General features: G+C 44.0%; 2 protein-coding genes across 5 annotated transcripts; both read left to right on the top strand.

The window, feature by feature from the left end:
* The first annotated feature begins 12271 nt into the window (after nucleotides 1-12271).
* sdk2a (sidekick cell adhesion molecule 2a) lies at nucleotides 12272-109301 on the top strand. Of its 3 annotated transcripts, none has more exons than XM_049561897.1 (45): nucleotides 12272-12680; nucleotides 64038-64197; nucleotides 67253-67359; nucleotides 67629-67776; nucleotides 70567-70700; nucleotides 75536-75647; nucleotides 76068-76258; nucleotides 76528-76611; nucleotides 76754-76948; nucleotides 77421-77537; nucleotides 77809-77976; nucleotides 78435-78537; nucleotides 79342-79518; nucleotides 79806-79942; nucleotides 80986-81133; nucleotides 82326-82466; nucleotides 82831-83012; nucleotides 86630-86745; nucleotides 86975-87170; nucleotides 87270-87368; nucleotides 87494-87685; nucleotides 87859-87980; nucleotides 88104-88213; nucleotides 88774-88924; nucleotides 90335-90572; nucleotides 90668-90783; nucleotides 90944-91133; nucleotides 92835-92933; nucleotides 93061-93255; nucleotides 93369-93570; nucleotides 93750-93853; nucleotides 94153-94223; nucleotides 94306-94441; nucleotides 96075-96131; nucleotides 96577-96678; nucleotides 96783-96898; nucleotides 97016-97202; nucleotides 98831-98968; nucleotides 99616-99798; nucleotides 99893-100018; nucleotides 100094-100258; nucleotides 100356-100496; nucleotides 103240-103408; nucleotides 105851-105980; nucleotides 107385-109301. In XM_049561897.1, the coding sequence occupies exons 1-45, from the start codon at nucleotides 12524-12526 to the stop codon at nucleotides 107793-107795; spliced, it is 6723 nt and encodes a 2240-aa protein (XP_049417854.1). In that variant the 5' UTR covers nucleotides 12272-12523; the 3' UTR covers nucleotides 107796-109301. The 3 variants fall into 3 exon arrangements, with proteins under 3 accessions (XP_049417854.1, XP_049417855.1, XP_049417856.1); XM_049561898.1 differs by having other exon boundaries at nucleotides 99637-99798; XM_049561899.1 differs by having other exon boundaries at nucleotides 99637-99798; nucleotides 103264-103408.
* Nucleotides 109302-118859: 9558 nt separating this feature from the next.
* cdc42ep4a (CDC42 effector protein (Rho GTPase binding) 4a) lies at nucleotides 118860-132187 on the top strand. 2 transcript variants are annotated; one of them, XM_049562123.1, is made up of 2 exons: nucleotides 118860-119104; nucleotides 128964-132186. In XM_049562123.1, the coding sequence occupies exon 2, from the start codon at nucleotides 129090-129092 to the stop codon at nucleotides 130149-130151; it is 1062 nt and encodes a 353-aa protein (XP_049418080.1). In that variant the 5' UTR covers nucleotides 118860-119104; nucleotides 128964-129089; the 3' UTR covers nucleotides 130152-132186. The 2 variants fall into 2 exon arrangements, with proteins under 2 accessions (XP_049418080.1, XP_049418081.1); XM_049562124.1 differs by lacking the exon at nucleotides 118860-119104 and adding an exon at nucleotides 127753-127947 and having other exon boundaries at nucleotides 128964-132187.
* Nucleotides 132188-144179: the final 11992 nt, after the last annotated feature.

The raw sequence follows: 144179 nt of genomic DNA on the forward strand, positions 1-144179 counted from the left end.
GAAAATGGTGTGTTGCCATCTCGCACCCTGCAGGAAACAGACAAGGTGATGTTCCTCTTCTTCAGACTTAACATGATAAGAAGAGATGGATATACCCTTCTAGTAGAATGTAACACAACCTAAGTTGATGGGGCGTCTCAGTGGGTCCCTGTACATATAACCCAGTCATTTTGCTTTGTAGGAGGGAACAGTGAAAAGAACATGAATGCCCTGGATGGTCTGCACTACAGTGGGAGGCTGACCTTCTCACCTGGCCTTAGAAGGCATGCTGGGATGGCTGGAAGATCAGACAGAGGTGACAAAAGCATAGAGAGGGCTTTTTGGCCGTGGTGTATACGCAGTCACATCCACTCGGGGTAAGCTGTTTTGAGGTGACACAGAGAACCACAGAGGACAGTGGGTGCCTGGCCTTGCGGCGCACATCCACATACAAACTTAGTCCAAATCTGACTCACAACATCAGTGTTCAGGTTCCATTAGTCTGCCAGTGGCCTGTGCTCTACCTACTGACTTCATCATGATCCCCCTACATCCTGTTAGCCATCTGTGAGCACCAAAACATTGGAGGCTACTCTGGGTTGGGGACAGTCCCTGCCATTGCTGGTCAGACTTGTCTTGACTGGATGGAAAGAGCCCCAGGAGCAGGATATATGGCATCAGTTCACAATTCCTTACTGCCTGAGAGTTGTTGCAGCCAGGGTGGGTGGATGGGGCTGACAGAGCCTGAGCTGAATAGGCTCGGAGCCAGTAGAGTGTCTTCATCCTCGCAGATCAGCTGCTCGTGTCTGATGCTCTTTTAAGCCGGAAGATCAGAAAGTAGGCATCCTTTTTTGGCCATGGTACAGTGTGTGTGCAAATGTGCCTGTGGTAGTGATATGAAAAGGGCAGTTTTCGGTCATGAGGTGGTCAGATTGTCTTATGACCTTCCAATACTAGGCCAAATCTCTCACACTGATATTACAGTGAAAAAAAACGCCCAAAACAACCACATAGGTTGTTCGTGCGGCGACTTCTAGAGGCTATAGTAATTGTGATTGGAGCAAAGGAGGAAATCAGGGGACATAGTAGAGACAGAGACAAAGTTAGCGTAGGGAGGAAGTCACGTTGGATGGATAGATCAAAAAACACAGGACTTTGACCCAGGAGGTTGCTGTTTGTGTCCCATGCGAAACCAAAAGTCTATGTTAAGTTATTTTAACTTACATAACTTATTTAACTTAGGTCACATACATAACCTAACATATCTTTATGTAAGAACCAATATCTTTTCTTAAACCTAACCACATAGTCTTGTTGCCTAAATGTTAACCATGTGATTGCGACCATTAATGGTCATATATGTTGTTGTGAGAGTCATTGGCAGGCAGCCTATTCTGTCGATGATGTATGAGGACGTGCTGATCTTCTACCGGTAAGGGCATTAATTTAGGTAAAGCTCCTGTGGGTCATATTAAGCGGTGTACCAATAAATTCTGCGCCCAATGCTGAGCAGTTTCTTTCTTTCTTTCTTTCTTTCTTTTCTGAAAACCCAATTTCACTTTCACAGGGAAAGACATTAATACCGTGTTTTGACAAGAAGATCCTTGGATGTTTTCATCATGCAATACTGTTGCCTAGAACATCTATGTTACTAACCTATATACCTTATTATGTTGTTGTGGCAAAGTAATCGCTGCCTGAATTATGTTCAGAGACAGAGTTTCTTTCAGGTAACCAAACACCACGTTCTTGGACTGTGTAGGCTTTGGAAGGAGCATGGCAGGCATACAAAGAAGAGGACCTTGTCACCAGAAACTTGGGTTTGCATCAAACAAAATCACTTTGGTTAAGGTAAGGGAAAGATCATGATTTGATTAAATGTTAATATAAAAGGTATTAAAAACTTTGCTGATAACTAAAATACATTTTCAATGGAAGCACTGATAAGTTCAGTATTAACATTTTTACGACTTGCCAGATACATCAGCATCATTTTCGTATAAGCTAATAGCAAACATAACATGCTAAGCATTACGTTTCCCTCAAAAATTATTTTTTCTTTCACATTTGTTGGATATAAATGTAATTTTATAGGAGACAGGGCTGCTACAGGTTTATTTTCCCAATGCTATGCATTCATATTTTTCACAAGTTTATAAGATTGCATTCAATTGTTTTACTCTAAATAAGAAGGAGTGAAAAAAAATGCTCAGAGGTTTGGGAGCTCAGTCACTCTGAAGTCTCATGAGGCAACCAGTATTGAGTCAGGAACAACAGAGGTAAGTCAATAAAGACCTGCGAGGGCAGGATGGCAGGTCAGGATCAGAATTTATCCAGCAAACGTCAATCAGACTGCATAAATTCTACAGCTCACTCTAGTTTTTTTTATCGAGTCTTCATCCTTCTGTTTTGATAGTCTTACATAAATTAACTACACTTGATTCTAATTAATCATAACTTGATCTTAGCATAATTACTCGGGGGTGACATCGGCTGTTCTTGTTTAAAAATGAATGAAGTTTTGATTATGGGTTGTTGTGTACTGTGTGTGTTTAAAATACAGGAAAGGCAAACATTAAATAACGAAGATAAAGCTGTTTTTTGATGTATTTGACTATGTTCCCTTGACAGTAGTAAACCCCAAGTTGAAACATAAAGACTTTGCGTTTGGGAATAGATAAAGCCTCAATTGTGGGCTATTGAGGCTGCTGAAGCCCGCAGGCGTTCTTCCTGGAGGTTTGGAGGCTGGCTGTATGGACTGATGGAGGCTGTTGCATCAACAAGAGATAATATCTGACTCCCCACTCTTATTGCCTGAGGGGGAAAAAAATATGTGAACCTGAAATGTGCTCAGTCTATTCAATCCAAGACTGTCGTCAAAAAGACAAGCAGAGGCCTGCTCAGTGGTTAATGTTTAATGGACTTAAAGGACACGATTGCCTTTTGGCACTGTATCAAATTTATGGAGCAGCCATATTTAGTGCCAGCATACAAATGTTTGGCTCCTTGCTCCTGATGACAAGAAAGACCTCCTTTATAAGTATATGTCTGCTTAGTTACTGCAGCTGTCCAATTTCAAACACGGTGTTTTGACGTCACAAGGACACTAATTATGTTTTTGATATAATCACTTCACAAGAGCTCTCTATGATTAGCTCAAGTGGCTTCTCTAATGAAAATGATGTCTTGCTTTGTTAACCTTGTGTGGCTTTAACACTGAGGTGTTAAACTGCGGAGGACGTGGGCTGCATACTGAAAAAAAATTACATCAATAATATAAACCCTTACCCTGAACAGCTCCATCAAATCTCATCAGCTTTGATGCTGTTATAACTTGCCTGGGTTATGGTTTGATGTACTTTACAGCCCACTTTATTGTTGCTTTATGAAAATCAATATGTCATTTTATGGCAAATCTTACAAATACTTCCAATAAACTGTTAACGGGTCATCTAATCTCCTGCGGCCAATTACATTAGGAAAGAGGAAAGAAGCAGTCTTTCAAGCCTCATTTACAGGACAGCATCATGTTGCTAATGTTTTAATCTCGCCCTATTGGGAATAATTTCTTAATGACAGTCGGCAAATGCTCTTGCAAGACATCTGCGAGAATCATCGCTGTCATTACTCAGTCTAACCAATTGTTAGTGTGTCAGAGCCGTATGCTACATTATCTTTTTGTTGATGTCTCAGCAGTGATTGATGTCAGTCACTTTGAGAGCAAATTCCTCTCACTGACACCGTACAGTTGATGCAACTTAACATAATGACATATGCTCTAGCTTGCCACGCAGTTTGAAAAGGATGAGTCACTCTTTATTTTATAGTCATCTCCTTTACACTGTGATTGTGTTGACAATAAGAAGCAGAGGGCTCAGAGCATTTGGACTGAATGCAAATTTTTTTGTACACACCTTGTCTTTTGCTTTCTAGACAGCCCAAACAATGCCCGACCCACATGGGAGCACTCCGGCTCCACCACATTCATTTACATTACACTACAGGCCAAACCTGAAAACTACATAAATCACTCTGTCACTGCTAAGCTACTTGGGCAATTCAATTGGCTTAAGTTTAGCCAGCTAATATGGTATAATGCCATCCGTACAGTGCGATAATTCAAACCCATTGATCTGATTACAAGCATTCTGCCCCATAATTCACTGTGCTGGAAATGCAGCAAATGTATGCAGATCAAGCAGACAATAGTTTCATCTCTGTGGGATCGACACAGCTGGGTCAAACATGTTGTTTATGTTTAAAATTCTGCCCATGCAAGCTGTGAATCTCCCACTGTTGGTTTTTGGAAATCATTAGGTTTCAGAATCTTCACACTTTGTTAAACTCCAGGGGCTGTTGTCACCCTGCCTTCTGCATTGCTCACGGACAAACTGCAGCTATGCCAGGCTGTAATGAACACCTGGAAAAAGGCAGCGAGTCCACAGAGACCCTTAACATAATGTTATTAAAGTCAAGATATGGATTCTTCTCTGTTTAGATGTTGGGTTGAATAGGTATGCTGCAACAGCATCATACACACAGGAGTCTTATGGCAGAGTGATGGCTACAGGGAAGAATTTCACATGCTAAAACCAGTGTGAAATCGTAAGAGACCTCTGGCTTCTATATCTCTATTCATCCCACCTAATCTTTAGTGTGCCCAGGGTATTTTATAATGCCATGATATACCATGGCGGGGTTTATGGGCTCAAGGATTTAGCAGTGTGATGCGATCAGCCAAGAGGCAGACTCGAGAGCTAGTGAGGAAAATTATTTTGCTCTGCATGTAAATAGCTGCTTTAATTACCTTCCAACAGCTGAATATGAAGATGACAAAGATGACCTTTATCAGCTGGTGATCTAAAAATTACCAGGGAAATGCTCTCTAATAATTCTTCCTCCCCTGCACATTTTTACTTCGCTCTTGTTTACAGTTCTCCAAACTGTCTTGTGATTTATGAACTGCTTTTCATATGCAAGGAAAAAACAAGCCGTAATAATTATTGATTAGCCGATTCATTTTGCGAGAAAACTCATAACTGTGCAGCACAATGCAGTAAACATTGATTGTGTCGCCTTCTACGCCGTGCTGTAAACTACATTTCTGCACTCTTTCGACATCTCAAAATGACCATATGCAATGAAAGTAAGTTCTTTATATGCTGTGGAGTGCTGCAGCTGTCACGCTATCAGCTGCTCAGACGGAGCCGGCTAAGTGAGAGAAAGGACAGAGAAACAAAAACACAATTTCTACCAGCAGTGCTTTCTCTTATTCATTTTTCAGCAAGGCCACAGAGAGGAAGTAGAAACAATAAATTGCCAAATCAGTGCACCGAAGGTCACAGGGAGTGACACAGGAAGGAGGAATAGTCCCAAACATAAAACAGGACACAGCAATCACTAAACAAATGTCAAATTGTCAACTTGCACGGCGGATTTATGAAAAGAATTGTTTTGAAAGCAAACAGTCTGATAAAGACTTGGCCCTGGAGTGGCAGTTTACAGCGTAATGTGGAGTCATACTGTAACTGACTCTGCATCGGCCGTCAAATGTAATGCGTGTGCATGTGTATGTATACCATTTCGGGGTGTTCATTTCTGTCGGGTGTATAGTGGACGGAAATTGCCTCTGGCAAGGCGCAGAATCAGTCCCAATAATGTTGCATCTTTCAGGTAGTGCAGTTTCTCTGACAACTTGAATGAAATGCACCCTTCACATCTCCAGTTTAAGACATTCAATTTCCAGCTGCTTCTTGGGGCAGAATTCTGCAGCGGAAGATCAATGCAAAATGACTGGAAAATTGCTAATGTTATTTACATCAAAGTGAGACTGGAGGAGACCAATTATGCCAGTGATTCAAGGCAATATTCCTAAGTGAGTTGTCCCTTGGGTAATAACCGTAGAACATTCTGATATTATTAATAATCTAAGACCTACCTAGTATTGTTTTGTTTTTTTTAACAACAACAACAAACTCAGAAAACTTGAACACATGTATTGATATGCTGTAGACGCTATTATTTAAAATCATTTATTGTGAAACTTACATCGTTATGGCAAAATCCTAAAAGTGCCTCAGCTGCTAAGTCCAGCGGATGCACAAAGACATGCAAATGAGGTTTTGTTGTGGGGAGAGAACAGATCTAAGGGTGCAACATAGAATGGGATATTATCCTCTGATGTCTTTGCTGAGACGCAGCTATGCATCTCGCAGTAGCAGTTTGGTTGTATTTTTCATGTTTCAATTTGCAGTTGGAGTTTACCACCGTCTCAAGGAAAGAGCCGTGAGATGATCTGTTACCACGGAGAAATCTGATTTTCTCTGTGAGATACTATAGATGAGGTGTCAGGACAGATACAACAACATTGTGCAGTGTATGTACTCTGTGTGTGCGCTGGCACTTGTTAGGGAACACATTTTTTTTTTCTTTTCTGAGGAATGCACATCCATATTGGAAAATCAACAACAAAAGCATGTGTGACAAATGGGCAGCAGCGTCTACAGAAGAACACAAAGAATGAAGAACAAAGCTGAAACGAATGGCTGGACTGTTTTCCTGTTTAAAACAGATAGACCATAGTAACTTAACTGTTTGTTCCCACAAATGTGATAGGCAGAGACTGGTATTTCACGGCCACTTTGTTTGCCTTTGCGCTATCATGGCTGCATGCATAAGTGAGCGAGCGCACAGCCAATCTCAAATGAAGCTCATTTCAATCAAGCCATTTCAAATCAGGCGAGCTGATGGAAAGAGAACAGCTTTTGAAAGGCCATGGTGCATTCCCCGTCTCCCAGACCAACATGAGTATCTATTTAGCTGTGATGCTACATGAGAGTGCATTATCGTCACAGTCCCGCTGACGGTGAACTGCGGTTACCTGCCAAGCGACGATCAGTGACCCAGAGAAACATCAGCTATTTTGAACATGTTGGGAACATCAAAAGATCCTGATTTGCAGTAACATATCTTCCTATGGGCGACAGAGCCACCATCTTCCACCAACCCAATCTCATACACACACACTGACAAAAAATATGTATGTTAATAGAAGAAAATCAAGAAAAAATGACCCTAATCATGATCTAATGCTAACAGTCGGTCCGTTGTCAGGGTACCACCTCCACTCCTGGCAATGCAGCTCACCTTAATGTGTTCATCAGTGGGTGATCGTCACAATCAGAACAGGCTAGAGCATTGATGAGTATGGTGGAGCGAATATGTGGAGAGCATTAGATTAATAAAGATGAAAAGGCAAAAGTAATCCCAGGCACAGTACAAAACAGGAAGAAAAAAGAAGATGAAACTTGAAATTTGCACATATCAAATTATTTCATTATTTAATATTGATTGTCAGCTATTTATTCATCCATTGCTTATTAGCTTTTGCTCTAGTTTGTAATAAGTACAAGATTTTTGGGGGGGATTGGGATGGGTTGGTTGGTTAGGGCTGGGGAGCCTTGCCTAGGGCGCCGAATGTGCTAGGTTCAGCACTGCTGATGTTAAAAAGGTATAGAAATCCAAGATTTTCTTCTTGTTTGTAATAAATACAAAATATTTTTGGAGGGGGTGGGATGGGTTGGGTTGGTTAGGGCTGGGGAGCCTTGCCAATGGCGCCGAATGTGCTCAGTTCGGCATTGCCAATGTGAAAAGGATGTAAAAAACCAAGCTTTTCATCTTATTTGTAATAAATACAAAATACTTTGGAGGGATTGGGATGGGTTGGTTAGGGCTGGGGAGCCTTGCCAATGGTGCCGAATGTGCTAGGTTCGGCAATGCTGATGTGAAAAGGATGTAAAAAACCAAGCTTTTTGTCTTGTTTGCCATAAATACAAAATATTTTTGGAGGGACTGGGTTGGGTTGGTTGGGGCTGGGGAGCCTTGCCTATGGCGCCGAATGTACTTGGTTCGGCACTGCTAATGTGAAAAGGATGTAAAAAACCAAGCTTTTCGTCTTGTTTGTAATAAATACAAAATATTTTTGGATGGGTTGGTTAGGGCTGGGGAGCCTTGCCTATGGCGCCGAATGTACTTGGTTCGGCACTGCTAATGTGAAAAGGATGTAAAAAACCAAGCTTTTCGTCTTGTTTGTAATAAATACAAAATATTTTTGGATGGGTTGGTTAGGGCTGGGGAGCCTTGCCTAAGGCGCCGAATGTGCTAGGTTCAACACTGCTGATGTTAAAAAGGTATAGAAATCCAAGATTTTCTTCTTGTTTGTAATAAATACAAAATATTTTTGGAGGGGGTGGGATGGGTTGGGTTGGTTAGGACTGGGGAGCCTTGCCAATGGCGCCGAATGTGCTCAGTTAGGCATTGCTAATGTGAAAAGGATGTAAAAAACCAAGCTTTTCGTCTTGTTTGCCATAAATACAAAATATTTTTGGAGGGATTGGGTTGGGTTGGTTAGGGCTGGGGACCCTTGCCATTGGCGCCAAATATGTACTTGGCTGCACTGCTAATGTGAAAAGGATGTAAAAAGCCGAGCTTTTGTTCTTGTTTGTAATAAATACAAAATATTTTTGGATGGGTTGGTTAGGGCTGGGGAGCCTTGCCTATGGCGCCGAATGTACTTGGTTCGGCACTGCTAATGTGAAAAGGATGTAAAAAACCAAGCTTTTCGTCTTGTTTGTAATAAATACAAAATATTTTTGGATGGGTTGGTTAGGGCTGGGGAGCCTTGCCTAAGGGGCGTAATGTGCTTGGTTCGGCACTGCTGATGTTACAAAAGGTATAGAAATCCAAGCTTTTCTTCTTGTTTGTAATAAATTCAAAATATTTTTGGAGGGGGTGGGATGGGTTGGTTAGGTTTGGGGAACCTTGCCAGTGGCGCCAAATATGCTACTTTCGGCACCGCTGTTGTGAAAAGGATGTAAAAAGCCGAGCTTTTGTTCTTGTTTTTAATAAATACAAAATATTTTTGGAGGGAGATGGATTGGTTAGGGCTGGGGAGCCTTGCCTGTGGCGCCGAATGTGCTTGGTTCGGCATTGCTAATGTGAAAAGGATACAAAAAAACCAAGCTTTTGTTCTTGTATGTAATAAATACGAGATATTTTTGGAGGGGGTGGGATGGGTTGGGTTGGTTAGGACTGGGGAGCCTTGCCAATGGCGCCGAATGTGCTCAGTTAGGCATTGCTAATGTGAAAAGGATGTAAAAAACCAAGCTTTTCGTCTTGTTTGCCATAAATACAAAATATTTTTGGAGGGATTGGGTTGGGTTGGTTGGGGCTGGGGAGCCTTGCCTATGGCGCCGAATGTACTTGGTTCAGCACTGCTAATGTGAAAAGGATGTAAAAAACCAAGCTTTTCGTCTTGTTTGTAATAAATACAAAATATTTTTGGATGGGTTGGTTAGGGCTGGGGAGCCTTGCCTATGGCGCCGAATGTGCTAGGTTCGGCACTGCTGATGTTACAAAAGGTATAGAAATCCAAGCTTTTCTTCTTGTTTGTAATAAATTCAAAATATTTTTGGAGGGGGTGGGATGGGTTGGTTAGGTTTGGGGAACCTTGTCAGTGGCGCCAAATATGCTACTTTCGGCACCGCTGTTGTGAAAAGGATGTAAAAAGCCGAGCTTTTGTTCTTGTTTTTAATAAATACAAAATATTTTTGGAGGGAGATGGATTGGTTAGGGCTGGGGAGCCTTGCCTGTGGCGCCGAATGTGCTTGGTTCAGCATTGCTAATGTGAAAAGGATACAAAAAAACCAAGCTTTTGTTCTTGTATGTAATAAATACGAGATATTTTTGGAGGGGGTGGGATGGGTTGGGGAGCCTTGCCAATGGCACCGAATATGCAAGGTTCGGCAGTGCTAATGTGAAAAAGGATGTAAAAAACCAAACCCGATGACTCAAATAGAGTCACAAGACACAAGTTCTATACTATATAAGTGAATGTCACACTGCAAAGAGCACTTGTCTTTACGTGCCATTACGTACGTGCCATACGGGCCATATCTCAGAGTCAGGTTTGAGACTATCAAGAAAATTACACTTAATTGAAGAACAAATTCTTCAAACACGTTGACTTCTATGGTGCTTTTTATAAGAAAACGTACAATAAATGACCTGTTCAGATGGAGACTGGTGTGGATTTTAAAGTGCTTATTCAAGGCTCTCCAAGGTTTCGAAATGAAATGGAAAAAATCAGCTTGAAAAGAATTACACAACCTTTTTTTGTTTGTTCGTCAGTGTCGTATAGAAGTGCAGTGTGTAGATGTGTAATCATTTAGTTCATCAAGGACTCCTGCTGTACCTTTTCAAAAATGCCATTAATTGATATCATTTTTTTTTCTCGCCTCTGTTTTAGTTGTCATTTAGTTTACGTGCAATATGAAGATGAAGTGATTAAACACATTTCTTTGGAAATTAACAACCTCTGTCAACTAGTGTAGCAGTTTTGACGTTAGTAGATGAGTAAATGAGTTTGTTTTATTACAGTCTGTACTACACTGTAAAGCACCGACTCTCCCTTGGCAAGTAAAAGTAACTATTCACTGTAAGCGTATGTATAAATGTCAGCTACACAATACCATATTGTTTGACACCAGCCTGTGGTACACCCCCCCCCCCCACTGTGTGGCTTGTAGCATCAGGCAGCGTCTGTTTCCTCTGCTGCAGAACAGTTATAGAGACGGAGACAGAGCACCTGCCCTGGTGCCTGAGCACTGTTCCCAGCAGCTTGCTAATGTCAACCTGCCTGATACGCGCAGCGGGGTGGGGGCTCCAAGACAGCAGCAATTTTCCACTGCATGCGAATGAGACTGGAGAGCAATCTGCTGGCCTAAGAGCCTCATAATCAGCACATCATTATCAGGAGGGGATTGGTGAATGGGGTGGCAGCGGGGTGAGGGGAGAGGAAATAAAGAGAGGGAGCAATGGATGACACCAAATGAGGTTCCTGGTGGCAATGAGACTTGGTAAGACATAGGGGAAAAAAGGGGTTGGTTATTTGTGGAGCAGATTCACTCTGGGACGACACAAAGCACAGCATAAAAGGGACTGAGGTGAGGCAGCATCCCACAGGCAGAGAGTACCACCTCTGTTTACACTTTAACCAGGCTCTTTGAAAAGCAGCAGCAGGCTTTGCCTAGCCCACGGTAGCGTGGATGTTCCCCCGTTAGTCGATATTACTCTCAGAATCTAATGGCACACATATGGCAGAAATATTGTGACCGCTCTTTTAAGCTCACCTTGCCCTGTATGCATTTTTTCAGCGAGCTCAAAAGGAGCAAGGACAACAAAGCAGATATCACAGCCCCTTATGTATGCCCTTCTCTGTTTTCAGGAGTGCCCACCATGTCTGTGTGCTCAAACTCGCCTTTTATCCTTTGTCTGGTGATAGAGGAAGCACTCTGATGGGGTGAGCATTCACAGACGGTAACAGTCTGCCATCCTGCTTGATCTCAGACTAATTTCAGAATCACATTAAATTGTTCAGGTGTAAGCTATTTCCTTTGCTATTTGTCTGTGTAATGGCTTGGCTGTTCTGCTTTCAACCCACATCACAGGGCTAGGGTTAACTGAGGCCAATGCAGAATAAATAGATTTACAGAACGGAGCTCATACCATTTACTTTAAATCTGTGAGCCCGTTAAGGCTTTATCCTTGGCAGTAGAAACATCCAAAACAGCTATTTGGAAAGATTTAGTTGTCATCAGGTAGTTGGGAAAGCGAGGCTTTTAGTTTTAACGTGTCAACAATCAATCACAGCTGTCCAAATAGATATATCCTACCGCTCTCTGCCGCGTGGTGGCAATAGTGTACAGAGCACTTGTCGTGGCATTGTTTGGCTGAGCTTGTGCGCACTGCTAAATGTGATGGTCAATTCATAAAAAAAAACTATATATATAGTCAGTGGCCACCTATAATGACACAGTGGCAAAATAGAGGTCGTTTTTTAAGCACAGGGAAACCTGTTTAACCTCTGGAGGAAGGTGGACTGAGTCTATTTACACTTTCAAACAGCACACACACACCTGGGAGCCACGGTGCAGCCCACTGCTGGTAATGAAATGGAGCAGCTGGCTTTGCAGAAGTGCCTTGCTCAAGGACAGCTGCACTAGGAAGGTAATTTGGAGATCAAACACACAAATCACTGATCTCTTTTTTTTTTTATTTTTGAGGACTGTCATATGACACATTTGGGCTTGAGCTGTCATCCTCACATCACACGAACTTGCGCTCAGCCACCATCTCCATCTTATGTTTTTTTTTATTTGACTAATCTCTCCGTGATACATTCAGAGGTTATTCGGAGCAGTAAGAAGATGATGTCAATATTCCGTCTCGCACACTTGACAGCCGAGCAAATTCAATTGGACTGACTCCGCCTTGCTCATGCGGGACTTGTCCACAGGCTTTTCATACTACCGCGTGCCTGTCTGCATGCCTGGTGCTCTCTGACGGAGTGGGCTCTCTCCACAATCCCCCCCTTCTCCAGTCACTCACCCTCATCACCAGTGAGGAGCACAGTCTGACGCGCGGGAACCAGCAGCAGCAGCAGCAGCCAGGACTCTTCTCCGGGAGTGTGTGGCCACCGAGCAACATGTCCCCAGCGTGGAGACGGGGAAGGCGCACCGGTGGCTCGACGGTGGCGCCGCGGACCATGGTTACAGCTGGACGGACTGGTCAGGTCGGACAGGTGTGGGTCTCCTGTTGGATTCTGCTGTCGGCGACTTGTATCCTCAGCGCTCGGGCTCAAGGTAAGATGTACAACTCAGTATTTATTTTGTTGTCCTGTTGTCGCTGGGAGCGCACAAGAAAGTCTGTGGGAGAGATGTGTACAGTGGCAAAAAAAAAAAAAAAAATATGTAGGCAAACAAAAACTGTCCCAAGATATTATAAATGCGTGCTTTAACAGGTCTGGCCACATCGCCAAACTTAGACCAGCTGTTGCCTGACGCACAGTAAATGAGATTAAATTTGTCAACTGTTTAATTCGTGTCTTAAACTGTCGTTTTCACCTCAGCCACATTCTCAAATGTAACCACAAGGCCACTCGTACGCTCCAAAAGCTCACGGAGCTCAGCCTGCCTCTGCAAAACTGGACACTCATATTTAGTAGCTCAGATGAGCCTGTTTGTCATTGTGAGCATCATAATCATTATTTGCTTTATCATGTTCTGCCAGTGACTTTAAATCTTCTAGATATCATATTTTCATATTCATGTCATTAGTTTTAAAAATCTCTGTAGCCCCTCCTGCCCATAGGCCACCTTAATAGCCAAGCAGAGCCAGTCATTAACTTGTATGAATATGACTATGGGACAATGAAGCAGGCCCATTATGTGAAGGCTGTGTCACATTTGCCTCGTGTCCATTTTTTTGCAATCTTACTTACAGGCTGTGTGAAAGTAATAGAGCAGAATGAATAAATCACAACATGTAGGGTTCATTCACATCCAGCACATTCAGAGTGGGTAAAGCCGTGGACATGATCTACAGTAATCATACAGTTAGTCTGAAATGGGTACGACTTGTCACTTGCCATCTGTCAGTGGATGTGCTTCTTGACCATGTGCGAAGGTAATGAGATACACACTAGATGGTAGATTGCGAGAAAAAGCCGGCGAGAGCAAATCCTTCCTGCCTCTATATTTCATAATTGGAAATGCATAACTGCCAGTTGTCACAGGAACTGAAGGTAAGTTGATGAAGGACAGAATATATTGTGTGGGCTTACTGGACTATGAATTTGAATCAGCAGGCTTGATGTATATTCACATTAAATGGCACTTAACCTTTTGTTTCGGGGCTCCAACCACGGGGTCGTGGCTCTTATTACACAGGGTCATGCAGAACCACAAAAGAAAGATGCATGCTTGACATACAAATCCTCGAGGCATTTATTCAGTAGGCCCCAGAGGAGAAAAAAAGTCTCGTATTGGAAGTTGACTCATACTAGAAGTGGCTTCTCTATGCACTCCCCATCTTATAATCACAATGCTCAGTGCACCAAAGTGCTAAAAGCAACATAATCCCTTTGCTTGTTTGTCTTTGAACAGGTCGCATTGCTCTAAAGTGCTCCCAGCGTTATCTGAAAAGAGTCTCAGGCGTCTCTTATTATGCAGGGCACAGTTCCTCTAGCTGTTATTACCATCCTTTTCTCAAGCTAACATGCCTGGAGTCTGTGAGGATCTGTTGAGCGCTTCGAGGCTACTTCACAGGGTTTTACCTTTCCTCCCCAAACAGACCTCTTTCTCATCCTTGCAGTTGGTATTCAGGCCCCTTGAATGTTCCCGGCTGCGCATTAGCATTGGTGAGAGATTCACTCCTCTGTCTGCCTGCTCTTTCAATTGAGAAGGACCTCCTCTATGGTGCACAGTCGCTGCTTTAGGTTCTTTAGTGAAGATGCGGTCTATGCAGGGGGTCCTCACACAAGCCAGAGAGGTCTTGTTCTTCTGAAGTAGGAAGCAGATCTCATCCTCGTGGGGCATCCGTGTTTGCGAAAGACCGGCAGTGCGGCTGTGCCTGTGCATAAAGTTAGAGATGCTGTAGTCATTCACTGAGAGGGCAGGACCTCAGAGGCTGTCATAAATTAAGCGACATACAAGCACACGAGGCCCTGGGGAACTGGAGGTGGCATGTACTTGTTTTTCAACAGGTTCCTACTGTGGCTCCTGCTGCGTTTAATACTGCTGGCTGCACCAGTGCACAAGAGGATACCTGATAGAGTCCACAGGGGAACCTTTCTCCTGCCACAGGCTGCTCTCAGCATGCCATTTTAAGACTCATTTAGACCCCCTTATCGAAATAGCAAGTAAATAGACGTGAGGTTTTGTCTTTCTTTGCCTGTTAGCGCTCTCTGTATCTTCTCACCCCTCCACAAAGCCTCCACTGCTGAAATCTACCCGTGTGCCTTGTGACTGACTGTGTTTCTATGTGCATCAGGCTGTGTGTTTTTTTGAAATTGTGTGTGTGTGTGTGTGTGTGTGTGTGTGTGTGTGTGTGTGTGTGTGTGTGTGCGTGCTTGCTTGGCTCTTACTGTATGTTCCTGTCTATTGAGCTTTAATCTAGATAGCAGCATTGACATTCTGCCAACCGGCAGCTGCTATAATTTTCTGGACGTACGTTATTATGCAGCTTGACAGCTGTCAGGCATTTCCAAATCTTTAAATCTTATGATAATCCACCGTGCTTACAAAAAAAGCATTTGTTTAAAACACTCTGAATCCTTGTGTGATTAAAACTCCCTGCTCTAATGCGGGCACCAGATCATAATTCATCTACATCAGTGACACACCAGCACACACACACACGCACACGCAAACACATCCACTGAAAGATAGAAAAATCAATGTGTACAAGATTACACAACTCCATCAAGAGAAATATAATACTGTTTTAATAGAATCAAAGGCATCTCCTAGTTCCAACAAAGACTGATGACAAACCCAATCGTCTGCGCCCACACGTACAACACTCCTTCCCAAATAACAGAAAGCCTAATCTGTTTTGCATGTGGCTCCACAAAAGTAGACCTACATACTCACATTGATGGCACATTGGCCTCGGGCAACTGATTCTGGAGATGATACAAAATCCTGAGCCATGTGTGATGAAATCATTGCCTTTCCCTAAACTTTTATCACGCCACAAGTCCCACATGGTGGCACAGTGACATGGGGGCAGTGGAACTTCTCAGCCACCGTACCGTAATTACACACACTGCATATTTATGACATATGTATCTCCATGTTTGGTGAAATGTAGTTAATTAAACATGTTTACGGCTCCAGAGAGCTAACAGATGTCTGCTGAAATTTGGACTAAATGCTTGTTTTCTTCGCAACATGGCTCATGCCCAGAAAGACCAGCGAGTAGCTTGCACAGCCTCAGGTGAAACGTGGTGGCAGCCTGTCTTCCAAATCGAGCTTCTTGTGTGTCTTCAGCGCTTGCCTCCCATATCTGGCCGGTTGGCTGCTTTTTCTCCGGCTGCCAAATGCTCTCTACACATGTTTATTCATGTTGCCACAGGATGCTTTATTCACCAAGATGGAACATATCACAGCCGAATTAGAAAAAAAAAAAAAAAGCTGCTCACTGGCAGCAACATTGGAGACAAATTAATGAAAAAGTCTGATACCTTTAAAAAAAAAAAATGTTTCAGAGGAGAAAGAGAATACAAGTGCCTCAAACCTGTTTAAGGGTGACAAATGATTAGGATCTGCTTTATTGTTGAAGAACAATAGGGCCGCTGTGCTGTCAACGTTTTTTAGCTTCAGGAGGCCTTTAATTGGCTCAGTCGAGCAGCAAAACTGTGTTTATAGTTCATAATGGAAATGTAATCAAATTAACTCGTACCGCAGGGTTTTGGCATTCACCCCTTGCCCAGTAATTGCCATTTGCCCAAAGGGATATGGTAATGGCTATTTGCATGGGGCAAAGAGTCCTATCTCCCACCATGAGTCTGTCATGCTGCCATATTAGGGTAGCTGGCTGAAATGCTTACTTACTATGCTGGAGTTTAGTTTTGCTGTGCTAATGTTCAGTGCTTATCACTGTGATGTGAGTTTCATTGAGAATTTTATTGGCTAGAGAAGGCAGGGACGTGGAGAATACAGGGGATGTTGCAACCTGTAGGGTAAGGGCAAATCTTCACCCCACAAAAATCATGTCATGCAGAATGATTTTCAGTACCCACAGACTGCGCTTCTTTGTCCCACTGGGTGAAAAATACAGTTAAGGAAAGGTATAGGCTTCTTAAATTAGATTTTTCAATAATAGCAGCATTGACAGAGGAGGCAAGTCCTTCTTTTGGGGCCAATTTTAATCACATAGCTGAGAGTGGTTTTGTTTCCATGTCTCCTTGTTTACTGATGAGACTGAGGGGAGAAGCGCTGCAAGGGGGGAAGAGACAAATTCTTCCCATATTAATTCTCCTGGCAAAAAGTCTAATCAATCTGACACAGGACCAGGAGGTACCTCTTTGACTATCAAGAACAAAAAGAAATGTCTCAGAACAGGCCCTGAGCTGGGACAGACATGGAAAGGAAATGACCTTGGGTAGGGAGTGGGATTCAAAGCGCTGGCATTCGTTTAATTTGTCTAATATCGTTTTGACAGGGGAGCAAAGATGTTGTGCACGCTGCTTCGTCAATGCATCATTCTAAGGAGCGATTTGAAAAGCCCTCAAAATGGTGTCATTACTTTCATCCAGGGAAAAGAGGGATTGTACTGAGGCAGTATTCTTGGACCATACATCTGTCTTGAAGCCCCCAAGCTGTTCCATGTAAACATTTAAACAACACAAAGGCAACTCAAGGAAAACTGTGGTGAGAAACAATGCTTTTTACAGCATAATGTGCACACTGAATCTCTTCTCTCATTCAGCCTGCCCCTCCTGGGGACTGGTGAGTGTATTCTTGTGTTGTGAATAAAATGGCAAAAGAGGCAAAGAAATAGAGAAATGAAGGAGAAGCTGTGGTGGGGGTTGGAAAGGGGCATGTTTTGTCTTCCTCTCCTAAAAAAAACAACAAGCGGTGGTACCAATCCATTTTTCTTTGTACATTCACATGAATGAATGCACATCTTGACATTCTGCTCCATTCTTCTGCTGACCTCAAACCAGGCCAGTCACAACACTTGGTTATGTTGCCCTACCACCAGCAGCAGGTCCCTGCAGTGAGTGATGACGCAGATAGACACGCCAATATATTGCTGTTTAAAGTCAATGCAGAAACGTGGAAGAAGCAATAAAGGCGAAGAAAAGAATACTTTGTTTTTTCTTCCAGTTCGTATTTGCTGCTTGCTTGTTTGACTAGCAAAGCTGTGTTTTCCAGGTGTTACTGCCAACTTTTTCCTTGTTGTTCGAGAAGAGCCTTTGTTTTAGATGTGCCATGCCCCATGCAAGGAAGTGGGGTCAGGAGGGAGATATGTGATATTTAAGTGATAATGTTATTGGATATTTCCATAATGATATTACTTGTGATCTGTAAACAGATGTTAAAGTGTACTCAGTTCTGCCTCTCTGCTACTTTTATATTGCTGAATCACAACAAATTGTTTGTTTAATAGAAAAAAAAAATGAAAGGAAATTATTTCCAACACTCTTTTATTGAACAAATTGAGCATTAAAGTGAAAACAAGAAGCATCAATAAAAGAAAGAACAATAATTAGATTTAGAAGTTTTCGACTGACACTCTTTTTTAACCAACTTAAAAGTGCATTATCACAGTCTTGCATGATCAGTAGTGCCCCAAAGAGGGGCCAGGGGATTAGAGCTGCACTGATCCAGCTTTTTCAGTTTCCATACCGATCCTGATGCTGTGGCTTTGAGTATCAGCCGATACCCGATACCAATCTGATACCATGGTTGACCTAAAAAGCTATACTTTACATGTAGAACAGAAAAGACTAGAGGCATCAAGCACTGATGACTACACAGTTCTCTCTTAAGATAAAATGTAACAAGATGAAACAGCAGTTAAGATAATGTGAAATACCTCCACGCAGCAGATTCTCTCCTTCGCTCCACGACGTATGACGTAGCTCGCGTCGCAATAGATTTTAAGGGGAAGGATCGCCTCAGATATAGGTTGCATTTTCTGATACCCGATCCATCTATTTTGATGATATCGGGGCCGATATCCGATCCAGATATAGGATTGGTGCATCCCTACAGGGGATGTAATGGGGTGGGGCAGCAATTGTATCAGGGTGGCCTTGGCGAAAACATTTGGACGCTGATGATACTGTCTCAAAGAGGCTGTGGCATGCTATTTTTTCAAGCTATCATGAAGATAGTGGTATTTTGTGAAACTAGACTACTTGGTACTGACTATGTCGCCACAGCTTTTCAGGGGGGTGCCAAATAATACTTCAAATTTAGGCTACATTTTGGCGAGGGAACAACTGGCATTGCCATTTTCAAAGGGGTCCCTTGAACTCTCACCTTAAGATATCTGAATGAAAATGGGTTCTATGGGTACCCAAGAATCTCCCCTAAACTTGAGAAGGCTTGTTCCCATTGAATGGTTTGCTCCTAACAATCAATTTACTCCTTCAAATTAAAGCTGTTTGTCTTTTTAAGGAAAAGGACAACCAACCCCTTTGAAGAGCCGTGAATCGCCTAACACACGTACACATAAAAAACACATTAAAACAGGATTTTCGTGGAACTCCAAATGTTAGCTGTACCAGTATCAGTCTACAAACATCAGATTATTAGAAACGATAACTGTAAAATAAGAAAGCAAAGTATATCAGCATGTGATTCCTTGACTCTCCATACTGACATTGTTTTCAGCAGCACTGAATTCCTGAAATTCAGCCATGGCTTTTATTTCCGAGGCCCCATCTGGCCACCCCCATGAAAAATTTCTTGGGGCACCACTGTTTGCGTAAGATGACATAACAATGGCATTAAAAATAAAAAAAATGTATCATCTTGTCAGGGGTCAGCAGGTTGAAAACTGTTTCAGTTTGTGACATTCTTGTTATCCACGGAGCAGGGTCTTGTCTGGAAAGACGCAGCCTCCATGCTCTCCATCTGTAGGGCTGACTTTGCTGCTCAGGCCGTGCTTGGCAGCAGGCCTACCGGTCCCACTAGGGGGCCTGGCGAAATGCCTCAAGCTGCATCTCAATGCCTTGTGCTCACTATCGATTAGGACCAGAGATGACTTTCATTCCCCATTGTCCTGTTGTCGGCCATGTGGGATTCCTTATCATGTTTGATTTTTGTGTAACCCAACACCTGCCGTCTCCCTCTTCCCCGAGATAGGCAGAGCTCAGTATACCTACTGTCACATCCTGACAGTGCTCCACCTTCACTGTAAACAAATGGCTCGCAACAGAGATACCAGGGGACGTCGTTGTGGATGTTAAAGCACTGAACATGCAAAGGCGTCAAGGGAGATAAATCATAAGAAATTCCTACCAACAATCTCATCCAGCAGCGCTTTTGTGTCTCCTGATAAGGAATTCCCGTCTGGCATGCATGGCATAGAGCAGAGCTGGTTGTCATTGTAGTTTGGCAGCACTTTAATGTACACATATCTTTGATCACTGTCCTTGCCTCGAACATCAGCGGAGTGTCAGTTAAGAAGTGTGATGGTGATGGCAGCTGACAGTAGTACTGCGGGGCTTCTTGCTCGACGGCTCGTGTCACATCTGGAGTCCCTTTCCTTGGCCTCTCAGCGCAAGACATGAAAGTGCTTCAGGTGCGAGACTGAAACCATATGGCTGGATTCAACCTCCAGTCAGAACCCAGACAATGCTTTTCCTCAACACTGTATGGATGCCCGCTTTCTTCTCCTAAGGCAGATTGCAGATATTTACAGACCTTCAAAACAAACTTTAACCTTGTGATTTCTACTGAAAATGTTTTTTTTCTTAGGATATTTATACAACATTTCTTGAGAGCACACTGAATGATGACATATTTGACCGTAATTTTCTCCATCGCACATCATTGCTTTTCCATTTATGTGCTGAGAATGAACTCGGACGATTTAAAATACTTAATCTGAACGTACAAAATGAACGAAGGCTCTAGAAAAAAAAGGGATGGTCTGAGAGCTTGACTACTTGAATGATACCAATTATGTAGGTGTGCAGTACATATACGGAAATCAATACAACTCAGCAGCTCCTATTGAAATCAGCAAATTGAGAAACTCGTTGTATTCACTCTTCCTTCACATGCTTACAGGATTAATAGATGCAGGGCCATGGAGAGCCAGTGTTTGACAATGAAGCATGAATCTGCCAATACGCAAATCGAGTCCGTCATGTGTTTCCGCCTGGAATGATTTAGGATCTGTTTGGGAGAGCTCCTCGGAGGTTAAGCGGGAAGTCAGTGGGACATTGCACCCCTGAAAACAAGCAATACTGACAAGGACAAAAGAGATCCTGTGCAGATACAGATGCATATTTATTTTAATTTCCAAGGCGGCTTGAAAGAGGAATCCAATATAAGTGCCTTTATTACTCTAATGCATGTTAGCAGATGCACAAACATGCACACGGCAACAGTGTGCATGTACACTAATGTGCAAACACGTTTTCTCCCTCTAACACATGCACCTGCACACACGTGCGTGGATTGTTTCATTACCGCTAAACTGAGCCTTCTCAGAAGACCGAACCAGTATTTGAATGCTGTTTTTGGCACAACTAATGAAAGTGGGGCACGGCCATGGTGTCTCGTGTGAATAGACAAAATCAGAATCAGCTTTTTAAGTGTGAAACGTCATGCTCCGATGGCCCTCTGTGCAAAATACTTTCCAATTTAACCTGTCTCCATGCCATGTCGCAGTCACTGCCAACTGCAGTGAAGTGGCAGAGAAAGGGGAACAGAAAGAGAAATGAATATTGCTATGGACGTTGTGAGGAGGCAATAGGTGGGGGGAGAGGGTGGGGGCTGGGTGGGGTATTGATGGAGGAAAGAAAGGAGAGCGCTGCATCAGTGGGGTAGAGATTGCTGTGGTGTACAGTAGCACAAATCCTAAATTCTGTGCAGATCCGACGGTAGCTAGGAAACAGCTGACAGTAAAATGGGGGGATCAAAGGGATTAGTGTGCCCAGTTTGAGCCCAAACAGTAACCCTTCCACTTCTCCCACTGCCAGCCTTTTTATACATTCACCCCTGCATTTCAGCGGTGTGCGCGGCCTGTTAGACACAACACATCTCTGGTTATCCTGAGTCTAATTGTTTAATTTGGAATCAGCCTTTTTACACACTCTTTAGCTCTTACATACTCTCGCAGACAGGCGATATGTAGAAAAAAGGTCACCGTTTCAATTTTAGAAAAGAAGTAGGCTGAGTGGAGAATAACACCCCCGCTCTGACACACGCACGCAACGTACACACACGCAGGGTACACAAAAATACAAATGCCTACACACAAGTAATCCAGACAAAACAAAGACACTGCATCTGAGGGAAGAGGATGCACATGTCAGACGCAATCAGTGCTGCCTTTTGTGATCTGAGTGAGATTTCCTGTCACAGGGGCTTGAGACGCAGCCTGCTTAATTCTGCAGGGGACTGCCATGTCCCCAGTGCTTCGGTCACTCTCTCCTCTTGTCTCCGAGCCAGAGAGACGTACCTCAACAAACGAGCCCGAGCGTCCCTCGTTGGGGACGTGCACTGTACCGCACCAGGAAGACTTCTGACAATGTCGGCCCCCTGTCTCCACACTGGAGATACAGCGGACATGTGAACACACTCTAGGCTGACACAGAGCTTTACCCAAGAGAGCGACGCCAGATCAGATCTACATCACATGTGACGTACATATGGCTCAAAACTGATTTGCGATGCCTGACTAAAGCGAGAGTGTTACGCAAAGGCAGGGTTGGCTCGTGTTGTTTGCAGGCAGATTCTACATGTGGACATATGACGGCTGCAGCTGCTCTGACTTGTTTTGCCGTTGCAGAGGCCTCTGGGTAAATTTCTGTGTCGTTGTCCTCAAAGCTTTTACAAATTGCTGGTCAAGCTATTTTAATTTGCAAGTGGGGGGCTTTCAGAGAGTAATTTCCTTGTGTCTGAAAGGAAATGTTTGAGCACATATCTTATTGTAGCAATGCTGGACATGTTCTCTGCCTGTGGGGACAGCAGAAATGGGAGAGTCAGTGGGATTATATCAGTTTAATGAAGTTGCTCTGGCCAATGTTTAATTTCATGAAATTCAATTAAAAAGCTTTATTTCCATTTTTGTAATAACTCAAGGGGTCAGCGTCATTAGATTATAGAGAAGGGATTGTGAGACGAAATTACCAATCAAAAATGTGTTCTTTGAGTACATGTTATGCTGATTCACTTGCGCCTTTCACATTGCTTCAGAGTGAATACTGTGACTCTATAAGAAGATAAAAGATGCAGCAGAACACTTAGGTGAAGGGAACAGAGTGGAATGAGTGGGTTGACTGGTATGCAAAGATAGGAAGAAGTACAGCTGGACAATAGACGCAATCACTGTAGCACAGCAGCTACCTTCCCACTTTTATCTTCCTCTGTGGACCCCACTCTGATTTTATTGTCGAAGCTCCCGTTGTTGCTATATATGTTAAAGCGGGCCCAGCACTTTTCTTGCCCCCACTGCATTAGTGAGGAATAGTGAAGAAGAGAAAAAGAGACAAGGTAAACGACAGAGAGAACATGTACCCCACCAGCCTTGTTACAAACACAGACTGCAGAGCTGACATATGCAAACTCAAAGGGTGGCGGTGTTTAAAAGCTTTAATCACACCACTGCTCAGAGCCCAATGTGGCGTTGCACTCTGCATCATTGAAAGCTTGTTTTATTAATGTTGTCCAGAGTGAAGTACGGTGGGGTAGGGGGGCTGGGGAAGGATGCATTGTGCTCTTGATTTAAAGTGGGGTGGAGCAGAAACAATGGCCATGAAAAAAACATGGCAAGGCTGTAAGAAGCATTCCACTTCCATTACTTTAGAAGGCACAGTGCCCAAAATGGTGCATGGGAAAGTGGATGTACAGTAGGGAGAGGAACACTCACACGTGATTGGTATTAATGATTCTATAAAAACTACATACGTCAGAGTGTACAGTCATGATAGAAGAGTGGATTTTTCCTGGATATCAGTCACAAGAGAAGGACTTGACATGCTGGTTGACTGTGTGAGTTCATTGTGTGCTTTATGTGACACATACAAGCCAATCAAGGAAAAGTGTGCTGTCTTTGAGTGAGCGGGTGAAGTGAAATCTCGTGCGAGTCTGATGCCTAATTGCTCTCATTAGCAGCCGGCGTTCACACCAGTTATTCTGCACAATTAACCGGCTGCCACCAAGATGCTATGAGGCAGAATATTGCGGTGGGTCAAGGGGAAAAAAAAGAGGTTGTAATTAATTCTCACTTAAATTAATGATTTCATATTTCAAAGGCTGGTACAATGGCATTTTCTGTCGAGATTCCCCAAGGGGAGACCACAGATGAGTGTTTTTTTGTGTGTCATGTGGAAATGAGGAGGTGCGCGCAGTTGATTCAAATCAGGAGCCATTGTTGTTTGACAGTAGGCACCTTTGCAGTGATTGCCTGTGTTATTAATTTGTGGGATGAGAGGAGGCAGGCTCCTCCAGCCTCTGATGGTTACGCGCAGCATTAAAGAACTGCTGCTATGAATGACACTCAGGGCTAATGAATATGAATACATTTATAAAAATAGGCACGGGCTCCCCTCTCAGTGCAGATTGGGAGTGACAGTCACATTGGCTGGGCATGGTTGATGAGAGAGGGAACCGCTGCCCCTGGAGATGGAGGGATCAGACAAACAACCCCCACCACCCCCCCCCCCACACACACACAGTGAAACACAAACGAATGCCGCAGCATGATGACACTCAAAAAAGACCCAAACATTTAAAAATGACAACCTCATCCTCTTGTGAGACTATTTACTCACTGGACACAAACATTTTGATATATCAAAGCCGGTGTCTACCTCACTCTTTGTCCCCGAAATAATAATTAGCCCATCATCCATCAAAGTATCCATCTTAAATAATTGCTCCATTTGTGCATGATGTCACCGTGAATAGATCATTTATTATTATGGGTGAAATATCGAGCAGGTGGGAGGCTTGAAAGCGGATTTCTCTTACTTTGGAAAATCCACAGGTGTCATATTGTTAGCTGGTGATTTATGTGGCACAAACAACACATTTACATTTCCTGTCAACCAATTTATAGACTGTTTCCCGTGGAAAGAAAGTGCTGTAATTTATTGTCATTAAGCAACAATTCATTACTTTCAGACTCACTTTGGGGACATGAGGATATGTCAATTTATCTCTCTGTGTTTGTAGTTTGGCATTTAAACACCGTCATTACCTTACATGGCCATTAAATAGCGAGCCAATGTTAACTGAAAGGCGTTTGTTCACATTTCATCCAATATACAAGTAGGAGCGCTTTCATTTCCGCAGTTGCTGTTTGAAACCAGAAGTGGAAACTACAAAAGTGTACTCTGTAGAGTGCAGATCCCCGCCAGGTGGCTGCCCGAGCTGCTTTAGACAACTTTTATCATTTCAGCAGACTCACCATAGCACGTTTCAGAAGCAAATAAATGTTTATTTAAGATGGATACATGGCATGTTGCCAAGAGCAGAAGTTTTCCTGCTCACAGGCCCTGTATGTAAAATGTAGATACAATATAATTATGAGGATGAATGTATTTTTAACAGCTAAAACATAGCCTGAAATGTTTGATCCATGTTGTTCGTGATTGGGCTTTGAACGGTGTCAAGTTTGTCTGTAGGCTACAGCGCAACAAAGGAGGAAATAACAACACAAACACACTCAAATAGGCAAAAAGAAACCATTTCAAATATATTTCAGTTGTACCTAAATTTTGTGGCTCATGGATCATCATGGAATTAACCTTTCACTAAGCCCCGCCACTTTATGATGGTCCAACAAGCTGTCGGAGTAAGCATGGAGCCCACACTGAAACTAACTGCACTCCCTGAAGAAATATTATATTTTTGGAAAAATGAAACAGTGATTCCAGAGAGAAGCAGACAGAGGGGTCTACAGTCTGTGTTTGAAGGATATATCCAGGATGTCAAACTGACTCAGCAGCAACAACAGGTTAAAAAGACAAAGATAGTTAGAAGCTACAGCCGAACTATAAGCTACAGATCACAGTGTAAAAGTGAACCACCACATCACTGCTGATCGCCACAGAAGACAATGAATATAAAGGGAAACTTTACTGATATTGAACCAGCTCTGTGGCATCACAGTGTGTGCAGATGAATGGTGCCACCACCAGCACCGACACCTCTGCCACAGGACGGGCAGGGATCTCCGGGTGAAGTCAAACAATGTTCATCTGCACACACCACAATGACACAGAGCTGGTTGAATATCAGCAAAGTTTCCCTGCTTCCCTTCACTGGTTCCTGTACAGCAGGGTCGGTCTTTTTTTCCACGGTTATAATCATTAAAAAGCAAAGGCAGCATATTCAGTAGGCTATATCTTCAGTTTTGACCCATGACGAAGGCCAAAATGTGGCCTTCAACAGACTAGGTAAGCCTTGTTTTTAGCCAAGCCGATTTCAGGAAAACTTATGGCCCCTACTGGTTTGTTAAGAAGAGTGAGGAGTCAGCGAACACAAAAAAGTCAATAAAACAGGATTTTCATCAATTATAAATCTACACAACCATGAGACGTCCCTGAGCAGGCAGTCAAAAAATGCACACCAAAAATAATAGGCCAAACGGTCCAGTAGTTTGTGAGATTCACTGCAGACAGACAAATACACAAACCCACACATTTATGCACACACACGACCAAATGTATGATTCCTTCCAAGCGTACGCCTTGCGGTAATAATAATGCAGCATGAAAGATTTCTTCTTCTTGACTGGAAGAAAAAAAAAAATCAGTGAGTAATCTATCACATGCAGTCAGGCTTGTTTCTTTTAATGTGTTTCATTTTTCTATTCATCAACATCAAAAGCCCTAACCTAAGAAAAAGAAAACACAGTGATCCCACCCCATGGCCATCAGAGAATTTAGTATCATGAAGCATGTTCTGTCTTTAACCCAGATGAGAGTTATGGCAAACAAGAATATGCAAATGTGTTCATCTGTTTCCCTCAGTAGGCGACAATTTTAATTGATTAATTGAGGATGTTTATTTGATTGGTTGCGGCTTAATAATCCAAGATGTTATTTGTCAAGCTGTTCGGTTTAGGTGCAACAGCGTGACAGTTTCCCTTCTATTTTCCCCCAAGTTAATGTCCTTATTTTTTCCTGGGTTTGAAGCACAGGCAGGACCAATCCCTCAAAGATTTGAGAAGGACTTTGATTGAGATAAGTGGGATACTCATTGCCTCTGACAGACATAACCTTGGTGAGTGTTCTCTGGCAGCCACTTGAGGAGCACAGCAGACTGTGAGCGCCGGACATTGGGCATGACTGACACCATGGTGCTAACCTTGAGTCAGGTTCCTGTAGAGCAGCGGCTCAGTATTTAAGGCCCAGAGAAAACTCATTGAGCATCTGACTTAACTGGGTTAGACTGCACCCATGGATGCAAGCCATCAAACTGAACTAATTAACAGCTGAAACAACCTTGAAAGCTGCAGACAACAGTGTGTTAGCAGCATTTGCCCCCCACCCCCACCCCCACCACTCTCATTCCCCCACTATTTTCTGGTGTCTGTTCTATGCACTATGCTACTCAATTCATTTATTTTGCACTTGAACAACTGTTACTTTATAATCTTTTCTCTCCAGCTGAAATTAGGTTAGAAGTACCTACCCATCAAACCGTTCTGTTGAAAATTGGAGAGGCATAAAAAGACAGATAAAAGCACTACATGTTGCCCCTGAAAAAAACATGTCGGTTTGTGGGGTTGGAGACAGAAAGAGGGAGAGAGAGAGCAGATGCGTGCTCAGAAAAAATGCTCATCACTTTCTAGGATGCTCATAAAGACTCTGCTTAATGGGATGACTCATTTATTTACTTGTTATTTCTATGTTGGCATGTCTGTTCATGGTGTTGCCCTAGAAAGTGAATGTCTGTGCTTTTGACTTATGTTCGAATGAATCAAAAACAGCAAAAAGGATTTACTCAAAGGGGAGACTCATCAAATTCTGTCAGATTTGAACTCTCATACCACTGAGCCCCAGGGATTCTGTTTGATTTCCTCCTGATTCAGCAAGGCTGCCATTTTCTTCTGAGGGTAGTTTGGCTTGAGTTGCTGCAGGGGGTCAGGGGCCAATTCAGCGTTATTGAATAATAAATAAATAGAAATGTGTTCCGACTGTAGCTGATCCCTGTTGTTTCTTCTCCTCTCACTTCCCTGGGCAGACAGACAGCAGCTGGGGCCTTGTATTCGCTGTAATGGCCTGTATATATGCAGGGTTTCATATTTCAATCACCGCCACGGCAGCAGAAATTGGTGGTTTAAGATGAAGTTGAAATTGGAAAGTGGCTATCGTGTCTGCATGAGGAAACACATTTGAATCCCAGTGGAGAAGGTGCTTGGCAGCTGCATCTGGAACGCAGACTGACAAGTCCTTAGGAGTGGAGTTAAAGTTAAAGCCACAAGTGCTCCAGCGCCTTTCAAGCCTTAGCCAAATGATTTTCCAGCGGAGGTCGCATCAGGGACATGAGATTTGAGGAAGTATTTCATAATAGCCCTATAATCAATGATTCATCACTGGAAATATTAATGAGCCATAAATGATGTATTGGACTCTGATGAGGTAGATCTACAATCACATCGTTAAATGTCACACGGCTGCTCGTTCATGGTAATAAGGTATTTGTAATAATTAATGTTTCGTGTTATTTGGTTATGAAGTGTAGGGAAAATGATACGGCAGTGCACATTCATTTGCTTTTCAGGGTTGTGCGGTAAGGCCGTTGGAAATCAGTTTGAGAGTTTCACCTTTCATTTCTAGCTGTCACTTATTTCGGTTACTCACACAGTCTCTTCTCTGTGCTACATTAACTGAATATTCATTATGTGGCTAATAGTGGTGCCTTTGAAGAGGAATGATCATATTTAATTTTCTCGCCTGAGAAGGAACAAGTCAGTGAAGAGAGGGTGGAGGAGAGGAGCGCTTGGGAAAGATAAAGGAGAGGGAGTGAGAGAATTAGATCTGGCGATGAATGGAGCGGCAGAGGGGCATGGAGTTTATGGACCGGCAGGGGTGGGAGGGTGTAGGGAGGATGGAGGGGAGGGGGGTGAGTGTCCAGATTACAATATGATTATATCAGTCTATCTTGCCTTGCCATTGATTGACCTGCACCTGTGTCTCCACAACTCCTCCATCTCTCAATGCCAGTGTAGTGTACGAGGGTACATTGTTCTCCTCTCCCCCACGTTGTGCCTCTCCTGCTTGGAAGAAGAGAGTCTTTCTTTCTGCTTTTTTTCCTCCTTTACTCTTGGCAAGAGGGGATAAGATTATGAGAAAAAAAAAAAAACTCAACCAGTGGCCACAGCGGTATTTCTTCGCTCCAGCAGCTGCAGTCCCTGGCTGCGTTTATCGCTTTATCGATTACCATCACAAGGCAGTAATTTGCCGGGACTTGCAGGGACATGATTAAAGATCCGCAAGCAATGCATGGTGGCTCGAGTTGGTGCCGGGGTGTCATGTTGATGAACACGCGCAGACACACATACACACGTTCGCAGACTCTAACGCGCTGGTAAGCAAGGAGTGCTGGAGGAAGGGGGTGGGAGGGAGGGGATGCATTCCTGTCATAGACATCAATGGCTTTAAATCTCCTGAGCTAACCTTTTAATGCTCTCAGATCCTTATGGCTGGCTGGATAATTGATTGAGTTTGGTCTAATGGGATTAAGAGGCAGTAGTGGCCATGGGCCGGACACAGTGGCGGTGGTGGCAGCAGTGGTAGTGGATTGGAAGATGGAGAGGCAGATAGAAGCGTAAAGTGAATGGAGTGTGGCTCGAATCGAGACGGAGGTGTGTGTTTGTGCGTGCTGGGGTGAGAGACAGAGGGAGAGAGAGAGAGAGAGAGAGCGCAACGGAGGAAAGAGTGACAGAGACAGAGAGACAAGCAGCAGATCTGAAAAAGAGTGAGAGGAAGGAGGATAAAAACAGGGTGGATAGATAGCTGCAGGTCTGCTTCTCAGTCCATCCCTAATTAGCTGTATGAGAAAACCAGGGAGCTGATGGTATCCCCAAGTGAAAAGCTTGTTAGCGTAAGAGATGCTATCTGCCGGCTATTGGTTTTGGTTGTGTTTTGCTCGCTGGGTGAGTCACTGGGTCTGCGGTGTGCAGCGAGATGAAAGCGGCGGGAAAATGAGAGCCAAGGTGGTGAGGCCCATCCCCCCCCCCCCCCTCCATCACCCGGGATAAAGCCTGTCCCCTCCTAACTTATCAACAGCCTCTGTGCTTTAGCTTCATCCCTTACACCACAGCTTGTTTGAATGTGTCAGTCTGCTAGCCCCCCTTTCTTCTCTGAATTATTTTTAACTTCCCTCCACACTTGGGATGAGATAAAAGCAGAAGTTTGTGTGGGAGAGTAGTGAGGGATGAGGCTGCGGTTAGTAAATTTTTGCTGGAGTTTTTCTCTGACTGCTTGTCGCCTTGTATATTGCAGCCGTGTGTCTGGAATCCCCGGTCTCTTTGTGCGCCGCATGGCTCTATCATGAGTGCACATGCAGCGCAGAGCTGTCATCATCAGTGCCAGTGTTTTAGTTTTCACTACCCCCTCTCTAATACTACACATCAGTGCCTCCCTCTCCATCTATGTTGCATACGGCGAGGCAGAGACGCGTAGTATAAGGGTTAACAGGGTCTGCCGTGGCTGGATTGCTGGCTCTATTCATAAGTCTAGCCGGCCAGATCATGCCACAGATCCAGGTTTTGTCTCCAGTGAATAGAGAGCCTGCTGCAGCCCACCGTCCCTTTATACTGGGCTGCGTTTTCACTTGGGCTCAGAATATGCCAGGTCAGGATAACTGTTGCCATTTTGGTGGGCGGCAGACGGCATTTTGCCAGCATCCTGTGGCCAGAGTAGTGAAGCTAAAATGTGTTATTGTGCGTACGTGTCTGTGTGTGCATCAGTGACGAGTGTTGCTAAATGAGAGACAAACAGAGAGGAGGGAGCACGGCAGAGAATAGAGGGAGGGTATGAGAAATCCAGTGTGTATGGAGTAGGCTGTGTGTGCCTGGTTATGCTCTGGAGGGAATATGAAAGAGCATGGGGGGACTGCGCAGCACATGAAAAATCATCCTGCATGTTTGCGAGTTAGAGAAAATGTGTCACTCTGACCTGGCTGTCTGCCTATTCTTGTCGAGGAGACGACAGGTGAGGGGTTGCTATGGTTACCTGGAGTAGGGGTAGGGTTGGAATGAGTGTTTTTTGTGCGGCGGCCTTGCAATTTCACAGTGAGAACTTTTTTTACGCCTCACATGTTCTAGTTTTGTTTAGGTGATGGGTGATATTGTAGTGCCATATGGGTGCAGCAGGTGTTACTAGTAACTGAGTGCCAGTCTGTGCACAGAGTGGGTGTTAGAAAGAGCTATCAGTCAGCCCCTTTCTCGCTCCGCAGAGACTTCCCAGAGAGCTGTGTTGTCCCTACAAGGGCCAGATGCTGCCTTGGTTTGCTCTGCTGCCCTCTTTCCTCTCTTCCCTCGTTCCCAGGCCCACATCAAACATGCGCAGCCCATTTCCCCCCACAGCTCTAAATCTCTTTAATTCCATCATCTGTTGCCCATTGAGGGCAGCAATTTAGTCTTTACGCAGCATTTTAGTGTGCCATTAAAAATTCCGTGAGGTTGGTGGCCGGGCTCTGTAGCGGAGAGGTGGCCAGTCTTCAATCTGTGTCTCTGTGTCTAACCTCTGCATTGCTGTCTCCCGGGACACATCCAACCATAAAGATAGTGTTTGAACAGCTTGGCCTGGACGCATAGAGAATACATCACATATTCCCTACACAGCCACTCCATCATGATGATTGTCTCTACATCATTCATATATTGTGATAACCACTGAGGCCACACTGTGGTGTAAGGGGCTGCCTGAGTAGTTATCAAGTAGTTATTTTTTCTTGTCTCTCTCCCTCTTTCTCCGCCACGAACAGTCTTTTACATGTCACTGTACGGTATCTGGCAATTGCATGTGCTCTGACCTTAACCAACATCTGGAGAGGGAAGTTATAAGTGCTGCTGCATGGATTTTATAGGCACTAGTTTTATGTAATTTCCAGCAATTCCACCATTACTTTTACAGTGATTGGAAACTGGCTGTGCACAGTTAATGACTTCCCTATCTCCCAGATGGAGAGCAACACCCACACTCAAAACAATGACAGAACAATGACTTGCAAAATAATTCTGTCTCGAAAAAATTATACCGGTATGAATTGTTTACATCATTACGGCAACAGCACTCCAGACTAACCTGAAGCGGCTCGAGCTTAATAAGCTGCCGGTTTTGCCGTGTTGTGAGTCAGGGGTCTCCTGAGGTTGGGTTTCACTGGTTCACTCCTGCTAATGGGGGGGTTGGTTGAACTGGTGCTGACCCTCTGCCACTCCAGCCAGCTACTCTCCTTCTCTGAGGTGAGAGAGAAGCTACACTGTATGTCCTTAGCAGACCTGACACTGACTCTAAGAACGATTGGCCTGTCTTAATCAGTGGAGTGCCTTGCAGCAGCAGGGAGTCACTATGCTTGGTGCAGACCTGACTTGTCCCTCTGCCCTGCTGTCCAGCTAAACTTTAACCACAAAAAAATCCTCAACAGATTTATCTAATAAAACTTAATTACAAAAGAAAACAGGAACGCTGTGTGGAATTTACTGGTATCTGGCGGTTAGGACTGGAGCCAGCTGAAACTTCTCTCGGCCAGAATTCCTTCAGTGTCCATTGCTCGGGAGGTTTTTCGCAGTAGCCAAATTATCCGCAGGTCTCTTTCTCTCTACAACAAACAGACCAGGTGATTAAAACCACTAAAGAACATGGAATAAAGCAGTTCCACATTACAAATCAGTGTTTCTTCGACAATGTTTGATCCATCATGGACGGGCACCTAGCCCAGAACCTTTAATGCGTGCTCACCTTTTTCCTCTGATAACTTAAGATCCAGATGTTCGGGAGGTGTTTACTTAGAGTTGAATTATTGACAGAGGTCTCTTCCTCCAAAAAACAAACAAAAGAAAACAGCTGTTGAATGTTAACCAGTAAAAACACTGAATAAATGATGTTTATGATGCTCACTGCAGAAGGGCTGCCAGCTATGGTGGCTGACAGAAAGGTGAACAGCCCTATCTAGAGCCAGTGTTTTGTTAGCTATGGGCCACCATAGAAACATGGCTTTGCAACATGGCGGACTCTGTGGACAAAGACCTGCTCCCTATATAGATATAAACGGCTCATTCTAAGGTAGCAAAAGCAGGACAGTTGTTATTTTCAGGTGATTACACACCAAAGAAAACATGCTTTTTATATTATATTCCATTTCTTCCAATACTTCCCCCTAAATGCGACACACTGGACCTTAACAGACTAAAAACAGAATAGTATATTTCCCTCAAATAGCTGATTTATTAGCTGATGTCAGTTTAAAAGCCCTCTGGATATCTGAAAAACCACAGTCTTATCTGGACATGCTTCTCAGTAGGGTCACAGTGACCAAATGAGAGATCAATGTCAAGTGTCCCTGAAAGGACACAACCCAAGTACACTCAGCGAGTGAGTCATAGCACACCACCATCAAATACATAATGAATCATTGTTTTATTTATTCACTCTGTGAATCACTCCCTCTTGGTCTATGTGTACATTTCAGCAGCATTCTTTTTTTCCATGCATGTTTATCACGCTGCATTTACCAGGATGGATGCAGAATATGTTCTATGACATAGTATTCCCACTAACAGAACAGGGAAGATGTTTATTGTTGAGAAAAGAGAACCTCCATTCATCTGTTTGATGAGATTATTATCAGTAAATATTTCCTGTCTACCTATTTGCTCTGGTATCTCATTGACAGCGCCCTGCTCCCATCTGGGAGTGTTTTTCACCCGGTATCTCACAGACAAAGATAAACACTGGTGTTGTTTGCCGGTGAGCCGATGTCAACACCAGTGATGTCACGGATACCCATTGTAACAAACAAAACCAAGAAACAATGATACGGGATTAGCTGGCCGCCGACTGGGGACAGCCCAAGGGTAGCAGCGGAGAGATACAGGCCTGCACACCGCTTAGGTTTAGCACATCTTGCTGACAGCTGTCTGTCCACATGTCAGCCAGTGCAATAAACCTAATCCAAGGCTGCATGGCGCCTCCAACATACAGTGACAGTAAGGAGAGCAACAACATGCCCCCCCACCCCCCCACCCCCCCTTCCTCTCACCGTGGAAATGCTAGGTGCTGGATTATTCGTGGTGTGGCAGATCATCCGCAGCCCTCTCACCCACCCAGTCAGCCTTAGAGGTGGATTAGAGGCCTGGTAATCTGACTGTGTGCGTTGACACATGTCAACCAAGGGATGTCTAGAGAGAGTAGTCGGGGTGAATTAGAAATGGCGAGGTAATCCAGGCTATACAGCCCGGGAGTCTTTCACTTCCACACCAACCCCCCAGTCACAGAAACACATACATGTACACACACACACACATGCACAAGTGTGTAGGCACTTATTGCAGTCATTCCTGTACATGGGCCTGTGGGCTTCCTTGACATTACCTCCCTGACATTACCTCCTCAGCACAAGCCCAGCCTGGGATTCCTGTCACATCCTTCCATGGGCAAGACTCACATTTTCATTACGGTAGAGCCAGTGGCGCTGCACAACCTTTTTCTCCTCTCTTCCTCTCCCCTTCTCCTCTTCATCACCGTGTCAATCATCACAATGCTGTCACTCTGGATCTGTCTCTGAACTAAGCTGTCTCTGAGCTAAGATCCAGACACACTTGAGAGACAGAGGCAGACTACTCACCCAGACGCTTCTCTCTTGAAGTTGTCCCAGTATTTCACTCCTTTCTGCCTCTCGACACTTCCCTAAGTTTTTTTTTTTTTCCTTTTCCCAGATTTTTTTTTTTCCTTTTTCTTTTTTTACTGATCTAATTTGCAATATTTCCACATATTAGATGAAGCCTGTACATGCGGAACAGAGTACACATGGCCAGGGAATTGAGAACTGCAAATAATTCCCTCATGTGGAAAGGCAGCAATTAACTGGGGATGTCAGCCTTTGTAAAATATAATTGAGTTCAGGACGAAATGAACGTCTCTAATCCGGCCGACAGAGCACTGTCAATCAGCGTTCCTCGCATCCCCAAAACCAACTGTCATGCTTGTTTATGTCTGTCTCTCGACTGAATTTTTGGACACTAATGCTCTGGCAGCTGCCTCTTTTTAATGCGTGGGTGACTGGGTGACTTTGTGCACGCCCGGTGGGAGCGGGATGCTGCACTAAAGGGAAGGACTGGACATCTGTTTTTTTCTGGTCGCGCTGGAGATAACATTGTGCGCTCAGCCGTGGTGTCAAACACCTGTGTGAATGAAGAAACATTTTCTCCGTTACTGAGCATAAATCGCCTCTTGTGACATGTGGAATGATATCAACAGGGAATGTAGCTATTAGCATAGCACGGCGTCACCTCAATTCTGAGGGTCAAATAACAGTCAGCTATTCAGCTGTCTCTCTAGTCAATAGGTCTCTTCCTCTCCCGTAGATACTGTATGTGAATTACCTTACCCATCATTGCTGAGCTGTGCAAGGCATCTTCAAGACACCCTCCTGGAAATGTCAACCATTTACGGAGCTCAAATAATGCCTGTCATGGCAAAAAGACGAGTGTTGACCTTAAAGAGCCTGGATAAATGAGTCCACTTAGAGAACGATCATTTTTTTGGTCCTCTTTATTTCCCTTCCACCTGTCTCTCCCACAGTGGCGCCTGCTTCAGGCTGTGATCTATGACCTTTCTCTAATCAACCCTCTTACTGAGAGGTAAAAGGGCTGGGAACACATCAGATACCTCTGTGTCACTCAAAACAGGCCTCTGTGTCTTTGTCTCGTGTGTGTCACACAGTTCAGTTTTTGTGTGTCTAATGATTGCCTTTCAAGGGCCTCCTCAGTGATCCCCACAGATTCCCAGCAGGCTCCCATGGAAATGGATTAATTACAGGGCGCCTGACAAATGGCTGCCCACAGTTGTAGCGGCTTTGTAAACTCTCTTGACTAATCAGCTGAAGACAGAGCCTGGTCACTCAGCACGACCTCATCACCAGGCTGACACTGTAGCTGTGGCTGAAGGGGCCTCTAGTCAGAGATTAATTGTATCGAACTCTCAGTGCTGTTCACAGCTAACTGACGCTGTCATCTCAGCGCTGTCAACGAAAACAGTGGTTCTTCACCCCGGACACCTGTGGACCCGCCATGATTGAGCAAAATCTCTCTAGTCCTCTTCAGACCCTTTATCTCTGAGAGTTTTGATCTCTTAGTGAAATAGATTTCGGATTGATTGTCTGCGCCCTGTGCTCGGCTGACTATGAATTTCTGTTTGTTGTGTGCGCTGTGTTTTTGTGCTCTTGGTTTCTCTCTTTTATTTTTGTACAGCAGGTGAATGCATTGTTTGTTCTGCCTTCCCTGAATGATCAAGATTAAATTTGCTGCTCTGTCTGCAGCCCTCTGAAGCCTTGTGCCGAAAGCATACTATGTAAAATAGATGCTGAAATGTGTGTTATTACTAACAAGTGATGTGCAAGTATCTGACATAATTTCACTGGAATCCCTAATAACCAGAGTTATTTGTGTTCATTCCTGAAACCCACTCTAAAGTACTTCTCAGCCTGTAACCTGTTTTCTCAGCCGCTTACCTTCCATATGTTGGGTTTTGAAGCTAGTTTCTTATCCAGCGCTTCAAAATTAGAAACTCAAGTCGGAATATTCATTTAATATATTCAGTCACCATTTTTTGAAATACAGAGAAATGCCTGCAGCATTGTTTATGAATTTGAATAACCCCTAAAATCATAGAATACAGCAAGAATACAGAGCAATGCCCTGGTGTACCTCTAAGAACACCTTTGTAAGTGACTAAATATGTTTGAGTTTGTGTGTGTGTGAGTGTGTGTGTGTGTGTGTGTGTGTGTGTGTGTAGAGGGAAGAGGAAGTGGATGAGAGTGGGTTGGTGGGGTGTTGGGCATGCGTGATCCCCCTGACTGGGATCCAGATCCACAGGCGGAGCGCACTGAGCCCTCCGTCAGCACATCACATAAAAGCACCAGGCTTTGCAGGATTGCAAACTGAGAGTTTATTTTTTTCCTCATTTGTTTTCCTTCCTCTCGGTGAGGACAGGTTTTTCTACTATTGTGAGGAGTACACAAAAGAGTCTACCATTATCACAGCCGTAATCGACCATTACGGTTTCTCTCTCATCAGAGTGCTCGTTAACTGCGGGACAAAAAGCCTCCAAAACAGACAGAGTGTCCTGGTGCAAACAACAGGGTGGTTCAACGTGCCAGCTCAAACCAACAGCTTGTAAATTGAATCCTGTGGCATACAGTCAAGTTTACAGTGTTCAGTGGAGCTTTGCCACTATCAACCAGCCAGCAGAGCCCCAAACTGACCCTGAGGCTCAACAACACCTGGCTCTTCCCTTGTTAATCACGGGCAAGTATCCAATCTAAACAAAAGTGCCTGTGTAGCTTTTGCAATCCATGTCAGATGTGAACCATGCTTATACATCACGGTATTTTTATACTTCAAAAACAATGCTTTTCTTTCATGTCTGCAGGTTTATAGTTTATGTCAGCCGTGCTGCATTGTGCCTATTTCAGGGTTAGTCTAATTCACTGTGCCTCTCACCGTGTCTGCATCCATTTGCGAGTTTTTGTTCCCTTTGTCAAAGCGTATTATTCACACTAATGGGCTTAGATGCCATTCATGATTGGAACTGTCAGCATCTGGATAAAAATAAAGGCCGGTTGAAGATAGAGTACATGTTTTCAAGTGTGTGCTTGTATTTGGGGACAAACTGTTACCTGTGCGTTTGTGTGCATGCAACTTTACCTACGCTTGGGGTGGTTCGTTCTGGAGGCGCACTCGCAACAAATATCCAGTCGCATCACAAAAATTATGTGCGACAGCAATCACTTTACATTCCCAGAACTGAGCAGATGGAGCGTGTTATACAGTGAAATAAACACATTGGTGAACGTTGCACTGGTTGAACCAAGCTAGCTCTGGGAGTTTTGGGGGGGAGATGGGGAAAAAAATCATGGAGAAAACAACATTTGGCAGGGCTTTGTTCAGGCTTGCCCACTGCGTTGATCGACTTAAGGTGGAGGATTAATCTGTTGATTGAAGTAACATTTGTCCTTAACACCATGTCATCCGTTTATTTCAAACACATCTTTCTATCCCTCAATCTGCCCCCTACTCTTCAGATGTCTTCGTTTTTAAGTGTGTTGTGACCAAATGGGATTATGAGAGACCGGACCACATATGGCCTGTACTGGTCTCCATCCCTATCGGGGGGTGTAATCCTGCCCCCCACTGCCTTCTGCCCTGCCTTATTATCAGATGACCAGCTTGTGCAGCAGTATGATGGCACTAGCAGCACTATCTCTCACAGATAACTAAGTAATTCCCAAAGTTTTTTCAGTTCCTCTCCTCCTCCTTTGTCTCCCCCAAACTGTGGCTGACCGAGATGTTTGATATGCTATATTTAGTGGATTGGGGGGGACAGAATGGACTTGCAAGGAGATTACAGTGAGGGAAGTAGAACAACAACAATGTACGGATTACAGGCAGGATTTGTGTGAGGAACACATGATATCCTCTCTCATCCTTTTATCAGATTGGCCGTGATGGAGAGGCAGTAGTGGCTGGGACCAGAGAGGAGTAGGTTTGGATTCATTAGGACAGAGCCAGATCAGGACAGAGAGTGATGATAGCGGCGCATAATTCAATAGAAAATCATCTCACAGTCAGACGTGCCTGCCTGCAAAGTCCATTTTAACAAGTAGCTAATGTTAGAATCAGCTTTTTCCTAAAGCGAGACAATACATTTGCCAGTTGGATTGGATAATTGCAGCAATCTACAATTCAACTTGTTTTGATTCATGGATTTCTATAATTAAGTCACATTACTGTATTTTAGACTGAGCGCAGTTATTTCATGGACAATGACACTTGTGCCTTAACCAAGAGAAAACAGCTCACTAAAAATATGTTCTAAATGACAGATTTAAAGGAAAAATACAGTTGTTTTTTTTTAAGATGTAAGCCATATTGTGATACTGTCCTCCAGTGGCTGTAGTAACTGGACCTCAGAGATACCAGTTTCCTAGTTGTAGTGGTCAATGTGGTAATCATGACAATGAAGGTCCCCTTGATGAAGTATTTATTTGAACCCAAACCATGATCCCTACTTGAAGGCCCCACACACTAAACTGACATCAAAGACCTAGTCATAGCGAAGGCCGATTGTTGTGTCGCCTAACATTGCCTGTGTCTCAGCCAAAAAGTTGCACTTGAACATACCACAAAGACTACAGCCAACAACCAACTAGCACGTACAAGGAAACAACTCTCCATAGCAGAAGATGGTGGTAGCCTGTATTTGTCATTCGAAAAGGGGAACTGGAAGACCGTCAGGATGGAGATAAGACGCTAGTTAGCCAGTAAGCACATTAACAACATAACCCAATGTTGAAAGAACAAAGAATATCTACTGTGCGTTAGTGAACAATAACACAGACAAGCAACAAGTTTGTTTTGATCTCATTTGTTCTTGACTGTAGCCATTTTTTGTTTACTTTCCTCACTTCTGTTTCTCCTCTCCTGCACTGAGCTAAACTGCCAATCAGAGTGATTTCATTCACCAACGGGCTCTAGTGGCTCCGATGCTGATTCAACCTGCTAAATTAGTGGAAAAACAGCCGTCAAGGGACAACTATAGTGCCATGGGTGAAGGACACAGTGCAAGAATTAGGGCACCAGATGCTCACTGAGACCCGACATTGACCAATGGCCGACCATCGGCTTGGTGTGTCAGAGTCCTAACCCTAACCATGTTGTTTTTGTGCCTACTAGGGGTGTGCCTCATCATCTTGTTCAGGATAACATTGGTATCGCTATTAATATTGTATACAGAATCGGAATCTCACTCTGAGTTAATATTGTTGTTTACAAACTAATAAAGAAATGAGAGAAAAGTTTTGTTTAGTTTTTACTGAATATTCAAAGGCAATTTTTTATTTTGTTGCAATTCTATTTTAAATTAAGATTAAAATATATTTTAAAATATATTATCGCCAAGTATATTGTTATGGCAGAAATAGCCTGAAATATTGTGATATTATTTTAGGGCCATATTGCCCACCCCTAGTGCTTACACATTACCAAACCATAGTCATAAAATTTTTTAAGTACTTATGAATTATGTCATTGGTGCCGGTAGGGTCTTCAGGTCCGAAAACGCTCACTGGATATACTTAGTTCAGTTGAGTTCAAATAGCAGTAGTCACTGACTTTGTAGTTAACGTTTTTTTACCCTAAGCGGTTGCATCACAGTTGAAAACCATTCTGTATGCATGTCAGTAAGTGAACGTGAACATCATTATTCATGCTAAAAGTTACTGATTCACTCCGTGACAGTGGTGATTCATTAAAGTCAGTTCACTTTGAAACAAAGATTTGTTCAGAATGACTCGTTCACCCATACTGAACATCTGTAACACTTATATGTATTATGCACAACCTATTTTGTTAGTTAAATTGGAGGACTTGTTGCATATTTTACATCACTGTTGATTTCTTATCTTCCAGACAGACATTGATTTAATTTCAGTTTTTTCAGTGACCCAATGATTGCATCATAATGTCTTGTATTGAAAACATTTGGCTTGCCTTAAAGCCATTTAAAAACACCAGTAATGTTAAGCACATTTTATTTGTACTTAATAAACTTAAAGCGCAGAAAACAAGCAGTCCGGTCTTTAAAACCACAAGATGGGTATTTTTCTGCAGCGATGTCGGCCACATAGTTAATGGGAACCTCTTGAATCTCAGCAGTGAGGGAATTGTAATTTAACCTATACGGACAGAAAATCTATTCTTTTCCTCCCATGAAGCCGTACGCAAACACAGAGCAATCAACAACATGCCCTTTACCTATAGTTATCTGTACTGACTGAGGGGGAAATGAATACACAGCTCCCTGCCGTATTTATGGTCTGTGTTCTTGAGAACCCAACTCTGACGGCATCAAACAGACAAGGCTGGATCCATCACTAGTCAAGCTGACACACCTTCTTGCAGCGCTGTCCTCCCACACCTTTCTCTCCACTCCCTCCACTTGTCTCCTCTAAATAGCCACAGCAGAGGCTCTCAATGCATGCAGTCACTGGAAAGAAAACAAAACTCGCTAAGGTTGACTTTCTGCTAGTTTAGCTCCACCATAATGTCAGGCAGAGGGAGTTGGGAAAGCGATAGAAAAATAAAAGAACATAGAAATGAAATAGCTAGTGAAAGACGGAGAGAGGAGAGAGCGTAAGAACGGCAAAGAGCTGAAGGAATAATAGACTGAGAGGAATGGGAAAGGAAAGTGATCGAACAAGAGGATGCCATGACAATTATAGGCAACAGAGCCCCTAACGTCAAAGTGGAACCCTATTTCTGGGAGCTGTCTATTCTTCTGCATGTGAGACAGTAAATACCTTGTTTCTATCTTCCCCAGACGTCATTGTGACCACCAGTGCCACAATGGAAACCCTGATGAGGAGCACATGCAATTGCTCTCTCTTAATAAAATCTCACAGTTCCCATTACACCCCGGCACAATGGGCCTCTCGCCTGGCCGCTGATTGAGTTCCTACTCTCCGGGAGCTATAATAGCAGCCAAGCCCCTCCCTCCCACCACCCTCACCCAATTTACCCCGCTTCCCTCCTCTGCCTTCATCAACCCTCGTCCAACTCCTTCCCTTACTTGGGTTTTGGATTTTTGTCACATATTAAGGTCTTTTCACCCAATATTCACACTCCCCCTCCGCTCCTCTTCTCCCTCCATTTACCTTTCTTTCATTATTTCCCCTCTTTCTCTTTCCAACCTTGCTACACTTACCCTCACCCTCAGAGGAAAGAGCGAGAGATACCAAATATTGATCTGATCGATGAGTGGATACTTTTAAGAGTGTTTCCCCATATTACTCATGTGAGGCACACCTTCATCGGGACGGCCTTAGTAGCCTGGCAGACAGAGTCTGTCAAGGAGCAGGGCTGATTATGAGGGATTTCGAGGAGGTTTGCTGCAAGAGTCACGAGGTGGGTTGGATTCCTTTGCTGGGGAAAGGGCAAGGTAGTTCTCAGAAGTGGGTTAGCTTGTGGGAAAGGGGATTTATTTGGTGTAATTGCACTTTCTTCTCCAGCAGCACTTTGGCCTCAAGCATAAAAGCACCTTGAAAGAGAAGTCTCCCAAAAGTAGAAACACAACTATGAGTTAATGTCGGAACAGTAAATATTCATCAGTTCGCCTTAAAAACAAAATACAAAAAAACTTCTACAAAATATGCAAAGGCCCAGTCCCATTTCTTATTTTTATCCCTACCCTTGACTCTCAAGTATAACCTTGCTCCTCCGTAGAGAGATACAAAGGGTAGCAGTTGAAATCTTCCCCTATGAAATGGGACAACCCTTTAAGACCCTGATGCATCATCAGTATGCTGACTAGTATGTAAACTAACACAACAAACATTGCCGAATATGGCAAATGCTGTCTCTTGCAATGGTTATTTCTCTTGTGAGGGCTACAGGCAGCTTTTTGTGGTTTTCAGGACACTTAGGATTCATTCACAACTTAAGTTTCACGCTATCAATCGATCAAACAAGTCAACAAACAAAAAAAGAACACTGGCAACTAGCGGCGCTTTGTAGGCTAACTTTAGCAACTCGTCCTCCTTCCCTGCCGGTCTGCACCTTAGACAGTAAATAAAGATGGACGACGTGTCTCCATTTATCCCCACTGTACAGAAGTGAAGCAAAAATATCCTGGATACGGCCGCTGCCATCTTGCTCTGGTGACATCATTCGGAGCCAGTAGCAGTAGCAATCTCCACAGTATCAAGTTTCCTTCCCTTCCAAACAATGCGAGCAGTGCTACTATATGCGAGCCCACTGATTGGCTCACACAGATGTCAATCATGTTGTAAAAACCCCATTTCATAGGATTAAATAACTAATAAAAAAACAAATTTAACAGAAAAAAATGAACCCTTGAACACAAAGCAATGTTATAAAAACTACCATATGACAGAAGCCGTCTTTCGAAAAAAATATTCGACGTGTACTTTGAGTTTGTAGTTTTGCCTATGTCCCATCCACTAACATGGAAAGGGCGAGCTTTATGGCCTATACTGCAGCCAGCCACCAGAGGGGGCAATCAAGATATTTCGGCTTCACTTTTGGGGAACTGTCATTTCGTCCATATTTATATACAGTCTGTGGGCTGCACTAATATCATAGGAGTGGTAACAAGTGCAGAAATTTCACTGATGGACTTAAGTTAAATTTGGGGTATAAATGGAAATAGGTCAAAATGCGGGACTGTCACGCACAAATCAACAATAACAATTTAATGTTAGCTAGCTACCTGTTGCAGAGACACCAACATATTAGCACTTTGTTTTGTCATGCATACTATAGAAAAGGATCATAATACATTGAAACAACAATAAACTAGAGATGTGAACACGCCAAACAGAGGGGTGAGGGCTTATCTGTAGGCACAGGGGATCTATTGGGATTGGGCTAAACTTACATTTTTCCTGGCAGTTTAATGTCAGTAGTTTCTTGCCTGTTCATAAATATTAAGTTGGCTTCCCATAATGAAAGAATAGCATGAATAGCATCCGCCTTAAATTGCATTTTTAATCTAACAGAGGAATTTAGTCAGTGGTGGCCAGACCATGACCTCATCTGACCTTTGTGACTTTTTAAGGTGTAGTTTTGGTGTTGAAATGCAGCAGTGGTTGGAACGGTCGTGTGGTTACTACAAATTAAAGGATGAGCATGAAACTCGGATTTGATTTATTAAAATCCACTGACTCACACCCACTTTGAGGGCTGTGGCAGCGCAGCCCACATCCACTTTGTAGTGGGTCAAAGAGGTAATTTTCTTTCCCTTGTTGACTTGTAATGATATAATCAAAACATTACATAAGCATATGTATGCCCCACACACACACACACACGCACACGCACACACACACACACACACCTACACATACCAACCCAGCACATAAATACACACATCAGTAAGCAGACAAACACACACATATCTCCTCACAGGTGGTAGCCCATTAGAGACCTTTTTGATTAGCTGTTTCCAAGATGTGAGTCAGGTAAACCGAGGCACTCCCCGCTGCTGTGTGATGCTAGTAAAGGTCAGCAGCTGGTGGCTTCGCTCCCGTCTGCACCACACTTACTCCCTGAGTGGAGCTCAGACACCCTGGGAGTGAGGAGAAAAAAAAAATGAAAAGCCTTGTATTCACAAGTTGGCTTCATGTGGAGACCACACATGTCGGCTCCAGAGAAGACATACACAATTGTGACACCACATGACATTCAGACTTGGTCCTTTCTCCCTGCACTGCTTGTATTTACACTGCAAGCTACTATTGTTAGATCGTTAACCTTGTTGTAGTGGAAAAGCCGATCCTTTAGCAAGCTAACTAAGGGAATCGCTTACCTGTCCTCTTGACTTCGACCTCTTGTTGTCGACCAAGCTCAGATCTTTATATGCTGTGCCATGGCTGCAGTTTTTGTAGCTTCATCTTGGGTACGTGCAGCCGGTCTGCAACCTTTTTTGTGTAGTCCTGACCTCACCTGCACGCTGTTATTGGCTGGGGGCTACACGACCAGAAATGTCCTGAACACAGCAAAAAACTGTCTGTGCAGATAAATACACTGCCACATACTTGTAGTGTATCATGAGTGATGATTAAGAGTAATTACTTTTGTTTGAGTGTATGCTTTTTTTAGGAAAATTCTGCGTAGTATACCTTTGAAAAAAAATCACATAAAGGATATGCAATTTTGTACTTAACACCACTTTTTTTTTTAGATACGAGTATGGCTTCCAGGTGTCACTTTTTCTCTGGCAGGGATGATTTCGGATTTCTAAACTTGGCAGAGCGTGTGAAAGCGAGCAGGGGAGATAGAGCGAAGGAGAGATGTTCATTCTGGCACTGCCCAGTCTGCTGTTTAACTTCGCTGTTTCTTGGAGGTCAGAGCTCTTGATGCAGGCTTCCTCTCACTCTGATACTCCCCAGCCTGGCATCAGCTGCTTATGTCATATTAATTTCATATGGACTAGTAGATGGGCAGCCTCTGATGTACTTTATATTGATTTTTTGTGTGTTACTTATATTTGATCCAGTTGACTGAGTTGTCTGTGTGTGAGGGGACTGATACCATGAAGATAAGGGTGTCAGATCAGTCGGGTGCCATGCTTTATTTCCCCCTCGACAAATCCGCCGAAGTTTTCTCATCTCATCCCCGCACCACGGTGACAGCGCGACAGGAGGGGTCCGGCCCGACACACTGCAACGATAGACAGCTCACGCTGACAATAATGCCACCGTTGCTCATGCTGACAAGAGCCCATCCCTTCTCATTTCATTGAGAAGGGAGGCAGAGAGAGGGAGGGAGAGAAAGAGAGAGAGACGGAGGAAGGGAGAGTGGAGAGGTGGGAAAAAAGAAGGAGGTTGACTGGCATCCAGTCAAGGAAAAAAGACCAATTTTTGAGCTCTAGACAGTCTGCCACCGCGATGGTAATCCTTCAGTAACACCCTTCTTCTGCTGTGTAGGTAGACTGTCAAACTGATAAACACATGCACACACATAAACATGGATTATATAAACCTGGCCTGTACATAAGCAACTTGTATGCGTGGTAACTCAGGAAATTGAGGTAGAAATCACTGTCTGGGTCTCAGTAGTGTTACTAATACATATCAATCACTGCACTTGTCTAAAAACTCATTTTAGTTGAATCTGAAATCCATCTCACCACTCATGAGCGCAAGATGGAAATTGGAAATATTGATGTTAACACTGGTCAACAGAGGAGCTAAAAGCTAAAAGTTCACCACACTTACTCCAAAACTGTGTTTATGTGTATTCAGTCTCTTCTGCAAACTTTTTCCTCACCAGATAATATCTGTTACTATCAGAGGCAATTTACATCAGCAAATGCGAGAAGGAAATGTTTTGTCTGGACTCTGACCTTGTGTTAAAAAATGAACCCACACATCTCATTTGCACTTGTATATATGCACACTAATGATGCCACAGCCAGCAACACAACCATAGCCGTCTTAAAGTATTAACACTGGTCAGTGTCGAGCGTCTCGGCACAGTTGCTCATTATCACCCACGTTATAAAGCCGTAAGACATATGCTTTCATCCCCTGCACAATGTGTGCAGAAAATATGTCAAACTGAACCTGCCAAAATCATGAGTGATTTCATCCTACACTGAAAGGCAACCAGTCATTAGTTGTTTCAAAATGTGGGTGTGTGGCTCTTTGAGACTAATGTGATTAAGTGCTTCACAAATAAGTTCAACTTGACTTGTCTTATTAGGGGTTGGACCTGTTAATCCAATTTTCAATGTGAGCTTAGATCTTTGATTTCGACACCAATAACTATGATTATTTTCAGCCTGAATGTTTTTTTGTTTTTTTTTTAGAAAAATAAAATGCCAAAGGTACTTTTGAAAATTCTTTTTACTTTTTTGAGATGGATGTCAGAACTGTGAATATATAAAAAGAAAAAAACAGATTTTTTTTTTTTTTTATCCTTTGATCGACCAACAACCTGTCCAACGTGCCTTACACTGCTGGGATGTGATAGTTAGCCTGTTGAAAATGTATTTTACTGATGGAAAGATGGTCTCCTCGTAAAACTGAGCTGTCTATGCAGTAGAAAGAAGCAAATGCTTTTGAAACTGGTGCTACATGAGAAGAGAAAACAGAGGAAAAGGGCTGTGGCATTCGCTTTTGCTCAAGAGGTAGAAAACCTACAGCTACCAGAATGCACTATGCTGAACTAGACCAATAAACACTCGTGATGGTGGGTGCTATACGGCGAGCTTGTCTGTTTTGACACAGGAAACGATATTGTGGCCAGCTAGTAACAAAAGATCTCGAGCTACTGTTAAACGGTGAGCTGAAATATGTCTCTGAAAACATTTTAAGCGAGACAGAGGCAACACAGTTACAGAATCTTAATTCATATTTGATCGGCACTGCTTAGTTTTACTGTTTGATGTGAGAGAGAAACAGAGGGACGGCTCTTTTGATCCATTTGTATATTATTTGTGTCCGTTATTTCAGGCATACGAAAGTGCAGAAGTACAATCTGTAGTTTCAGCAGCTGCCCCAGAGCCAGCAGAAACCCCCCATGACATGTTTCCGGTGGATTTGAGCTGAGAGAAGAGCAGGGAGATCTGGGTGCTGGTAAAGATGGAGGGAAGTTTACTGTAGTTTATTTATACACACGACCCACATCGTTATGACACAGAGCAGGTTGAAAATTGGCGCAGTATCCCTTTAAGAGAAGATGCAGTAACTTTGCACATGAACGAAAGGAAGGAGTAAGCAAGGAAGGGATTGATATAATAAATAGGAATGGAATTCAGAATATATTAAAGAGTATCTAGTGATGAGTATTACTTTTGTGAAGAATCCCAACAGCGGTGAACACATACACGTAGGACGGCACAGACGAACCCCCGTACTCAATATATAAACATGGCATTCTGTGGCTGATATGCATTGGATTAGATCAGAGTGGATTAGAGGAATGTGGAGGCAGGTTGGTGAGAACAGATCACCTAGATTGAAGAAGGATTTCTAACACTTCTAAATGAGATATGGGCACGCATTCAGAGATAAGAAGCTGCATATGAAAATGGGTCAATTGTTCTGCAGGTTTAGCTTGTGATTAAGAAGATTACGTTCCACCAGTGAACAACAATGGTAAAGTCAGACAGCAGCCCAGTTGTACTTAGCCACTCCGTCAGCCTGGCTGATCCCTATTCTGTCCTTTCACCAGCATTCAGACTTTCATGTTTTGAGCGATGGGACTTAAGTACTGAGGCAGTGCTTGTCAGGCAGCAGATTTTCTGCTGGAACAGAACATAACAAAGCACAGTATAATTTGACTCATTCCCAGACCAAAGACTGTTTTGATGAAAGTTTGTGCGGGTATGTTTCTAGTCCCACCACATCATCCTCCATTTTTCCGAGGAGAGTGATTACAGCGGGAGCACTCAGGCCGGAGCTAGTGGACTGCTATTGATTGATCAAACCTGGCCGTTCAGTCCTGGAGAACAGGGAGGGTTTCCATGCTGTCTTCTATCCCTCCCTAATGAAAGGGAGGCAAAGCTTACTGCCTCCTTTGATCCAGAAGGGATTAAAACAGTGTTGCTTATGGAAGTAGAAAGATCAGGGCTGCCTGTTCCTCTGTCTGTCTGAAGTGCTGCTGGGAAAGATATACAGCCCTCTGCTGAGGAGTTGGAGGCTGGGTCAGTTCATGATGGGGCCAGGAAGTCTGATTTGCTGTATGGTCAACTAGCAAGACCACCTGCCATGCGATGCTTTAATCACATGCTTCATCACTGGCTCATCTTTATTTATTTTGAACCTCTGTTTTCTCTCCTCTCGCGGATTTTGCAGGATATGGGCTGTGCCTCTATCTCTTGTTTCTCTGTTTGTTTCTCATTTTCTTCCAGAATGCTATCTGTGTTTGCTATTACTGTACATGTTTCCTCTGTGTCGGCAAACAGTTGTCTTTGTAATGCATCACAAGCCCTCCACCGAAGGCAACAGATCTGAGGTTTTTGACAGTCCGTCTGTTTGTAACAAGGAAAGCAGGTTAGAATCAATAAGATCACTTTGATATGCACAACGGCGCGCTTGGACAGCTATTTGAAGGAAGTCCTGAAAAACACTAATAAACTTGAAGCCACGCTCTCAATAATTAAAGCTGATTTTCTCTGAGAGAAAATATTTTCGAGGGAGCTGGTGAGGTGGAAGGCTTTGATACAGCCCAGAAGCCTTCATAAAAGTTTTAGATGTAGAGAGAGTAATTGACATTTTTCGCAAGTTGGCAGTCAGAACCACATACGCTTTGCCAAGTGGGCCCTCAAGTTTGTGCGGTCAGCCTCTTGCTTTCTCTCTCTCCCTTCCGTCTTTTCTCCCTCTCTCTCTCACACACACACACACACACTTTCTGTCCGGTACATTTTCAGTTTGATCTGTTTTATGGATTTCTCTCACAGCTCGGTTGAAAAATTCAATTAATTGAGCCATGCAGTGAAATATCTATCAGATCAGGATACAGTCGTTTTTCAGCTCGCAGACCATGCTGTATTCATATCTGTATGATGCATAGAGTACGAAACATAAACCATAGTGGAACGGTTGATTTATGAACATATCTGCCTGATTTATCTATACTGTTGCACACGCACACCGAGGCGGGCACTTAAGGTGATGAAGCAGTCGACCAGGTACTTAGGTTTTTGAGCCCCGGGGCAGTGGAATGCACTGCGATACGCACAGTGACATGTGGCTCCACTATTAACCGTACACTTGTATGCCCTTGTGAAGCCACTGTTTGTATAGCCTTCAAGCTGTTTAGAATGGTCTGTGTATACTAACGTCGGCCACCAGAGGGTTTTTGTGTGGCTATTTAACACGTTTTTTTTTTCCCACATGCATGTTCCCACAGAGGGAAGGTGGAGTTGTTAAAGAGACACTGATAGCCGCTGGCAGAAGCTGTAGCTCCGTCTGATCGTTCTCTCTAGGAGCGCAGTGCATGAGAGAGCGAAAACACAGCAAGTGGCATCAGAGAGAGAAAGAGAGAGGGAGCCTCTCTCTGCTTCGTTCAGCCTATCCCTCCAACTACCTGCTCATTAGGCTGGAGACTGGGGAGCTGCATGAGGCCTGGTAACTGCGTGTCTACTCGAGAAAAGCCTGACATTATCGCCTATTTATCAGAAGTTGCTGAACTCGTCAATCCACTACCAAGCATCAATGCATCAATAAATCAGTGATCACTCTGGGCGGTCTTGACTTCTATAGCTTCCTGCCGCCCTGACACACTTTTATATACTCCGTTTTATTCACTTTTTATGTGCTGGGTTGATGTATTTTATCGAGCTAGTTACTACAGAACATAAACTAGGGATTACAACCTTGTGCATAAAAAAAATCTGCCCCTAGAGAGAAATGGAAGCAATCTGTTTTTAATATACCCTACTTCTTATTCTCTGCACTGCCTCCACACTTTGCTTTCCGTCACTCAGCCTGCCGTCCTTGTTGCCTGCGAATGTATTCAGGAGCTGAGCAACATTGTTTTTATATCCTATTATCCAGAGAATTTGCCTGGCCCTCTCACCCATCCATTTCCCCCCCTACTTTACCTTTTTACCTGTTAAGACTTCCAGAAGCAGATGCTGTTATCTCCCAGGCTTTCAACAGCCTGTCACATCCACTAGCTTCTGCTTTCTTCAAAAGCTGTCTCCCACTACCTTGCTGGATGCACTCTCTGCGGTTGGCAATACCTGCTGGGAGGCGCAGCCGGCGATGTCAGAGTTGGACGACTGCAGGGGGAAAAAAAAGGAGGAACCGGCACAAGGGTCAGAATGATGGAAGGAAGGAGAGGGTATGAGTGAAAGACTGAGGGGTGCCGCTGCAATAAGGTTGTTATTTATTTTTTTTTTGCTTCTCTTTCCAAAGCTGACTTTATTGATTTTTCTAACCTGAAACACAGCCACAGTAGAACCTTCCATCGTCCTATAGATTGGAATTGATTGCCTTGAGGCTCTCTTGTCCTGTAAATATTTGCAAGACTTTATTGATTCCATTAGTGGCTGGCTGCTATTTGTGACAATGGTATGGATGGTTGCTGTTGGTAAGCGTAAACCAATGCTGGGAGGCCAGTCCTTTTTTTCATAGCACATTAAGGTCTTGTTTCACTCGTGTATTGTTGTATACGACCTGTCCTTGCAGCCATTATGAGGCAAATGGTCACCTATGTGATTTGTGTGGCGCTTTTTGAAAGCGAGCTATTCAGATGAATGATATACTAGCTCACAGCCATTCTTATTAGTCCACTTATTCATCCTCAAAGAAGACATCGATACTCTATTGCTGCCAGATGTTTCTTTGTATAAAGCCGTACACAGAGGATGACAGCAAGGTGTTTTGTGGTGAGGTGTAAAGAGCCTCACCTTGGATGTGACCCTCACTAGCCCAAGCTTATTTCGACATGATGGAAAAGAAGGGAGGAGGCCGCTACTTTAAAAGAGCTGTAGTCCCACGCTCGTAAAGCCTGGACACAATGCTCATATAGGGGCCCGTGATGTACAGTGTATATAGGCTGTGGGTGTTTCATCTAATCTGAGGAAGCGAGGGGCCCGGAGAGTGCTGCTTAAGAGCACAGGGGAGAGCGAGGTGGCCCACGCACTGCTGCTCCGTTAACCCGCATCTCCTCAAACACCCCCTCCCCCCCCCCGCCTCCCCTCCTGCATATTCTACTGTTGTCTCAGGAACACAAAGACTATTTTCAGGCAGCCAATCCACAGAGGAGTGGGAAACTGCAGCCCTGCATGCCCCTAAAAGCCTTCATGACTTTTTAATCGGTGGCTCAGGGCTCTGCGTCCGGCGGTTGGAGAGTGGACCCCACTGCCAGAGCTCCACTCCACGGAGGGATCAAATCCCCCCCGCTTGAATCTGGGGCCTGTCAAAGCAGTCAGGCATGGAGGCAGCGGATGGGTGGCATCTGAAGGTGAGAGAGGGAGGGAGAGACACGGAGTTGGCAGTGGAAAAGAGCAGTTTGCGGTTGAGAAGGGTGGATGTTAGAAGGCAGCCAGGAGGGAATGTTTGTAAAGGGAGAAAGAATTTATGTGAAACTGCTGAGAGAAGGAATAGCCCTGCACCAAAATAGCAATTTCTGAGGTGAGAAAGAGTTTGTTCAGTGGAGTTGTAAGAGAAAAGTGATGTGTGTGTGTATGTGTATGTGTGTGTGCATGGTACGTTCGGTAGGGGCAACACAGCATTGGGAAGTGATGGATTGTTACAGCATACCAAACAGAGTAGGAAAGGTGGGTGGTGGATTTTATTGGAGAGCTGGAAAGGTTTTGTGATGAATAATAGTCATGAGTGAATTGGTCATTGTCAGAACCCTCCAGAGCCTATTGAATCAGCAAGGCTAGGGTTTTACAATGAGCTTCAGCCATGAAGATCAGCCTGTTGGGTCGTAATAGATGGAAAGTGAGTTGATGGAGGCAGGAGGTACAATAGATGAGGCTAGCTCTCACCGCTGGAGCGGCATTTGTCTGTGGGGAAACAGGCCACAAGAGAGACCTGTGTTCCTCCCACACACTGTGCAGAGATCAGAGAGCAATACGGATGCATTTGATGATCGGGCGCAGGCAAGTGCGCCCACACGCATGCACAGGTGCACGCACGCATACAATGAGACGCAGAGAAGAGTAAACATGCTGCAAGGGTACCCGCGCTGGCTAATGATGCCCCGTTGACCCATCGCTAATGATCCCCCTCAACTCAGCCTGGAACATGATGGGCTTTGATCTGTCTGTCATTAAGGGACTGTGGAGTACATGCACGTCTCTTTAATCTGATGAAGAATTCAAATATACATGGATCAACCGGAGAGATGCACACACATGTACAAGCATATGCTCATGAATAATGATACATGCACACTTGCATGTAAAGACGCAAGCAAACACCTACTGTACACTCTAAAACATCTGCATTTACTGTATACAGAGGTCAGGTTTGCAGATGCTTACATTTTACACAGACACACACACACACACACACACACACACACACACACACACACATACACACAGATATGCAGGAAAGCACAAAAGCCCTTGAATCCATGACAGAGATTAAACATGTCATTTACTCGCCATGGTTAAAGAGAAGTAATAAATAAAACAGATGATTTATTAATATCCAGAGTTGTAATCCACTGCATTATATGTGTATTAAAGCACATTACTTACCATGGCATGGTGAGCGTTAAAGTGCTTCTAATAAAATTCTTAAGTGCCTACAGGCATTTCAAAGCAGCAGCAGATCTCTGAGCAGTATCTCCTCAGTGTCTCACTAATGGGACTGATGTAAATATGTTCATTTGTGAATCTTCCCTCCAATTTAGTGCTGCTCACATTGTAGATGAAGATTATCCAGGGATTATGAGGCTTGAAAAAAAAAAAAAGAAACGCTATTTGATGTGTATTTATGTGCGGCTTATAGATGTAGTAATATGGAATTAGGTCCCATCATGAGTGGAAAATACAAATGTGAAAAAACTGTCACTCCTACCTCCCCCCCATCTGGCGCCCCGTCAGGGTGTCATTTAGTGATATTCGTTTTCCAAAAGTGGAAATTTAGCAGACGTTTATGATGCAAATCACAGGCTATAACTCTATGTGGTGTGGAGGGCCGCATTAAGCCTTCAAATCACTCATCCCGTTGCTTGGGCGCCGGTAACATTATGCCATATCCGCTTGATCGTTCGCATATTTCAATGCGTGATTGCAGCCAACAACAGTTAATGCCTCCGCTTTGTAGGTCCTTAGAGGCGGAGAAAGTTCAGAGAATAACCAACATGTATTTTTTTTTTTCCTCACACTGGTGTGTTAAGAGCAGTGGTGGGAACATTTCAAGAACACAGCAGGGAAAAAAAGCAGTGTGAATACATTAACCTGATGGAAGATGGTGTTCCTATTTAAATTTATGTAATTTCTAACGATAACCTCCAGGATATATGTGACATTGTGTGAAGACTAAAATTGCTGTGGTTGTAATTCCCTTTTTTTTTCTCATGAAAAGAGCTCTTGAATATGTATAAGACGGTGTCAAAAAAATAGCGCTAACCTTGGTTTTTACTTTCACAATTTCAAAACTTCACCATACCTATCCATATTTCATATCAGATGGACATGTTGGCATGCTGAGCGTTGACGGTTTGAATCCAGGATGAGGCAGGGTGGATTCGCCCTTTAGCAAGGTTCCCTAATCTTTACCCTCTACCCCTGGAAGAAAACAACAGTGCCAACTCGACTGCAGCAACACTGGGAGCAGTGTTAGCCTGAGTGCAAGCTTAAGAATATAATTAGAAAAACATCATCAACGTCACATATTAGATAGCATTGTTGGCACCGGGCTCCAGGCTGTAGTTTGTGCCAGTGTTCTGATATCTATCAAGGGGTATGGTTTGGTTTTCTTGTAAGACAGCTTGCAAATGTTGAGAGCAACATGACAGGATCTTTACAAGTGGAAATGCGGGCTTGTTGCATTTAGGTGAACAGATGACAAGCATTTCAGAGGGGTGAATAAATGCACTGGGAGTGTGATCGGGTGTATATAACAACTGAATATTTAAATTTAGACAACAGATGTTCCACTTTGTTATCCTAAGTTGTGTACTTGCATCATAAAGAGAAATGTATACATTAATGTTCTGGTGTGGCCTGTCAGAATTAGCGTCTAATCATTATTCATTAATTTCACTCTCATGCATGCATAATTCAAAGTATTCACATAGGATGTTATTAAGCACGCTCGATTTTTAACAAGTCGTGTTTCTTGCAGTAAACCATCCTAGAGGATCATGTGGAGGGAGCACAACAATTAGTATGTCTGACTGAGAGTTTTCTCCTGCTTTGTTCAAGTTGCATGCTTCTCACTCAGCGCCTGTTACTGTATCTGATAATTGAGATGAGCAATGTGGTGTGAAGTCATGTAAGAACCAGCCAAACGCTTCCATTAGCATAATGTCAGGGCGTTCAGATCTGCTGTCTGCCTGCTGGCGTAGTGCTGGCTGCCTGTCTTCACACAATGCCACAGAGCTGTGTTCCTCCTCTGTCTTCCCTCCTGCTTGGGGGGACGCATGTGCGCTACCGAGATGGGAAGCGGCAAAGAAGGCTCAGATGCCTCAGAGGTCAGAGATGTGGCCTGGTGGGATTTCTGATATGGAGGCTGGCAGCTTTGAGGTTCCATCTGAAGGAAGTGATTTTGGGAGTGATGGGGTAGCTCTCACTCCAACACAGAGCAGGACTTGGTTCTCTACCATGGATGATGGGAGAAAATAGTGGTCAGAGGGCCTCTGTAATGCGGTGGAGAGAGGCAGTGATGTGACAAGCTCCATTTTGTCAGCTCTCACACTCCAGAGGTCTCAATTAGGAGCAGGGACTCTGTCCTCCCACAGGCTGCACTGCTCACAAAGGTGATGATCCTGCTACACATCACCCCAGACCTCCACCAAAATTAGAAAAGACGAAAAATACACCCTTCAACTCGACTCTTTCCCTCCTAAGACTCAGTGTTGCTAGCGTCTAATCAGATCTGTGTGACGTACTTTTAAATATGGGGAAACTCCTGAGATCCCAATCCCCGAGTGGAAGATGCATCAACACAAAAAAAGAAGCTGTTTGTCTCCTGCAAAACATGTAAATAAAGCATTGCCAACGCTGATTGCTGTTCACGTCTGGGCTCGGAGGAAGGAAGCGGGACAGACAGGCAAGCCGTGTAAATGTAATGAAGGGAGATAATAATTCTTTTCTCTGTCAGCTGCTCTCTGCCATTAGCATTTACTGCCAGCCCCTGCCACTCACTGCTTGGCGCCCATGCACTCTGCCACACTGATAAGAATCACAATCACCAGCCATTCCACACGCATATATTACAATGGCAGGCGCCCTGATACCTCGCACCTAGCAAAACACTATTAGCATGCCGGTGGTATCGCTCCAATTCAGAGATTCAAAGGGATCGGCTGGGGAGAAAAGCACGGATGGGACATGGCAGTTTGAGTCCATGCATTTCGCCTGATAATATTCTGGTGTCGGTATCTTAAAGACACACAGTCACAAACACACAAGAAACGTCCTCATACATTTTTCATGCACAGGCACACACCTGCACACACAGGTACAGTATGAGGGATACATGAGAACAAGGGGCGGACAGGTTTTCATAATGTCAAGAGCAAGGATGACTCTCTCTTCCAAAAAAGTACAACTCTATCTATATGTTAATGGTGGGAGATACAGATTCTGTCTGGTGCATCAGGCAATTAAATCAAGACCGGGTCTGATATCTTCATGGAGCTACCCACAGTGGTCCCTGGATGGACGGGCAACGCAGCATTGCAGGTGCATCTGATCATCTCCATTTCAATGCGTGTGAAATAATGTTTCCCTCACCATACCATCTACTAATTAGGATCTAATTATCCAGGCTAGTGTAAACAATCGCGGCAGATGGCATAGCGCGCAGTATTAACTCTAATGACCCGGGGCCCTGTGGAATTCACATTTCAGCGCGTTTGTTTATTTTCCTCCATTAGTCTTTGCCCTACTTTCTAAATTCACTTAGGCCTATTTCCAACCTTCTCATGCCTTGAGAAAAGCTGCCCGCCTCCTATTCCCGATGCTGCTTCCCTTGTTTTTTTTATTTGCTACTTCTTCCACTTACTGTCGTTTATCTGTTTTGTGTTGCTTTCTCTTGTTTTTTCTTTTTTTATTTTTTCAAACAATGTCAATTAGCTCTCACAAAGATCAAGTGAAAATTTGTACCTATTTTCTCCTCCACCCGCTACCATCTCGCTTCTCCCTAGTGAGAACAGAAAAGAGGGAAGTCGGAGAGAGACGTGTATGTGATCTGGCGCACAAAAACCTTACTTCGTCTTCCAAATCGTCGAAGCCGTCTGTCTCACCTGGGAAATAATACTGTGATATCAGTCACACACGCGCTACAGCGGGTGGCAGGATCATTTCCCATTGTGTTCTACCCATAGGAGCTCTCCAAACCTCACTTCCTTAAGAAAAAACAATTCCATATATCTTGTCCTTAGAAAGTAAGACTTTGCCATAGCATCTGGCTTACATTCCTAAGTTAATACATTGATCTCTTTGCTCTAAGAATATGTTCACAGCTCACTGCTACGAGACATACATCTTATTTGAGTGCCACAAAGTCAGACAAGAATCCCTGCTTCGTCTTTTACAAAGTAAGGAATGTCCCCTGGTGATTAAAGACATAACTTTCCTACATCTCACTACAGTTGTTCATTTGTGGTTTCTCCACTGTTCGTCGGACAGGGCTGAGCTGACTGGAGACCTGATGCTGCAGAGGGCGTGTAATGGTGGCTGTGGGTGTGTGAGGTCTCATTAATTGACGCCGGGCCTTGTGCCTGTGCTCCTCTGCGTGCCGTGTTCTCTGCCAGGAGCTGGACTTGCTAATTAGGCTCCTGGATATCACAGACATGTCCCTCGGTACGCCATACAATATACTGCTAGTGACTCAGAAAGTGCTAAAGCGAAGGAGAGAGCAGGGCGAGGGGATGGAGGGAGACGGAGTAAGGAGTGATGCGGAGAGACGAGAGAAAGATGGAGAGACATCTCGACAGAGCTCGGAAGGAACGGTGTGAGACGGATGACAACTGATGAGAGGGCAAGGGGAGAGGGAGTGGAAAGTACTGTATTGGGAGAGATCAAGGCCACCAAGAAAGAGAAACTGCCACAACACAAAGGGAGGAAACTGATATTGTGGCGGGGAAAAACAGAAAAGAGAAGAGAAACTTAAGATGGGGAGAGAAAAAAGACGAGGGAATCAAAAAGAAAAAGAGAGTTTCGAGACAGGCAGAGCATAGCAGAGAGGTAGAGGGAGGCACTCAGAGGAGCAGCGAGGCAAACAGGGAAGAATTCCAAACAGAAAGGGTGTGTGTATGTGTGTGAGTATGTGTGTGACTGAATTTGTCTGCGCTGCCCGCTGGAGTGTGTGTCCAGATAATTCAATCTGCTGCCCATTGACTGGCCTCCCGCTCCGTCTTCGCTCCTAATTAAATCTCCATTTGTTGGCGGGATGCTGGTGCTTCTAATTGTGTTGCTGTAGCATCAGATAGACACACCTTAAAACACACACATGCGTGCACACACACACAAGCCCCGCAGCGAGCGGGATCCCAGACACGTCACCGCGGTACATTACACCTCAATTAATCACATCAATTACACATCAATTAACCCATGGCGATCCACTAAACACAGCTGGGATGCAGGCGCCATTTCATCTGCGGCGACCTGAGGACTTTTTCTGCAACATCAAAGCAGACGCATCATCAAAAAGAAAAATATTTGAGACAGCTTAACATGAAAATCCATATTCCTAATTCATCTCTTTCCTCTGAGCAGTTAGCATGACTGTATGAGCATTTAAAAGCACGCCACTCGGGCCATGAAACCTATATTGCCACAACATCGATACCAAGGGATCTTACGCAGTGCGTAGTCCCACTGAATGGGGCGCAAACATGTTCTAGGGGCTATAAATACAAAGGGGGCAGGGAGACATCGAGCTGTGATGGACTGGCACTCACATGTGGTATGCAGATGCTGATCCATGGGCCATTTCTCTAAATGAATGTAGGGTTAGATGGAGGCTCTCCATCTCCCCTCCCTGTCTCTCAGGCCTGGCCTGCTTGTTTGGCTTCAGCTGTAATGGGTCGCTTCACCTTGCTGCCTTGCGTTGGAGGACACCCCCCTCTCTCTTTTCATTTCTCACCCCCCCAGTCCCTCACCTCATCCTGCCTCTACATCACTTTTCGATCTCTCTCTCTTTCGTCATTAAGCCCTGCATTTCTCCCACCATCTGTTTTGCCGTCACTCTCTCTTCCTCCCCTCTGTCTTTTCTTGTTCGCTCTCTTTCTTAATCCCTCCCTCCGTGTCCGCCTGTTTTGTGACTCACCTAAGTGATGGAGTGTAAATCGGTGGGGTGCCTGTTGTCACGGTGACAGCAGCTGGTGACAGAGTGACAGATCAGGCTGACCTTCAGGACGGAGCGTGATTTTGCGAGAGGGGAGGGTTATATTTGTGACTGTTTGTGCACGTTTGTTAAAAGAGCTTCATGTCTTGGCCCAAACATTCTCATCACAACTTGTTAAGCAACAAATCGTACAAGACAGCCCAGTGTGTGGTGTGTGTGTGTGCTTGTTGTGCATGTGTGTATCTATAAGGGAGGTGTTTCATCAGCTTTTAAGATGCTTTTAACCCCCCCTCCACCAACCCCGCACCCTTTCGTCAATCCATTACCAGGCCAAGGTCACTGCCATGACTGTTGCATAACCCCCATCAGAGAGGCTAACCATGACCCATCTCGCATGTTAAAGTCCAATTGGAGAGGCTAAATGACAGCTCTAAATTTTCCTGGTTGACATGATGCACCATGAGGTGGACCAGAGGCGGTCAATGGAGCAGGGAAGTTATGTGCATATGTATGTATGTGTATGTGTGTGGTGCGTCTGGGAAGAGAAAGAAAGGTGGAGAAGAAGAGATTGCGAAGTGGAGTGAGTGAGCAGATAACAAGACAGTAGACCTCCAAATGTTTCTACAGGCAGGGGTTCCACTTTATCGCTGCATCTCAGTGATACAGTTGTGCAGAGTGCCAGTTAAGATGTGGTTACATAGGCTCAAACACGGGTGCCTGAGGATTAAACAGAGGGCAGGGAGAGCACCCTGCTGCTGAAGTGGAGCAGGGGTAAGGAGGTGAGGCACAAAATAAGCAAAACAAAAGCCGAATGTGAACACCGTCTGTGTGATTGCATGCCAGGATGGCGCAACGGGGAGCACAATGGGCCTTGGTTTATAAAGCTGCCCCGGTGCCTGTGGTCTTTGTCTCACAGCCATTAAAATTCTGTGTATGTAGCAGGGGACCCGGCTGGAGCCATGCCACCATTCAACCTCAGCTGTCAGGTTAGAATAAGGTGTTTTCATATCTTCAGTGAATGGGCTGTGGTGGTGCAGCTTGACTGTTGGGGGGCAGATGCTCTGCACAGCAGCCACATTAAAGCCCTCCTGGTCCCCCCATGCCAGTTTTTGGTCTTCCCTAGATCTGCCGACCTGTTTCCAATGGCTTTTATCTGCGCTTATAGTGCTGCAGGAATTCATGGTCCAGAAGGACTGCCCTCTAGCTTTCCATCTGGATTCGAGGCCTGCAGCAGACACTGCCATGCACCTGCCAAAGCCGCCACTGTCCCTTCGTTCATCACTGGAATGGAGGAGGCGACAGTTCTTCACGGCCAGTGCGCTTCCTTTTCTTCCTCCCTACACGCCTGTCTCTTCCTGGAAGGATGTCAGCTTTACCTTGACATAGTGCAGCCAGTCAGGCGCAGTCTGATGGACTTGTGTCCTTCAGTCTTTAAAGTCCCTCTCCAGACATGTTTTAACAGTAAATATTTTGCTTATTTATTTTACAAAACTATTTTAAGTAAATGGTGATTGTAGTAAGCATCTTTGATGTATGCTGTCCGTTAGCTTGTAGGCTAACTGGCAGTGGCTGACACAGCATTATTGGTTGTGAAACATACAATAATATCTCTTACAATGGGGTGTTTTGTAGATAGTGGAAGGAAGTTCCAGGCTCTGGTTTACAACCAAAAACAGCACACTCTGTTTGCTGTCAAAACTCCCACTGTGCTAATGCAAACTGTCGCTCTTTGTACTAAAAAGTCCACTCTGCACTGGAGGTTTCGAGATTGTTTGCCGCTGTTGTATAGAATTTTTTTACCCCATTGATATGTGTTTAACATACTAGACAGCAAATGGCTTACGTATTATGTTTGAATCTCAAATTGTAGTCACAGACATTGCTCCATTCAGTCGGGAATGTTAAAACATCTCTCTAGTGACAAACTTTGCACAGATGTGAATCAGTATAAACAAGATAAGACAATTTAGGGATGATAACAAATACAAAAATACATTTTTGAGTGGAGGGGGACTTTGAATTAAGTCAGTATTAAGTTGGATTTGTACTCCTGCATCAAATCGATGCTGTGACTATGGCATATGTTCTGCATCAACATAGAGCCTATGCTGTGCCCTGTGCCGTAGCCTGGCGTGCAACCCCCCCCCAGACTACATGACGTGGCAACGCAGACCTTCTGTCTATTTTTGGAAGCTGAAACCATTTACCTCAAGCTTTTATTGATTTTAATTTCACAGATAAGAAACAAAAAATGTGAAGACAATAAAGCCTCCACAAAATAGAATTTTAAGTGTGTGATTTATCCTGGCTTCATATGAGTAAAGGAGATAGCTTGTCTCTAGGTTAATTTATACAATGTAAAATGCCATAGGCTTGTGCTAATAATGTTAGCAAGTTATAGTTGTTTTGAAAATGTGTTTAGTAAAGACAGTTGTTTTGTCAGTAAACCGTGTGAGTTGTAAAGGAACTGAATGTTGTAACGTAACCTTTGTTAAATGTTGCTGTTGTCCCTGGTTTCATATGAGTAGAGGAAAAGTCTGCTAGCTGCTAGGCTAATTTATACAATGTAAATTGCCATAGGCTTGTGCTAAAAACATTAGCATGTTGTATTTGTGGTGAAAATGTGTCCAACAAAAGACAAGCGCTTTGTCTGTGAATGCTGTGAGTTATAGTGAAGCTGATTTGTGTACTTGTGTTTGAAATTGTAGCTGTTAAGCCATGTTTAATGTGTGTTTTGGGTGTTTACAGCACTTCACAGAAACCTTGCCGCTGACTAGTGTTTTGGAGGCGCAACTGCAGAGTGACACAAACACACCACTGCACAAGTAAAAATGCTCACAACCGCATAGGCCATGTGCGTGGGCTACAGCATAGGCTCTTCATAGAGCTGACGCACAAGTACAAATCCCACTTACCCCCTCTTCTATATGTCTGTATGGTTGTGTCTGTAGGCGTGTGTGTGTGTGTGTGTGTAACCACTATACATTTGTTGTGTACAGCATGTTTCTGTTCCGTGAAGTCAGTGCTCTAAAATGAGGCGACACCTGAGACAAATTATGGATGAGCTCAGTGATGATGATACCGCAGTGGAGGCAAACACATCCACCTGGCACATTACTGACAACATCATCTACAGTATAATGTACATACTGTAACAGAACATTGTGTGTGCATACATGCGAAAGTTCACATCTGCATGAACAAAAATAGACACAGATGTTCCCGCGTTCAAAACATTGCATATATTTATAGTGTTTATCTTGCTGACGCATGGAGAAAACAAGAGAAACAGGAAAACTACACTTAAAACACATGCAGTGTGCACCACAGGCTCAAACGTGTATCAGTGGTGTTTGACCTCAGCAGTTCACAGCCAAGATCAAAAGCACAGTGATGAAGAGGAAGAGGAGAATGAGGGTCAGACAAGAGGTTCTCTGCTGGAAACTCATTAGATCCCAGAGCTCGGTGTGCAGAGGAATTGGTCCTATCTTCCTTCAGTGGTGAGAACTGTTAGCGGTCAGCGGTCATTTAAGTTCTCACAGAGTCTCAAAGAGAAGATCACTTCAGTTTGGTGTTACATGGCCAGCAGTCTTTCCTTGTATGTTGATTCTGCACCTTATGTGATCTTAAACAATTGCTTTTCTCTCTCCCCAGCTGGCTTCGTTCCTGAATATATACACTTTGCTCTGAATGGAAAATTGGTCACACAAGTGCCGCAGATAGCTGGCGTTCAGGGATTCATAATCACGGCTCGACTGAATGGGACATTTGAGGCAAAAATGAATGTGAACACATGAATGGCACTAAAACAGGTAACCACGGCGGTGATTACTGTGCACTCAATTCCCCATTCTGCAATTTCACATCAGTAACTTGGTGTTGCGTGTATATCCTTGCCTCAGACGATCAATGTGTGTCTGGGTTTGGCATGCGCAGGTCTCTAATGGTGGCTTGTTGATGGAGCTGCATTGCTAAGTGGATGCAGCCACCAAGCCCCTGAACCAGCTGGAAGTGGTTGGGTTTTGCCTGTGTGCGTTTGTTCAGGCATAATTATGAATGTTTTGGGATTGTGTGTGTGTGTGTGTGTGTGTGTGTGTGTGTGTGTGTGTCAAGTACAAATGTATTTACTAGTGGATGGAACTACAGCAAAGCCACCATCCAGCAGCCACTGCCTGGGGAAAATAGGGATGGCTCCCACATTTGGGCTCAGACAGGGATCAATTTCAAGGGCCTGTTTGGTTTGATAGTGTTTGTTTTGGAGAAGTTCATGTAAGTATGGTAGAAAGAACAGATTAGCCAGGTAGTGGAGTATTGTTGTACCAAACAGGCAAAATGTAAGGACTGGTTTTGGAAACAGAAAGCGTAGAGGTGGCTGTTGTTTGTTTGCCTCCTTTTATGAGTGGTGTCTTTGAGGGTAATAGAAAGGGGAGTAAGCTGCAGCTTTCAGAGGGATATTGCGTGCGCCGGTGTGTACAAGTGTGTCCTGTTATCAGTGTTTGTGTGTATGTATACAGTGCGCACATGGCCACCTGTGTGAAACACGGCGGTGCACAGTCATTCTTTTATTTACAGTTTCAATCAGGTTCAATTTTCTGTATCCCCTTCCCTGCTCGCCGAGGCTGCCCTCACATTCACCCAATACCACGGCACCATCCTCTGCTTTTACCGCCATTAATCTTGGGCATGAACCTGCATGTGGATGTGGGGAGAGAAGGAGGCTCCAGCAATCTGCCATGCGAGTGAGTCAGCTAGTGTGGTAGACCTAGAACCAGGCGTGCTCCAGGCCTTGGCGGCTTACTGCAACTATTAATACAGACTTTAATTAGCCCGCCACAAACACTGGCACAATCGGCTCAGTGTCGCCCGTGGCTGGCGAGGCAGACAGATCAATAGGTCTGATCATGCCTTTTTCATCAGCTCAAATGAAAGCACTTTGTCTCCAAGCTCAGCCCTGGACCTTGCGTATCACCTTAAAGGCTTTCTGTGGCTGCACTGGCTGTGTGCAGTGTTGCGGATGGGGCTTGTATAATCTGGCTGCATTAGGGAACTATAAAGATAAATGAAGGGAGGCACAGAGCATAACTCATCCTGTCAGAGAAGGGGTTTTAAGGCTGGGAAACTTTGTGTTTTCTAAAGCAGCCCCTACCACCCCCACCCCCCATGGCTTCCTAGTTTTGCACTCTCTCTTCCTCCTACTTGGTTGCGTTCTTTTTCTTTTTTTTTTCTTTCTCCTCCTTATGTGTGTGTGTGTGTGTGTGTGTGTGTGTGTGTGTGTGTGTACAATCTCTGCTGTATTTTTCTCCATCTGCTTTCTGTCTATTCCTCCTTCCCTCCTCTCTCCATCTCCCTCCCCGTCGCTCCCCATCCTCTTTTTACTGATCTAGAGGTATGGAAGAGTTCATTTACACTTCCTCTGCTGCACAAATTGCTCTTCTACCTCTTTGCCAGCGCATTTCAGTTTGAAATAAAAGAGTAAGCTGCTTTTGCAGTAACAACTTATTTCATGTGCTTTTTGGCAGGCTTCCCCGTTGACCTTCAAGTTCCCAATCAGTGCAGAAGAAAAATGGAAATAGCTTGTTCTGAGCCCTCATTTCCTATGAATTGCTGAAATTGTGTTGTGTGTCTGCTCACAGGGGTTACTGAATCACCGAATCACTGCCTTTTTTTTTTTTTTTACCGACTACCCCCTCCGACTGCTCTCCGTCTTTCCCTATACTGTATGTATTTTTATATCACTCTCACTTCACCCCTCTCTTTTCCTTCTCTGCCCAGTAGATGACGTCCCACCTTATTTCAAGATGGAGCCTCCTCAGACCCAGGTTCACCTGGAGGGGAACCGCCTGGTTTTAACCTGCATGGCAGAGGGCAGCTGGCCCCTGGAATTCAAATGGATCTACAATGGCACCGAACTCACACGTTTTTCCTTGGAATACAGGTGAGGAATATAACCTTCCCTGCCCGAGCTGATTCTATTATCGTTTTTTTTTTTAAATTCATTCACTATAATTAGCTTACTACACAAGGACATTTTAGCGGCATTTAATTGTAACTAATAGCTCAATTGCTCATTTTTATTCATATTCGAAAACTCATTTCTATGGATTTATTCAGGCCTGATTTGGCTGCGTGTCTCCCCTGAGACATAACATCTTGTGTTCAGGGGATTGTCAGATTTATCCTGATTTGTATCTAGCACTGTATTCAACGTGCAGAGATGGTGTGAATAGATGACTCTTCTTTTCTCCCTCTCGCTGTTTGTTCAAACTATCATTGCTGCAACAGCGTCTAACAATGCATATTTCTTATCAGATTGTGCAGTGTGGGTGGGCTACTTTGCTTCGTCAGCAGTAAGATGCTGTTTCACTGACCGTGGAGTTCTTCTGGGCGCTTCTTTTTTTTTTTTTTTGACTGTTTGTTTTTTTATTGCACTTATACTTCAGCCTCTAAACACAATGCTGAGGAATTCAACTAACAGCACAGAGTGTGGCCAGAGAAAGCTTCAGCCTGCGCTAACAAGGCCTCTCCGTGTGTTTGAGGCTGTGCGTCAGTGTGCCCATTTGTCCATGTACTGTATTGCTTGTGTGCCTGCATGCGTGTTTCACGAGTCACAGTTGCAGTCCACAGTGAGAGTCAGTTTCTATCTAATTCTAGCCTTGTTTTCTTCGCTCTCTACTCCCAGTCTGTCTAGTCCCCAAGACATGGGCAGACTCTCTCAGGTGGCATTTACTGATTGCTATCACTGGCTACAGCCCCCCTCTACACACACACACTTTCCCTTCCCTGTATGTGTCTCTCGCTTTCTCGCATCCCCTCTCCCCTCATCTCCCCCTCGTCTTTTTCTCCTTCTTCTTTCCCTGTCTTTCCTCAGTATTTGGCTGAGCTCTCACGTGGCTTAGTCTCTGGGTCTGCTTTGCAGGCCAGCCCTCTGCTTGTTATTCTTCACCAGCCCTGATCAAAGAGGAGAACTGGAATCCATTTAATCAGACCCCCCCCCCCCACCACCACCACCACCCACCACCCCACCAACCCTACCCTGAATTGCAGTGCAGGGGGAAACATGGCAGGGGCGGACTCCACACTCCTAAGTGGCTGTAGCAAACCAATTAAAGGGGCCTCAGCTCTTGGGTTATCCACCTAGCATTTCACACACACACCATTTAACATGAATGCACATCACGGGTGAGACAGAGTTATGGCTGCCCGGGATGAACAAGCGAGAGGTGCTCGTATGATTTGATTCAACTGACTGAAGCCACTGGATAACAGCAGGGTTTTGTGAGTCATGCCTGTCAAAAACTCTCTTTGTTGTTTGCTCCACAGCTGGCCTTAAAGACTCATTTCACTGCTTAAAAGGTGGTCTTTTCATAAAACTGGGCTACGTATGAAGTAGAATGACGCAACTACTTTAAAACTGGTGCTTCATTGACCAGAGGAAACAGAAAAGAAAGGCTATGGCATTTGCCTTTGCTCAATAAAGGCTCCCACTAGTGTGTGACGTGGTGCGAGCTTGTCCGTTTCAACACAGGAAACAATATGGCGGCCAACTGGTGATAAACAATCTCGAGCTATGGTTAAAAAGTAAGCTAAAGTATGTTTCTGAAAACATTTTAGGTGAGAAGTAGGCAACACAGTAACAGAATCTTTGTTCATCAGCGCTGCTTAGTTTTATAGTTTGGGCGCAGTTTTCGCAGTCTCTAGCCCTTTTTAGACAGGAATTGTGCAAATTTGCAGGAAAGCCCAGTCAGTCTTCTTTATTTTATTTATACAGAATGCGCCTTTTTCAGGGCAATGGGATGCGTGAGCAAGTAACAAAACTTGTAGCTCAGCGTGTGACATAAACAGTGACGTGGGAGGGAAGCCACGGCTAGTCAGTCCTTCGGCGATTCTCTCGTAAGTCGGCCCATTCTTCACCGTCCCTGTCATCTGACGGTTAATGGCCTCTTCGTTTGCGAGGGCAAGGAGGGCGCGCAATTCTTTGTCTCCCCAGTTGCTCATCTTTACAGTGTCTGTCAGGTTTGCGTTTCACTCTTGCTACTAGCTGCTCGCTGATTCCTGCTATCAGCTGTTTCCTGTTTATCCACCGCCAGTGGCTCACACATATGGCGTCATCAACAGCTCCTCCCACAAGTCATCAACAGCCCCTCCCGTGGTGGAAGGCAGCCTCGGTCTGTTTAAACTGAAAGGGTTCCGCCAATATGACTACCCTACGAGACGGAAAATTGGGTACCTCGGATCAACTCGCCAATCCAGCTCTGTGTGTCTAAACGCTCGCAGCTTGCCGGCAAAACAGCCCAACATTCGCGGAAAATCTGGCAGTGTAAAAGGGGCCGCTGTTTTTACAATACAGGAAACAGTGTGCTGCCCACGTATTACAGCCAAACAGTGCACTCAAAGTTGTTTCTAAAAGCATTTTAGGCGAGAAATAGGCAATCCAGTAACAGAATCTTGGTTTATATTTGATCAGCTCTACCTAGTTTTACAGTTTGGTCTCAGTTTGAGAGAGTTTGAGCCTCTCCCTCAATCCACTTCAATACTCTTTGTGGGTGGGGGAATGCAGAAATGTAGAGATACAATTTGTACTTCAAGGAACAGCCCTAATGCAGATCTGAGCTGGGAGATGAGAAGAGAAACCTGGGCACTGCTAAGATGAAGGAAGTTTTACCCACACTGTTATGACTCAAAGCTGGTTGAAAATCAGCAAAGTGTGCCTTTAAGAGCACATCCTCCTTTCTTTAATTCACCAGCTACTGCCCATCTGTACATCGGCAGTGAATCACACTTCAAGGCCGCTCTGTTATATCCCTAATTTACAACATCTATGTCTCATAGCTAAGTGGAATGCCATTTAAGATGTGTTTCAGGTGCCCAATGAAACATCTCGATTAATTTAGCATCTTTAGTGTGGGGGATAAAAGCGCCAAGATGACAAATGTCGCTGTCTGTCATACTGATGATAACTAATGGCACTTTGTGTTGTGTGTGCCCATTAGGTACCTGATCCCCTCGCTGGACCAATCGCACGCCGGCCACTACCGCTGCATTGTGAGAAATCGAGTGGGTGCTATAATGCAGTGCAGTACTGAAGTGCAGGTCGCCTGTAAGTGCAGGTTTCTTTCTATACATCTGACAGACTGAGGGGAGGACACTGTTTTTGTTAACGGCTTGTCAGGCACAGTATGTGGATGAGTCACTCTGAGTAAAAGAGCTTAGCTTTTGAAAAAGGTACATAATGTGGTAATAATGACAATTCTTCTTTTTCATCTTGCTGGCGTGCATTTCCAACGTTTTCTCTTCTAGTATTAATTTTCCTCTTTTGCTCACTTTCCTTGTCTCCCCTTCTTGCACTCTACTCTTTATGCCTGCCAGATATGGGTGGTTTCGTGGAAGGTGAAAGGTCTCAAACTGTATCTCAGGGTGATGGCGCTCTCATCCACGCACCGCGGATACACAGCTTCCCCAGGCCGCAGATCACCTGGTTCAGAGATGGGCGCAAGATTCCCTCCAGCAGTCGAATGTAAGTCGACCTTGGTTTGTTTGGTTCGAGTAAGAGAGTGTGCATGACTTCTGGGTTTTCTGCGCGTGTCGGGCGCTCGTCTGTGAGTTGCTGGTGAACGCTGAGCTGCTGAGGCAGAATATCTTTCACTTCAGAGAACTCCACAAAGTTCAATACTGCTCACAGATTTTCTCCAATCCCCCCCACACACACCATGAGTGAAGTTGAGCAGAGTAGTTGAACGAATGCTAGTGCGGGCCCTGTGTTCATCATTGAATCACCTCTCAATGATAAAGCGGGTTATTATATCGCCCCTATTGACTTTGCAGGCGGAATGATTGAAGGGTAGAGATAGAGCAGGCAGCAGGGGAACCAATTAGACAAAATTGGACAAAAGGCCTCAATTGATGATATGTTTGACTGACAGCGCTCACCCCTGGGTGGATTTGTGTGTGGGAGGCTGTGTGTGTGTTTGCATGTGTGCTTGTGTGAGGCCAAGTGTGCACAGTGGGAGTTCTTTGGGTGACTGTATATCTGTAAGGGCTATGCTCCGAGCATGGCAGCTTCTTTTGTGCCTGTTCAGATATGCAATTTTCTTGAAGAGACAGTGCGAAGGTAATCACCAGAGATTAATTTTGCCATCCATACAAATGGAGGTAGGCAGTCCGCGACTCCTCAGAAACCACCCCCTCATGAATTATTCAGCAGCAAGTTCTACCATGTTGTAGCTGACATGAAGACTTCTACCCCGGGTTGCATGCTCTCGCTCAAACAATGGATTGGTGCGTGTACCCTCCGCCTGCAGGGCTCCAAAAAAACGCAGCACAAGCACAAAGGGGAAATTGCATGAAAAATTTCAACCCCTTCCACGAATGTTTCGACCAATTCCAGAGCTGGTTACCATGCGGCTGTCTCTTATCAGAAGTGAAGCGGTGAAGCTTTTGCTCTGTGACAATGAGAGCCACTGACAGGACATTCCGCATTTACCGCTTGTTTGCTCGCTTTGTGTCAGGCCACATTGATATTCACAGGCGCTTGTGTGTATATTGGCTTGTGTGTGTTTGTGCGAGTGTCTGTTGACTCGGTGAGAGCCGTGGCTCCTAATTGTCCAGGAGTGTGTCTGTTTATCCTGCGCCGATCAGGCAGATGCTGGCAGATACGAGGAGGCTAATCTGGCCGCGTGCTTAGCGTCAGCTCTCATTTAATGGGCCCCTCTCAAACGTTTGAGCCCATCAGCCTAACCAACGTTCAGCCATTCTCGAGGCACAAAAAGGATTTTAAAGGAACAGCTTTGTATTTTTTCAAGCCAATTGCTGGTGTGTGTTCATTTTCTAGTATTCTGCGTGGCATGTAATAATTACAGTGAATGCAATTAATGTGGGACAAATCAAAAATCCATTGTAAGCCCAAAACACACTCTGCAGATCAGCCGAAATAACATGATGCTAATACTAAATAAAACACATTACATTGAGTTCACAGCATTTAAAGCAATAGAGTTGTGTTTATTGCTAAATTAGGGACTTCATGTGTTTACCCTGTTGCAGTTAACTCATCTCTATACACTGAGGCAGGCACAAATATGATCTTCTTTGACTGTGGCTTACATCTTACGAACATCCTTTACACATGAAGACATCTAAGTTAATCAGTTGCTCAAAGCTGTTGTAGGACCAATTAATCTGCCTGAATATGTATTAAGTATATCATAAGACTGGCCTCTTTTATCTTTACCCCCTGGGTTCACACAGTGATTGAAACTACAGTTACTTTATACTTTATACCCAAGTACTGCAGAAGCAGTGAGTATAACATAACGAGGGACATCCTGAACTATTCGTTTAAGACGCTGCGGTACCTTGTAGATGGAAGTGCTCATAAAAATTGTTTTTGTGTGCTTCTTTTCAGACGTAATTTATGAGTATAAGTGTGTGTGTATCAGTGTGTGTGTCAGTTTACCCTCAGGATTTATTGACTGTGAGAAACAACTACTCACTGGTTTAATGATACGAGTGTGTCTGTGCACTTGTTAATGTGTCTATGTGCAGGCGGTGTGACGTGTGTTCGGGGACGAATTTTGCAACGCACACCGGTCGACGGGGGATGTCTGATTAATTGGGAGCCAAATTGGTGACCCCAATTTGATTTGACTACATTCAATGCTGCCTAAAGTCGTTTGTGTGTTTATTGGGTAGGGTTAGGGAATGCAATGTCCTTAAAGGAATACTTCACCTGCAAAATAACCGTTTGTGTATCAATTAGTCATGCCGTGTTATCTTGAATGAAGAAAACTTAGTTTTACTCTACATGCCTCCACAGAAAATGGTGAGCATATTGATTCATTGATTGATTCAGGCCCACGTTTAACACCAGCAAAACTTTACAAACTCTTACACAACTCGATCAGCATTGTCTCATTTATCCAGTCGTATGCGCAGAACTTTCTAAACACATGCATTTTTGCTAAAAAAAAAACAAAACAAAACAAAACAAAAAAACATTAAGTATTGGAGTCTGGGGTTGAAGAGAGCATAGATAAGTTTCACTTGGCACTGTGCCTTCGGCTGGATAAATGAGACTTGGATTATACTGCACAAGTTGTGTGAGAGTTTATAAATGAATGACGCTGTCCCCAATCAATCAGTTAATCAATATGCTCGCAGTTTTCCATGGAGGCATGCAAGAGAAAGTCTTCCTCGTGATTTCAAAACTGGTAACTGATACACAGGTGGTTATTTTGCAGGTGAAGTATTCCTTTGAATGTAAGCTAAACTAATGTATGCATGTTTGTGCATCCATATTTTCTGACAGTGCCATCACCCTGGACAACACCTTGGTCATCCTGTCCACCGTGGCCCCTGATGCGGGACGTTACTACGCCCAGGCGGTCAACGACAAGAATGGAGAGAACAAAACCAGCCAGCCCATCACACTCACAGTGGAGAGTAAGTACACACACAGGTGCGCATGCATCTACACACATCCAAGCAACAGGCTTCCTCACCCACTCAGTGAAACACACCTCACTAGCAGAGATGTGTCATCAGCAGATTGCCTTAACAGGTTGTTGCAGATGAAAAAGAAGTTTAAAAAAAAAAAAAAATGCTCCACTCATATTTTTTTTTTCTGCTTCAACAAAGCAGCTCCACAACAGGTGGCTCAGGCAAAGACAATAAAAACAGAGATAGCGCCCTCTACTGGCATGCCCTTTCATCATATCACTCCTTTGTGCCGTTTCTTCCTCTTCTCTCTCCAACAGACGTAATCATACCCATTACCCATAATAGTTGTCCTCTTGTCCTGCAGTCCTCCTCTAACCTCTGGCTCAAGCAGTGAATTACGGTCATGAGTTGTGTGTTAGGTGGAGCTCCGGCAGCACCTCTCCGACTGGCTGGATGTACAGGGCCCCGTAAAGCGGACCTTCGGTTTAATCGCTCCTCGCAAAAAGCAGATTTATGAAAATGACACTGAGCGAAAGGGGAATGATTAAACATACACACGCGCACACACATCAGATTAGAAGGTCGACCTCACTTATAAATGCTCACAACTTCAAATAAAGTTTGGCACTGCTCATGCAAGCATGCTACATGTCAAATCATTAGTGTGTAGCTGATGCTTCACGATCCTCCCTCCTACTCTCACCTTCTTTGATCTCAACAAAGTCACACAGCCTCCCAACTAGTGTTACTTACTTTCATCTAGACAAATCAGCTTACTACTACAGCTCTTACTAAACTAAAGGAGCCACCAGATGTTTTTTTCCAGCTGGCTCTGAAGATAATTTTTATGATAATATTCTGTAGCACCTATAATACAAACTTTGATGTCACAGGAGTTGTATTGTTTATCTAATGGGGGTTTGACTATCAAATGTGGATTTTTAACCTGCTCACATGCGAAGCTGCTCATTTTTAATATCAGCTCCTCGCTCGCTCCAGCATCTGCTCATCATATCGTTAATACAGTGTTTGTAATTCAGTGCTCAATACGCATGACACAGCAATCTGTGGGGACCAGATATCACTGAATATCACTGAATCTGACCTTGCGGATCACACAACCGTATTTTGCATCTGAAAGTCAATAAGGTTTTTTTTTTTTTTTTTTTACAGCTGCATTTGTTCATTTTAGCAATCCTGTGGAGAAAAGGCAGGAAAATATGCAGTGGAGGGAGCGTGCTGTTCCGAAGGGAGCATACAAATGAGACAGACTCGAGTCTAATAGTAAAAAGCAAACTGACATCGGCTAATACCCACAGTGGGCAGACATTTTGCTTTTTATTGTTTCCTTCTTTAAAGTGCCAAACTTGCTACAGCTGACTCTGGTTTACAATTGTCTTTGGACACAGACAGATGTAAACAACGCTGTGACATTATAGCGAGAATTTGCTATGCAGGTCACCGCGTTGTTTACTTTTCCCATTTAATTAGAAGATTACACACTTGAAGTATTCTCAACACTGAGAGTTTATGAACTGCAATACATTAATTATTCTCTGCCAAGGAACCAATCATGTCTTCTGGAAAATAAAATGAGTTATTTGACTAGACTAATGGATTCCCAGTTTTCATTGTGTCACTGGCAAACATGATGCAACATCCTCCGCCAAATATTATCCAAATATTATGGAATTTAACAAACTTGTTTAGTTTGTGTATTTACACGAATCTGTAACATATTTGATAAACCTTAAATGCATATTAAAGTGTAATATCGGAGGGGGCAATTTCACACAAGTGCAACAACCACCACATTTTTTTTTACAGCTTAAACACGACTGCATCAACACTTCAAATCAATGAATCATGAACAGCTTATTTATATTGTATATTATGTGCTGTTTATACCACTACTGATTCATGACCTTCATAACCACTTTCCTTATTCTTCATCTTTGGTTTCTCTTGGTAGCAGTGCTGATACAATTCTTCTTTGACCCTCTCCATCAATCACTTCTTTTCCTCCTCCTCCTCCTCTCTCTACATCCGCGTCTTCTCTGTACTCTATGCATCAGGAGCTCAGAGACTATAAGACCCACACCAATCAAACTTTCCACTTAATCTCACCCGTTAATTAAGAAACAAAAATTACATAGATCAGCCGAACGCCTGTAATCTTACATTTTAGCCAATAACTTCTAACTCAAGTGATTTAGATTTTCCCTCATAAATCCTCCAGACTTTGGTAAATCATTGCAGCCTGTTTAATTCCTTCTTTTTCAATCTTTTTTGACTCTTGTGATGACTTGACAACGAGCTCGTCCACATGGATTGATCGATCTTTATTACGCTAATTAATAACATTGTTAATAATGCCCTCAAGATGATGCTTGTACCACCGTGATGAAACGGATTAATCAGGAGGGCTTGTAGAATTTGAAAAAAAAAAAAAAAACCTCAGTCAGCTCCAAAATTGATCTATTTACTCGCCAATCAATGGGTTAATCATCTGCCTCCAAATATTTTATTTTGAATAAAACGCATCACGTCTCACATCTCCTCGCCTGTCTCTACCCGTCTAGACTTCTCACTTAAAAACCCAATTTGAGGGGGTATTTTTTGTCTACCAAACTTGCAGTGCATTATAAGGTCATGGTCCAACACCTACCTGCTTTCTACACTTTGTGCTGCTGTGGGGAATTATCTTTTCACTCTGTGTTCAGGTATACTTTGAGGTTAATTTGGATGTCTTGTTTTTGAAATGTTAAATGCATTCTTTAAAGGTGCCTGTAAAATGTCAGCGGCATCTGCATCTAACTTTGTTTTTCTTCCCCTTCCCTGCTGCTTGTGCTTGAAGCCGTACAATTATAGTTAATAGTACCTGGATCAGCTAAAATCACTGAAGGTCCAGTGTGTAGGATTCAGGGGGATGTATTGGCAGAAATGGAATATTATGCAATTAGTTTGTTTTCTTAAGCGTGTAATCATCTAAAAATAAGAATTGCTCTGTTTTTGTTACCTTAGAATGAGCCGTTTATGTCTACAAAGGGAGCGAGTTCTTGTCCACGGAGATCAGCATGTTGCACCACCATGTTTCTTCAGTAGTCCAGAACGAACAAGCGAAACACAGGCTCTGGATAAGGCCATTTGTGATTGTGATATCACTATAGAAGCCCCTCTACGACAAGAGCATTTGAAAAGCTGTTTATTTAGCAGTCTGTTTGTCTGGGAGAGGAAGAGACCTCTATCGAGTCCGCCATTTTGCACCTCCATGTGTCTACAGCAGCCCAGAACAGACAAACCGAACACTGGCTCTAGATGGGGCCATTCGCGTATTCACATTTTGCATATTAGCCACCATAATTAGCATAGTTGCTATGAGCAGCATCAGAAAAGCATGTGAAACTGCTTTATAAAGGGGTTTTACCAGTTTAAATCACCAGGGGTCTATAAACACTGCGTACGAACAAAACAAGGCCTAAAAGAGGCATGCGCCATTTCCCATGCAAATCTATAAAAACAGACTTGATGGGAGAAACTTTGACCCATGCTCAGGAACATTTTGGAGATGGGAAACTGGTGACGCAGATGGTGAGGTGGAAGCCATTTTTTTACTTCTGTCTGTACGCACATTTTTTGTATGGATCCTACACGTTGTTTTATAAATAGGACCCCAGGTCTGTTTGTTTTGGAGAGGAAGAAACCTCTGCTCGTGATTCAGCTCCCAGTGCAAACCTCCTGAACAAAGTAGACTAATGGAATCCTTCACACTAGGCACATGGGAGAAGTTTCACCTGGCTGTAATTTGTAATCCTCACAGCTAGATGCTACTAAATCCTACACACTGACTCTCCTTAAAACCATAGCTTTACAGTGTGTGGCATTTTGCATAAACAAGAACGCATGCCATGGAAGTCAAACACAAAAATCTAATTTCACATGGTGAAATGTGTTTTTATAGCAACTTAATTACTATCTTTTATTAAATTGGTTTTGTAAGACTGATGCAACTGAAATCATTACTTCAAACTGTACAGCTGACGACCTGGAGGGTTGAACGAAGCAATCAAATGGGGAGCAGAGCCAAACAGCAATAACCCATCAGGAGGGCTGCGCCTACATTCAGGCAGTATTTGCAGAGGAAGCTTTGTCATTACGCTGCTGAGATTCCACAGAAACAGGCCTGGAAAGGACGTGATTTACAATGAGGTGGCACAAAATAACAATAATGATAATAAAAACTTGATTAGGGTCCCTGTTAACCTAAGGTAGCCCTGAAACAAAAAAACTTCACACGGACACACACACACATGCAAGCGCAAACTCACGTGCATGAAGTACACACGCCATAAATGCGCCGTAAACACGCAATCACTCAAACACACACGAGCGCACAGGCCCGTACCCGCACTCTGGGGAGGTGGGGGAAAATGAGATCAGATTCAGAGAGAGATCACTGATTGAGGGCAGTGAATCGATGGTTGGCTGGAGGCTCCGTGAAACCCGTGAGTGATGGTGCTGCATTTAATCGCCTTTTGTGTTTGTCTCAATTATGCTACATAATGGCTTCTAACACCTGGGCTAACACCGTGCTCAGGAAATGCTGTGTGCACTGGAAAAAGGATCTAAAGTAAAGACAGGGGTGTTAATAGTTGGGTGATAGCGTGCTGGCTACCTGCTGGCAATAGTGACAGGCTGCCAGTCTCTGTGTAAGGATCTAGTCATGCTCAGTTGGCTATATCAGGTACATTCAGGAGCTTAATCTGAAGTCTGCATATAGTTTATAGATTTTTTCATTTTCTTCCATCTGCGTCTGTGTGCGTCTGTGTGCATGATAGATGTGGGAGGACCCGCAGACCCCATCGCCCCCTCTATTATCATCCCCCCCAAGAACACCAGTGTAACCATGGGGAGAAACGAGGCTGTCATGGAGTGTGTCGCTAATGCAAGGTAAATTTTATCACACACACACAGACGGAGGAGCAGACAAATAAAAAGCACACGCAGACAGATACTCACACATTATCAAAACACATCCACCTTCTCTCACCTCCACATCTGATATTTTGTGATTCAAATGAATCTCGAAACCTTTTGTTTGAACATGATAGAAAAGTGTTTTGTACGTCTCTCCTCCATTCTTCCCTTTGATTCAAGGCTTCACTCTGTTCTCTCTATCTCACGCAATCTCAGTCCTGAATTCTGACTATTATCTCCAATTCAAAGACTTAATCAGAATGACAGATGTATCCCATTGCTCCCTCAATGCTCCGTAACCTTGAAACAGAATATAAATCTGTATTAAAAACCGAAACTACGCTCCCTATCTCGCTCGCCTTTTCTCCTTTTCATCTTTTTTTCCTCCCCCAGACCCCTCGTCAAAATGAGTATTACTTGGAGGAAAGACGGGGTAGTGGTCAATACAGGGATCCGTGATTTCGGCCGTCGGTTGGTCATCAGCTTGCCTGCTGTCAGCGACAGCGGCTACTACGAGTGTGAGGCGTCGCTCCGCAGCAGCAGCGTCCCCTCAGTCACTGCCGGGGCCTTCCTGCATGTTCTAGGTAAATAACTCACAGCTTACATTTTAACCTTGCACAGAGCAGACAGCGTCTAAATTATCCAAACATTGCATCAGCATGCTAACCCCCATGTTGAGAGAACATTTTTTTTGCCGTTTTATACTCCAGTAATTGAGTTGATGTTGTTATCGAGAGTGTTGCAAATGCTGGTTCACCAGAGAAGGGTCGAGATAAAAAGCACAGATGATTTGCGAGTCGTTCTTAAAGGCTTTAATGCCACAATGTTTTATGCTTTTTCTTCTTTGAAACAGAATATCCTCTGTTTGTAAAAGAGCCGCCGACTCACATCAGCGCGGAGATGGAGAAGGTGGTGGATATCCCCTGTCAGGCACGAGGTCAGTGGTGTTTGTTTATCCGTGTGCTGTTGCATGTGTGAAAGAGCACGAAAAGTATGGGAGAAAAAAAAAACAGAAGAAAAAGAACAAAAGGGTCACAGTGACAAGAAAAAAAAAAGTTAATCCTCTCTATCCTCTGCAGGCACGCCGCAACCAGACATAGTGTGGTATAAAGATGCAGTGCCCATCAGCCCGGTAAAGATCCCCAGGTACAGGGTGTTGGTAGGAGGCAGTCTGCAGATCAACGGTCTCCTGCCAGATGACACTGGGATGTTTCAGTGCTTTGCCCGCAATCTCGCCGGAGAGATCCAGACAAACACCTACCTAGCTGTTACTAGTATGTCCCTTGAAAATATTTCAAAGCTGTCTGCTGCTTAATTCTGCTCATCTTCCCCTCTCTGTTCCCTCCCTTTTTTATTCTTAAATCCGCTCCTCTGTTCTCGTCTCTAATCCTCTTTTCTCCCTCTCTCTGTCTTGCCTCCTACACCCCATCTATCTATATATCTCTTCACATTGACAGATTTGTCACCTTGGATGCTCGGGCAATTATTGGCTATTTTTGAATCAGAGAAGAAGCAGAGAGACGGAGGCGCCTTGTCAGATTCTCAGAGCTGTCCCTGAGAATGAGACCTGACAGCCGCCCCTTTTGTCAAGTCTATTAAGCTCCGCTGCTGCCGTCTGCTTTATTAGGGAGAAAGCTGTTTATGTCTCTCATTATCACCTCTGTCTCACCTGATTTTTGTTTGCCTGTGCGCGTGTGTTTTTGTGTGTGTGTGTGTGTGTGTGCGGCTGACCCCTCCCCCCCTCAGGTATCGCTCCAAACATCACCGCTGGCCCCTCTGACAGCGCTGTGATTGACAGCATGTCAGTCATTCTGCATTGTGAGACCTCAGGAGCCCCACGGCCAGCCATCACCTGGCAGAAAGGTGCGTGGGCTAACAGCATGAGGTTCTGAGGTGGGGGGTTCATTATGGCACATTTGGACTTGTCAAAGTAGACGAGTGCTGTGGAGAGAATTCAAAATATGCATTTGCTCCATACAAGCTCAAAGTCTTTACTTTTGCTGCGCTGCTTTCCCTCCTGTTTGTTTTCCATGACATTTCTCCAATACCCTAATCTCTCTCTTTTTCCCCATTCCCCCTTTTCTTTTCATGTCCTCCATCCCATATCATTAATCACCTCCACCCTTCCCTGCAGGTGAACGTGTCTTGGCCAGCGGCTCGGTCCAGCTGCCCAGGTTCACCCTGCTGGAGTCAGGCAGCCTGCTAATCAGTCCCTCTCACCTGTCTGATGCTGGTACCTACACCTGCATGGCCAGCAACTCCAGGGGAATTGATGAAGCTTCAGCCGACCTAGTGGTCTGGGGTAAGCATACCAGAACCTGGATACTCTCTGCACAGCATTCGTACTGCTCGCATTGTCTGCAAACCCCTGTGTCCTCATTTGGTCCAACATGTGTGGAAAAACACTGCAAACTTTGAATCCAAGCTGAAACTCTGGAAAATATAAAGAAAAACTATGTTTTTTTTTCCCACTGGCTTATTTACTTGGAGATGCAGTAAGTACCTGGTTGTTCAGGGTCATTGTCAAGATATACTGAATATATAGCCTAATGACTCAGTTGTGCAGTCATTTTCTGTGCATAAATTCACATTATCAGTCCTGGAAAGCCTCGCAAAATACTCCACCCATTGGAAACAGGCTGATGATTCACCCGGTTACAGAAAGACATTGAGTGAAAGATGAGACCAAGTCCAGTAAGCTCTGCTCAATCCGCTGTTCAAACACAGTCTTCACATAACAACCCCTGTGTGTGTTGGCAGCACGTACCCGCATCACTAAACCGCCACAGGACCAGAGTGTCATCAAAGGGACCAAGGCTGTTATGACCTGCGGCGTGACCCATGACCCCAGTGTCACCGTGAGGTAACGATGGCACCCACTCGCAAAATCTGTTGTCACATTTCTTGAATATTTTTTCACACATCGCACACTTTTTTTTTGTAGCTATTTCTCGATGCAACCCAAGTCTAGAAAACAAGCTCGGGTATCAATGTTGCACCTAATTAGTTTATGAAATCTGTGAGAGATCTTGTAGTGTTTATCCACCCTTATACGACCTCCTATGGGAAGATTTTGAAGCTCTTAGAGTCTGATTGTGGAATTAGTCCATCACTTCTCTTCACTCTTCAGACGGTTTTGATCATGATAGAGTGTGTGCACATGCATCTGTCTCAGAGGGAGTGAAATGATGTCTGTGGAGCCCAGTGATTAGAGTGCCTGTCACCTGTGGGCCCGCGGCATTGATCAGATCGCGGGGTAAACAGATGAATATGTAAACAGAGTAATAACTTCAGACAGCGCCTTTAATTAAACGCAACACAGAGGAGATTAGCTGGAAAGCCCGAACAGTCGCAATTAATCACAGGAGCTCCTGGTGTGTGCATGCGTATGTGCATGTGTATGGGGGTGTGGGGGTGGCCATATGTGCATTTGGGTATATGACAGGGAAAGAAATGCATGGGGGAGAGATCTGTACTGTACTTGAGATGGAGAGAGATGGTTTTAAGATTCAAATCACTTTCCCATCAGCCTCACGAGGCTTTTCATCGATGTCAGCGCGTTCTCTGTTTTTGCTGTGTGAACTGGCGCAACGCAGGCGACTTTACTGTCACAGCAGTGTACACAGAAGTGTGAACGTGCACTGCTCATACATGTGCATACCTCCAGGTACGTGTGGGAGAAGAGCGGCTCGGTGATTGACGTGAGCACGTCCCCCCGCCTGCGGCAGGATCCCGACGGGACCTTGCACATCTCCCAAACGTGGTCGGGTGACATCGGAACATACACCTGCAGGGTGACCTCAGTGGGTGGCAATGACTCCCGCAGCGCCCACCTCAGAGTCAGGTCTGTATGTTTGCCTTATGTCCTCCCCCTGTCTTATCGCTGTCTGTATTTTTTTTCCCTACTCTTATTTACGTCTGACCAGGACATGATGGATGGATGTTTTCCCCACTGTTGTGCTTTATCGCTGCTCACCTCTCCAATCCATCAAACCCTCTAATATTTACAATGCATGGCTCCCTGTTTGGCTGTTTAATGCTATTATTTGCTGCCTCTCTTGTCTGATTCTATTTCTCTTTATCACTTTGTCCCTCTCATGCACAAACACACACACACACACACACACATAGGCAACTGCCCCATGCTCCAGAAAACCCAATAGCAGTGCTGAGTACCACAGAGAAGAGGGCCATCAACCTCACATGGGCCCAAGCCTTCGACGGCAACAGCCCCCTGATCCGCTACATCCTGGAGGTTTCGGAAAACAGTGAGTGGTTCAGTTTCACCATTTAATAAATATTTCACTGCTGGTGAAATTATGGTCTTTTCATAAAACTAGGTTGTCTGTGCAGAAGAAAGAGATGAATACTTATCAAAATTGGTGCTACATGACCAGAGGCAACAGAGAAAAAGGGCTGTGGTATTCACTTTTTGCTCAAAAGAGGGAAAACTTACCAAAATCTGTAGTTCAAGCTGTAACCTTAGAGCTGGTAAAAGTCACCTGAAAATCCAAAACACGTCATTTGGCAGATTAGGGCAGGGAGATCTGGGCGGTGGTAAGATGGAGGGAAGTTTACCACAGTTCATTTGCACATGCTACCCACGTTGTTGTGATATAAAGCTGGTTGAAAATCGGCAAAGTGTCTCTTTGACAGTGCATGCTGCTCAAAAGAACTGGTGCATTTATTGTTTCTTGTTAGCCATTTGAAAGTCGGTATCGTTGCTCTGCACTCCTTGGAAGCACTAATTTGCTATCCCTCTTATATTACATTTCCATTGTGTCCCTAAAATTGGCAGTTGCATCCTCTCTTACCCTCTGCAATCAGTATAACTCAATTGCCTCACCTGTACGCTTCCTTGCGAATGATCGGGGGAACCAAATTGTGTTGATGCCTGGTGCTCTTGTCTTCCTCTCGCTTGATAAAATCAAAGAAGTGGGAATGCTCTCACCCGGAGAGAGTAAATCGTTCAGCCATTTCTCATCGAAGCTCAGGCTCACTGAGAAGATGACAACTCATTAAGAGGAGAATGAATCCGAGGATGCAGATGGGATCTGGTTTTTGGATAATTGAATTTCAATCTGATATTTAGAGGGAGTGTATACAAAATAAATGACTTGTTTTTTATCAGTAGCTGCAATATTATTACTGAAAATGAAACAATGGTGTGCAATAATAGTCAGGAATAACATTGAATTTAAATTTGTCGAGCGCTGAGCAGATTTTTCTCGAGAATGTTCTCAAAAGGTCATTTACCGTTCACTCGCTATTGCTCACAGCTCTGTCTATGTGTGCGTCTGCTCCGCCTCAGATGCCCCTTGGACGGTGCTGCTGGCCAACATTGAACCAGAGTCGACCGGGGTCACCGTCGGTGGCCTCATCCCAGCGCGCTCCTACCAGTTCCGCCTGTGTGCCGTCAACGACGTGGGCAGAGGCCAGTTCAGCAAAGAGACTGACCGGTGGGTACTGCGCTGAGCTTCTGCGCATCTACCAGGATGTTAAAGATGTTGCTAGGTAGTCTGTGTAACTTAATGTGTATGCTGGGGAGAGCAGCATTGCACTTTGGAGGGCTTTCACAGCTCTGGAACAACCCGTTCTTCTCCCTCGTCTTGGCAGTTCAATAGAAATGATTATTTCCTGTAAGTCCACTTTTTGGTCTTCGCTCCTGTGGGAGTGAGTGAGAGACGAGCCAGCTTGGAGACGGGCCTTTTCAAGATAAAACTGTGAATGAGCTGAAATTGCGCTTTGTGAAGCCTTGATGGGTGTGCTGACCTAGCTTCATCTCTCTCCCTCCTATTAACTGTCTTTGCCGTACTGCATAGTAAAATACAGGGAGGCTTGAAAGGGGCAAAGCTTCACACAGACTCAAATCTCAAGTGAATTTCTCTTGATTAGCAAGACGAAACGGTCATCACCATCATCACACGGGCACGTCCTACACACACGCACACGCATTCTTAGCTCATCATAATTCACCTATACACGCCACTGCCCGACCTTGTCCGCATCAACACAACCCATTTGCCGCTTTTATACCTGCAGCAAGGAACTCCCTGAAAAGCCATCACTACCCATCACACACCTTTTGCACCGCACACTCATTCACAGAGCCGAGTTCCTGTGTGAATGTGCCCAGACAAGAGCGCACCACAGGAGGGTGACTGAGCGTCAGCGAGAGTGCAGGGCTTTTCTGAGGCATCTCTCGGGCACACCTCTTTGATCCTAAACACTCTGCTTCATCTCCTCCAGAGCAGTGCACTGGGAAGAAATCAAGATGTCATCTTAAATTGGCTTAAGGGAAAAGTCTGCCTGGATCTCTCTTTCTTGTTCTTTTATATCTTTCTCTCACTCACACGGTCTCTCTATTGTGCTGCTCTATTTTCACCAAGGCCTCTTTGATCCTTGTCATGCCATAGCAAGATGTCCCTCTGTGGACAGTATTATAGAGAATATCCTTTGGACAAAGACACAGCCACACGTATCCCCAACTTTCCTTTATGGTGTTCTAAAAAATACAAAAAGCAGACTTTATTATGATTTGATGTCTATGATGAAATGGGATAGAAATATGCAGAAACTCATGATAATTAATGCATGGTTTCACTCTCTTATTTCACCTCTCTTTTCCTTTCTCTTCCCTTGCCGCGACAGACTGACTCTCCCCGAGGAGCCTCCGAGTGCCCCCCCTCAGACGGTCATCGCAAGTGGCCGCACCAATCAGTCCATCATGATCCAATGGCAGCCACCCCCGGAGAGCCATCAGAATGGGCCACTCCAGGGCTACATCATCAGGTAAGAAGACCATGACAGCATGCATTATTTCTTCACGGGGATAGGTGCCTGTCTGGGCCAGCGCCATTCAGATGTGATAATAACTGTTATGTCAGCTCTTTTTCTTCCTCTCCATTTCGCTTCATTCTCGCTCACCGCTGCAATAGAATAATTGGTGCCAATTAAATACCTTCCCCTCCATTCATCTGTTGTCTCCTCTCGTTTTGTAACCATTTTAAAATTGTTCGGCGGAGCTTCTCCTCCATTTACCACTCTCTCTACCTCTCTTTTTTTCCCTACCGAATCCGCATTCTAATATATTTACATTTATCTCTGTCTGCGTGGCGTCTGCCTGTATGTCTCTCCCTCATCCTTCTGCTGTCAGGTACTGTCTGTCGGGGCTCCCAGTGGATTGTCAGATGAAAAACATCACCAACCCGGACCAGACCAGTCTGCTCCTGGAGGACCTGATTATCTGGACCAACTATGAGATTGAAGTGGCGGCCTATAACGGAGCAGGGCGGGGCACCTACAGCCACAAAGTCACAGAATGGACACTTCAAGGGGGTGAGAGCAATACATTGACTTTGTATCGTATACTGTATGTGCCCAAGCTGCAACATCCAGGGCTGAAAAGTGAAGCCAAAAAACTGCAGTTCCTTGAATGGCCACTTGAGGCTGAGTCAATCCCCATAGACACCCATGTTAAAATGCCAGGCTTAATTGACAGCAGGAATAAACATGTTTACAGCCTGCTACAAAAACAGTTTTGATCTGTGTGGCTAATTTCAACATTCATGTCAACTGTATGGGAGGTGAATTTTTATATAACTCACTTGTTTACATTTTATTGAAGCTGAAACTCATGCATATTTAAGGAGGGGGCAGCTTGATTGACAGCCTGTCTGTGAGTCAGATCCACCCTTCACTCCTCCACAGTCTTACTCACTCTTCCAAATATGGTCACTTCTGGCTTCAAAAAAACAAGATGGCGACAGCCAGAATTCTGAACTTGAGGCTTCAAATGTCCACAAACCAATGGGTGATGTCATGTTAAATTTATTCGTTTATTTTATACAGTCCATGTTTATGCCCAAATGTGCCTTCTAGCAATCTAAGCAGTCCAGTCTGCAGGCATTATGGTTATGAATTTTTTTCCTCAGCTTAGTTGCTATAAGTATCAGAGGCTTTATTTAGTTCTAAAAATTCCATTCAACTGCAGCCTCATCATGTTTGTCCCCTGGCTAATGTTAAGCCTGGGGCGTAAAACTTGTGATTGATGGTTAATCCAATCATCTGTTTTTAACGACCAAATTAAGAGCAGCATGTTTTCTCCACAGCAAGCTTTTTTTTTCTTTTAAAAATCCTTTGCTAACCTTGAAAAAGGTGATTCACACACGTTGTTAAGAAGACCGCGGCAGCTTTCCTCACTCCTCTCTCAATCAGCTGTCAACGCTTAGCACAGACTGCAGCAGCAGGGCTTTTAAAAACGTAAAAGACATGGCCATGTAAGTGCTACTTGCCTCTCAGCGCTGCTTATTTGTTTGTCTGTGTTTTATGTGGCTAATTTCTCAATAAGTGCTGCAGTACTGTGGAACAAACATGAGCCAATAGCTTCATCTGAGCCTTATTTTTAATTCCAGCAAAGCTTTTACTTCCTTTTTTATGTTTAGATCACGTTCATCTTGTAAATTTTATTGCATCACCTATTTCAGTGTGGTTTCAGAAAAGAAAAATGTTCATATTGACCAGCTGCGGCCGTTGGCCGGCCTCTCCGAGAGCACACGTTTAATTGATTCGGCACATAAATTACCAGGTGATGATGTGCTTCAGACTTATGACATACCTTTTGATGTTGCCAAAGGAAGCTGCCGCGGATGACTTCTTTTCTCATTCTACATGCTGAGTAGTATAATTAGAACACACATTGTGAACTTTCCCCGGTGTCATACAGCTACATATTTCCGTCACGCCCCAGTGGTTGCAGCACCTTATGTTCCTTGCCTCCCCTGTCTGTTCAAAATCTTCCGAGGATGAAAGTCACATTTCTCTCTGTAAACTTGCACCAAGCCAAATCTATATTATATTCCTGGCACCGAATCTAAGACTTTTTTTTTTTTTCTTCTAGAAATATAGCCAAAGTACGTTATAGCTAATGCATCAGCGTGTTGAAAGGTTAATCCATGTTTTCATTACAAGAAGATTGAATAATGCTCTCTTTACTGGCTTTCCTAAAAAGTCAATTCATAGATTACACAGAGTTCAAATTGCTGCTGCTCGACTTTAACAAACACAAGAAGGAGGATATCGCTCTCGGTTTAGATATGCTGCGCTGGCTCCCAGTTTGATTTTAAATTCCTTTAACTTGTATATAAAGCTCTGGAAAAGGCTTAAAACACTCACATATCTTCGAAGCCCTGTCATGTTAAATCCACTCCATGGACAGAGATCCTCTGCAACAGACTCACTAAATATTCTCAAGAGCACTCATAAGAAAATTGGGAGTGTTTCCATTTCCCATTCTGTTCCGCTCCCTGCTAAGATGCATTCATTACAGAGGGTGAATCAGCAGATATTTTGACTTCATTAGGTTTTACAGGTGTTCGTGATGCTGCATATCACTCTGTTATACTGGTTTCAAGTTGATGTTAATTTATTTGTAGCTTTTTTTGTCATGAGCAAGTTGAAATTACTGTACAGGGACGAAAAAGAGCAAAAGAATAGACAGAAGAGCAGTTGCATAAAGTGTTTCTCGTACTCAAACGCAGCGGATCTGAACCCTACAAGTTATTGTAATTGTTATAATAGAGGTATGAATCACACTTTCATAACAATAACTGATTATTTGGAAAACAATAGGATAGTTGCTGTTATTACAAAGTCTGACATAATTTGATTTTGATTTGATTAATATGAGACGAAATCTGTAAATATCCTCATTGTCTTCTTCTTGGCTGCTTCCCATTGTCTGCCAGGCGCTAGGAGACGGCCAGAAATGTTGACAGACGTGCCATGGGGATTTCAAAATAAAGGCTAATGTTAAAGATGACATTATGTATCGATGTTCTCACTTTGCATTGATGATATTAGATTGTTGATAACTGAACCGGTACATCAGTCGAGTTACACCAATAATATACAAACGCTATAGATAATTAGAATTGTGCTGCACATTTATTTTCCTCTTAACAGCCGTTGCTCTTGGTTTGCTTTTGTTAGTCTTTTCTGCTTCACCTTTATATGCATTCCTCTGTATAAAGTTATTCCTGGTTTTCTTATTCCATTTATTTATTTAAGTGCCGAGCAGACGTGTGTGTTTGTGTGTGGGCGTGTAAAAAGATGGTCTCCTATTCATGTCAGTTTCCTTTGGCCAGATGATTAAAAAATATTTCAAATGCCTCAGAAATGACAAATTCTTCCTGGCACACATCGTTAGAAAACCTTGGAAACTTCTGCTTACTTTGACTGATGCCTGATCAATCAATCAATTAATGAGCCAGTCTAAATCAGAGTCTCATGCATCTGCAAATAAACAAATAAACTGTGTTTGTAAAGCAACACAAGATTGTGGTGTTTAATTAGCCAAACTTTGAAAACCTGTAAGGTTTTATTTATTTCATTTCCTCGTCTCTCCCCCTGCGAAAAATAAATAATAATTTCATCATCCAAGTCACTGTCAGCGACTAACGACAGTGAACAAGGCGCCCGTGTTGTTTAGCTCAGCTCTCATTAATTGGATGTTTCCGTCACTCACTCCATTAAAGGCTCAAGAGCAGATCATGATGTGCATTTAAATACGTTCAAAGGGAATTGGGGATAGCATGAGGATATGAGGACCAATACCGGCCAATCAGCTTCATTAACGTGTGACTCCCCGACTGTTTTACTGTGTTACATCAGAATCGCATGCTCACTTCAAACAAACTGCTGCAGGGTTCACCTGGAAGCCGCCTGAGGCAACCGCTCTCACACCCGGTTTGATTGGCGTGTTCTTACCTCCCCAAATGAGCCAAAATAAAAAATGCTTCAGCCTGGTTCTCACACTCTAAACGAGGCCGGTATGAAAATGCCTCTTGTACATTTTTTTTTCTCCCCTCCCCTTCCTCATCACTATTCTCTCTTTTACTCCCTCCCTCTGCCTCTATCTCTCTGTCTCGCTGTTTTTTCTCCCTCTTCTGGATCAGTGCCCACTGTGCCACCAGGAAATGTACAAGCAGAGGCTGTCAACTCCACCACGGTGCGTTTTACCTGGAGTGCTCCGAGCCCGCAGTTTATCAATGGAATCAACCAGGGATATAAGGTGAGTAGCCCCTTTCTGTCAACTAGTGCACTCTAGTGGTCAGCGGCAGAGGAGGAATCTGTCTGCAAGATCTCATTACGTTGTCTGCAGGTTAATTTTTTGAGTGGATCATAAGCTTAAAAGATGTTAACAGTATTTATCTGATTTTCTTACTTTATTACTTTTTTTTTTTTTTTTTTTTAAATCGTGGTGCACATTAACACTCTGCCTCTCATCAAATCATTTCCAGCTGCTGGCGTGGGAAGTCAATCGTCCAAACGAGGTCAATGTGGTGACGGTGCGGCCCAACTTCCAGGACAGCGTTCATGTCGGTTACATTTCTGGCCTGAAAAAGTTCGCAGACTACTACTCATCAGTGTTGTGCTTCACTACCCCTGGAGACGGCCCACGCAGCCCGCCTCAGCGCCTACGCACCCACGAGGACAGTAAGTTTTCTCATTCAGGATATTATATAGCATTTGCAGATAATTACATGTCAGGCAGTTGTTCTGTTCATTTACTGCCTGTTTTATTATTTTTTACAGCCCCTGGTGCGGTGGGACACCTAAGCTTCACTGACATCTTGGACACCTCACTAAAAGTCAGCTGGAAGGAGCCACAAGAGAAAAACGGTGTTCTCACAGGTAACCATTAAAGATAACTATGTGGCGTTAACATGTCGTCTCTGCTTCCCTCAATTTATGAGCCACTGAGCTGTGTTTACTGTGAACACTCCGTAACACTATGTGTAATTCGCCTCGTCTTCCAGGCTACCGTATCTCTTGGGAGGAGTTCAACAGGACCAATACTCGGGTGACCCATTATTTGCCCAACCTAACTCAGGAGTACAAGGTGACGGGGCTCACTGCTCTCACCACTTACACCATCCAGGTAGCAGCCATGACCTCCAAGGGTCAGGGCCAGCTCTCCGCCTCCACCATCTCCTCGGGTGTACCGCCAGGTCAGTGTTGAAATAAGTAGGTTAACTATATGATTCTAAGTTGAGAATTTTTAAGTACCTGAAGTATCCACTGAAGAGCTGTAACCACTTACTGTGACTCAAGCCAGCGATTCCTAAAAGCAGTGATATTTGAAAATGTATTTAATCTATCTCTCCTCTATTCTCTTCCACAGAGCTGCCTGGTCCTCCAACCAATTTAGCCATCTCCAACATCGGGGCTCGCTCCGTCACCCTGCAGTTCAAACCTGGTTATGATGGCAAGACATCCATTTCCCGCTGGCTAGTGGAAGCCCAGGTACAATGCTTCATAACTGACATTTTATTTATTTTTTTACGACACGTATGATGTGTTAATATTGGTGTTAATTAGTTTAATTTGTTCAGCTGCTGATCACCCCATTCGGTCTGTGCATTTCAGATTGGCATAATAGGAGAGAATGAAGAGTGGCTGATGGTTCATCAGCTGGCTAATGAACCTGATGCAAGATCACTGGAGGTCTTGGACCTGAACCCCTATACTTTCTATAGGTGAGCTCATGCACACACACTCAAACACACACATACACACCCACACATACATTTATACAGGTGCTGTGTCTGAAATAGGGCTGGGTCATATAAATCAAATATCACAATATTATTGATCAAATGCGGGTACTCCGGCTTCCTCCCACAGTCCAAAGACATGCAGATTAGGTTGGTCTAAATTGGCCGTAGGTGTGAATGTGAGCATGAATGGTTGTCTGTCTCCATGTGTCAGCCCTGTGATAGTCTAGCGACCTGTCCAGGGTGTACCCCGCCTCTCGCCCGATGTCACTTGGGACCCCTCCAACCCCTAACAGGATAAGCAGTTACGGAAAATGAACGATGAATGTTACTTGGAGTTATTTTCTTTGTGCCTCTACTCATAAATAGCTCCTCTTCTCAGCCACTACAATGACCTAGTTTCCCTTTGGGCATCATTAAAATTTCATCAAATCTAATAAGAAATAATCTAATCTAATCCTCTCCAATATCACCATCATATCTTCATTAAACAACCACCTTTAGATCACTTATTCAACGCCTGCTGGTTGGTTTTGCCCCAGGTTTCGAATGCGTCAGGTGAACATTGTGGGCACCAGTCCTCCCAGTCAACCCTCCAGGAAGATCGAGACCCTGCAGGCCCCTCCAGACATCGCCCCCGCCAATGTCACCCTGCGCACAGCCAGTGAGACCAGCCTGTGGCTTCGCTGGGTGGTAAGTTATCTTTGCACATTGGGCCTGAGTTTTATTAGATTATTATTCGGTTTAGATATGCATGTCTGGGTTGTTCCTATTCAGACGAGGCTGGATGAGGTTGCATTTGCATGCGCGTACGCTATATCAAATTGCTGTCTTTTTTTCGTTTTTGTCCTCTCGTTGGTGGAAAATCATGTTGGGGCTGAATTGGCAAAATGCCCTCAGGATATTAATTGGATACAACATCGATAAGATAGGCTTTGTCAAATCAGATTTAGGCAATTTCATTTTGCCCATCCGAATCCCAAAAATCTAATTTTTTCTCATATATTAAAACGTTTGACATTAAATGATGACTTTCTCTATGACAGTTCGCTTCAACAGCTGACTCACAAGCATCCCTTTTGTTGAAAAAACTCAATTTAGAATTTGGCACACTTCATTGTGTCTTTATTGTGTACTTTTTTTTTCTTCGTGAAATGCTGCCTTTTCCCTCTTCTATAAATTTATCCTCTCGGGGCTGTGATATGATGAATACAGCTGATGGCAACGATAATGTCTTTGGAAAGCTGCACGCTCTCTGTCCTTGATTATTGCTGCCTCCTGCGTCAGCATTTGGCCAATGTATTCTTTGCTACATCTGTCCATTATCATCACTGTGCCAGTGCCTGAGCGGTGCCAGACAGGGAGAGGCAGAGGCGAGGTACTCCTGCAGCTCCTGCAGGATTATAAAGAGTGCATGTCACCTGGGTTTAACAGCAGATGGGTGTCAGCTGTGTGATATGACTCTTCAAATTAATGACAGAGCTCAGTGAGTGTGACCCTTTTCAAAAGCTGTGTGTTAAACTGTAGTAAAAGTTTGTGGTCCACGTTACGCATGTGGAAGTCCTTCACTTTTCTAGAAATAAGCTCAGGGCATATTTAGGTAAGTATGCTCCCTTAGCATGCTCACGATGTGCACGTGTCAGTGCAAGATGTACCGCATAGAAAATAGATTCCCACTGGCTGAGTGACTTTTAGAGTGATTGCAAACACCCTGAAAACACTTCAGCACCGCAGTTAATTTCAATATTAATGAATCTCTCCAACGTGTACCTGTGCCTTTCACAAACCATATTGCCTGATACATATTAGAATTATATTATTATTGATTTAAGAGATTTATGGAATGTGCTATTATTTGAAGACAATGGAGTATTAGCACATTTTTATTAAAACCACTAAGTGCAGCACTGAGCGCTGAGAGGGTCTAGCTTCTCTTCCCATATTGCTTCTCATCATTCCTGACAATGCCTCTTAGCTGTTGTAAAATCATTGTAAAGTACGGCCTCTCATGGCTTATTGCTTCGTTATGCACTCAGTTATGATGTCATTTATATTGATCTCGCTTGAACTTGGGGAGTAAAAACAAAAAAAAAATCCTCTCAGCCTCTTCCAGAGTGGGAGTACAATGGGAATCCAGATCTCGTCGGCTACCGGGTCCAATACTCTAAAGCTGGGACTAAAGGCGGGGTGCTCTCCCATGTCATCATGGACCGGCTGGAGAGGGAGTTCACTATCGAGGATCTGGAGGAGTGGACGGAGTATGAGGTCAGAGTTCAGGCCATCAATGGTATTGGCTCTGGGCCCTGGAGCCAGCCAGTTCACGGCAGGACCAGGGAGTCTGGTGAGGAAGGCATCATACACATACATACCGCAAACACATTAATTATGCAGCTGTTCCATGATGTGCTTAACTCCGTCCTTTGCCTCTTACTGCAGTGCCTTCCAGTGGCCCCACCAACGTGTCAGCTTTCGCCACCACCTCCAGCAGCATCCTGGTGCGGTGGGGGGAAGTGCCAGAGCCTGACCGCAATGGACTCATCCTGGGGTACAAGGTCAGCAGTCAGCAGTCACCCCCCCCAGCTTATACAGTTCATCTGAGCATGATCACTAGTTCCAAACAATTATTCTAACATCATCAATATATAGCAGATTGTGCGTTACTAAATTACACTGAAAGTCATCTTATGGTACAACGCCTACTGTGCATTTCAGGTTGTGTATAAGGAGAAGGACTCAGACACTGCTCCAGACTTCTGGACAGTGGAGGGCAACACCACCCACAGTGTCCAGCTGAGTGGACTGGGCAAGTACGTCCTGTATGAGATCCAGGTCCTCGCCTTCACGCGTATAGGAGATGGAAGGAGCAGCTCGCCGTCCATTTTAGAGAGGACGCTGGACGATGGTAATCATATTTATCTTACCAACCTATTTAATCTAGTTGTTACACTAATTTCACTGTGCTGAGATCATTTCATTTGTCGTTAGAGTTGGGTCAATTTCGTTTTATTTTTTTTTTTTTTGCAAAATGGCTGAACTGGAATTTGACATTATGACATGTTCTGGAACATTAAAAGTAGCCCACATCAGCACTTATGTTGACGGCAACAGAGCGGCAGACGTCGTGTTTGTTTACTAGAAAGTCAGCGTGTTTTTTGGACGAGATGAAACATAGCAGTTAGTCTCTCAAGAAAGCTAAAACTGCACAATTTGTTTTTGTAATACTTTTTATTTATGAACACTTTATCTTTAGGAACAAAGGGGGGAAAAAAAGAAAGTTTCAGAGTTTCATACACGCTGCATACAATAATTATGTAGCATCTGTCTCATTGGCTAAGTAGGTACACCATTTTCTCCACCTTTTTTCTCCCAGTTCTTTCTATAGTCATATAGAGTGTATCATTTGTTCCAGAAGGTGTAAGTGCTTAACAATATTAATGAAGAGGCTTGTAGTAGGGCCATTTTTCTGGAGCCAGTGTTTTGTAATGGCCTTTTTTACTTGCTGCCAGCAGGATCTCCAGTAGGTAGATATCATCTTTACTTAGTCCATCAGGGATGTGTCCAAGGAAAAAGGGACGTGAAGGTTATACTAATACTAAAACCCAATGTTTCTGAAATGACTGTTGCTACTTCCTTCCAGAAAGTCTGAATAGAAGGACCAAGTCCAAAAAATATGGGCATGGTCAACCACGACTTCCACACATTCCCTCCAGCAGCACAGCTGGGTGCCAGTTTGTTTAGACTTCTGTTTGGGTGTGATGAAAAAACAAATTAGGTTTTTCTAGCAGAAGTCTCTCTGGGTCTGGGTCAAAACTGCACAATTTTAGCGAAATTTTGGACTTGAAGCCGACAAAAGACTTGTCCTAACTGGCTGCGAGCAACGTGGAGCTGAGCTTTTGTCTGGCGCCACAGCGGACTTGTTTTGTTTAGTGGTTGGTCTACATGATGTAATTAAAGTGCATATTCAGTGGATTCAGGGTGGACAGAGAGCTCAGATTTTATGCGACGCAACGTGATAGTTGGACGCTCATTTGCTGTTGGGATGCCGTGTCATTATGTTCCATCTGGGAGCTGCTGCTGAGTCGAGTGCGACACTTATTGGGAAAATTTTGTATACTAGTCCAGTCCGCTGTTAAGCTTAATATTCCAGGGGCACGGCTCTGCTGCTGACCCTGTGCTCACCACTGTTTGTTTGTTTATGATTATAAGTTGTTTTATTACCAATTCCGAGCTGTTCCTCTCTCTAATGTTGATTATACTTATTGAAAAAGCTGTTGCACTTTGCACCTCGTTTCTGAAATGAATCTCACACCACTATGGATACTATTTTGCCCCCTGGAGACAATTGCATGAGCCAACCAGAAGCCCTTACCTGTACACCGGAGCACCTGCTGTCACTAAAATGTATTTAAGAAGTCGATGTTGTTAATCAAATTATCAAGTATTTTCTCAACTGAAGTATTTTTCAGTAAATGATTGAAATGTTCTGCCTTGTTTTAAGTATATATATATACTATATTTATTTTGTTTTCCTTGTATCAATGAATTTATGTCACATCTAACACTCTCTACTGATTTGTCATTTTGGTCATTTTTCGTGGTGTAGTACCAGGTCCTCCAGTCGGCATCCTCTTCCCAGAAGTCAGAACCACCTCAGTCAGGCTCATCTGGCAACCTCCTGCACAGCCCAATGGCATTATCCTGGGTGAGTTGACAATACTAATACGACCTTAGATATACCATTGTTTGATTTTGTCGCTCGGACGAATTGCCCTCTTTGCTCAACTTTTTTTTCAGCACGATTTTATACTGATGTGACTTTGTCCTCTTAGCCTATCAGATCGCATACAGACGAAACTCCTCAAATAGCAACGCCGCCACAGTAGACGTGCTCAGCCCCAGTGCGCGACAGTACACAGCAGCCGGACTGAAACCAGAAATGGTGTATGTGTTCCGCCTCACCGCTCAGACACGAAAGGGTTGGGGTGAGGCCGCTGAGGCTTTGGTGGTCACCACAGAAAAAAGAGGTAAGTGTAAAATGCTGCTGCTATTTAAATTATTCACATCAAAATAATAAGTTTGAGAGTGACTGTGTGTGTGTGTGTGTGTGTGTGTGTGTGTGTGTGTGTGCGCCCTTCAGCCCGACCCCAACCCACCAGCCGTCCCGTAGTGCCTCAAGAGGAAGTCCAGGCTCGCAGAGTGCTGTTGTCATGGGAACCAGGCAGCGACGGCCTGTCCCCAGTTCGTTACTATACAGTCCAGTACAGAGAGCTGCCGGACAGCAACTGGACTGTCCACTCTGCATCAGTCAGCCACGAGACGCACTCCTACATAGTGGATAGGTAGATGTGAAAGTGTTTTATTTCACACACCCCCACCCCCACCCCCATCCCTCAGACTTTTATTCCCCCATCAGCAGTTGTTGTTATTCAGACAGAAAATAGAAAGTGAGCAGGGCAGAACATGCTGTACATGGCGTTCACATTGCACTGTTGTGTTTTTGTTTTTGTTCTCTTTAAAGGTTAAAGCCTTTCACTTCATACCAGTTCCGTGTTAAAGCTACCAATGACATTGGAGACAGTGAATACAGCCAGGAGAGTGAGGCCATCACCACCCTTCAGGATGGTAAGATTTTTCAGCCGAAGTAAAAGATACTGATTAAAACATGTCAGTCACCGTGCAGCCCGCAGTCGCTATCCGTTGATTTTCTGTTCACTTGTACAAGAACACTTCTGTAATTGTATGAACATGCCTTTACATCAATGTTTTGACTTTGGATTTTCACAGAGAATGCTTTACGTCAACAGTGCGTCTGTTTACTCTCAAGCTGTTCCCTGGCAGACTGTTTGAATTATATATCACTCTGCTCAGCTGTGTTGGTTTGCTAACACCAAAATTCTCTATTTTCCCCTTATCTTCTCCAGCTCCAGACAAAGCCCCAACAATTCTATCCGTTACACCTCACACCACCACGTCTGTACTGGTCCGATGGCAGGTACGCTGTTGTATTACTGTGTTTTGTGTATGAAGGACTGAATTTATTAAATGTTGAGCATTAAGCAGACCTCTCTTTGTAGCCTCCCGCTGAGGATCACATAAATGGAGTGCTGTTGGGGTTCAGAGTCAGGTATCGGGAGTTACACTATGACCGGCTCCGCAGCTTTACTGTCCGAACGGTTAACAGTCCCTCTTCCAACTGGGCTGATCTCACTGGTGAGTTTACTTTTCTGGTTACATGCAGAAAGTGGTGGAACCTGAAGTCTTAAATGTACCGACTGTTACATCCAAGTATTGTTTTAAAGGTCCAGTGTGTAGGATATAGAGGCATCTATTGGCAGAACCTTAGAATGAGCCACTTTCCACTCACTAGCCACTTTATTAGGTACACCTTGCTTTTACTGGGTTGGACCCCTTTTGCCTTCAGAACTGCCTCAATTATTTGTGGCATAGATTCAACAAGGTGCTGGAAACATTCCTCAAAGATTTTGGTCCGTATTGACATGACAGCAGCATGACAGCAGCGCTTGCAGATTTGTCAGCTGCACATCCATGATGCGGATCCGTTCCACCACATCCCAAAGGTGCTCTACTGGATTGAGATTTGTTGCCTGTGGAGGCCATTGGAGTACAGTGAACTCATTGTCATGTTCAAGAAACCAGTTTGAGATGCTTTGACCTTTGTGACATGGTGCGTTATCCTGCTGGAAGTAGCCATCAGAAGATGGGTACACTGTGGTCATAAAGGGATGGACACGGTCAGCAACAATACTCAGGTAGACTGTGGTGTTTAAACCATGCTCAGTTGGTACTAAGGGGGCCACAGTGTGCCAAGAAAATATCCCCCACACCATTACACCATCACCACCACCAGCCTGAACCGTTGATACAATGCAGGATGGATCCATGCTTTCATGTTGTTTACACCAAATTCTGATCCTACCATCTGAATGTCTCAGCAGAAATCCAGACTCATCAGACCAGGCAATGTTTTTTCAAGATTCAATATGTTTTCCATTCAAAGATGGTCTTCTGTATACCTTGGTTGAGTTCCTGTTGCCTTTTTCTTATCTTGAACCAGTCTGGCCATTCTCCTCTGACCTCTGGCATCAACAAGGCATTTTCCCCCAGAGAACTGCTGCTCACTGGATATTTTCTCTTTTTCGGACCATCCTCTGTAAACCCTAGAGATGGTTGTGTGTGAAAATCCCAGTAGATCAGCAGTTTCTGAAATACTGAGACCAGCCTGTCTGGCACTGACAACCATGCCACGTTCAAAGTCACTTAAATCACCTTTTTTCCCCGCTCTGATGCTCAGTTTGAACTTCAGCAGGTCGTCTTGACCATGTCTACATGCGAAAAATGCATTGAGTCGCTGCAACATGATTGGCTGATTAGCTATTTGCATAAACAAGCATTGTGTGTACCTAATAAAGTGGCTGGTAAGTGTATTAGCTACATATGGAGTGGGTCCATGTTTGACACACAAGTTTGACACAGGTTTCAGTTCTGCAACCTCACCACTAGATGCCACTAAATCCCACACACTGAACCTTTAAAGCTACCAGTAAGAAGAAAACAAAGAAAACACTGACACTCACAAGGACGTTTTCTTATTTAATATGGGCAAAAAAAGACATGTTTCAGCTATGAACCCAATGCCACAACCGTGCACCCCATTGTTCAAGATTTTAAGTTGTGCATGCTGCTATTTTTGACCATATAAGCTACTACTAAGGCCTGCAGTGTTCTTTGCTAAATAGACAGATAAGTCAGCTGATACTGCAACTCGTTCCCAATCCTGTGATCTACTCTGTTTGCCAACCCTGCCTATCTATCCAATTTCCAGCTCCTTACAGCATCAGGAACTTGAGTGAATCCACGCTCACCCAATATGAACTTGACAGTAAGTCTTCTTCCTCTCTTCATGTGTCTCTTCCGTCACTCTCCATCTGTTTGCATGTCATCTGTTGCATGAAAATATGCCATTTGTATAATAATTTACAGCAACTGCACTTTGCGCCATCCTCCCACTCAGCTGTATCTGCTGTGGGGCCCCCTCTGAATCTTAAGATGTGTATATGACTTTAATCTCTCCGAGCTGCCCCGTCATTATTTCAGTGTGGTTTCTTTCTTTGTAATCGCTGACAAATCTTAGCCGTGTCCCCACAACAACCTCATCTTTTTATCACTTTGCCTCATAATTCCACCTCACTGTCTTTTTGTTCAATTTGTGATGTTGTCTTGCCACGGGCATCACTATGACTGTGCGTCTCTCTGGAGTAACTTCTTTTCTGCTCTTTTATCTTAACTGTGCTGTTATAACGCCGCCATGGGTTCTTTCCTTGCAGATTTGAGTAAACACAAACGCTACGAGATCCGTCTCAGTGTGTATAACGCTGTGGGGGAGGGTCCCAGCAGTGCACCACAGGAAGTGTTTGTCGGAGAGGCGGGTATGTTTCTTCTCTCACTGTGCAGCATGTGTGCCACTTACCTTTAAACTGTATTTCCTAAATGCATAAAAAGTGATTATTATTTACACTCTGCCCTGTTGTAGTCCCAACATCCCCTCCCCAAAATGTGGTGGTCCAGTCCTCAACAGCCACGCAGCTGGATGTCACATGGGACCCTCCACCTCTGGATGCTCAGAATGGGGACATACAGGGTTACAAGGTATCAATATTATGTCTTTTTTTTTTCTATTACTGCAAATCTGTCAAACTTACATCATACCTTCCTCATTTTTACACTTTCATTGAAAAATCCTGAACTCTTTTATTCTGTTTATAGATCTATTTCTGGGAGTTTCAGCTGCAGAATGAAACAGAGCGCCTGCGTACACTGTTCCTGCCAGAGCTCGGGGTGAAGCTTAAAAACCTGACAGGCTACACCACCTACATGATCAGCGTGGCAGCTTTCAATGCTGCAGGGGATGGGCCCCGCTCCCTGCCCACCAGAGGGCGCACTCAGCAAGCAGGTGAGTTGCGTCAAATCCAGATGTGGTTGAAGAGATTACAGTGATTGTTCGAAAGGCCCAGTGGCATTTATCTTGCAGCCAAGATCTTCTGCCAACACCATGTAGCATTTCACAGCTCTGTATTCCTTTATACCTCTGTCTTTCCTCTATGTGTCTTCTTCTGTCGTCTGCACAGTGATACTCCTTCTTATTATTAAGCTGTATTGTTGATTTACGGTGCTCAAGTGCTTGTTTGGAGTAGTATCTCAAGGTTGGTCTTCTCTTCTGTCACAAAAGGTGCTTACAAAAGACTCAATGATGAGTACTTTAATTTTGAATCACTGCGCTACACTAAACTGCAAACTAGAACTGAAGCACTGCACAAATGTTGTACAATGTACTCTTCCCATTCACCAAGAAATAGAACATTTTGACGAAAGAGTTTAGTTTGGTCCTTTGAGACATGGCAGAGGAGATCAGAGTCTTCTTGGCCCCTTCATCCAGGACAAGCCACGAGGGTGGAAGCCTAATGACGACGGAGGAGCAGTGAATACAGAGTGCGGGGGACACATGTAGATTAGTTTCTTGGCCGCAACTGCACAAAGACGTCTGTGTTTACCAGCTAGCGAGAGTCCCTCCTCTGCGGTTTCAGCACAAAAATGGTTTACAGTATAAATTTCTCTTGTCTTTTCCGCCCCCTTGAAGGCTGTGACATTGGCGAGGGGTACAAAGTGCTGAGAACTTAAAAACACAGGCAGGAATTTTGGCTCTCTGCACCACAGGGTACTGGGAAGCGAGCCAACACAAGCTTTTGTGAGTTTTATGCAGAATTGTGGCGAAATCCTGACACTTAGCTGGATCTGGGTTGGGTCAGCAGGCAGAATTCTCACAGCTCTCGTTCAAGGTCGCAGAATGATTTTGCACAGTCTTGTGTTGACTGGAGTTTGCTTTTTAGTGACGTGTTTGCTTAATCACTCATAGTATTTTGTTGTTGTTGTTGTTGTTGCATTGACCTGAGCTGCACAGCACCGTACCTGTTTTTGCACGAACAAAACACTTCATTATTCATGCTCAGATAAAGAACAATGAACAATGAAACCGCTTTCATTTTTAATCTTCTAGTATTTCAGTTTTCGTATCATCTAGCAGGGCAGGATTTTTTCAAAATATATCTGATTGCTTGCTGCAGACTGAGTGTTACCTTTGGATTTCCCTCTCTTGTGCTGGTCCAAATCTACTTTTGCTGCCAGTGGAATTGACCCAAATGCCTTGAGAGTTTGGAGCAAGTTACTGCTGTTGAAAATCTGTTAAATTAGTACTGTGAATTCTGAAAACTGTCTGCTGTGGAGGACGGTCAGGAATGACTGATATAAATATTACTGAATTTCAAATTGCTGGCTGTAAAGTATTATAAATAAATGAGTTTCTGTATTTTTTTCTTATTTATGTGCCCTACTTTTTGCCTTAATTACAGAATAGTAACAAATTCACTGAGTATTTACAAATGCTGCCATGCCTATGCACTCTAAGGTGGAATATCCATGGAACTGAATTGCAGTTTTACAGCTGAGCTTGCAGGAGTGCTTCATCTCTGTAGTGTGAAGAGATCCAACTGTCTTCCCCTCTTTTCTCTCTTTCTTCACCAAAAGCGCCGAGTGCTCCCAGCTTCATCCACTTCAGCGAGTTGACCACCACTTCAGTCAACGTGTCCTGGGGAGAGCCCAAGCAGGCCAATGGCATCATTGAGGGCTACCGCCTGGTCTACGAGCCCTGCACCCCAGTCGATGGTGAGAAACTCCGCCTGCAGCCTAATAACTCTGCCATGCCTTGACATTCCTCAGCTGGCTTTCTCAGACTGTGATTTACAACCTCTTGCCTAGTTACCATATTCTTTCTTAACTCACGCTGCTTAAGCTCATGCTCTAATCTGTTACAGATGAGTGTAGGCCCCGCAGTAACGTATATGGTATGGCTGATAAAATGTGTTGGAATGCTCTGGTGAGACTTTGTGCAGCTTCCTTTCTCACTGAAAGAAACATGGCTAATAGCTGGCTAAGTGTGGTTGCCTGGACCAGATTGTCAAGTAATTGGGAGCAGAGGTGGAATGCTGAGCTGAGGCTGCTGTGGTCCCTCGGCTATCCGCTAATGGACCCAGAGCAAAGCCCGAACAGAACAGTTAAGACAGGGAATATCAATTGGTCTATTATAAAAAGGTCCTGGTGTCTCTTCCTATCTGGATATCTAGAAGGCTGCCGGATAATAGACCTTTTCTCTTACATATGCAAAGATATGCGTGTCTCTGATGGTCCTCGAGTCTGTCTTTGTAGTCTCCTAACTCCATGTGAACTCGCCTGTGTCTTTTCAAATGCAAAAAAGCTTTGCTGTTTGTGGCTTGTAGAAAGCAGCATCTAGATTCTTAGTGTTTCTTGTACAGACTCCTCTCCTCGCACTCCAGGTGTCAGTAAGATAGTGACAGTAGATGTGAAGGGCAGCGCTCCCCTGTGGATGAAGATCAAAGACCTGGCTGATGGGGTCACCTATAACTACCGCATCCGGGCCAAAACACTCACATATGGCCCTGAGGTGGAGGCCAACATCACTACTGGGCCTGGAGAAGGTGGGACGCTCTAAATCATCATCATCATCTCAATAATATCATCTTTTAGTAGCCTTTCTGACTATTTAACTATCCGCCATTTTTGTCTTCTAAGGAGCCCCAGGCCCTCCTGGAGAGCCCTTTATTACTCGGTATGGCACTGCCCTCACGCTGCATTGGACCAGTGGTGATCAAGGCCGTGCACCCATCACACGATACGTCATTGAGGCCAGACCTTCTGGTGAGCCACATACATGACCAGTTTTCCAAGACTTCATTTGTGATTCCTACATGAAAGTCTTCATTTTGTCTTTAGATGAAGGACTGTGGGACATCCTTATCAAAGACATTCCCAAAGAAGTGACATCATATACACTCAACCTGGACATGCTGCGGGAAGCGGTCACCTATGACTTCAGAGTAATTGCAGTCAACGACTATGGCTATGGGTCACCCAGCGCCCCCTCCCCTTCTATTTCAGGTACTTGAACTGAAAACATAATGCCACAGTGTCTTAACGAAACAATACTTTCTTGTTTTTTTTTGTTTATTAATAGCTGTTGTTGTTGTGTGTTCAGCCCAGAAAGTGTCTCCGTTCTATGAAGAGTGGTGGTTCCTGGTCGTGATCGCCCTGGTGGGCCTCATCTTTATCCTCCTTCTTGTTTTCATCCTCATCATCCGAGGCCAGAGTAAAAAATACACCAAAAAAGCAGATTCAGGTATGAAACATGACTGTTTGCTAAACCCACTGCTAATGTCTCACTTCCTCTGTCTGCATCTGCAACCCGAGCCATCGACTTGAATTTGTCATCCTATTGGATAGCGCTGCTGAGAATTGCATTTTAACGATCGCACATCCAAGGTCTATTTTGGAAAATGGGATCGTGAAGGCTCACACAATTAGACAAATTACCTGGGTTCTCTTAACATTGTTTGGCTGACAGGGGAAGGATGAGAGTAAAGGTTACCGGTGAAACAGCTGACATAGGCAGGTGAATAAACATTATTGTTCATGTTTAACTGCAGCGAAGATCAATACCGGGATAAATGGCTTGGCAGTGGTTTAATGCTCAGGTCATTAGTCAGACTGAGAGTAATTATATAACTACAGCACTAGCGGCTCTCACACCACTGTATCAAGAAGCCAATTTTCATGATTGTGAATTATCCCAGGTGACACTGCTGCTCCTGGAAACTCTTTATCAGTGTTCAACCCAAAAACATAAGGTAGAGGGAGTTAATCAGTGTTGGAAGACTTATTGTTAATACTTCCCATTATGGTAATCACAGCCAGGGCATGTGGGGATAATCTTTAAGATGTGGTGTAGTCACGCAGCAGCATGGAGTACCTAGCAGTGGAGGTGGACAGAGGAGTGAGACAGGAAGGAGGGACATTTGGGGGGAAAGTGAAGGGTCAGGTCGAGCCTTCCTAAAGCCTCATACCAGTGACTTTTTAGCTTAGTCAGCATTTAGCTCAGTGCCAGGGTGACCTGGGTCAGTAAACAGGGCTTGGCAAGACTAGCTCAGACAAGGACTGTGTTTGTGCGGGGACACAAAGAGGGCTTCTTAGCCCTTCTACACCCCTCCCCAGTTTTCTCAGCCATTAAGTTGATGTGTCTGTGTGTTTTACTAGAGGTCATGACTGGACATCAGGCCTGACTTACTGTGGAAAGCAGCGTTTTTACTTGTTTCGGATTTGTTAATTGAGGCGGATGTGATCAGTAAAATACTATACAAGTTGAGTTAACCATGGATGGATTACTTAATGGGCCTACTGGGCACAGGTCCTGCAACCCAGAGTGTCAAGCCTTTACCTGCAAAGTTCCCTTTAAAGAGAACCAAAATGACCAGGAAGAGACTCAGCTTGACCACAAAGAGACACAGAACAACTACAAAGAGACACAAATGGACCGACAACAACTGTGAAAAGGGACAAAACAACCACAGACACAAAATAACTACAAAGTGACACAGAGCAACTACAAAGAGACTCAAAATGACCATAAAGGCCCATTTATGCTCCCTTTACGTACGAAAATGTATACATCCGTTTCAAACGATGTTAAGGCCCATTTATGCTCAACGTTAAATACAGATCCGGATACTGACGGAGCCTTCTGTCCGTGCTCTGCGTTCATTTTGTCCGTATTCTTGCACGTTTCCATAAAGCTTACGGATATGGGCCAAACGGAGCAGTACCACCAGAAACCGTGGGGGCAGTGTTGCTGTCACTACCCGATACATAGCTCTAGTGAGACACGAAGATGTTAACCAATATATCCATCAGGGGGCAGCCCAGAGTCAAAAGTTTATGACGACAACAACAAACTCAAAAACAAACATGCGACTGTGGAGGAGATATTGCTAGTGTACCTCTTGCATAAAAGACAAAAACAGAGGCAGCGTTGTAAGAGGCGGTGATTAGATGTTTATAGTTTCTAATTAACTCGCACAACCTTTCCTCAAAAAATTCCGCCATTGTTATTTCTTCTTCGTGTCTCACTAGAGCTACAGTATGTATCGGGTAGTGACAGCAACACTGCCCCCACGGTTTCCAGTGGTACTGCTCCGTTTGGCCCATATCCGTAAGCTTTATTGAAAGGTGCAGAAATACGGACGAAATGAACACGGAGCACGGACAGAAGGCTCCGTCCGTATCCGGATCAGTATTTAATGTTGAGCATAAATGGGCCTTAAAGAGACACAAACCAACAACAAAAGACTCAAAATTACCACAAACAGATGCAAAGCAACCACAAAGAGACACAAAATGACTACAAAGTGACACAGAGCAACTACAAAGAGACTTAAAGTGACTACAAGATGCAAAGCACCTATAAAGAGTCAAACAGCAAGTATGAAAAGGGACAAAACACCCACAAAGAGACACAAAATGACCATAAACATACAAAGCAACTGTGAAGAAGCACAAATGACTATAGAGAGACACAAAACAACTACAAGGAGATGCAAAACAGCTGCAAAGGGACACAAAGAGATGCAAAGCAACTGCAAAGAGACACAAAATGACCATTAACAGACACAAAATGACTACAAAACAACACAGAGCAATGTCAAAGAGACTCAGAGTGACCATAATCAGATGCAAAGCAATTACAAAGAGACACAAAATAACTACAAACACATGCAAGGCAACTACAAAGGGGCACAAAACCACACAGAGAGGCATTATGACTACAAAGTTGCAAAACAAGCAAATATAAAGTCTGTGTCTTGCTTTCATGAAGGTGAGGTGGTGGGGTCTTCTGCATGTCTGTGCCCAGGGGCCCGCTGTCTCATAATCCGTTTATGAAGTTAATTGTTTAAAAAAGAACCATGTGCAAGTTTAAGCCTTATACTTGAGTTTTATTATGCCGTGCTTAGCTAGCCCTTAAGACTGAAACTGATTCTAGATTTGACTGGTGATCACAAATCACTTATTTCATCCCACGACCCACACAGTGTCGTCCTCATACCCCTGTCCAGGCACCCACTCCAACTGCACAGCCCTGCCTCTGACCCACGGCGAGATGGTGCGCCTGGACGAGGGACGCTTCCCGGCCTTGGAGCTCAACAACCGGCGCCTCTCCGTGAAGAACTCCTTTTGCCGCAAGAACGGCATCTACACAAGGTCAGTCACTTAAAAACCACCGTGGCTGTCAGCTGACCCTTGCATCCAGATGTCAAACATATTGTTAATTCAGTTCCTTCTCACAATTCGGTGTTACATAAGTGTAACTTATACAGGCAGGAATTAATAATGTAGTGTTGTGTTTTCCCCCTTCTTCTCTCACAATAGTCTGTCAGTCTTGAGAGAACAAACCGAGCCTCGAGGAGCCCAGCTGCTGATTTGAGCCTGCTTCCGCTCCCCTCGTTGATATTCAGTGACTGTGTGAAGCAACAATTTATATAAGGGGGGCAGCACAATACCAGCTAATTAGCATTCATGAGCTTCTGCATTGCTCTTTGTCTGTCCATCACCGCTGTAGACAAAGGGTGCTTATGGGTCAGAGACGGCCATTTTCTTTTGGCCTCCGGCCCAGAGTTGCTCTCGAGTGCAGTGCTGCGAGAGCTGTCTCAACATAAAGTGCAACACCCTCAGTATGAGAACATGTCCTTCTGTCCGTCAGCGGGACTTTGGCAGGTTGGCTCTTTGGCAATGTTTGGATAAGGGTTAGATAAGAGGGATTTCACAAACTCTGCAGTACAAGAAGCGAAGGGAATGACCCTGTAGAGATATGGGTCACACATAATTGGTGACAGGATGGATGGTCATGTGGATGTTGGGGGGGATGGGAGTCCAGAGTCTGTTTCTTGTCACAGCAAAAAAAAAAAAAAGATGTTGGTTTTTGCACATTATGTTGGAATGTGCTAGAAGGGGTGCAAGGGAATCTGTGCTGTTTTTCTCCTTGACCAAGGAGGCCAAGAAGGGGATCAAAGGGTCTTGAGTTATTCGTCTCTTTTGAAGAGCTCCAATCTGCTGCCGTACTCTCTGCTAATGATCTGTGGACTAAGGAGGAAGAGTGGGAGGGATCCCTACGGGATGTTTGAAAGGGTGAGGGAAGGAGGGATGAATTAGACTGATAAGGCAATGGGAAAAATACAGTGCTCCTAAATAATTCACAGCTCACTGGCAGCATTTTGTGAGTGAGTGTGATCGGTAGCAGGATCCATCGCCCCTCCTCTACGCTCACGTGGCCTCGTCCTTTTAATGTCTGACTCAACCTTGTCTGAATTCTTAGTAGATTTTTTTTTTTTTTTCACAGTCCGCCCCCTCACGTCATCCCCTTTAACCCAGAGGAGATGTCTCTTTGTTGTGTCAACCCTTTCACGGCCGTTGTCATGTTGTGTCTTCTAAGCTTCCTGTTCTTGGCATTCCCACTGATTTAGCTCCCGCATATATCTCAGTACATATTAATTTTTATTTGAGAGACCGTCAAGGTTGTCTGCTTTATGCCTTAATATTACCCTTGACATCCCAGCGCTTTATGCCTGTCTAATCTGCCCCCACATACAACGTTTTCCTTTTCAGATCATTTAAACATTTACTTTCATGCCATTCCTAGTTTATATAATTCTTTATAGTCTTTTTTTCCAAAACCAACCGAGCAAACTCTACTCTTTATGCCGTGTTAGTCTGAGTTACATACTGAGCTTACTGATGTAGCTCAGTGATGTGAGGGTAGCGGTCCAGTTTTGGACCTCTGACCGTCCAATTCAATCTCAACGGACCTTGAACACAGCAGCAGTCATTACTGCAGAAGAGGAAAAATAATTGTCTTCACAGATGTTTCTCTCTGCTTCACTTTATGGACTTAATGACTGGAGATAAAAGAGGAAAGCTAGGACTCTTTTTACTTGACCTGCACTCATAAAAGAACTTTATAATACTTTACTGAGCTCAGGGCCATGCTTACTTACGCAGCTTTACTGCAGGAGGTCTACATCTCCAACTGCCTCAATCTGCACAGCCATTCAGCTGTAGTCACACAAAGACTCCTTTCATGAAGATGCTCATATGTTTACTTTTTTTTGCACAGAATCCTGCGTTACACTACGGTTGAGGTGAGCTGAGCTCATGCAGCAGCCTCCTGCCGCAGCTCCTAACTGACACTAGAATGAAATGGTAGAAGAATGAGACCAATTATCATCCCTTCCCTGTTTTGTGTAGCATAGTGGCTTCCAGGAGTGCACAAATAACCCAGTCTGTGCGTCTGAACGAAGCTATCATATTCATTTTCATAATCAATGAGTGCGCGCTGAGTCTGTGCATGCTGATCCCTCTGAAGCCCCTGTGGTGTGTGACGCGTCTTCATTTTTAGAACTATCTCGCAGCCTTCCATTAGTCATCCGAGTGGTGTCAGTCACAGGAGCGACAAGGCCTTTTATGTTTACTCAGATGTGTCCTCAAAGAAGAGGGAGCTCTCGAAAATCTGTTTGAGTGTCCCAAAGGGAAAATGATGGTGATCAAATGAAACAATTTTTCTTAAACAACAATTAGCTGTCTCTCTGTCTCACTCTATTTTGCTTTCTATCCCTCACATACACCGTCTCCTTTTCTCCATCTGTCCAGGTCTCCACCAAGACCCAGTCCTGGAAGCCTGCACTACTCAGATGAGGATGTCAGCACTAAGTACAATGACCTGATCCCGGCAGAGAGCAGCAGTCTGACCGAGAAACCCTCTGAGATATCCGACTCTCAGGTACACACTGACCCTGGCTTGCAGCCCATGTCGGCTCCACGTCTGGAATAGGCAATGAACGTAAATTAGAAAGTAAAATTCCGCTCTTTGAATTTCTCAAAGTGACAAAGTCCTCCAGGGCAGAGTCTTAACCTTTCCAAACTCTAAAAAAAACCCCGACTTCTCTTATTCCACTTTTACTTTTTCGCGCTCGCCGTCTTGTCTTCTTGATAACCTCCCATCTGTTTTGTCATAATCGCTGCTCTTCTAGATGCAAAAGCTAGATCGCTACCTAATTATGAAGCAGAATTTCTGAAAATGACAGTCAGCAAGACATTTGCCTCAAGTGGATAACCTCGAAATTAAATATCCTCTGTTAGTCATGGCTGACATCTCTGGATCTGACTTTTAATACTGATTTCTCCCATGGGAAGAAGTACGGGGCCAATTCTCATGTCTCGTGTGTCTTGAAATGTCTTCGCAACTAATTAATTTTCCTCAAACAGGAAATGTTGTATTAATCTGGGCTGCTGGGTCTCAACTCATCATGTGATGATCTGAACAGCTCAGTGTGTGTGTGTGTGTGTGTGTGTGTGTGTGTGTGCGTGTGTTGGAATAGGGAGGTCCAGTACAAGGACAGGGAGGTTAGAAGTGATGAGGGACGATGGACACGAAACGCAAAGAAGCTGATTGTAGCAGATTGCGAACATCTGTCTTCCCACACTCGCGCCAGGTCTCCCTGGCCAATTTATCTGGTACCTGCACAGTCAAAACATTGTTCAACCTGGTTTGAGCAAACACCGCTCTCGTGGGAGACACAAACTGGTGTTATTCTTTTCCTCTGCATGGCCTCCCACTGTTTACCTGCCACTTGTGCAAATAAATGGTGCTTCAACATCTGTTAAGTTGTAGTGTCTCAAAAGAGCAGCGGATGGGAAGGCACTTGTCAGGCACACAAATGTGCCAAGTGTGTAGTATTTTCTGGGAGAGTAATTTGCTCTCTTTTCTCTTAACTGTTTGCGTTTCTCAGCCAGTCGAATGTGCTGGATCGGGGACAGGATTCACCCACACAAACATTTGTAACTTACAAAACTGTTGGCTTAACATTACAGCAGAAGCAAATGAGTCCTGTAAACATTGTCTCTGTCCAATTCTAGGATACTCTTGTGTACACTTATCACTTCTGTGCTCCACAAAGCTATGGGTGAGCTCCTGTGTGTGAAAGAAGCTCAATAGAAGTGAATATTTGTCCCATAGAGTCACACATGAATGGGTTAATAGATCTCCAGTTGTCTCTCTGTAGATATATCCTGCTGTGGTATGTCCCAGTATTGTGCAGTCAAGGTTGCTTTATTAGAACTAGCTTTGATTTGAGAACATATGTCTGTGTAGTAATGTCTTCCCTTTGTCCTGGTTGACTCGCAGGGCAGCGACAGCGAGTATGAGATGGATCAGAGTCGGCAGAAGACCCACTCCTTTGTCAACCACTACATCAGTGACCCTACCTATTACAACTCCTGGCGGCGGCAGCAGAAGGGCGTGTCTCGTCCGCCGGCGTACGGCTACGCCCAGCCCGAGCCCCTGGTGGAGCAGGAGTCGCGGCAGCACCCGCCACCCGTGCCCCCTCTGCCCCCTCTCCTCCCCCAGAGTGCCCCGTCCCCGCAGCCCCAGTGCCAGGGCCAGGGCACTCTGTTCAGGTCGAAGGGAAGCCGGACTCCCACCCCCTCCCTGCTGTCCTCCGAACCCCCCAGCCAGCACAGCACCCTCTACCGACCCCCCAGCAGCCTGGGCTGTGCCGCTCAGGCACCTACCGCGGGCTTCTCCTCTTTTGTTTGACACACAGCTCTCCTTCCAATAACAACAGGACCCTGAGGACGAGTCTTTGATTTTGTTGTTGTTGGTTTATTTGTATTTTGCTCCTTTTCCTCATTTTTTTTTCTGTCTATTTGACAGAGTTGTTGCTCAATATTAAGCATTGCAGGCATCTTGAATAGCGTTTTCTCCTCTGTGAAGAGTGTGTGTATGATTGTGTGTTGCGCGTATGACTGGTAAATCCATGTGATATGTATTTTATGAAAAGACAATCATTTGAAAGTTTTTATGCGTTGCTTAAGTAAATTTATTTCAAGGTACAACCATGTAAACAAGGGAGAACAGAGCCCAAGGTTCTGGAAAAAAAAGGAAACCTTGTTTTAAAACACTGTATTATTGTTTAATATGAGAGCTTTATGAAAAAACAACCACCTTAGAACCATATAGAGTACGGACCACTTGGTTTGCTGAGGCTGAGACAATGGAAAAAACCAACTCTGATGGAATAATGTGATGTTTGGACAAAGGACAAGCTGATAGTGAGAAATGGACTCTGACTTTGGAGAGAGGCACTTGTGGTCACCATGGCCCTCGGCTGCCTTTTACTTTCTCACTCTGCCTAATCATTGTTGGAACTGCATTACGTGTTTACTATATGTACTATGTCTCATATTGTTTACCAGATATTTATATCAATCAGCTTCAAGCTAAACATTTTCAGAACATCACTAGTGACAATGTTATGAATCACATTAAAGCATTGTGGCACCTTTATAGTAGTCTCTGGGGAATGTGTTGACTGTGTGCTGGTGCTCATGTCAGTAGATATACAAGCTAAACAACAACTTTCTCAATGTGCATCTGTTTGCTTTTATGTTACGCACAGAACTTGACTGTGAACCAAAAGCACAACTCTTCTTGGTTCAAATGATTATATCTCATCACGACCACATCAAACGTGACGCTATTAATAGCTGTCAAAGAAGTACAAGAATAACTGTCTTTGAACAGGTTACTGAGACATACTGAGCAGTCACCACACTATAAACTTTTTTTTACAGGATGTGTTTTTTTCTCCTGACAACACCACAAAAAAAGACATGAAACTTACAGGAAGTAAGATTTCAAAATAAAGCTGGCATGTACTTTACAATCGAGGTCAGCTTAATGTTTATTTAAGACACTTTATTTAAGAACTGACAGCAACAGGACACAAGTATTGTACATGAAATGCATCACTGAGGATCGTCATGTGAGTTCATGTGTGTTCAACGTGTTACAGTGTAACATGGCATTGGTATGATGACTGAAAATGTGTTTTATGCTCGCCGTGCAGACGTATACATACAGTATGGTATGGTGAGATGTTTTCTACGACTCTTTTTGAATATGCTGGTTCTTTACAAAAGTTGAATGGGACATTGCTGTGCTGGAGGTGGACCCATAGTGTATAAACTTAGACAGTCGCTCCAAAACATCATCTGTCAAATTTCTAATGTGAACATCACTGTATACATCATGAAGGAAACATTATGGACCTATTCATGGTAGCTCTCTAAAATAAATTATTCTATTTTGTAATGGCTTTTTCTTCATGCCTCATCTGAATATTTTAAAATACAATGTAATATTATACAGAATAATATATATCAGCAAATGTGACTTTTACTTCTGACATGAGAGGGAGTGGTGCAGCTTTGAACCAGTGCTACACACAAAGGGTTTTAGGATGTAGAAACCACATCACACCCCACAGACAACTGTTTTGCAGAGACAGGCCTAAGTAGACCTATTTGCATGGTCTGAAAGACAAAGTGATTATAGGTGACACTTGATCCTACAGTGCAGAAATGACCTGATTCTCTCAGCCACAACAGAGACATAATTGGGATGCACAAGAGCATGAGTTACAGGGAAGAATTTGAAGAAGAACCTGATCCAGTGCAAGCATGCTGAAAAGCTGGGGGAGGGTGGGAGAGTGTGCCTGGGTAATCTCCTTATTTCAGGCCGGAAAACATTGATCTTAAGCAAGGCAAAGAGGGGGGAGGAACAGAGGGATCAGGCTGGAAGGTTTTAAGGAAAAGTCAAGTCAAGGGTACTGCTTGTTGGTGTTTGAACATTTTTATTTACCCAATTTAACAAAGACTGGAAGTATAAATCACACTGACAGGTTGTTGAAATGAAGTTGAAAGTGGATGGATGATATGGATAATAGATTATTATGCAGATTGCATTACGTCTGGGTTATTGGATGACATTAAAGTGATGTGAAAAGTTAATCTTGAAGGCTCTCTTAAAAGTATTCCCAAGCATGGAGTCTGGAATTGCAGAGGGGAAATCATATCATATCACATCTCATGTATACTTTATAGCCCCAACTTGTTTCTTTAACGAAACTAAAGCTCCATTTTAAAAACAAAATAGGACATATTGCTTTGTAACATTTTTGAATAATTCTATTTTGTAACTCAGAATTATGGTAATTCCTCACACCCAGCGCTACTGTGACTATTGTTCACCTTCGCTCAATTCACTGCAAGGAGGCACACGGAGCAATCTGCTGTTCACACACAGACGCTCAGACACGGCTTCACATCAACAAATCTGTTACATTTTTACATTTCAGTTCAGTATCTCCTCATGGGACCGACTTATACAGAATGCGTCCTAATTCTGACTGCGCTTGTTGGAGTGCATCAAAGCACATTTGCAACACAGCTAACTCAGCCTGACTGGTGACTCCAAAATGAGGACAAAATCATGGTGTATGATACTGAAGGAAATTGGACGTAACAGCTTTTTAAAAAGTTTCAAAAGTCCTCGGGTTTTATGTTATTTCACTCACAAGTCGCATATCCATCACCGTGCTGTCAGCTCAGGCTTCTTCATGAAATTCAGGACAGTCAGTGGAGTGAAGATTATGCATTGTAATCCATTTTATGAGCATGGTCAAAACCCTCGAATGGGTTCGATAATAGGTTTGCCCACTGCCCTCTGCAGGGCAGAGTGCTAAAATTTGCATGCAGGGGTGACTGGGGAAGGTTGTAACACGGGACAGTTATAACATAGGCCTCCAGAAACGCTGCTTAGCCTTGCTGCCAATTTTTTTGGGTGGCCACCCAAATCCTTTATAGCCCAAAAAGCATTTTCCCCATAGACCACTATTATGACAGAAATGTCTGTAAAATCGTTGACAGGATACTTCAAACTGCAAACATAGTCAAAAATGACTGTCTATTATAAGGTTTTGCTGCTCCAGGATCCATGTAGGTTTTATATTTGTAAAAATTTCCTAGAGCCAAGGAAAGCATTTTAAAAATCTGTGACATCATCGCAATGTAAAGTCTATGAGCTGAGTGCAAACTTACAGGTGGGGTCAGCAGGAGAAACATTTCTGTGCATATTCAGTGAGCTGCATATCATGTAAGTAAACCAGGAGGCTAGTAACTTTTTAGCATTTGCGCCAGGTGAGCAATTTCATTAGAATGGATAGGCGCCATCTTGGGATCCAGTATCTCATTCATTCATTTATTCATCTTCTAACCGCTTCATCCTCTTGAGGGTCGCGGGGGGGCTGGAGCCTATCCCAGCTACATCGGGCGAGAGGCAGGGTACACCCTGGACAGGTCGCCAGACTATCGCAGGGCTGACACATAGAGACAGACAACCATTCACGCTCACATTCACACCTACGGACAATTTAGAGTTATCAATTAACCTAGTCCCTAATCTGCATGTCTTTGGACTGTGGGAGGAAGCCGGAGTGCCCGGAGAGAACCCACGCTGACACGGGGAGAACATGCAAACTCCGCACAGAAGGGCTCCCACGCCCGGGATCGAACCAGCAACCCTCTTGTTGTGAGGCGAGAGTGCTAACCACCACACCACCGTGCCGCCCAGATCCAGTATCTATGTATTATTATAAATCTATGTTGTAAAGTTTTCAGTTTCTCCAACCAGGGGCAAGTTATAACTCACCTCGTACCTTGCCAGACACTGACGAAAAAAGTCGTCCTATAACATCGGCATGACGTGGCCAGTATCCGTTATAGTTTAACTGTGCTCAGTGGTGTCAGGGGGAAATGTGGTGGTACAAAAGTCCAAGTAGAGCGGGTGAGAGGGGTGGTAGATGGGTCCAGCAGACACTGACCTTCACCCAAGAGTGCAGTGCTCGCATCCCGTAAGATAATAAAGCCAAACCCTGTTCTAACGTGCTTTTGTTGCCTAAACTCAACCACGCGCGTTAGTTGTTGGAGGAGATAAAACGTCAGTTGGCGCTGGTGACTGATGCAGTGCATTTATTTTGAAAGAGACTGTATGTAAATGGTAAATTTCCTGTGAAAATGGAAGTGTATTTTGAAAGAAGACAATGCATGTAACATGCAGAACTTGACATGGCGTCCCAGAACGTCAACAACCAACGCACCCAGGGTACCTTGCACGTTTTATCTGGACGTACAAGTTCCATGACCAAACGTCGATACGTGACGAGGTCGGAGCAACGTTCCTAATGTGTACATGTAGATATCTTACATGGAAGTTGTTAGTGCAAATACCCAGAGCAAAATTTTACCACTGTGACTTTTCAATGTTACATTTAACCCCAGGCTATGTTAGAACTGACCCAGACTATGGAGTGAATTAGAACATTCCACTCCCTGTGTTCAAGACTAAACCATGCTTTTTCTGTTTGTGTAACAAAGATAACAGCTTCACCATTTAATAGCAGACACGTGTTACTACTTTATACTACTTTTTGAACACACTGACTTAAAAGAAATCCAAGTGACAGACAGAAATGTCAAAAAATGTTACAAGTACTTCCGGTCTCCCCTGCTTGTTTGACCAACCGGGACTGTCCAGACCTTTGCCATGGCCCTTATATACTGTTAATTGCCACTGTCAACCAAATGGTCATGCACAACCTGGATTAAGGGTTAAAGGGCACAAACTTTGTTTTCTCACATGGTTTATAGGCTTAGCAGTGAAGCCTGACCTTATTTTGCACCCTCTACTGAGGAATAAAATTCAGAAGATTGACAAAAACTCCAGCTGCACTGAGGAGAGAAATCATTACATCACTCCTCATCTGATCTGCTGGCATCACAACACCCAGACTGAGGAGATACACAACAAGCTCAAAGTGCTGGAAGGTTAAAGGGGGTCCCATGTACCATCTGGGAGAAACCTCAACATCTGGCCCTCGGAGCATTACTCTAAGTAGACAGTGAAACCAGAAAGAAAGACAGGTTGCTAAAGATTTTCGTGAAGTCCAAAAGGCTTCAACCGAGAATGGACTTTTTGAAAGATTCCAAAACATCAAGCATGTAGTTAGCTAAGGGTTAGACAAAGACTGAGACACCACTGCACAAACATCCTGTTCTGATGTAGCACTGAACAGAGCTGTCAAAGCTGCCAATGCAATACACAGAGCTGCAACAATAGGAGACTGTTGCAGTGTTGCGCCTGCAGAAGCACCTAGAACTGAGCAAACTGGATTTTTCTTGTTGACCAGCAGTCCACTAGCCACAATAAAATGCTGGCACTGTACATTTCTGCAAGGCACGGATATGTCACATTTGTGCAATATGCATCATATCAGCATTTTTTTTAAACGTTACATGTATATCAGCTGAGTTCCTCATCATGAGGAAGAAAGGATGGTGGATGACGTGATGTCTGCCAAGCAGCAGACAGCAGCAGACCTGTTAAGTTTCAGCACTTCAGCAGTCAGGAACACTTTTGTCAAAGAAACCTTAATTTCCATTTGCAGTATTATATTTGGCAGTATGGCTCTGTTCTGGGGCCTCTCTACCTTTCCTAGGCCTACGCAGAAAGTGTCTTCCACTTACCTAAGTGGAAAGCATAAGGTGGAAAGACTACACCTCTGCCTTTCCATGCAGCTACATAGAAAGCCATAAGGCAGAGAGAGCACACCTGTCTGCCCTTCCACGTGCATATGTGGAAAGCCTAAGGTGGAGAGAGCTTAACTCCCTGGCCTTCCATGCGCTTACATGGAAAGCCTAAGGCAGAGAGAGCACACCTGTCTGTCCTTCCACGTGCAAATGAGGAAAGCCTGAGGCAGAAAGCGCAAACCTTTCTGCCCTTCCATGCACCTACATGGAAAGCCTAAGGCAGGGAGAGCAGCAGCAAAGACCCCCGGGAACAAAGCAGAGCAGCATCAATGACAAACAGTAATGACATTGATAAGTCAGACACAACATGAAAAGGAGGAGCTGGGATGGAGGCGGGTTGCAAAGCAGCTTGCAGAGGAAGCAGCAACAGTAGGCAGGCCAGAGCAGTTTAAATAGGGCGCCCTGAATGAGATTCGCCAGTTGGTTGCATAGAAAGGAATCATGTGATCTATCAGCTGACTGATTTGAGCTGAGCTTGACTTCGTGTCCTGCCTGAACTAATGCTATGCTCAATAAATGTAACACAGGAAACTTAACAATTTTACATATCTAAGGTAAGGTAAGGTGAAGTCAGGTAAAGTAAAACTTGAATGTCCCCAGGGGGCAATTTGTGATACAGACAGTGGTCATAAGTCAAACAAAACAAACAATACAATACATAACACACAGAATCCAGAATCACACACTGTCAGGGATAATTCAAGGACAATCAGTGGTCACTGCTGGTTAAGATAAGCGATAGCAGACAGAACAAAGGATGTTCTGTAACACTTAGTGCTACATTTAGGGAGGCAAAACCTCCTCCCTGTAGAAGCATCTAAAACTAAAACTATAGTCTGAGAAAATAAGTCGAGCTTTAGAGGTGACCCTCTCTTCATACAGATGCTGGAGGCTATCAAAAGTAACACATCTTAACCTGACCATCTATGGTTTACAGAAAAAGTACAATGTCAACATTAATTTTGGCAATCAGATTGCGATAAGTCGTTGAGAAGTTTGTCTTCCCGCCACTGAGTCTACATTTTCAAATGAGCACTGAATGCAGGAAATGGGTGAGTTCACTCAACACAGCAGAGTAAGGGCCAGAAGAAAAATCTGATTACTGATCAGTTGCAGGCGGGTTTTACAGGAATCAGGTTATTGCAGTGTTTGGAAGAGCATATCTGATTTCCTGTCTCAGCCAGATTCCACCAGTTCAGAGAGACAGAGACATATTATGGGGAAACATCCTGTGAGCACGCACATTTAATATTCATTTTTAAGAGTGTGTCAGTCACTTAGGAAAAGACAGTGGTAGACTTAATACTTTTGGGGCGTGGGTATGTCAAAGACCAACTTATAAAATGTAAATGCAGCTTCAGCCTGGACAAAAGGCCACTGCAGTCAAATTCTCATCGTAAAGAGCACTGTTCTCCCATCAACTAGTGGGACAGACCATACTGGGAACATAGCCAAAGGCAGGAAATAACCTTTGAATGCGTGTGATGGACGCTCTCCATGCAGCTCATTACATTACAGAGATTTTCAGGAATGGTGTGGATGGATAGGTTTACACTACTAAATGGCTGTAAAAGACAAAAGTGAATAGTCATTCTATCCAGGTAGTGGAGAAGCGTGACTTTTGCCCTTTGATAATTATCAACCATTCACACATTCCTTTCTCTTGAGCTCAGGGTGAGCGTGCGCAGCCTTGGGGTGTACCTCAGCTGCTTCCCCCTCATTTCCATTGCAAAAGGTACTTAATGAGCGAGGGCAGCTGATCAACATGGAATACACAAGGTCAGACAAATGGGTCATTCATTCAAACATGTGAGAGATTAATTAAAGCTTTGGGATGCCTTTCAGCAAAGTGTAATAATTTGACTAAAATGTGTATATTGTGAGTTTAAACCACACTAAAACAGAAGGAGGCAACTTAAACTAAAGCTCTTTTTAAAGTCCATACCTTTACTTTAATCCCACTGGAAAGAAGCTTCTCCCATGTTTGACAGCCTGATTCCTAATTGTCCCGAGGTTTGCATAATCATCTGCACAAAGACACACTGAGTTCTGCCTATTAGCTGTGTTAGCTTGTGTATTCTGTTCTCAATGTAAAATGAGTGAGGGGCCTCCCTTATGTACACTGCACGCACCTCCTCAAACATGTAATATAGGGCTCTGCAAGACGGATATTACTTTCTTCTACTTCCTTTGATATTTCCGCTGTTCTCACAAAGGATGACGATGTATTTTTCCCCCTCGCATTGACACAGTTGCTTTTCATCACCAGGCAAGACTTTTCTAATATCACAAAGAGGAAAGGAAGGAGTGTAAATCCAATAGAATGAACGCACAAAGATAACACTGCCATTTGCATTAAACAGCCTTATATGCTGGGTATTTGCATGACTGGTGGAGAGGATGGGCTCAGAGCAAAGCATTGTATAAGCATTGTTTTATTTTTAAGTCTTTCAATTAGCTCCCTAGTATTAGTCCGTTGAAACATCTTAGAGACGTGGTATTAAAGTTTTTATTGTGATATATTATCCTGGTTTGCTTTTATGTCATTAGTGTTCATGCTTTTAAAGGGAAATTACGCCAATCTTTAAAATTCATACACATTATTCCTATGGTCCAAGACAGTCCAGACATATTGGTAAACATTAAACAACTCTGCCCCAAATCCAAAAACTACACTGCAAAAGCTCAAATTTTTGATATCAAGTATAAAGTCTGGAACCGCTCCACAGACAATAAATAAATTGGGAAAGATGTTTTAGATGACACACAGGGGGAATGTGCTGAGTATATGGGTACATTTCCTGTTTCAGAACTCAGAACACTACAATAGAATAAAGCACATTTGGGTATAAAAAGGAAACAGGCAGTCTGAACCGGCCCTACCTATTATGCAATATAATTGGTTGCCTAGGGCCCCCTGGTCTCCGGGGCCACCCTTGAAAACATTTTTTAATGAATAAGACACAACAATGAAATAAAAATGGAACTTCTGAAACAAAAACTGACTTTTCATGCCATTTTGGTCAAAAACAACGAGTACACAAAAGAGCAAGGTTAGAGAGAGGTGAAATGGATAATATAGGTAGGCTAAGTAAGTAATTTACCGTCCCCTATGAAACAAGTACTCCTGGGATCCTGTGGTTAAAAAAAATCACATTTTGATGTTGTATTAGATATGGCAAGTTAAACAAAATTGATGAATATGACATCGACAAAAGTCAACACAAACTTGGATAAGTATCTTCACAAGCTATTCTTTAACCATTTGCAAGCACTGCAGCCCATGATTTATATTAAGTAACTTACACGTGGAAGTCAGTTTAAGAGGATGATTCATAGTGTTAGGGCAGGGGTAGGCAACCTGCGGCTCTGGAGCCACATGTGGGCCCTCTATATGGAAATGAATTGCATTGTTTTCTGAGATTATAATTTTCATTCATCACTGTTGCGGTGGCACGGTGGTGCAGTGGTTAGCATTGTCGCCTCACAGCAAGAGTGCTTCTGGTTCTGGCAGGTGTGAATGTGAGTGTGAATGGTTGTCTGTCTCTATGTGTCAGCCCTGTGATAGTCTGGCAACCTGTTCAGGGTATACCCCACCTCTCGCCCAGTGTCAGCTGGGATAGGCTCCAGCCCCCACCTGCAACCCCCAGTAGATAAGTGGTTACAGAAAATGAATGAATGACTGTTGTAGGCAGAAAGTGATTCTTAAATTCCCCAATTGTAAAAGTGTGTAGCCTATACACTGAATAAAAAAATGTTTTAACATTTTGTCAACTAAAATGTGCTTTGTCAGTCTGCGGCCTGGTGCCTTTTACTCTGAATTTGCCAAAGCTCAATAGCAATGGCTGGTCTTGAGTCCCTCAAGCTAAACTAGCTATGATTTCTAAATCCACAAAAGGGGAAGAAAATGAGAATTTAATAGCGCATGGACAGGTTCATTTGCTTTCACCACTGCAGAGTTAAAGAACCAAATAATCATACAAAGCCCACTTCTGAGTGGCCACATTGGTATAAAACATTAATGAATGCTCATTCAGACCCATAGGCTAATTCAGACTTAATAGGCAGTGTTACCTCATTATAAGGCTCAAATGCGGCTCCAGGTGTTTTCTTTTTCTTTTTGTTTTGGCCAAAAATGGTTCTTTTGATAGTGAAGGTTGCAGACCCCTGGGCACGGCTAACACTGTAATCTGTTCAAAGATAGTGTTGCTAGGCACCACTTTTGTGTTTACATGCTTACCGTAAAACTACCGTATAACAGGCTTATATGTGGGACACATATCTACTGTATACGGGACAGGCCTTTGATTCCTTTACATCAAAATTGTTGCCTGGATAAGATGAGAAATATGATCAAATCATCTATTTGAACCAGTATGAATATTACTTGTATAAAAATTAGGTTTGAAATAACACATCAGTTGCAAATCATTCATTTGATCTAGTTTCGAGAGACAATGCATCAGAGAGAGTGTTATGACACATGAGGATTATGGCGTCCAGCATATCGACACAACACCACTTTATTCTGTTAAAACAATATTCAAAGCATTTTGTATGAAAAAAAACTTTTGATTCTTTTGAGCCTTGAACCATTACGGACTAAAAAATATGAATAACTTACTGGGTAACTGAAGAACGGACACATATTCTGACTTTATGACAGCTTCAGAGGAAGGAGTCACCACTTGTTTTTTTGTCATGCCAGTAAATCTGAATGAGTTACGACCTTTATTTGTCAAAATCTGGGACTATGTTTTTAATGGAAGTTTTGTGGTATTTGTATATTATGTGAACTTAAACAAATTTTTGCAAAACACAAGTTTGTGGGGGATAAACCAAATCCTGCTTAGGGCCCCCAAAAGTCGAGGGCCAGCCCTGCAAACCTTGTTGGCATCCTTAAAATCAGGCCCTCATTCATTGTCTGTGGAGCAGCTCCACATTTATACTTGATGACATCACTCTCTAACAGACAGTAGCTTGTGTTGACAAATATTGATTGACCTTTCCTGAGCCAAGAACATGACATATTGGGATTCTTAATAGAGGTGGTGTTCTCCTGAAAGAGTGAAGGAAATGGGGCTGAGCCTGTGTGAGTGGCCCCATGCTGGCAGCCTGTGTCTTTAAGGAGCCATGTAAAGAGGGCGTGTTCAAACACACTACAGAGGCAAGAGGCATTGTAGTGAGTTATTGCGCTCCAGACAGAGCTGCAGCACCGCTTCTGAGGATGCGGTGACAGCATCAGTGACATTTCTAGTGAAAAATAAACGAGTCATCTGTGTGTCTAACAGAGTCATTTGGATTTCCGGAGAGTCTGATCTGAGCGCCTTCCTTTCGTTTGATAAAATCCACCCCTCATTGTCAACCTGCTGGGCCTAAAAGTGAAGCAGCACCCGGCTTTATGAATGAGGATGCTCGGTAAGTGCGTGCGCTTCAATGTTTGTACTTGCACTTAAACTTCAGTGCAGCAAAATGTGCCTTTGTGTTTGTTTATACAGCTCAAATATGTGTTTAACGGGGCTGCTTTATTTGTCGGTTCAGCAGAGCGCACGGTGCGCGACGCAGCTGACGCTTTTGTGGTCAGCTACTTATTGTTCTCGTGCCAGTGACCCACCCTGAATCACAGATTTATTGTAACGTGAGTGGATGAGTAGGCTGATAAATGCTCGAGTGCTGTCAAATGGACACTTAGATGTATCTTTCACGAAGATACATTTTTTATTTTCTGGAGCTTTGTGGATGAAAATGGTTTCGCGAGAACTGGGCTTATTTGTCTGCAGCCCTTCAGCAATAACATTAATTTCCTCTTATTATTAGCCAATTTGGGGATGCTTTTAATGTAGAATTGATGTATTGATCCCTTAGTTTACTTCTCACCTCTCACCAAAGCAAAGCTACTCATAGTAGAGCAGATATTAAGCTTTAAAATATCCAAAAAATAGGCCAAAAATGTGTTGCCTAGCACTTCATATTGAGTAAATGTAATGCCAGTGCAAACATGGAGGTTTTTCTCTGTTGAAATATTTGTCTAAACTTATTCAAGAGTGAGTGAAATGTCTGCTTAGGTAGTAGAGGAAGTAGAATTGGCACACATTGGCTTTTACATGATCAGATGACTAATAGAAAAAAAAAAAAAGCTCACACATTACACACTTTCTGCCCCATCATGCAGTGCACGCCTGTCCTGTTTGTCCAGGTCATTACCCACGCATCCCAGAGCCTGTTTACTTGGCAGCGCTTGTTTGGTTTACTTGGCAGGGGTGTCACGATGGCATCTGATGAGCTCATTGACTGGGATAATAAGGTGATGGGCCTCAGGTCTGTAGGCCATCACTTCATCACTGCCATACTGATAAGAACTCCTTAGCAATTGTCTGAGGAGACAATGCTATCTGAAGTCCTCGCTTGCGAGTGTGAAAATTGGGTGGCTTTCTTTAAATGTGACATTTGACCCGTTTCATCCAACACACTCAGAGGGCTTTGTGAGGTGTCAAAATGCTCTGCCCGGTCGCTGTGATGGATTTAAGTTGACGACACAGCAAACAAGCAAGCCTTGTCGCCAAGATTTATGTGTCACGGGCTTAGCTTGTTTACTTTTTTCTCCAGAAGTGGCTCTGAAATGCCTCCCAGAACAGGCGACACATATCTCAACCAGCCTGCACAGGTTCTGCTTCTTCTACTTTCCTCTGTTTCTTAAATTACAAAGCATCTAATTGCCTGCAGGAGATGAGTTTAGTGCCTGAAGGTGAAAGTTATCCGTCCTCTGTGCTGCGCCAACCGCTCTGTTATTGGACACAGCACAGTGTAGACAGCGTTTGCTGGCTCACAGCCCGGGAAACACAACCTGCTCAGAATTTAGTTTACAAAAGTGAACAAGTTTGTGCGCTAAATAATCAGTATCTTAGAATCCTTCTGCGGTGGTGCTAAAGTGCAACTTCAGTGTGTCATTTGTGGCCAGTGAGTGTACGGTCCTGCACCCATGTTTGAACTTGTCTGCAGTTTGTGTGCTCATTTGTGGCAATGTGTGTGTCCTGTCCAGCCCCTTTCACATTCCAGGAAATACCAATATAAACTGTTTTTTTTTCCCTGGAATGCCTCCTAGGATGGCGATAGTAAACCGCTGGATTATTACAGAGGACGTGACAGGTCTTTTGAGGGATGTGTTGCATAAATAACATGTTGAGTTGCTGTCATTGCTCTTAGTTGCTACCACAGGCCTGCAAATGTTAGATATGAATCCCAGCTCTGTGTGAAATTTACAATCTGTTGAAAACGTTCATTCTTTCAGTACACAATTCATAGTTTGCTAGTTTGACTTGGGACATACAAAGCAACAGTTCAAAAGTTTTTGTTGTCCCAACATGAAATTCTAAGGGCCTCTCAAGTTTCAGTGTGTGAATGCTGTATTTGTTCCTGAGTCTTCTGTTTGGTGGCATTGTTTTCTGGTCTGATCCAGCGTGCTTTGCATTGTGACCCGGTAGGCTGTTGTTGGCACTACGAGTCGGAGGAAATGTTTATACTTCTGACATCCTGTTTCTTAGCTGAAAATGTTGGATTATGTTGATATCAGCATAGCAGTATACAATGACACTGCACAAATGTTAAGATTACTAAGCAGAAGATTGTTATTTGTTGACAATAGAGTCCATTTTTGTCTCTGTCTCAACTATGGAAATAGATTGAATTTCTATGAGCCGTACCCTTCTTGACTATTTGAATTGTATTAGTCCAATAATTGGATATTAAATCCTGCAGGAGAAGTTGTTCACAGTACACTTATTATCCACTTAAAAATGAGACGGCTACCATCCTCAAGTCGAGTGTTTTTTAAAAATAACACCTTTGACAAAAAGGGCCCTCCAAGCTTTGATAGCAGCTTCTCTGGCTTCCCTCCAGCGTGAGCATTTTGTTGCTTTCCTGCTGTTCTGACGCCCATAATTATGGCACTCTCATACTTTAAAGCAAGATTCTCTGGATCCCATAATTTCACTGCATTCTTTCCACCGAGGAGCACAGGTTTCCACTCGAGTGCCGGTGTGTGTGTAGGTCTGTCCCGGGCGACGATGCGGACACCTGGGCCTGAGGCTAGAGCTGTCATCAGCTGTGACTCTGCTTTGTGCTGCTGGGAAGCTCCAGTTGTTCTGAAATTAATTAATGTTGCTGAACCTGCGGCGCTTTATGTACTGATACATGTTCCATTTTGTTGTTGAACACACACGTTTCGGCACTGTCCTGCAGTCCTGTTGGTTATTACAACTGTGTGCTGATGGAGATATGAGCTGTGTTTGTTTGGTTAGCCCATCAGTGATACAGTATGAATGAGGACAGCCGTGTTTACATTATGGGTTGTCAGGAAGGGCAGGCTGGGTAGATTTCCGCAGAGATGGAGGGTTAACCACCTCATTTTCTCCCAGCCCTTCCTGTGGACGCAACACGCCAACACGTCTCTCTCTCTCTCTGTCTGAAACGCTTCCATCATGCTCGTGTAATCTGTCCATTTGATGGCTAATTGCTGTGTTGAGGTTACTGGTGTTGCTCACTTATCTCAGTGGTAATCAGTCAGATTCTTGCAATTCTGTGTGCGTACGCACTTTAAGCATGCTCAGACGTCTTTTGTGGAGACAGGGGCAGTTATGAATGACCTGGAGCTGGTCGTTGACCTCGCAGGTCTAGCTGGATGCGAATGAAAAAGCTGGAAAGGTTTTTAGCCTCATCTCATTACCAACAAACATTCAAAAGTAATGTTAAGTGGTTATTTCTGGCGTGCTCTTTTGTTGCTATCGCCAGTGTCAACCTCTTCTCCGCTTGTTCTCTCTGATTATGTCGAGATGCTCGAAATGCTGGAGTGGTGCCAGTGTCTGCCCCCCCTCCACCCTCAATTTGTATTTAGATGCCATGCCCAGTCCACAGATGACGTTGATGCTGAGCCATGTTGGCTCCTATTTTAATCACACGTCTGCAACTTCTATTCCGATTAAAGGCGATAGTGCGGAGCAGGAGTGGGAAATATTGAGAGAGAAAAAAAAAAAAAGGCACTGTGGATGCGTGAAAACGATGCATATCAGCCTTGTTTAACCCACACAACACTTTTCATTCTTGAACGCGTTGAAGTAGAGTACGGCTTTCTTGTCTGCCATCCGCTGTTTGTGTCTGTAATAAAAGCTGTCAGTTTCACCAAAGCGGAGTACGGAGAGAAAGAGATGGAGTGTCGTGTCTGGAGGCTGCGTCGGCTGTAAATGTAAAAGAGACGAGTCATCTCCTCTTGGGTATCAGGGGTCAGCTAGTACACGTCGAGCTGACTCGGTGCGGGCCTATTATCTGCCAGGAAGTCTTTCATTGGCTGTCGGGGCTCTTTTGAAAGTATCTCTGCTCTGTCCTGGTCATCATCTGTCTATCACTTGTCCTCTGTCCCCCTTATCTCTTCTGACCCACTCTTGTAACTAATAGAGACTTGTATAGTTGTCCTATTAATAATGTAGCTACAGTTCCACACTGATTATAAAGAATTAACAGTCTGCTTAGTTGTGTAATTATGTACCAGTACACTAAATGTTATTTTTAAACACTGCTGAGTTCTTGTAAGTTTGTTTCTTCCAGCCAAAGCTGCTTACCATAAATATTCCACACCCTGATCTAAGGATAGCTCCAGATTTAGTACTCACTGATATGAATGCCAATTCAAAAACCCTACAGGCACTTTTATTAGCAGGGAGGCTCTAAAAAATCTGTTGTGCTTTGATCCTTACCGAGCAAAATGTCCTGCTGGGTGAGGTGTGACATTAGCATAACAGACTGCCTCACACCAGCTTGCCAGGTATGGGTTGGGATGGCAAAAACACTGATATGTCAGTTTTTTGCTGTCTGTGTTTGGGAATTGCACACAGGCAGGCTTTTTATCTCCTCTTCCTGTCCTCATAGGCTTTATTCTCAGTTTTTGGAAGAGCTGTATTAGGATTGGGTTGTTTTATTAGTCTCCTATGTGATTAAGGATTTTTGGATTTGAATTTGTTTGTAGCCTATATCTAGGGGAACTAGACTAACGAACCAACTAATGAACCAACTAATGAATTGCTGATTTATCTGTCAATGACTTTCGCAATTAATTGATGAGTTGTTTTGTTTATAAAATGTCAGAAAATAATGAAAATGCCTGTCATCAGTTACCCAGAGCCCAGAGTGACGTTGTCAGCTGTCTTGTTTTGTTCTGATGACAATCCAAACCCCCCAAATATTCAGTTTTAAAGCTGCAAATCCTCACAACGACTGCATTTGGCATTTTTACTTAACAAAAGAAAAAGAAAAAACAGCTCAGGGGATTAAGTAATTATCAAAATAGGCTGATTCAATTTCTGTAAATTAATTAGCTAATGAATCAACCAATTGTTTCAGCTCTGTAAGTGTAATAAAGTAGTTGGTTGCAACAAAAAAGAAGAAATCCTGCGCAGGTCAAGTTTAGTGTGAATTGCTCTGTTAGCATGCTTGGCATTTCCCATCATTTTTAGCCTTTCACGGAAACAGATTTTGGATTTGCCTTGCTCTTTAGCCCACAGAGGATTTCCACTTTGATCAAAATGAGCCCTTGGCTTTCTTACTGTATTGGGAGTGCGTGGTGGGGGAGAGGCGTGGAGAATGGGTGGTGGGGCAGGAGGGCACTTGTGATACCCTGCAGGTCAACAACTTGATCTGAATCAAAACACCACAAACAAATGGCGTGCGGCTTAAAGCGCCATAAAATGGATCATTAAAGCAACGGCTAAATCTGGATTTTATGTAAGTGGGAGGGCTTTATTTGTACATTTTCATTAGAGCCGTGTGTTTCCTCTCATAGCTGTATTTATCTCACAGGGCAGCATCAGCTTGATGTCTGTTGTTCCCTGTCTGTATGATTGAAGGATAATGTGATTTCCACTGTTTGTCCTTGGGCTGCTCCTTCCTAAATGAGACATTCGGGCCCGCTAACTGAGTTGCGTGGCAGATACCTATCTTCTGGAGGCCATTTGTCTGCTTAATTACTGGAACATGTGTGTGCGAGTGTGTGCTAGCCTATTGCTGAACAATACCTCTTGCTTGTGTTGCACTTAAACATATGGGAATGAACGAGAGTTTTCACCAACAAATGGGATGTCTGCAAATGGTATGAACGTCAGAGTGGTTTTAAGGCCCAGACATACCAAAGCGTCATCAGTAAAAAACAAATGGTAATAAAGGCTGACTGTTGTGTCGCTTCATGGTGCCTGTGTCTTGGGCAAAAAGTTGCACCTTAACACATTGAAAAGATGTCAGGCAACAGACAACTAGTACGTTCATTTTGTGCCTGTGTGAGAGGAAACAACTGTCCCTGGCAGCAGGTAGCGTTAGTCTGCATGTCATTCGAAAAGGGAAACCAGAAGACTGACAGGACGGATTCAAGATGCTAGTTAGCCAGTTAGCGTATTAATAACACAACCTGATGTTGACAGGACAACGATAACGGTGCGCTAGTGAACAAAAACGTAAACAATAATTAACTGTGGCTAAGGAAATCATCTTACTCAGTATAACAAGATTGCTTTGATCTCACACCCTCCTGACTTTAGCTATTTGTTTACTTTCCTCACTTTCGTTTCTTTTCTTGTACACTGAGCTGAACTGTCAATCAGAGTGATTTCACTCACTGACGAGCTACACTATCTCCAACGCTGATTCAGCATGTTGAATTGGCCAAAAAAAAAAAAGCCGACAAGGGCTGACTAGTGCCAACGGTGAGGGATACACTGCCAAAACTAGGGTGACAAACAATGATGGACAGCCTGACATTGACGGACCGATGTGTCGGGGCCCTTACATGCAGAGCAGTTTTAGATTTCAGTAGGATGGAGAAACCCAGGAACTTCAGTCCCTTTTTTCACACAGATTTGGGAGCATGTGGCCTCCCACCCCCCCAATGTCGTTTCACCCTCAGGTCATGCGGTTGTCCATCCAGGTCAGTGACTTCTAATGAGGCAGACAGAGAGCCCCCACTGCTGCAGCAGCCACCGTCTCCCAGACAGTAGAATACGCGCTGGATGAATTAAGCACAAAGAAGATGCATCAATACTCAATTAGGGAAATGGACCATTAGTCATGTTTGAGTGTGCAACTGGGAGTGATCTCTGGCATAGTGTGAGTGTATTGACAAGAACTGTAAACTTAACGTTGGTCTTAAACACAAATGATGGCGGTCGGTTGGTTTAACGGGAGTCTCATGTCATGCGTATAAATTCAGTCGTCTGATGAGTTTTTTGTGTGTGTAAGAGGAGCTGTGTGACCTTAATGTATGCATATAACTTGTTTCCCCTTCCTGTGATTCAGCATCTCTCTACAGTGTTTAGAAATGAAACTCAGCATGTCCTTGGAGATAGAAAATTCTCCTGGGTGAATATACTTACCGTCTGATTTAGCGCTCCCTTTTTTCACCGCTTTCAGTGAAACAACCCATTTCTGTTTACCTCCTTCCTACGTTATTTCTGTGCTTTTACCTCAGAGGAGTCTATTTTTTCTTCCCCACAAAGTAGCGGCTATGACCGAATGATATTTAAGCGGCTTCACATCCCTCCTTAGACGCAGGCTAGGTATTTATATTGATAATTGAGTTATGTGATCTATAAACAGAGCTAACATTACATTTCCCATGACATAAATACATTTGGGGGAAATGGGTTGGAATATCGTTTACCCAAGCAGATGTGAAAAGATGAGAAAAGTGAAGCAGCATTGGCAATGGTTTGGAAACGTTCCCAGTGTGCTCAAGTTTATCACAGCGTGTGTGCATGCACGCACTACTGCTTTTTACTCAGCAGCTGAGAAATACCACATCCACCTAATACTGGTCAGTCATCTCCAAAATCGTGTCATTCAAAAAGGCTCAAGGTCTGTAGGTCAGTGTGCAGTGTGTGGAAACGGTTTCCCATTTCGCTGTCAAAATGAAAAGATGCAGTTGTGCCTCATTTTCTCGTCCTGTTCATTTCTGTCCCACATTCTGTGTCTCTAGTGGGTTCTCCGCCGCAGCCAGACCCCGAGTGTTGTGAAAGTCTGTTTATAAAGTCAATCCCCCTGCTGTGACCTCGTAGTTCCCACGCTAACTGCTCCCTTCTCAGGCCCTTTTCCACTTTTTTTTTCATTCACGTGGACGCTCACACGTGCATGCACGCATACAAAGATCCACAAAGATATAAATATCGCAGGGCTGTGAATCAGGTTTGATGTAACTGCTGAAGGCCTGTGCTGGATCTGGTTTAGATTCAGCTGATGAACAATCCGCCTGGTGGTCTGTAACAAATTTCTGCGCCCATGTCCCTGCAGTGTGCACCGTTGAGCTTTTCAGCTTGAGCCTGGCCTGGGGGGGGGGGGGGGGGGGATGGAGAAGTGGGAGGTGGGCTTTCACCATCTCCCCTTGTTTTATCCGCTGGTTGTTTTTCCTCGCCTGTTTATGCCACCCAGAAGCAACTAGTCAGAAAAAAACTTTTTTTTGGCTGGGTGTGAATTATTTCCCTCTCATTATTTCCCAAAAAAACAAATCCGAACATGCAGCTTCAATAATAAACATGTTTCCGCGAGAAGAAATGTCCTTGTTTGTGTGTTTTGGCACAAAACCACTCAGAGTTCGTGGAAAGTTTTCACATTGTGTCACATTTTTGTGTCAAAAAATGCTGCAATCTTTCACGTATATATGTCTCTCGATATAGAAACATCGATGTTCTTGTCTACAGCGCTGGAACATTTGTATATTTTCTATTAATTCCCATTTGAACCAGTAAAAATACACACAACATGGATTGAGCGCCTGAGCTAAAACACAGCAGACACCACATAAAAAAGGTGTTATTGTATGAGCTCCAGGTCGACACAGAAGGAGGCCATGTGTTGCACGCTCATGTGAAGCCTGAAGCCTTCCGCAGCCACTGACAGGAAACGCTGTTGCTTGCTCGCAGGAGGGTGTTTCCATGGAAACCGAAGCAGGTGAGGGCATTAACAGGAAGAAGAGTAGAGGCTCGGGGGGTGGAGACACAAGAACGAGGTCAACGCACTAAAAAGCCTGCCACATTAAACAGCCGAAATCTCCCAGAGGCACTTCTACCAAAAACAACTCTGACTTCAATATCTTTTGAAGGCTTGCCTGTAAGAAATCCAAAGTCAAGGTTAAGTCGCTGACAGTTTTTAATGATCTTCCTGTGTTAGCGTGGGCAAACAAAGAAAAGAGTCGCTATGTGCAAGCCAGAGAGGTGCACACTGCTGATGGCAAGGTAAGCGCTTCCTTCAGGCCTGCTTACGTGGAGAGACTTTTCCACCCACAAGTCAGAGTTGCATGTGTTTCCTGATGTCTGTCTGTAGAAACTGCTTGCACGTCATTTTTGCAGACCACCGTGACCGTGCTCTTTTTGTGCGTTCTTTGTGTGCTGGGATGTATTGCTAATGAGACACCCTACTCCTCTTCTCCAGTGCAGCACCTGTGGAAGCGGTAGTGAGTAGCTGTCAGCCTGTGGTGAGGTTTCCTCTGTCTGGGCTGCATGTTTCAATAATGCAGCAACACTTTTTTTTATATCAACTATCAGTCTCAAACCTCTAGGGGCTTAAACACTGCTGTCAAAGAGGAAGAAGAAGAGGAAGGAGATGGCTGGGGATTTGTCTCTCATTTCTCACATCTCTGATCACATTTTCATATACATTTCTCAAAACAATGCTCCGGTGACTGTTTAACATTATACCCAGTTGAGAGAGGGGTATTATTGTTCTTGTATAATTGACTTTGTCTGTGACTAGAAGATTAGCTTTTGGTTGTGCAGTGAATGCCGTGCATTTAAAGTCGAGCTTCGCACCAGAAAATCCCTGGCAGCCCTCAAGTATCCCTCTCCCGTTCATGTTGGTCTGTGGTCGGTGTTTTGCTCTCAATTATAATGCACTTTTAAAAGCAGAATCCTGTGGTGCTTGCCATGTTTTTCTTTTCCCAGTGCATTTCAGAGGTCATCTCACAGAGATGTTGGAAGAGTGCTGCTTATCATTACGGAGCTGCATAATTGGTAGCTTCGGCTCATGTAATTAGTGGCACATTTGAAATTCTTAGAAGTGTTTTTTTATTTATTTGTTGGGATTAAGAAGGCAAATGTAAATATTCAACGCTATGTAATGTGGATGTTGGGTCGTAAATAGATGTCCATGGGTGAGCCTTATTTGTGTTTGATATGGAGATGCTTTTTCTGTGTGCATCACATTTGACATATGTCCTTATTGTAATTTGTTCTCTTCTGTTTTCAATTTTCAGGTTCCCAGGCTGACTGCAATTGAGGAGCATCAAAATTCACTCCAACCTCTCCAAAAGGGATTATACTCAAGATCTGGACGCTCCTTGTGACCCCTTTGTCCACAACAAAATCAGCCATCAGCCACCATGCCAATCTTAAAACAGCTAGTGTCTGGCTCTTCCCAGACCAAGCGCCGCTCACGCATGGACCTGACCAGGGAGATGATCAGCGCTCCACTGGGCGACTTCCGCCACACTATGCATGTCGGTCGCAGCGGTGATGCATTCGGGGACACCTCCTTCCTCAGCACCCGCTCGGGTGAACCCCCTCCTGAGAACACATTCTTCCCCCGTTCTCCCCGGCCCGGCCTCCTGTCTCGCACCTTCAGGAGCAGCAAACGCTCTCAGTCGGTGACCAGAGTGGACAACACCCTGATAACCCCTGGTGGGTCGCCTACCTATGTGAAGAATGCCATGTCTCTGCCATTCCTCAATGATGAAGACAGAGGGGAGAGCATTGTGGCAAAGAGTTTGTCCTCCAGTCCTTTAAAGCAGCACCTGGAGGTGGATGGGCAAGGTGCAGCTGCAGCTGCTCACTTCCTGGAGCTGGAGGAGCGGCGCTTTGGTGAACTGACTGAGCTTCCAGAGACCTCCCACCACTACGGCGGCGGTATGAAGCACGCTGAGTCAGTGATGTCTTTCCACGTCGACCTGGGACCCTCCATGCTGGGTGAAATCCTGGGTGTGATGGAGAAGGAGGATGATGATCTCGGCTACGAGGAGGGCAAGAGCAGCGAGGGCCGTGCCTCGCCACCTCTTAGCATCCGCGGTGAGGAGGAAGAGGAGGAGGAGGAGGAGGATACGGTGGAGAGAGAAAAAGATGAGGACGCAGAGGAGGAGATGGTGGCAGAGGAGGAAGGAGCAGAACTACAGCAGCAGGCCTCTGTGTATCCAGCCGGCTCTGTAGATCTGGGGCCTGAGAACGGAGGACCCTACACCCCAGAGTACACTCCCGAGACTCTGCCGAAACACTTGCAGCATCTAGACAGCTGCTCCATGTCCAGCTCCGGCTCTGCTGCCCTGGATGAGAAGCCAAACAGCCAGACCTATGCAGGAGATACGGACAGTGCCACCTTCAGTGCCCCACCAGAGGAAGAGAGCAACTTTTCCTCTTTCTTGGAGGATGAAGACGATGAGATTCACGTATGAGATTCCAAAGCCGCCTTAAAAAAAAAAATAAATAAAAAAGAATAGCACAGAGCTGTGGAAGGGGTTTATGTGAAGCTTGCAAGTCCTTTGACAGTGTGGATTTGCACTTGAACGGAAATAAGACACTTTTGTCGGGTACTGTGGGGATGGGACTGTGAAAATGACGGAGGACTCTCACTTTGTAGGTCTGCAAGGAGAGAGTGACTGCTCCTTTTGGAGGAGCCCAAACTCCATCTGTCAGAGAGCCTTACCCTCCACTGTCTGTCAATCCGTATCTCCCTTTTGAACGCTGAGGGAACTGACATGGAAGAGCAGCCACTCTTTGAATATGGAACATTCCAGAAGTAAGCAGGGAGGATGGGTTAGAAAAGAAACTTTTAGGAAAAACACTTTCCATAACTAAAGCTCCGTTCACGCTTTCTCTCTCTCTCTCCTCTCACTTGACGCGTCACATGTGCTTTTCTCATTTGGTTTTGCCTCTCTTCTCCTCTTGCTTTGCTTTCTCACTGGCTGTGGGACATCATGAGGCCTGAGCTGAACAGAAGGCCTCTGTCACCGCAGGATCACTGGTGGGTATCTTGTCACAATAAAGGGGGCTGTGTTTGTCACTGGAGTGTGAAGCCCTGCCTTGAGCCCCTTTCATCTAGAAAATGTTATCGTAAAGTGCCATAGATCTGTCAGTTTTCTCCCTTATGTAACTCAGGGTCCTTGCGACGCTGCTCAAAGGCTGCCATTTCCTGCCTGTAAAGCCGGACCACAAAGCCCCAAACCAAAATTCTCCTCTGTTTTTAATTCACTGTGAGCGCCACACAGGCTGAGCCTCAGTGTAAATTAGAGAAAAGCAGGGTTGTAAAGCTAATGGAGATGCATTGGCCTGCATTAACTATAAAGCACAGTGTTACTAAAGAAAGCCAGAGGTGTGAGGAGCAGTGTGTGGCACACTGGAGAGGGATTGCACACTGTTCATTGTCTGTTTTTTTTTTTTGTCTTCCATTTTACAGATTCATTTCTCACCCTGAAGTCATGACGGTGATGGTGTTACAGATTTCCGTTAACTGACATAAATTAGCCATCTTCGTCCTTACTCGTCTGTCATTTCAAGTTGAAACTGAAAAGACTGATAACCACTTCCTTCCTTGTATTTGTACATCTGAGCAGCTGCAGTGGTGCAACTGAACTGCGTAAAAGATCCTCATTAGTCCAGAGGACGCCTTGTGTAAAGTAGTTTCAACTACTACTCTTGAGGAGGGCTTTAGGGTATGTGTTGTTGAAAATCAGTGCACCAGGAGGCACAATTAAACCAGACACTACTAGTATTCTGTGTTTAATACCTGTTTTGTATGGGGAAAAAAATCTTTGCTATGTTTATGTAATATCTGTTTATAGAGTGGATGAAAAAGAAAAAGACACAGCCAGCAATAGATGCAAGAGCATTTAAAAAAAGAAAAAGAAAAAAGATAGCTATTTTTATGCAAGTTGCATAGTCATTGCAGCTCGACTGTATCTCTTGCATCATTAAAAGCAGCGGCCAGAAGTATCGAGGCTCAGTTGCGCTGATTGATTCCACTGCCTTAACTGAAACTGACAGATGTGCCAAATCATAATTTTCTAGCCAAAAATAATTTCTCACTTTTGGGAGAGCCTGTCAAATCTATCTGTCACTTCCTTCTCTTTATGGGTAATCACTGTTGAATTTGAGTTGCAGCTCAGAGGTTAAAAAAAAAAAGAAATAAATAAAGAAGTGTTTTAAGATCATGCACACGGGGAAAGGAAAAAAAAAGACTGAATTTGTGTAACTGGATATTTATATTTCCAATCACTCAAACACTACATAATATATTCAGGTAATTTCTAGAGTTAACAATTGTGTGTGAATGGGGAGGTGCCCTTTCTGTATAATGTTGTATATTATGCCTTACTTCTTTACTGTTACCTTTTTTCTGTATCATCCAAAATAACCTATATTTTTCAATAAAATAAATCCTGAACGTCGCTCCTGCTGCATATTTTATCGCCACTCCGTCTCGGTGCATCTGACGATAACGCAGTGTAAGTGCTACTCCATCAGCAGCATTAACAAAAGAATTCCTTGACTGCCTTCTCTGTTTCCTGTCACTATTCTTTGACTCTCCCAGAGGAGGAAGGAAGGAAGTAATTGAGGCCTAACTGGATGTGTCTCTTAAGTATTAGCTGTACAAGCTGAGAATACTGCGATGACTCACGAGTAAATGTGTGTGTGTGAGAGAGAGAGAGAGAGAACGAGGAGTCAAAATGTAAGGCTTAGTTTAAAAGCTCTTTTTATCTGATCCCCCCATGGAGCAGCTCTCTGCTCATCAGTACAGATTTGGGAGGGGGTGAAAGATGGATGGAGGAAGGAAAAGTTTATCATTATGGAGAGCTGTATTCATAAAAAGTGATGACAGGTAATTCCTCTCGCCCTGCTGATTGGAGGACGGATGAGTCTGGAAAGAGCAGGACCCCACTCATCATCACAGACTCCCAACTTTTTCTTTTTATGTCACCTTTTGTTTTGGCTTTTCACACTCTGGTGCACCTCGCAGCTCGGTCAAAGTTCAGTGCACTCTGTTTTGTTAACACTCGCCGCGGACAGTTCAAGGTCTCGCCCTGCGTCGTCCCTCCACATTAAAACTGCATGCTGAAAAACACTGCTCCATTCTTCTTTGGTGTCTTTTCCCCCTCCCGATCCAATCTTTCATCTCCACTTCGGGGGATCTTTAATCTCCTTCCACTTTCAGTTTTTCACAGTCACATTATACCAGCGTCCAATCTGCCTGAGGGCTAGAAAAAGTCATTATTCTTACACTTGTGGTAAAAACAGGCCATTTATATTGATTGTTGTGGTCAATACAAACCAGTGGGGCTATTGATCCTACTTTTCTCTGTCTGTATAAAGTCATTATTCTTTTTAGAGGTTGTTAGGTTTTTGTTTTTTGCCTGTTTCTTTGAGAAGGACAGCCTAAATCTTCACTAGTCGCCACTTTTGCATTGGTTTGGAAAAGTCTTGTTTTTTTAATCACCCCTCTTAGCTGAATTATTTATCCTTTAACTGATGGTTCAGTGCCAAGCAGCAGCTCTCTTTGTCTAAATCTTGTTATCTACTGCCATCTAGTGGCTGTTTGAGTTTCACATCTGGTGATGGGTGTGTCAGGGAAATGGCTGGTTTGACTTTGGGGATTGTAAATGAATGTTTTTAATATCTCTGTATCACCTTGGATCTCTAAACATCGCGTTGATCGATGAGTTTTATTTTTATTTTATTCATTTTTCAGCGCATTTCACAGCATCTACAGGAAAACAGTTGCCAAAAAAAAACCCAACTCATCACCTAGACTGTCAAATGAGATTATTTGGATGATTTGTGGAGAAGCAGGATGTGAACACAACTGTTGAAACTGTCCCTCGCATTTTGAACTCGATACCGGAGACTGCAGATTTGTTCAGGAGGCTCGGCCCCCCAGTAGAAACTCACTGTAATCCAAGTCTGTCTTGCAGCTGTTTCTCCCCCTCAAACACCCTGGATGCAGTTTCTCATCTGCTTCAGAGCCTGTCAAATGTCATTTCCCTTTGGTTTCCAACTCACTTTGAAAATCGTATTTTCCTTACTCGAGCCACCAATGGGAGGCGCTCATTGCCTTCAGGTTTATTATGTCAGAAGCCCCTGCCTGGACCCACAACCTTTTCCGCCAAATTCCATCAGCAGACTTTGCAGCTCTTCCAGGAGGCCGACGGCATGCTGAAATCTGGAAAGTATTAAACAACCTGCTGGTGGAGGGGACTGGGGAGGGGACGGTGGGAGGGTGGGAGGGGGTCGGATGAAGAGAGAGGGGAAGTAAAAAGTGGGGGGATGGGGGAGAAGAGAAACAGAATACAAAATTGTGCATATACCGCCCTTTGCCTGGCTCTGCTCCCTTTCCCCTCCCACACACACACACACACACACACACACACACATAAGCCCCCCTCCCAAAAACAAAAAATCCAGACCACTCCCCAAGCAGCTCAAGCATTTTTCTTTTATGATTGCAGCAGTATGTTGCTTTTCTCCTCTTTTTTTCCCCCTATAATGGGTCATAAACAAACACCCGCTTCTGCTATGTAGTTGAGGAGTAGAGGAGTGGGAGTGTGTCGGTGTGTGTGTGTGTGTGTGTGTGTATGTGTGGAGTTGTTTTGCTGGCACAGAACTGGGAGGCGAGTGCCATGGTTGAAAAGCCCTAACTGTGTGTTTGTGGTTGGAGGCGAGAATGAAAAAACTGGATAGCATCCAGACATCCTTTCCCATGCTTTGATACACATATCTCTGACCAAATGTATGCACAGTATCCGTCAGGGCGTGCTGTACCCCAGCGAGAGGGCCCGCCCAGAAGAAGATGTATAGAATCTTAACTGTTCCAAATTGTGTTTTTAAGCAGGCAACCAAGAAATGTATCTTCCAGGGTGTAAGATGTGTCTGTGCTGTTTCCTGTCGGTGCATACGCTGATGTTTTTATTTAAAATTCTGTCTTCCTTTATCGCGAAGACGACTGTATTTAAAATTGTATTATCATTGATATCATTGTGTAAATTTGTTAGTCATTCAGTGAAGACATTTCTCCTTGGCTGTCTTTTTTTTTATTGATTGCATCTCAACGCTTATTGCCAGAGTCGTTTATCTTCGCCTTTTCAAATGCCCTACATCTGCCTTTACTCCGGTCTGCCAAATAAGCAAACAACTTGTAAGACAGTCAGACTGTTATTACGTGGAAAGAAATGTTTTCCCTTTGTGTCCTCAAAGACAGGCTGTGGGTTTTCCTCCAGGAGTGCAAGACGCAGCACTACGGATATTGGTGTTAACAGGAGCAGCGAACATAAACATTCCAGTACCCGGTGTTGACCTCTTGACCTCTAAACCCTGGAACTGCAGGGCCGGCAGCAGGAGACCACACACACATGGTGGGAGGAGAAGCAGGGAGGACGCGGAACGTCTCTGGTGTCCTTTCTTTAAAGAGCTTCAGATGCCTGCGCTGAAGACTGTGAAAAATTAGCCCATCCTCCCTTAACATCAGTGCAGCGTCCCCCCCCCCCGCTCAGGGATTGTTGCAGGTATGTCAGAATATGGGTACGGCTGTCTCAGATGGAAAAGTTATTCCTCCTGTCTCTCCCCTCAGTTGCTGAGCAAGTTTCCTTTATGAATCTGGGGATTGTGTCATAGCCTTTTTTGGACTGGACTCAAAATCTTCAGTGTTAAAATATGTTTTTCCATCTCACAGAACCACAGTTGCTAAATCTGCATTCAGCTCAGCAGACCGAAACCATGTATTCAAACAAAGTTTATTGTGTTCTTTTGCTATGAGTGAACAAACGCACAGCTGGAACAACTTTTTTCTTTCACAGTAATGATTTCAAAAAGCACTCGTCGATCATAAAATCAACGTCCGCCACGACTGCGCATCGAGTTTGTAAGGCTAAATTCAGAACACGGAGGACTCATTTTTGCCATAAGCGCTGAAACAATGATTCATCCCTTCATTTTCCATTCTTTCCTTGTGTCTGCGTGCTGCTCCGCTAACCCTGTCTCACTCCGCTGAAGAGAAGAGCGGGTCCTGCAGCCATGTGCGTCCCCAGGAGGTCTGGCCTGGCCTGCACTCAGCCATGACCACATAGGATGGGGCTGGGGGCTCTGCTGCTCTCTACCCCCTCAAGTCTGCCAGAGGCCGCTTCCCGTCCAAGGCCTGTCCACGGCTGGCTGACACTAAAGGAAGGCGAGCGCACTATATACCCCCGCACATACACTCCTCCGCAATCCCACACCTTTAGGCTGAATGTAAACTTCCACACAGAAAGTTTTAAGTGATTATTGATAAAAACAAGTTAATTTTTAAACATTAAAATCCTTGAGTTTTGAGATAATGGATGTTCACATGTAAAAATTTGCTCTCACTGAATGTGTCTCATTGGTGGGAACAATTTATCAGCAAACCAACGACTGATAAAATGAGGCTTTAGATGTTCATACGTCCTTGCCAACGTAGACTTGGCTCCGTCCCAACAGAGGCTTTTTCTCCATACAATACCCTCCTTGTTTGAGAGACACTGCGTGCCCACTGTGGAGCAAAATACTCCAAAGCTGACCAGGAAGTGAGGGATCACAAAGGGTCACTTCCCATAGGCCAGCTTTAAACTTTGACCTTCCAGTCCTTCTTCAACTTAATATCCCCTCTCCCCTGACATAATGAGTAATACCAGTGCCACTCACTCTCTGCGGGGACGGAAAGAACTGAAGGACAGTCTAGCAGATTGATGCCTGGCGATAATCTGGAAATAAGTGGCTCCTTTTGTCCGACGCATTTCATTCATTCAGCCCCTATTTTTTAATATATAGTAGCCTTGCATGTGGAAAGTAAATTTCCGAACGTCTCTGTGTTTCTCCAAACTAATTTCACATTCAAACTTTTTTTCGCGTTCTCAAAATTACTTTAAAGTCTACAGGAGAAGATACTGAAAGTTTTTACAGTTAAGCAAGTGACAGAAGCATACTAAGATACGCAGCTCAAAAGCTATGACATCACCACCAAGGCTATATTAAGGGGTATTTAAACTGTTCCTCATTCAACTCTGACTTCGTACTTGGTCGGGTGGGATGCTGGGCTGTGTTCAGGCCTCTGTGCATTCCTCTGTTTGCTTTAAAAAACACAGTGACCAGCGCTCACATGGGCTGAACCTCAGTGATTTCATAGTGCACCCGCTAATATCAGCCCAGACAAACTTTCCATTACGGTCTATCACCTTCCTGTTTTCACGCAACTTCATCCACAACCTCGGCTAATGGAAACACTGCAGCAGCATAAAGGCTCATTCACTTCCCTCAAATCTCAATAGCATCATAAATCAGGGCGTGTCTTGGAGATAGAAAACAACACTAGGGTGAAGAATCCCAGAGCTCCGTGTGGAGAGATGACTTTAAAACACAGTGTACTGGGTGTTGGTCCTTCATTTAACAACTCCGTCATCCAGTTTATGCTCCCCTCCCTCTGGTCCTGGTTCCCTCAGGGTTGAGCTGGAGAGGAGAGGGGGAAAAGTCCGGCTGATGCTGGCTCTCCTCATCGTCCTGCCGGCCAGGCCCTGACTCTCCTCCTCATTCCTCCTCCTCTTCCTCCTCCTCCTCCTGCTCCGAGTTTACACAGCCAATCAGAGCCAGCGGACCATAAACAGATGTATTGTGCATGTTTGTTTGTCTCTTGGGTCGGGTTGAGTTGTGTTTATTTCATTTTCTGTGATTATTCAAAGATTGAATTAGACCGGATTTACAGTTTGCTTCGATAAAACAATTAAACACAAACATTTTGTGAGTTCAGAAACAGCCGAGCATACTGACTGAAGACTGAAGATGTGCAGAGTGACATTAGTGAGATCTAAAGAGAAGTCCAACATAGAAGCTGCAATAATATGTAAAATATTTGCATCTTGCACTTATTAAATTCATGTACATTTTCTGCCCTATATTGAATTACAGAAGACTGTACGGCAGCGGTAATCACTGAGACAAGCACCCATGGTCCTGCAGGCATGTGTGCTATAAGTGTAAATGTTCACTCAAATGCTGGATCAAAACCAGAGTCAAAAACAACACAGCACGATTATTTGATCTTTTAAACAACCTTAACGCTCTCACATCTGCCATGAGACATTTTTTCTTTCTTTCTGGGTGGATTTTAGGCTTGAAATTTCAATCTATCTGCGGTGTTTATTTTAAACATAAACACTCAGTGTGATGCTTCGCATGTGATGGAGAGGCGTGTCTGCCTCTGAGCTAAGAAGACGCAGCTGAGCATGAGGCCATCTTCTGGATTTCCTGTATCAGACAATTGCCTTTTGGCAGTGTACCTAGCATGGTAAAGCCTGGTTAAAGCCCTCTTCGCCCTTTCCATCTGTAGCTATTTACTCTGATTGACAGCTCGCTGGGATGCTCGGAGAGGCAAAGAAAGTTGTACCAGATTCATTTCGAGTGGAGCGCTGCCTCATTCACACCACAATCTCCAGAAAAACGTCATGTTGACAGCGAGAAACCTCAAGCTTTATGGGAGCGGGGCGTGCGTATGTGTGTTTTCAGGAATGCAAGAGTGCTTACGTGGGTGTTTGACCGACTTGGTGAGCAACAGTGAGGTTGGACAAAACGTGAATCAGAGCAGGATGGAACAAATAGAGAGGGAATGGTTAAGTAATCATCCAAATCAGTTTTTTTCCCCCCTTTCTCTATTCTCCTGCTGCATGCCCCAGCTGTGTTGCTGCTTTGGGCCAGTCAGGAAGTGTTGGAAGAGGAGGAGTGTGTGGGGTGGAGGCAGGGTGAGGTCACCGTGTTTTTGGCCCCTGGGATGGGAGGAGAGAGGCGAGAGCAGAGACACTCGGCCCACTGTCACAGCTCTATCTATTAATTCGTGATCTTACTGTTAACCGAGCCCCTCATCGGCAAGATATGGTGCACTCCAGCGCTACATCTGGAGCGCCGCACAGTGCTGCCATTTTTATCACAATCAAACACTGACCCCCCTTTTCACATATGTGCCCGAGCGCACACAGGCGTGCATAGTGAGTGTGAGTCACCCACAGAGTCGTAGGCATGTTTAGAGACCACTGTGTGAGTGCCTGGCCCTGCATGCTTGGGATGCCTTGGGTGTGACCAGGGTGGCCTGCAAGTGTGTGTGTATGTGTGTGTGTTATGGTCGCTCCAGCTGCCTGTCGTCTGCAGCCTGTCCCATCGGTTCTCACTGGAGGAAGAGAGCCAGCCAGACAGCGAGTCAAGCAGACACCACACACACATGGAGGAAAGGCTACTCAATGGAAAGTCCTGCTGATAGATTTTGGAATTTCCTGGTCACCAGCAAGTTTCATTAAGTGCTGGTCATTTTCAGGCCTTTACTGTAGCTCTGATTATCTCACACTTCTCATTATGATTTTAAATGGATGAACCACAGAAATCCTGTAATGAAAGTGAAAGAGCTGGCATTTGGCTACGTGTTATTTGTGACAGAGATCTTTGGATAAGATGCTGGGAGGTGAAACAGTTTTACCGTCACCACAGAGTTTCCACTTTCCCGTGAAATTTCCAGTCATCCATTGTGCAACAGATACACTACAGTTGAATGTGGTGATTCTCACGACTTGGCCAGAGCCCTACTCCCTCCTCCCACAAGCATGTGTGTAGTTTTTACAGACTGGAGATCTACAAACCCAACCATGACCTCAGAGAATTAAATATTCTCCTCGGAAAACCCCCACATCCCCAGAGTGGCATTTTAGGTTGTCAGCTGCATTGTGATTGTACGTGGAGTTTCTGTGTGTGTGTGTGTGTGTGTGTGTAAAAGAGAGCAGCACAGAGAGAGATTCAGCTTGTGGCTTCACTGTTTCCATGAGCATGCAGCTTGTGTGTGTAGTCAACACGTGTTTGTACTTGTAATATTTACACTGTACATTTGTCCAAAAAAGAGCGGCACGAGGTCCCGCAGCAGCCCAGTTATTTTTAACGAGGATGAAGCCGAACTGTAGGCAAACTGTAATAAGAGCCCAGGTAATTGTTTTGAAAGAGTAACTTTATAATGGAAAAATATAAAAACAAGCCCTGTTTTCAATTAGGCCTTTCCATCCCATCCCCCCACAACTCTGAAAAAGTGGAGAGTTCACTCCAAGCTATGCTATATTTTCTTCTCTGAGTTCACCGCTTGTCAGCACCATATGGCCAAGAACAGGATTTAATGTAATTTTTCCGCTTGCACGTTCTAAAGCTCAGTTTTTGGTCCTGCAGTACTTACAGTCTTCTTCCAACCCATTTGTTTTTCAAAAGAAATTGGGGAAAAATGCTACAAAAAATAAATGTATAGATTTTTTCTCCTCGTAATGCTTGTTATTTTTGACCACACCCGATTTTTCTTTTGTCACGAGCGGGTGAAATTCATTACATAAAGGAACTTAGCAGAACACATGTTTTGAAACACTCACATGGGTGGGGGAACAGGCTAAGGTCTCATCTGGAATGCATAAAGCATAACAATACATCCCAACGTCTCTCATCGCTCCAAATCACGAGCGAGGTTAGGCTGGGATAGGAGTGGGTGGGATCTGCTATGTCTTAAATCCTGCTGGAGCAGTATAGGCTAATGTTTTAGTCTGCACAGATCAATCTGTTCTTCCTGTACCCTCCTTCACGTATGTGAAAAATGCGAGCTGTTGGGGGAGGACACTTTTTTCGTTTGTCTTGCAGTTAGGTTCAAGTGATAATCTGCAAGATTTGTGTTTTATGTGGATTTTGGACACATCTTTCATGATAAGCGGTGACTTTGGTTTTGTTGGCGCTCTATGTTTTCAAGATATCATCTCACAATCAAACAATGTGGCCAGTGCTGTGATATGTTTTTCTTTTTCTTTGATGAAGTCTCGCACAGACTTTTCTGTTTGTGCTCACTTATGACAGTTATCCCTGTTTGCAGTAACCACCCAAGTGTTTTTCTACTTACTCCAGTCTAATTATGTTTTGTTCACCATTTCCTACTGTGCAGAGGAGCTTTTGTTCACTGGAAATCTGATCATTTGTACTTTTAAACCTTGAACTTATCACTATGGTATTAAACAAATCATGATAAGAGAGTAACAAGACCACGAGTCTATAGCCATGCTAGCCGCTCAGTGAAGCTGCCCTCAGACACCGGAGTGCTTTTAGATCAAAGTTAAAGCCTGGGAAAAGTAACATCAGAGGTTTCTCTCTAAATACATTACACATACATGATGGAAAGTACTTGATGAAATGTGAAAAGAGCGGCACAGTGATGCAGTGGTTAGCACTGTTGAGAGGGCCCTTCTGTGTGGAGTTTGCATAATCTCTTTGTGTCAGCATGGATGTTCTCCTGGTACTCCTGCTTCCTCCCACAGTCCAAAGGCATGCATGTCAGGTTACTTGGTGACTCTAAATTGGTGTAGCCTAACGCGCCTCTCACCCAATGTCAGCTAGGATAGGCTCCAGCGTCCCCCATGACCCCCCAGTGACAATATTACAAGCAAAGGAGCCGTCACAAAAGTACGTTTTAAGGGTTTTAGCCCAAATCCGCTACCTGGCCCAGCAGTACTGTTCGCTGCTGTGGGTGTATGCTTGTGCTAATGTTAGCTGCTAATAGCTGCTGAAGAAGAGGGTGTCCCTGCACAGCAGCTCACCTGTTCTTCAGCTCTGGGGTGTGTACGTTACTGTGCTACTGTGTTAACTGCTAACAAGAGGCTGTCACTGTTTAGCAGCTTGTTTTTCATGTGCTTTGTGCTACTTGTTAGCTGTTAGCTCCTTCAGTGGACACACCAACATTTCAGAGCAGAATTTACTGCTTCTTTTTTTCACAATTTTGAAACCTAATTTCATATATTTGGTGTTTTTAATCAGTCAGATTTGGTTGGGTGGTTAGTGACACATATTTCTGTGGAGTGAAAAACTCATGACACATTTATTTTTACTTTACCTGGACTTTAATGTCAGCACCATAAGGCTCATGTCTGTGAGCAAGCTAATTAACACTAAAAAATAGCATAGCTGAGGCTGATGGAAATTAGTTTTGCAGGTATAACAAGAACCGGACCAATTAAAATTTTCACCTTTTTGTTTATTAGTCAGGATCCCTATTAAAAAACAGCTTGTCTAAAGATGGCAGTAGATGAAAAGTTGCAAGATTGGTAAAGTATAAATAAATATGTGTGCCAAATTTTATGACTATGCATCCAATAGTTGTTAAGACACCTCACCAACAAACTAAGATGCCACTGATTCAATAGGATTCATCTTCTGGGGACAGGGAAACAAAATTTCATGGCGAGGCATCAGTATTTCAGTCTAGACCAAAATGGAGGAGCAACTGTCTGAACACATTTTCCCAGCCATCCTGCTGGCAATAAAACATTGATTTAATGAATAATACATTTCACATAAACTATTGTTGGTTACTGTTTGGATACAGAATAGCCAGTGAAAATGAAAGTGGAAGCAAACCCCAGACTCACTCTCGTTTTTCCAGTGCTGTCTGCAATTTTCATAGCTTCCTCTTGGATGTGTGCTGCTCACGTTCTGGCACCTGTTGCTAAGTTTTTATAAAATCCCAACCTCACATGCACACTGTGCCCAGGAACATCCTGAACACAGCATAATAAGAAAAAATCCTGTATAGTGTATCTTTGAGGTGAGGGAGAGACATGCTACAGAGACTGTCTGGGTTGATCTTGGGGTTAGGGAAGGGTGTCAGAGCCGTGATACCAAAATAGCTGCGAATTTGCGGTTGTTTTCTAGTGAGTGCATTTTGCATGTGTGGATTTGTAGCACGTGCCGATGCATCCCCTGTGTCAGCCAGTATTTATCAATCCATCCTCACCTCCTCCTTTGCTCTTCCACTGAGAGGAGCTGTCAGTGGGTTCTGTGCAGATCATGTGCGAGTGGCTGCTCGGGCTGCAGTCCAGACCAATGCCGATGGACGAGCACACACAACACAGATTCTCTGCTCAGAGTCGGGCTTTACGGCATGGCCACAGTTTCCTCTGGCCAGGCCACTAGACAGTCACTAGGGTAGCCATCACTGTTTATGTGTATCACCACATTCCCCAAAGGCAACCAAGTTTGACCAACCATCGTCTTCTACAAACGCCGACAGAAAACCAGAACACTGTGAGTATTATGGATTCCATTATCACATTTGGTTTCATGTATCAACAGCCAGATGACTCATAACTTAAGCAGTAAAACTGAGATAAAAGTGAAGCTTGTTCAGCAGCATAGTTCACCCACAATATGGTAATATGTGTGGAAGTTACTCACCCTGTGTCACACTGAAACTATAAAACAACTTTCTCTCGCATGCATACATGGTAGAAAAAAAAAATCAAAAACTGAGAAAATTCTTGACATACTTAAACTGGAGTAAAAGGGAGACTGTGTCTAACAACAGCAAAACTAAATCAGCACGTCCATTTACAAACTCTCACACAACTCCTGCAGTGTAACCCCAGTCTCATTTGTCTAGTATGCTCAAATACATGTATTTTCACTAAAATGTTACTATTAAAACTCTTCCGTGTGTACGGGCAGGCACATGCATTTACTGTTGTTAAACACGGCCCTCTTTTACTGCAAGTCATCTCGAATTTTCTCCATTTTTGGATTCTTCGTTCACTCTGGAGACGTGAGTCTTCTTCACAAATACAACGTAACACAGGGTGTAACTGAGAAACAAATGATCAGAAGTGTGGACATCAGTCACATGATTTGGACTTGAGTCAAACTTGGGTCAGAAATTTGATGCTTCGACTTGAAAGAAGACTTGCAACTCGACTTGGACTTTAACAGCAATAACTCGTGACTTCACTTGGACTCGAGCCTTTTTTCTTTTTCAAATACATACTCGATACTTTTCAACAAGCCCAAAGAATAAAAAGTAAGTTATTTAAAAAGCCACAAATCACTTTATGTCCCTTCATTTCCTGATTTAACCAACAATAACATTATTCATTCCCGGCAAGTCGACACTTAATACCAGGTTTACACTGGACACGGGAGCAACTTGATTTGCTAGTTGTCACGTAGCCACCTGTTAGCAGGCGCCTGGCTGTTCACACCAGAAGCGTATTTCTCTGTGCTCGTCAATAAGCTGTTCTCTGCTCTGTTTAAGTCACATGTAACTCTGCCTCTGTCTGCTTGTGTGTGTGTCTATACGCATCTGATGTGTGTGTGATTGCATGTGTGTGATTCTGCACATCTCTCTCACTTTCTGTTAAGACACAACTGACAAATATGTGGAAGCATGGCATGCATATTCATCATTTATCATAGTCAGATCATTTATATCATATACACTTCATGTTGTTTACAATACTTTTTCGGTGTGTTTTCTTTCCAGATTCGCTTGTGGAAAAAATAGACCAGCAGCAGAAACTATTGCTGCAGATTGCAAGCAGGCCAGGGTGCTCGGCGTTGTGCCACGCCCAGTGTGAATAGCCCAATCACTGAACACGGGCGCC

The sequence above is a fragment of the Epinephelus fuscoguttatus genome, linkage group LG19 (assembly GCF_011397635.1).
Source record: "Epinephelus fuscoguttatus linkage group LG19, E.fuscoguttatus.final_Chr_v1".
Classification (NCBI taxonomy): domain Eukaryota; kingdom Metazoa; phylum Chordata; class Actinopteri; order Perciformes; family Serranidae; genus Epinephelus; species Epinephelus fuscoguttatus.

Bases quoted from the DNA above. Each gene is read 5' to 3' on its own strand.
- sdk2a (XM_049561897.1), top strand. From the start codon at position 12,524: ATGTCCCCAGCGTGGAGACGGGGAAGGCGCACCGGTGGCTCGACGGTG. The intron at 12,681-64,037 runs GTAAGATGTACA...TCTGCCCAGTAG, and splicing joins CCTCAGCGCTCGGGCTCAAG to ATGACGTCCCACCTTATTTC. The intron at 77,977-78,434 runs GTAAGCATACCA...GTGTGTTGGCAG, and splicing joins AGCCGACCTAGTGGTCTGGG to CACGTACCCGCATCACTAAA.
- cdc42ep4a (XM_049562123.1), top strand. From the start codon at position 129,090: ATGCCAATCTTAAAACAGCTAGTGTCTGGCTCTTCCCAGACCAAGCGC.